Source organism: Vanellus vanellus, assembly GCF_965231255.1.
Source record: "Vanellus vanellus genome assembly, chromosome: 2".
NCBI classification, from domain to species: domain Eukaryota; kingdom Metazoa; phylum Chordata; class Aves; order Charadriiformes; family Charadriidae; genus Vanellus; species Vanellus vanellus.
Window position 1 is genome coordinate 133,641,547 of NC_138906.1, and position 144,179 is coordinate 133,785,725.

Genomic DNA, 144,179 nt, shown 5'->3' on the forward strand with positions numbered 1-144,179 from the left:
AGCCGTGCTACAGCCACTCCTTAAGCCAAATTGAATGAGAAACGTGGGTGCCTATGGCACATAGTGCATTACTATAGTCACTGTCATCAAAAATGTAGCTTCTGTCCCATATTTGATGATGCCAAGAAGTGAGAGGCGGATCTAGTACAGCACACAGAGCCACAACCCGGTCCTCTGCACCCTCAGCTCAGAAATGGCCCGCAGGAGCATCAAGTTACCATGGTGTCTGTTCAGGAGGGATGTAGCAACTGAGGCTTCCCACCAAAAGGATTGGGCTTGGTCGGTTGCCTTGGTCACAAATATTGTCCCTTTGTTGGAACTTATAGTGCAGCCTCCTTCCTGCAGTCATCCCCAGAACGCATCAGATGAAAAAACAGTGTGCACACACGCTCCCTCCCTCTCTTCCCTTCTTATCTGTCTGTATAAATACCCGAAACGCTGCCGAGCTGGCCAGAGCTGCTCAGCCACTGGGCTGCTGGCAGCACGGCCACAGAAGGTGCCAAATAAATGTGCAAAATCCCCAGGGAGGGAAACATCAGCTCATTGGATGCAAACAGGGCGCATGTACACTACACGATGTACAGGAACATTCCCCAAACTAAATCTAATCTCTCCTAAACCCCGTCTGGAAAAGGGCAGCAATATGTTTGCACTGAGAACCACTGAATTTTGCTCGCAGAGGCCAAAATCTGCCGCGGGCTGGCGGAGCAGCTCAGCCTGCCCTCCCTCCTGCTCCCTCCTGCTTTTATTTTTCCCCACCCTGCTGGGAAGTGTGCTGCTGGCCAAATGCCACCCCCACCGCCTTCCAGCCCCAGCACAGCTGGGACTCGCTATTCAGGAGGGAGAGGAGGATGCGGTAAGGTAGTTAAATGCTATAGGGTAGGTAGTTAAATGCCTTTTTTAGTGCTCAATCCGGATCCATCATCTTGCTTGCAAGTGGGAGTGAACTCAATCCAGAGCTGAATGGCCTCAGCTTCTATGAGCTATTGGGACACTTAAGGCCCAATCCATCAAGACACTGGGTGCCTTTGACTTCTAATGCAGTCAGCTGCTACCCAGCAGGACAAGGACTACAATTCCCAGTAAGAGACAGTTACACTTTGTAATGAGTTACAAATAACGCAGAGAACACCCTTCACCCATTTGCTACACAAATACACAGCTATAATGCATCGGGCAGAAAACAATCTATTAGTGAGCACTGCAGCCTCCAATAATTTATTTTCATCCTTTCTATGTATGTCATTGTAATAGTCTTAATAATTAGCATGAAAATTTACATATACAGGTTTAATGTGCAAGACAACCAGTACCTTCAGTCACAAGTACAAATGAAACCCTTCATGTACTCTTTTACAGTTAACTCACCAAATACTGTAGAAGGGTGCCAATATTTTCACACAAGCTGTTTGGGGATTCTTCAAGAAGAAAATACACACAGCTATAAGCACTACAGAAGATGCACCACTTAAATAAATAACAGTAATTCTCAAGAAACAAAGAGATTACCTGCACGGGAAGCTAATCATGCATTTCAGAGCACTTTGAAGCCATTCCTAGTCATAACATTTATTTCATTACTAAGTAGTTGATGATTTCACCAAATGTTGAGTTATTTATGGGACCAAACCAGCGAAGTCTTCATAAACAGAATTCACATTTCTGTTCGCCAGGGTTCTGTGTGCCTGGGAAAAACACCTCCGCACAGGCAGGCAGCTGGAAGTAAGCTTCAGTTCCCCCACTTGTACTTAGGCATGGTTTGTAGACATAAATATTGTGATCAATTTCTTTCTAAGATTGAATTTTACCTACTTAAAGCTCACCACTTCAGGCTTAAATATGTACAAAATTCAGAACGGTGTATTATAGGAATCTTTGATATTAAAATAAGCAAAAAAAAAAATTAAAGACAAAATGTGATCTTCATTATACCCCAAAACCTACATATATGTACAATAATAATGGTTTGCCTGTTTCTGATACTGCATAGTGCTGGGCTTCAATAATTTACTTAGAAGTAAGTGGATCTATAAATATTTTTAATATTTTTACCATGAAAACAATGAGGACAGAGCAACTTAAGGTACAATAAACCATATAAAATTAGTGCAAATCAATAGATATTTATAGATACAGTATCTGCATGATACAATTAAATGTGCAGGTAACATTTTTTCTAGTTCTAGGCTGCACTAGAGATTGTTAAGGTTGGAACAAAATAAAACCTTTTATCTCCAACACTTATGTGCAAAGTCCTTGTTAATCCTAGCTGATCTAGGACGTTGGGAGAACCTCATCATGCCATTAACATCAAATCATCTGTGTTAATCAACCAGCTCCAGCAAGGGCTTCCATTATCCATCCTGGATGCAACACACAGCCCCACCGACACAGAGAGCCCCACTCAGATGCACTGTCCCCTCCCCATAGCACCGGACACTCGGGGATAAGCTGCTTCTGCACCAGTTACAGCAGTGGTCCCTATACTCAGTGGACCTTCAGCACAGGCTTTTTTGCTAAGCCTCCATCAAGATGAGATTTCGCATTGCCAGGGAATGCTGGTCAGTAATGGTTTTGAAAATACTTTGCAAAAATCAGGGTCTAATCAGCTTGGATTTTACACTGAAATTCCTTTATCAGCTGTATATGCACTTGAGACAGTTTTGGTCTGGGCCAAATTTGTTGATATGAAAGGATGGGATGTCTGAGGTGGTATTCTGAGTCCTTCTCCAAGTCAGAGTGCCAAAGAAACAAAACCAGCTTTCAGGAAAAGGATCCCAGAGTACATCTTCCCACCCATCAGCTCCTTCTACAGAAAAAAAAAACAACCAGCATTTTTATGAGCAAATACTTCTCTTTTGATAAAAAGGAATCAACAGAGAACATGGGCAAATTGCTCCTGACTTGCTTGCATTGTCAGTGAGAAATGGAGGGTGAAACCCTCCAGTCTTCCCATGAAGGCTTAGGCATTCCTGCAGGCTGGGGAGGGAATTTCACATGCAGAGCTTTAGGTGCTGAGAAGTCCTGGCATTGTCTATCCTACAGCTCAAACCTTAAATTTAGGATAGGAGCAGGGTTTTCCCCTTCCTCAACAGGTATCACAGAGCCGATTTTGAAACCTTTGTGCCTTGAGAACTTGTATACGGTGCATTCAGGAGTGACACTACAGCGGCCATCCTATGTAGAGGCCGCAGGAGGAAGCAGAGGAGCCCAGCCCTCAGGAGTCACCCTGAAGGTCCACCTGGCCAGGACTGCCAGTAATGGCAAATTTTTGGACAAGAGATGGTTATAGGACAGAAGAGCCCAGTGGTGGGATCGTGCCTGCTCCTGTGCTGAGCCCACAGTGCAACACCTCTACCTCCAAGAGGCCACGTAACCATTAGCAACCCACGTAAGAGCTCACTGGTGCTTGGGAATACCATCACGTGTGGTCCTCTAAACTGTGAGAAGGCAGAGCCCGCCTCCAACATCTCTGCTAGGCCTGCAGCTATTTCATCATACCCTGCCCCTCTCCCCCTGGGCTATCTGGGGTCCAGCATCCACCGGAAGAATCCATCTCACTGCTTGAAGGATGGAATTTAAATACCACTGTGCTGGTCCAGCAGTCAGTACCTCTGAGGTAGTTCACGTTCAAATAAAGAGTCATTAAAGACTTGCACTCATCAAGGGGAATTAAATACCATACCTGGTCACGCACTCAAACAAAAAAAAAACAAAACAGACTAAACGGGCTTTGGGAAATGCGCTTGATAAAAAAGTCCCTCACACAAGCTTTGGTATGGACCACACCAGGCAGTCCACAGCTGTGGTGCATTAGAGAAACGCCAACAGTCCTCACAGTGATATTTGTGCAAAAATGGTTCATGGAGGTGAAATTCCCTCCTGCCTGCATTTCCCTTTTGTGGAAATCAGGGTATGGGAGGCAAGGGAGGGAAAGGTGGGGTAGCACATGTGGAACTTCATCCCAGTGTGGCATCAGGGTACCCAGGTGAGAAACTCCCATCCCCTGCACTCAGAAATATGCCCAGGGCCCAGAGACTGGACGTACCCAAAGAGTTGCTGCAAGGGTCAATGTCACCTCCTGCGGCGTACACACAACCACGCACAAACACATGCACATAGACCGATACACAAGCAAAGCTGGTCCAGGATGCATCCGTGGGGCTTTTGACTAATGAGCGGTGTGAATCTTCATGTGGAAGTGGTAATCCTCCTGCTCCGGGAAGTGCTGGCCGCACACCGAGCAAGTGGAGCCCTTCTCCTTGCTGTGCGTGCGGCGCACGTGGCTGTCGTGGGCTGCATGCGAGGCGAAGGCTTTGCCGCAGTGCTTGCACTTGAAGGGCTTCTCCCCCGAGTGCTGGCGGATGTGAGTGCGCAGGATGCTGGATGCTGTGAATGCCTGGAAGGGCAGGGATCGGAAAGGGGAGAGGAGTTGAAATTAATCTATTTTCACACATCTAATCCCTAACCCAGATGCCGTGAGAAGAACTGTGCCTTAAAAGTAAGTCCCCAAATAGCTCACATCCTTAGATAACTAGAGAAAAAAAAAAACCCTCCCAGCAACAAGGAACCAGAAGCCAACAGCTGTGGCACTCGGCTATACAGATGTGGCTGAGTCCATGGAGTTAGATGAAGCTCAGAGAAAGATTGCTGACTAGAGACACTAGTAAATTATCTTCAACATGTCAAAGGGTTAGAAGTCAACAGCATCCTAAATAGCTTTGTAACTATTTTATGTTTGGGAGACATAATGCAGGTTCATTTTCAGAGTGAAACCCTTTCATGTTTACACACACTGGCCTGGGATTCAGCTGCCAGAATTCATCCATGCAGTCAGTCCAGCACCCATCTTTTCGGGTTTCATTTTCCCCCTCCATCATACTCTACTCTTCCTTCAGTCAGACATTCCAGCCTGATTTCCCCCCTCAGGAGTATCAAAATGGGCACAATCACACTCTGTCCCCTTTGTAAAGATTCCTCCTGTGTTTGGGGAGAAAATCCTCCCACCAAAACTTGAGCAGGAATGTTGCAAAGTAGCCCGTGTTTTCCCTGTTTTTTCTTTTCCCAAGAGACACTTTCACTATTTGCAGACCACACACAAGAAAAAAAATCCTTTTTAGTACAGTTATGTTACTGAGCCGAGCTGAGTTTTCACAGCAAAGAGCAATACATCTCAGATACCTTTTCACTGGGAACCTTAGAGCACAAACAGATCTGAGATCCCTATAGAGCAGCTCCTGGAGATATTTATCAACATGGCCAAAGCGTGTTTTATGGCCCAAGGTGATCCTGGCCCAACACTTTTCCTTTAATCTCACGATCTCACCAAGACAGCAAGCAAAGGGGCAGGGAAAGTGAAGCTGCCCTGGAGCAGAGCCACCGTTAGAGGTAGAAGAGGCAAAGAGAAGTTGCGATTGTGTAGGAGTAGCAGGTGAGGATGCTTTAAAATAGTCCCTGGTTTCCTAGCCACAGAAAAGATGGTTATGTCCCAGGATAGCCGCATCCTACAGCCTGGGGACTAATGGTTTCACCTGATCCGACCTGCAACAGTCCTACCAAAACAGCTGGGGGATGGTTAAGGGTCCCTCGTGCCCTAGAGATCTGTTTACAGAGTAACCTATAAAGCTCTGCCATCTCTTCCTGATGGGAAGATTAAAGGATGACATTTTCATCCTAAACTTTGCCTACAAGTGTTCTCCATAACACCTGGAGCACCTTCATCCAGCAGCAGCATCCACCCTGCTGGGAGAGCTGTCACTGCTCTCACAGGGAGAGCTCACCTGAATCATCCCTGCTGGGAAGGGTAGTAAAAGCTGAGCACATTTTTGATCAGCGCTGTATGGCTCTATTCATGTTTTTTTTCAAATGAGACCTCCACGTCCAGTTGCACATCAACAGCCCCGTTACTTCAAGGTAAGCACACACAACATCACATCGTGCAAGTTCAGCTTTTGGCCAAATCTGTTCATCGCACTCCAGAAGCAGTGTCAGTCATATAAAGAACTACTTATCTAGCTGATGAAAAAGGAGAATATTGGATCTTGCTACATGCCTTGGATGGTATTTGAAATGCTCTTAAGCTTTCCTAGACCTTAGCCCCGCAGCAGCTCTCTCAGCTGGGATGAACCACAAATTCCACGTTAGATGGAGACCAGACCCTGATTTTTCAGTCTCAACCGCTTCAACACACAACCATGCCCAGAATATACATTCACTTATCTGGTTATCATTTTAAATATAAGGCATTTTCTTGACAGAAAACAGAAAAGAGACAGAAAAATTGAAAAATGAAAACAAGAGCATGGATTGAGCCACCCCCCCAGGTGCGGTGTGACGCTGAGCACAGCAGAAGACAGACAGAGGGACGGGATGGGGCTTTGCCTTACCTTGTTGCAGTAGACGCATTTGTAGGGGCGCTCCCCGGAGTGAACCCTCATGTGCTTGTTCAGGCTGGAGGACTGAGAAAAGCTCTTCCCACACACTGAGCACTGGGGGGGGGGAAAAAAAGATGAAGTTTAAAAGGAAGCACACAACAGCATAGCTGAAAAGAAAAATTAGGTATGTGGAAGATGTACACATGTATTTTCCTACATGTATTTATGTATATACATATATTTATGTATATATATATATAAACGTAGTTATGGATATACAAACTAGTAATTTAAGCAGTAACAATTTGAAATACAGTCAGAATTTTAATCTGGTTTTATAGATTTTTTTTTTAAAAGGGAAATAATGCAAAATTTCAAAGCTTGTTTGTGTGTGGTTAAAAAAGTTTCATTAACATTTCCTTCAGAACTAACAGAAAATATTGGCTTTCAGTAATCAGCATCTGAAAATTTCTGTAAAATAATCATTTTCTTCAAAATGCAAATGAAGCTCTAGTTGCCATTTTGCATTTTTACTTAACAAGATAAAATTCCTTTAAAAAAAAAATATTCAAGGGGACCTTTAAAATAGTAACCATTTTTCCAGAAATGATGTAACAGTCACAGCATGTAGCCCACAGTGTGATCTGTCACAAGTGCCTCTCCTTAGAGGGCAGCAAGCAGCACTTCATCCTCAGAGCCAAGGAGCTGCGTCTTTGCGGCGCGGCATGTGCTCTGCGGCCGGCAGCGACAGGGCAAAACCCAAATCAGGGGTGCGGGAGGAGAGGAGAGGAGAGGAGAGGAGAGGAGAGGAGAGGAGAGGAGAGGAGAGGAGAGGAGAGGAGAGGAGAGGAGAGGAGAGGAGAGGAGAGGAGAGGAGAGGAGAGGAGAGGAGAGGAGAGGAGAGGAGAGGAGAGGAGAGGAGAGGAGAGGAGAGGAGAGGAGAGGAGAGGAGAGGAGAGGGTTACAGAATACCATATTAAACAGAAATGTCTTTTTTTAACTTTTACTAAATCAATGTGATATTCTGATATTGCAATATTCTGATTTAGTTATAAAAGCCTTTCCGAAAAAACCCCACCATATTCCAGGATGATCTATAAAAGAAGTATTTGGAGGATTTTCAGGACTGATTTAACTGTGCCATTTAAAGCACTGGGAGACTTGCCCTTCCCAAACCTTTAGGAAAAGTCTGATTTTCAACCCCTATGCTCCTGGAGAAAATGGGTGCTACAGGCAGGTGTTTAGTGGAGATGAGGCAAGTATCACAGCAAGGATTTGCTTTGATCAATTGAAAATCTGCTCCACGTTGAACATAAAACTTATAACTTTTGTTGTGTCCAACAGGCATAGATGTCTGTCAGTTGTCATACTGAAGGGGGGGAGTGAGGGCCATGAGACATCGTCTCTCCTGATCTCGGACAAGTGGAGCACCTTAAAACATAATTTAGGCCCACACCGTGTAAGAAAAGCAGCAAACCACACATGCAAACATCAAAAAAAAGCTCCAGAGAAATGGGTTTGGTTTTGTTCTGTTTTATTTTTTTTTTCTTTCCTAAACTCTCACTGAGACTGTGGGGTTTATTTTCCCAATATAAATCCATTAAATTTGTCCAACTAAGCTCTGATGCTTACGACAAAGTTTTCCTTTACAGGCAGAATGGTCCCCACCAGGGAACTGCCGGGAAAACTGGAGGAGGGGAAACAACATCAGCATCTTACCTCGACCAAAAAAAAAGACTCCTTAACTGCCCCTCCCCAGAAGAGCCAGTAACTGCCGAGAGACCCAGGAGCAGGCTCACCTTGTGAGGTCTGTGCTTTTCGTGAACGTGGAGAATATGGATCCTCAGCCTGTCTCTTTTTTCGAAGGATCGGTTACAAAGGTGACAAGGAAATTTGCGGTCCCCCTGGTCCACGCAGCGGGTGTACTTGAGGTGCTTGTCCCGGTAGTACTTGTAGGCAAAAACCTTGCCGCAGCGCTCACACTTAAAGCTCTCCCCGGCTTCTGTACGGCAGAAGGGAAAGTGCCACCTCCCCGTTACACCACAGCGAAAGAGGCTCATTTCAAATCTGCCTTCTTGTCAGAGTTGGTACCCCATTGGGAATTTTAAGTCTCCGGGAGGGTAATAACGGCACGTGGATTCTGGCAATATCATTAACAAAATACACGTCGGATCTCTTAAGCGTTCGCACCGCTCCGCTTGCCTTTCTAACGGAGGGGAACAAACTAGAGTCCGTAGACTGACAAAATCATTGTTTTCAGCCACTGACTTCAGCAAGGACAGGATTTCATCCTTGTGTCTCCATAAACAGCGAGAGAATACGTGAAAAACCACCGCAGAGTCCGGCATCTCCCCCCCCACGGAAACATTGCCAGGTATTTATTATCAATATTGTGGGTAAATTTTACCTCCCATCCCCAAAAGAAGAATAAATTTACACGTCTTTTCTATCGTTTTCAAAACGCTATCGAACGAAAACACGTTTATTTGGTTTTCTTTTGTATTTCAAACTGTTCTTAACGGCTGAATTTAGGAACAACACGGGAACTTTTTCAAACGTTTACACATCCTTTTCTGCCTTTAATAAAAGTAACTTAAGCCTTAAAATGACATGAACAATTTACCAGCTATCTGAACCAGGCACCTTAAGACAACAGTTATAAAAATTTCCATGCTAAATTTCCATGCCAATTTGCCAAATGCCTCTCTCCCTTACTGCGGCACCCGGCTGCCCCATCCCTCACCCGCTCCAGCTTTCCCTGCATTGCCACAAATCCGTTTTCTTCACACATAAGTTTTGCTCATAAGAACGTCGTCTTTTCTGCACATTCTAAGCAGAACTACTCCCGAAATAAGTACATTTGGCATTTCTTCTGCAAAGAATATCATCATTATCGGATCGGAACGACTTCAGCCTTCCTTATTTACTGAGAGCGTTCATTGCACGGAAACTGTCATTAAGTCAGGAGGTGTGCTGTCGTGGGATAACACAGGACCGAAACAAGAATGCCCCCCCAAAAAGCCCCCTCTCCTCCCAATACGGGACGCCCTCGAACAACGGTGCTGCGGAGCCGAGCCCAGCCCAGCCCAGCCCAGCAACACCAGACGTTTTACAATGGTCAAAGAAACACTTTCAGCCCCCCCGAGGGAAGGCGAGCTGGGGGCAAAGGCGCCGGGGCAGAAGGGGGTGCCTCGCTCCGAGCGGGCAGCAGCCCCCCGGTGCGATCCCCAGGTTCCCCGGCGCCGAGGGGAAGCTGCTCTTTTGGGGTGCTGGAGGCTGAGGCTGCAAGGGAAGGGGGGTGAGCGAGGAGCCTCACCGGGAGGGCGGGCAGAGCCACGGGGCCCGGGGGCTAAGGGGCCACCGCCACCCCAGAGCATCCCCACGGCAGTGTAGGTCACCCCGCCACCGGCTCAGCGCGGGGACTGGGAAACGTTTAAATTAAAATAGAGCCGAAATAAGGTGATGCCCGATTTCCTTTACCTCCCCTTCATGCGTATCTAACTAATCCCGGCGAGACATGGGAATATAAGGGGCAGTGCCCCTCGAGGGGTCGCCGGCAGGCTCACCTTCGGGGTGCTGCGGGGGCCTCTTCCCCTCCGGCATGCCCTTCAGGCTGATGGGGATGCCCAGGAACTGCACGTAGCAATCGCCGTACCACACCAGTAGCTCCTGCTTCGGCAAGATTTCCTTGCAGCTCTCGTAGAAGATTTGCCCCTGGCACTGGATAGCCGTCAAATTCTGCTCCTCGGGGAACCTGGCACAGTTCACCAGGGACATCCAGTTGCCAGAGGGGCCCTTCCCGTCTATGAAGTGGCTCAGCCGCCCGTATTCGAAGATCTGGAGAGCGGCGAGAACCGGATTCGAGTTTGACCGGCCCTTCCCGCACACGTCCCGCTCCCACCAATCCCACCACCCACCCACTGGGCCGAGCCCCTCTTGCAGGCTACGGGAGAGGGGCGGCCGAAAGCCTCGCCCCGGCCCCGTTTAGGGGGTGCAGGGGGAGCCCGGCGGTGGCTCCGATACCTCCCACATCAGCGAATTGTCGTCGTAAGTCTTGATCTCGCTGGTGTTGACCACTTTGCCTTGGAAAGGGCCGAAGCGGACTCCTTTGGGGATGGGGTCCGTGCAGAAGACTCCGAGCTGAGACACGTCCCCGTACGCCACCCGCAGCACCGAGAGCCCTGCGGGGGACAGGGCGGGCTGAGCGCGGCCCGGCCGCGGCTGGGGGCGGCGGGGGGCGCAGGCAGCGCCGGGCCCCTACCTTCGGGCAGCTGCAGCGAGTCCCTGTCGAGCAGAGGGGCGGAGGAGGAGTCCGCAGCACCTGCAGAAGAGGGACCCCCTTCATTCAGCCCGGCGCCGGCCGTGCAGATGCAGCAGGGCAGAAGGAGCGGGGTCCTGCCGCTCCCGACGGCGGCCGCAGCCCGAATCACCCCCCGGCTTTTCCCCGGTGTGGGCTCGTAACGCAAGAAAACCGCGGGGAAGGGAAGCCCGACGTGCCCCCGGCGACGCCCCGTGAGCCTGGCTGCCGCGGGACCGCCAGCAGCTCTTTGGGGACAGTCCCCAAACCCCACGGCACACCTGGCCGGCAAGGACCGACCTTCCGCCCCGTTCCCCTCCCGTCGCCGGCAGCCCTTGGCGGACACCCCCTTACCCGGGCTGGCGGGGGGCACCCGGAGCCCCGAGATGGCGTGGAGGCTCCCGGCGAGCTGGCTGCTCCGGAACGCCCCGTACAGCACCGCGTTGAGCTCCTCCTCGGTGAAGTGGTACCTGTAGCTCTGCTCCGCCGCCCCGGCGCCCCCCGGGCTGCGGGCAGCCCTGTGCGGGGGGCTCGGGTAGGGCGGCGGGGGCGAGCCCGGGGCCCCCGTCTTCCGGGGCGAGCCCTCCCCGGAGGGGAAAGGGGCCGGCGGCTTGGCGTAGAGGGGCAAGGGGAGGCCGGGGAAGGGCTCGGCGGGCAGGGGGGGCGGCTGGCTGAGGAAAGCGGGGACCCTGCTGAAGGTGAAGGGGGGCAGAGGCGGGGAGGAGGGGACCAGCCCGCCCAGGGATTTCAGGGGCTGGAAGAAGTCGGGGGCCGCCTCGAAGTATTGGGCGGGAGGGAGGAAAGAGGGGTAGTATGCAGCGAGGCTGGAGTGGCTCCTCCCGAGCGTGTCTCCGCCGTCTCCGGGGACCGACTCGCCGGCCAGGGACAGAGCCATGTCGGACCGGGCCGGGAAGGGAGGGATGAAGGGTGGGAGCTGCCGGGAAGCGGAGGGACAGACACCCGAGTGCTGCCGGCGCGGGGTCCCGCTGCGGGGCGGGGGCGGGATGGAGGCGCGGGAGCCGCCGCTCGCTGCCCTTCGCCGCCCGGCGCCGTCGGGGCGAGCGGGTCGGGCCGCCGCCGGCCCCCCGCGGCTATATGGGCCCGGGAGGGGGAAGGAGGGATGGCAGGCGGGGGCGACCCGCCCCGGGGGTCGCGCAGCCCCGGGGGCGGGCGGGGGGGCTGCCCCGACGGGCGACCCTACCCCGGGGCGGAGCCACGGCTACTCCCGGAGCGGCCGGGCCGCCCCTCTCCACGTCGAGGGCTGCGGTGTCGGAGGGGGCGGGGGACACTTCCCCCGACCTCCCGGACCCACCGGCTCTGCTTTTCGCCTCTCCAAGCCCCGACCGGCGGGCCCGGCCGCAGCCCGGGTGGGGTCTGCCTGTTCCCGGAGTAGGAGGCCGGGGTGCCGGAGCGATGCTCCCCACGGATGAGCACCCAGTGCAGTAAGGGAGCACCCTGCCAGCGGGCCTCCGTGTTCCCCAGCAGGACCCACGGCCCCCACGCACGTGTCTCGGGGGTTGCAGGTGTGGGGTTTTGGATATGGAAAGTCAAAAAACACCTCTGAGACTCCAGTGATCTGAACTGAACACACAACAGCACCCTCTCAGCCACTGCAGGTTTCATGGGCATCACTGAGGTGATTTTGCTTTAGCTTGGGGGTGCCTGTTGGGTGCCTGGCAGGACACTGGGCTCCTGCTGGGCTTTCCCAGGCTCCATGACCAGACATATGCCAGGACCTGCCCAGAATGGGACCACAGGAAGACATCTGGCCCTTGCCCCTTGCAGAGGTGCTGGTGATCCCCTTCTGCAAGGTTTCATCCTGTTTTTTTTTTTTTATGGTGGGGTTTCTCCTTCTAATCACCCCTTCCCAAGTGGTTACATGCTGCAATTGCTATAAAAAGGGGACCTGGAAGGGGCTGCAGGATCCCAGGGGCCCAGGTGTGCACCTTGCCACTGCAGGATGTCACCCCTGCTTCTGCAGGGAGATGGAGAAATCTTTAGTCCAGGGCAGAACCCCATGGCAGGCAGGGCACGAGCAGGATGGGTTACTGCAGAGCCTCCCCTTGGGCAGCTCATTCCCTGCAAGTGTCCAACCTGAGTGACACTGCACAGGCAAGCGCAGAAGGAAGGGACGGGGTAGGCAGTGCTACACTGATCTTCAAGGCCCCTTCCGACCTCGACCATTCTATGATTCTATGACTCTATGACTTGCACCCACAGGTCCCTCTGAGAGCAAGGCAGCATAGGGCTTCCCAGGGCACAGCATAGCATGGGCCAAACTGCACCTGGACACAGCTGGAGTGGAGAACAAACACGGCCAGGTCTGACTCCCAGAGGTTTAAGTGCCATTTGAGTGGTTATGGTGTGCTATAAAAACTAATTAACGTAACTCCATGTGATCTTCTGTAAAACATTGCCTTCATCCCAAACAAGGGATGTATCAGGGTTTACTTGAAGCGGCCTCAGAGAGACTGTGGCTCCAGACGCAGTCGAAGTCGCTGACTGCACTTGACCAGAGGTGAAGCCATCCTTCCAGCCCTTGTTTCTTATCTGGCCTGAGTGAAGTGCTCTGAAATAGAGAGTTTGAGAAAGAATCACTGACTGCCTGGGGGAATGAGGGTCTTCAGAGCATAGGACCTCAGGCGCTGTAATTCCTCCCTACCAAAAGCTTCGATCTGGAACTTCCCCTTATTTTTTATTTATTTTTTTTTTCACACAGGACATAAACAATAACACAGCAAACACAAGCACACAGCACTACCAAGGGAAACCCAGAACTGATCCAGGCTATCCCAACTCCCAAGACTCCTTCCATAGTCAGCCCAGCCAGCTTTGTCTCCAAACATGAGTTTGAACATTTATGTACTTTGCGTTAAATGTATTGGGCTAATTCTCCTACTTACAACCTCATTCTCCATCCTAACTGTCATTTGCAAGACAAAAGTACTGAATGCACCAGGGACAGTCAATATGCACAGGAGGCTTAGAGAGAAGGTAGGAATGCAGCCTTCTGAACCTGATCGATAGTCCCTTAGCTTAAATAGTCTGATTTTTTTTTTTTTGTTATCAGTCTTTTGGGTTTTTTTTAACTTTCTCTTTGTTGTTCCAAACCTCTGTTATTTGTAAGACAGAACTGATGTTGTATTGCTTTAGGAAACAGTTTCAGGCAGTCAGTTTAACATGGTTTCATTGATGCAGCATCAGTAGCATAGAAGTAGTATCAGAGTTAATCAGATTTACAGGAATAAGCCTTTGAGCTCCAACTGCACAGAAAAGTTTGAGTTACCCTTAGAAATTAAGTGCTGCCAGATAATCTGGAATCCTCTGGCTACCCTGTGTACAGGAATCACAGCACAGGAAAAGGGAAAGGGGCTTGTGGAGGAGATATGCTCACGTCGGAGATTTTGGAGAAATGAAGACAAACAAATAAAACATGCAATCTTTAAATTCCCATCATTATATTTTAGACATGCCCAGAAATAAAAACATCCCTTTTTCTAGAAGCCTGATGACATAGAGCCCCAGAGAAGCAAAGGGCTTGAGGCACTGTTGTCACTGTATTGCAGATAATCTTTTGATGCTTTCATGCCCGAAGAGGTTAAAGGCATTTATTACATTAAAACAGTCCTGACCTCGGGGAGAGATGGCGGGGAGGCGGGGAGAAGAAGTGCAGCCGAGCCCCGCACTCAGCCCCAGCCCTGCAGTTGCCCCGACAATGGGATGCTCCAGCCCTTTCTGGGAAACAATTGGGAATTTGCCCCCCAAAATAAGCCAGAGGTTGGTTTTTCTCACCATGGCACCCCAGGGAGAAGCTCTGGAAAAATAAAACCACTTTCAAGGTGCTGGTCCCAGCATGGTTTTTCAGCCTGGCCAGGGAAATGGCTCACCTCTTCTGCCAGTGGAAAAGAGGGACAAACAGAACCACCGATTCACTTTGCGGGGAAATCTCTGGCTCATACATACTCGCTTCAGCCAGGCACCCCTTGGTGCAGAGCATCCCTGCTGCCAGCAGCAGAGGGAGGGGGAGAGCATCGCTTGAAGGAAAAATTCACTCCGGAATTATGGCTATGAAAAGAAAAGACTTAAAACGAGCCCTGGGAACTCCCTCACTGCCCGGCAGCCCCCGGCTGCCGTACCGGGAGCAGCTTCCACGGCTGCTGGTATTTAGCACCTTGCTCAGTGGCACCTTACAGATGTCCCCCGGGTCAGAGCCAGCCACCCACCCAGAGCACAGGGCTCTCCGCAGCCTCCCGCCTTCGCCCCCCCCATCAGAGCAGGGAGCCGTCACCAGCAATGTATGCGTGCCTGCAGCATTTGGCTTTTTGGCTACTGAAGTGCCTCTCAGGTTTTCCTTTGGGACTTTGATATGATTTTATGGCTTGTTACAAAGTAATCACAGCAGTATACCAGCCTCCCTCCCCCACTGAAAGATTTTAGAGGGTATTCCTTCTCCTCTGTGATGTGGGGATGGATGTTAAAGACAAGCACCAAGGGCCACCCCTGCAGGCTGCTGGCATAGCATTCAGTCACCTAGCACAGATGTTGTCTCCTTGGATTGATCCAGATTTCTTGATCCAAAACCTTGCATCCCAAGCCCTCGCACTCATCCTCCTCCTCTCAGTTTGGACACAAACTCTTCATCATCACTCTCAATCCCACTTTTTACATCTTCATTACTGCAGACTCAAAGCGCTCTGCCTCCTACACATTCCCAACACGCAGGTTACAACCTACGAGCAGCCCCCTGATCCTCCAAAGACCGCAGTGCTGCAGCAGACCCTGATGCCCCGTTTCCCTCCTGTGGGCTCCCTCTGCCCCAGCACCGACACTGACAACCAGCTGCAGCACGGACAAGGGAATCCCAGTCACGGCACCAGACGCTGCTGTGGAAATAATCCATTTAGATCAGGTCAGAGCAGAAGCAGTTTGTTCTATGGGTATAGGAGAGGGCGGGGAGGACAGCCTCTGCTGATACGGACTATAAAAAAAGGGAAATCGGACATTAAAATGATTCAACTTTCCTTTTCCAGTATTAGCAGTATCTTTAGATATAGCAGCATTTTAATGATGTTATTAGTTTAGTGGCTTCACTCTCATCCCATTCCAAATACATGGAGAATAGGTAACTGAAAAATACGTGTGCAAGAAAAAGTTGTAGCCAGCCGATCTAAAATCTGGAGCAAACCAATCCTGTCATATAGCTGTAATCCTCCCCCTTTACCGGAGTGAGCCACTGGGGGAGCACACAAGCAAGGGCAGGAGTATCTGTTGCTCTTCTTGTCTCTCAAAGCCATTTGCCCGCAGTTTGCAGAGAGCTGAGTAAATTGCTCTGGCCAGGATCACCGGGGGTCCTTCCAGCCTCCTGAGTAGTTGTACAATTCACGTGATGTGATGAAGTGAACTACACACCGAAACTGGGGTGGGAGAGCCATTTTTGGATCAACAGGAGAATCTCCCCACCTGTCCTGCACTATCTTCTCAGGAGCACCTCCTAGGGAGAAATCCCTGGGCACATGGCGGGAGCTGGAGCAACCCCACCTCCCCAGCAGCTGCTATGGGGCTGGGGGTGTCTCGGGGTCAGTTGATTGACCCCCACCGTCTTCATCCTTAAATATCTCAATCAGTGGTGGTTGAGAGGTTCATTCAGACCATATTGTATATGAACTGAAACATTTAGAGCAAATTTCCTGCAGCTCTGGTGAACGGGTCTGACCTCTAGCCCTCTGGTGGAAGGAGGGCCTGAACATTATCTCAGCCCCTTCGTCTGCACGGAGCCCCCTTCCCCACTGAGTGCTGCTGCCTTTAGTGCCTAACTTCAGGGGAGGTGGGGGGAACACCGTGTTGGATGGCATTGAAGCTGTCACCTGGCCTGTGCCCAAACTGTTTTTGTTCTTAAAGCCAGAACCTTTTAATAATCCCCATAAGGGTTCCAGCTCCTCAGGGGAGGAGAAAGGAAAAAAACCACATATATCCCATTGGATCAGGGAGTTATCCGAGCATCCTTGGACACATGGACCTCTGGTGCCACAGACAATCATACTGGCTGGCTCTGGGTTGTCCTGCCCAGCCACCCCGTGTGCACACACAGGATGGTATCCATTTGTCTAATGACAGCAGCCACAAGAGATTCACATTTCCACTGGGTACATTATTTGCAGTTAGATGATTGTTCCCCCATAATTTCCTCTATACTCCTCAGCTTTATCAGGTTTAAATCTCCATAAATTGTGGTGAATATTCCTTTGCAATGGCATATTTCCCTTTCTACCCAATTCTTCACAACTTAGAAAGTTCAAATTGTAGACAGCTCAGCCTTAGCCTGATTCTCTGTTTCCCTCCTGCTTTACAGCCAACACTGCTTATCCATTTGATGATTACGTACTCTGGTAACCCCCCCCCCCCCCCCCCCCCCCCCCCAAATTGGATCACTAGGCCCTCAGCTTCAGCCATTTACAACTCTTACTTGTTCTTCTAATACTCTATAAAAACCTCTTTACCAATCCACTTCTTCCCATCAACCCGAAGATTTACTAGCACTGGTCCTGTTCGGGTGCCCCCATAATCCCAGAATTACAGAATGGTCAGGGTTGGAAGGGACCACTGGAGATCATCTAGTCCAACCCTTCTGTCAGAGCAAGTCCAGACCCTAGCCAGGGTCACCTCCAGCAGGCTGCACAGGATGGCATCCAGGCAGGTTTTGAATGTCTCCAGTGTGGGAGACTCCACCACCTCTCTGGGCAGCCTGTTCCAGTGCTCTGCCACCCTCAAAGTAAAGTTCCTCCTCATGTTTAGATGGAATTTCTACGTTCAAGTTTGTGCCCATTACCTCTTGTCCTATCACTGGGCACCACTGAAAAAAGACTCTTCCCATCCCCCTGGCACCCTCCCTTTAAATATTTATAAGCATTGTTAAGATCCCCCCTCAGTCTTCTTTTCTTCAGACTGAAGAGACCCAAGTCCCTCAGCCTCTCCTCAAAGAAAGATGTTCCAGTCCTCTAATCATCCTCGTAGCCCTTTGCTGGACCTTCTCCAGCAGCTCCCTGTCCTTCTTGAACTGGGGAGCCCAGAACTGGACACAGTACTCCAGATTCAGCCTCACCAGGGCGGAGTAGAGGGGGACAATAACCTCCCTCAACCTGCTTGCCATGCTCTTCTTGATGCACCCCAGGATGCCATTGGCCTTCTTGGCCACAAGGGCACATTGCTTCTAATACTCTAGAAGTTTGGTTACAAACTGAACACTATGGGCACATTACCAAAGGATCGGTCTCCCATCACATAAGTATTATATACATTTAATTTCAGGAATGCTCACAACTCAGCCAGATCCTGCTGGCTCCAAAACTGTTAAGGGATGTTAGAAGTGGCCACCACCTCCAGCAACCCCAGCCTAGGACCTTCCTACCCAGCTGCTGGAGCCCAGCCCAGTGCCCAGTATCCCTGCTTGGGCTGGGAGACGTGGCTACCGCTCTTCTGTTCGCAGGTTGGCCCGGTGGTGAAACTGAGCACAAATCCCAGAGACACACAGCACGCACACGCAGAGGACACTGACATGTCTGGTCACACAGGCTGCCATGGACAAGGTGCTGCCCTCAACAACACCCACAAGCAGGACCCACATAAGACATAAACCCAGGCAGCCAAGTTGCCTCCTCTTCTCTGGCTGGTAGAGGTGTAAGTTCACTGCTGAAATCACGCCCCCCGCCTTCTAGGTTCACAACCACACACACGGTCATAGATGCCTTGAGTATGGGCGCAACCCTCCTGCCCGCCTGGTGCCCGTGCCCCTGCCCCCACCCCAGCCCTCGCACCCGCTTCATGGGTTCTTTACTCGCTGGCGGGTACAGCTGGATGGACCAAACGAGAGCACTCAGACACTCGTCACTTGGGCACTCCACATTCTGGTCATACTCCAGTGTACACTTCCCAGATTTCACCCTTTCAGGCAGAAGGTAACCCATGCTCTGTTTCAGCCACCATCAAGTGTTTTTCTAACTATCCTTTAACATGCTCTACTTGATATTTCTTTTTTTTTTTTTTTTTTTAATTTTTTTTTATTCCTGAGACCTAAACCACGACAGTCTCTCAAACTTCTGGCCTGGGATTCTGTTTTATTTTTGGTGGCCTCCTCGTACCAATCAAAAATACAACCCACTGAAATTCTGGTACCTTAGGTCCCCTGGACTCCAAGGTGCTCCTTAAGCTTCAATGCAATCAACTGTGTTTCTTCACCCCCAAGGTAAGTATCCAGAACCAGAGGCTGAAGAGAAAGAAACAAGACACACGAGGGATCCCTCCTCATCACAATGTCTGGCGTGAGCCCACCCTGCGGGCCGAGGGTTACTAGCAGCAGTACCAAAGGAGGCTCAGACTGGAACCAAAGACAGGGAAGGGTCAATGGGGTCTGCCACACCACCTGAGTCTTTAACTGCTGGGGTGATTGCTGTTGCAGCTGAGTGAAGTTCCAAGAGTCTGTCCCTAAGTGGCACAGACCTCAATGCCCAGCTCTGAAGAAGCACAGTTCATACAGGTTCATTCAGACTGTAATTCCAACCTAGACTTTTCCTGACCTACCTCTCTTAAGGACTTTATCAATTTTTGATCATTATTCCCTCTTCTACCCAGCTAAAGAGTGGGAACTCTTAGTGGGACTCTGGAGTGACCTGTACTAAGAGCTGGGATTCAGTAGCTCTTACAGACGACCCTCGATCGAAGCCCCAGCAGAGATTTCAAACAGGTAAGAGGACCCAAGTCATATGTACCTGTTATGTGCACGTGGCCACAGAACCACTCAAGGCTGCTCTGGGTTCTGCCTTCTTCAGTGAAAGAACTACTTTATCATGAAGGTTTCACTGTGGTTATTGTTTCTGGAGATGGTACAAGTTTGGTCAAGAGGCCCACTCGGGCTGTACTTAGCATCTCTACTTCCACACTTCACAGCCCAAGAGGCCAAGGCAGAGGGCAGATACCTCCGGTTGCTGTCTTCTGTTGCAGTAGCCTGAGCCCAAGCACAGCACGACACACGGCTCTTCTTCCATACTGCGTACAACACATGAAGAACCAGGATAAGCAACAAGCTGGGGAATAATTCAAAGCCTCCGGGTGTCCCTGTTCCATTCCTATGAAAAGTCATTCAGTTTACCGTTGAGAAGGACCTTCAAAAGGCAGTGTCACTTTTGTCTCTCTTGTCATGATGTCAGGTTAGTAGAACTTGCCCGTATGTCATGTGCTCTGGTCTCTGTCAACAAAGCCTGATCCAGAAAGTAAAAGGCAGCACTTCTCTTTCATAAAGTCAGTCACATCAGAGGTCATCATTAGCTCATCACATTTAGACTGATACCAGGAGTTTTACCTAAAACTGTTGTCAAGAATTTTAATTTCTTTTTAATATTAATAAATTATAAGGGGATAATCGTGCCTAAAGGCAAAGTTCCGATCGGAAACATTTTCCCTCTTGCTATATACACAGATGTTTTCTCTACTTGTTTCTGACCTCACATTGGGAAGAAACATCCTCCTTCCTTGCTTTCCTTAATGTGCCAGTGTTTTCCTCATAGAAACATAACATCATAGAATCATCAAGGCTGGAAGGGACCTTTAAGATCATTGAGTCCAACCATCAACCTGACACTGACAAAACCACTGCTAAACCCTAAGCACCACATCTATCCATCTTTTAAATACTTCCAGGGATCACCATCATTTTGCTGAAGCCAAGAGAACTGCAGGATGAGCTTTGGTTTGGTAGGAATGGTGAAAGATTAACGGTATTTGGAGGTCTAAAATAACTTTAGCTTGTAAAATTTTTAATTTATAGCTTTTCTTCCTCATCCATTTCCCAGACGGAACAGCAGATCATTCTGATAAACAAGCATCCTTGCAGCTGCTTTTATTTATTTATTTATTTTTAATTGACCAATCAAACATTTCCAACTGCCTTTAGTTAACCATCTGGCATAGTAAGAACCAGCCCTTAACTCTACTCAGTCCCACTTTACACCATTTGAGGTCTGCCTCTGCTGAAACCATCACGAAAGACGCCCGTTTTGTCCTGACTGTGGTAGAAGAAAGTACTTATAATGAACTGTTTTCACATTAAGCTATGCGATAAACATCTTCAGTTAATATAGCAGTATAAAGATAAAAGGATTTGAGAGTAACGACTAGCTGGAATATGTATGAGAGTTCAACACAGAAAGCCTGCTGTCTTTTTAAAACCTGCTGATTCATCCACCCTTTAAGTGCTTTAGTACTACATCTCACACCCTTCTACGAAAAAATGAAGACACAACAGAAACACGTTGAAATCTCTAAAGCCATGTAAAACCCGAAGGCATTAAAATTTATTAAATGATGCAATAACAACAGAATTCTTTATTTACAATAGCATTATTTAACATCAAATAAGCAAATAGCATCAGCAAAGCAATATTAACTTGCATAAATGTATTTAAAATTTCTCTGAATATATCTACCTTTGCATAAACTGCTCACACTAGAAATACAAACATCAATGCAGGTGAACAAAGTGATGTTCAGAGTCAACTCCGTTTTGAAAATAAATCACAACCTGAAACACTGTAAGCTTTCTCCTGAAGAACCATAGTTTATATATTGCTTAATTTTACCCTTGTATAATCTTTTCATATACACACATCTCAGATGCAACTTCATGATGAACTGTACAAATAAAACCCACAAATGACATAAAGGGAAAAAATTAAATGACAGTAAATGTTTGAAGAAATGTGTCCATCATCTCTATTGAACAACATAAAGATTAAGTGATGATGCACTTATTCCAAAATTGTACACAATTCACTATACAAATATAATACATCAGACAGCTATGTAGGAATATACAAGACTTAAAAACAGATCTAAGGCATTATGCTAGATTTTAGCATTTTGAGGTTCTTGCACATAGCTTTTACCTGTAGTAAGAAACTTAAAAGATTTTGTTTTAGTCTACAAAGAAACACCAGGGAGAAAATTCTAATTAAAATCAAAGCCACTACAGTAAATTTTCTTTTGTGCAGAGAATGCTTTTGCTCTTAGGCAGCATACTACCATACAAATACTAGAAAACTTTTAAATTCACACCAACAATTAATGGCTTAAGTTGCATTTCAAAACTGATTGTGTATCTTTGGGTTCTGCAAGTGGAGCTGTGCCACCCATTTCATCTGTTAAGCCCATATGAATTCCGCTTTTAAACAAAGATTAAAAAATGTATTGTATAAACTGCAAAAACATTGCTTTTAATTAATACAGGCCCAAAGGGATACCAGTGTGGGACATTATTTTAAAGACTGAGTACAAATTAATTCATTGTAGCAAAACAGCTCACTTCACTTTTTAAACTTACCACATTACATGAACACTTAACCAGGTCATACGACCATGTATATATGCTTATTTTTCACATTATGCGCCTTTCACATTTAGTAATGTAAGTAGAACACTGATTAATTGTTCTGTTAAACAAAATCCAAGTACTTTCTCCGACAAATTTACTGTATACAGGATGAAAAATACTGACAATGAAGGGAATTGATTTGGCTTTTTTTGTTTCTATAGTGATCAATATGATCAGAAGATTCCTTCACTCACTTTTCTCTTTCATTAGTTAGAAGACGACTAAAGTCACGATAGACCCAAACGGAGCCAAAGTGATAGGTACAATCTCCTTTCTGTCAAAATGGCAATGGATGAAGTATCATAATCACTACAGATGATAAGGGTTTGCAGGTCTGTCATGAAACGGGACAAATTTAAACTATTTTGTCCACTGTGAAAAAGAATAATCTATCTGCAGAGGTTACGGTTAATAATCGAAAAAGAGTGGAATAGAAACAAAATTACTTTAAAACCCATTCACACTTCTTGGTGCAGGAAGTTAACTCCTTCAAATTTACGCATTTCTTACACAAATCATTTTTTGTCAGATATATAATGCAAGTTTAACACAAATGGCATTGTAGCAACGAGGCTGTGGAGCTCAGGGCTGACAGCTATTTTCGTTTCCCATCAGCAAGTAAGAGGATGGCTCAGCTGACTAAATATTCTGTTTGAGTTTGGTAACAGAAGGGTGACAGCTGAAAAATGTTGTTTCTCCAGAATGGTGGCACTGCCCTCCTTAGGGACAAACACAACTGCACATTTCCTGGGCTTTCATCAAAAGCCTTCTACAGAAACAGCCTATTTCGAACCACCTTTATCATATTTTCCTTATCCTTAATATAGAATAGCTGCTACTTTATTTGAACTCCCGCCTGAAAACCAAAACAAATTAAATGGCAACAGAATCAACCTGTCACTCCCGAAAGGCATGGCTGATATTATAAAATGCATTGCATTTTACACGACACCAAAAAATTTGCATTCAGGTTAAAAAGTTTGCGGATTGGGGGTCAGCAGAAAGAAAACAGAGGTCAAACCCATCAATTTCTTAATATTTCAAGTCCTCAGAAACTGATGTCAGTTTAGTAAAAGATTATTCCAACCACAGTGGGCAAGAAAAAAAAAACACCCCCCCTAACAGTGGCCTGCTTAGTAACAGTTAGTTTTTCTAAGATTTGTTACGAAAGGATACAAACATACAAAAATCAAGAATTGGTTCCTACAGTGGCTGCATATAATATAGGTTAGTTAAATGACATTATGAGCAGAATCACAAGGTTTAGAAAATGAGAAGTCTCAAGCCTACAAATTAGGTCTAATCAAGGCATTGTGATCCTTTACAAAACACTTTTCCAGGAGACACACACGGCTAAGAAGATATCTAATTTAATACTGAAGTACCTCATTTGGAATCAACTTCACAACATGTATATCTCACAAAAATTATACAAGTAAAACACTTAAGTTTTCAACTTAAATTATTGCTTGTTTACATATAAACTGGATTTTATGTACCTTACAAAACGTCCTCGTAGTCCACACTGCTTTAAAATAATCAGAAACACACGACAGTGGTGAAGTCTGTAGTGATATCTGCTATAGGTATTACAGGAATCGGTATTTTCCCAGCTAGGGGGATGGGAACCAGAAATTATCATGCTTTAAAGCAGGTATCTTGAGCTCTTTGATATTATGCACCAATTCTGCCACTACCATAATCAGTACATGCATCACCATCGAACTTTGCCGTTCAACATCCAGTAACTGGCTGTCCAGATTGCTGGAAACACACCTAGGGAAATAAAGGGGTAACCAGTTTTTTTATTCTATTAGAAAGAAGACGAAGATGACAGAGGTCAGGAGAGCCAGGTTAAAAAAAAAAAATAATCAGGATTCGCTGATTGTTAGGAATTCAGTTAAATAAGAATGTGACCAACTTGTATTTTTGGATTCATGACTTGCATTATAAACATCACCACAAAACCCAAATGAAACGCCCCTTATAAACAGCCCTCTCACAGGGTAATTTTCATCTGTTTCACAACTTTAACCCCATTCAAAATTGGTCTGTATAGTTTTCTGCATCGGTTCATCTTCTCTGACTCGTCAGCGGAATGCGCTCGTTGGAGGTCTCTTTATGTACCAGACGTTGCTTCTCCACCCTCCTCCACACCTCCTCTCCGCCCCAAAATGCAGGCCTTAGTCTAAAACACCAGTTTTCAGACGGAACTGAATCCTTTGCACCAGACTGAACAAGCCAGGGAAAACTAAAGCAAAAAAACCCCAAGGTCTAGAACTAAACAGAAACAGAACAAGAGCATGGTTGTTTTTCCTTAAATACATACATTTAAATACATTCAATCTGACATGGTTTATGAAAGTTGCCTGTCAACATTTACTTCGCAGGAGAGATCTAAGTTGCACTAAGGTGAATGCAGTGAACAGACTGAGCAACTGTCTGTACGCTAGCTTCAGACTGTCAAAGAAGAGGCTGCTCTTCGGCAACGGCCGCCCGACTCCCCTCGGGAAGGCAGGGCTGAGTCCTGTCGGCAGCAGGCAGCCGCCGGCGCCGGCGCCTCAGCTGGGTCACGACAAACAGACGCAGCTCTTCAAACCGGTAAGGATTTGGGGCCGTAAGCCCAGTCAGCTGAAGAAAGGAGCAACCGAACCACCCTCGGGGTCAGCAATATTTCTGGAAAAAAAAAAAAAAGGGAAAGAAAAAAAAAAAAGAAAGAGAAATTCGTTTTTCTCCAATTAATTCTTCCTTCTGCGATAGCGAAGATAAACAGGTGAATGAGAGCTGGATGCTGGACTGCATTATCCACCATCGATCATACCTTGGTGTATTATTGTAAACCTGAAAATTAATTTGAGTTCATATAGCTACACGCTGTCTACACTGATACAATTGACCTGTGATTTAATTCCAGTGATAGCAACGGGGGTTTAATTTCAGTGCATTCTTACGTCCTTAATTCATTCCAATTATCATGGACATTGTAACAACTCAGGATCATCTGCCTCTCGCAGACTTCAGCCCAAGGCACAGCAATATGGTTTAAGAGAAGTCTCATACTTGGGAGTATGTGCAAAATCTCCCTGTGTTATTGCTGTATCACTCTCAAAGGAAACAACTGCCTTGGTTCACTTTTGCCTTCAAGAGTCATAATAAAAACAGGAATAAAGAAGTTAAAAAAGCTTCAGCTACCGATTTTTCACCTGACACTTACTACCCTTGCAGCATCTTTACACAAACAGAATACAAGCTGGTTTCAGCTGAGTCACTTATCTTGTACTTTCTTATTTAAAAAAAAAAAACTCAGGATGTGGTTTTCACAGTTGTTTTAAGACTGTCCCTTCCAGTGACTGCAATCTGTGCCTCTCTGCCTCCCTCCCCTTGCAAGCTTCTGCTCCCATGGGGCGCTGTGGTCAGTCAGGTCAGAGAGCCAATCCAGCCAAAACCCATTTTTCTCTCCTCCCCTGGGGTTATTTTTCACTCGCATCCTGTGGCTCCGGCAGCAGTCTCCTGCCGCGCACGAGGAAAGCCCCGTTTGCTCCAGAAGGACGCTGGCAGTAGGCAGCTTTCTCGCTGGTCCACATGCATTCTGCTAGGCTGCCTTCTGGAAGCTGTCTACACCAGGCTTGGGACTTTACCACACTTTCCTCTGCGATCACAGAAGGCCTAGAAACGTCTCACTACTGTCAAATAAAGTCAGTGTCAAGAAGCATCCCGCCATTCAGGAAAGCGAGGTCCTACGTTTTGTACACCTGCTATTCCCAGCATAGCTGGTGCAGCCAGAGTTTTTTTGGGGGTGACCAGCCATGAACACGGTCCGGAGGCCAACACAGTGAGTCCTGCTCCTGCTCCTCCTCACTTCATCACAGTATGGAGACAACACACTCACATCCCTCAAATCCTGACTAATATGGACAAGATAAAGTTTGGCTCTTCTCCCTGACACGTTGTGAGGCAGTTCGGGGACCCTGTTAGTGCTTTTTGATCTTGAAGTGTGGAACAGAAGTGAAAATCCAAAGATGTCCTTAATTTCAGCGTGGACATTTAGCAAACAGTGTATTTACAGAGATACTAAATAAACGCTTCCACTACAGCAGTGATGTGAAAAAAATTCATGCACCGCAAAAGGGTGTTTTTAAATAATTTAACAAAGATTTGAGTCACAAGGTGATAAAAAGTAAGAAGGAGGGAATAAGACAAAGAAGGCACAAGTGTACCTCGAGAAAAACATCTCCCCCCTTTTCTTTAGTTATAACCAAAGCAAACAGGACTTCAAAGAAATATGTCAAATTATTATTTCCAGGCTGATAGTGAATGTGGGAAAAATTGCTCAGAATAACTTCCATGGCTGATGTATGCAACTTCAGAGCAGAGGAATAATCTGAAAACCCCAAAGATCATTGACTATAAGATTACTGCTATACTGTATTAAGTTGAACTGGACATCCCTCACAAACCTCAGCTACAAACAATATTCTTCACACATTCACTTTTAAATAGCAACGGGTTCAAAATTTCCTTTTACCATGTGAAATTAGCTAATTCAAATTTGTTCCAATAATAGGAAAATAATACATTAAGCTGTTCCAGCTGCAACTATTTTCAGCTCTACAAATGAAGGGTCCTTTGTGCCTTGAAAGAGAGAGAAAATTCTCTCTCCTCTAGTTACTTTAAAAACAGCTTCCCTGTTAAACATTAGTATCATCCTTGCAAGTCTTAAGCTGGAGAAGTTTTATCCTTAACATGTTAAAACAAAGCGAAACTGTATTAAGCAAACAAATTAAAACCGTAAATGCAGAGATCTGACATCCGTAGCTGTACTGATTTCAGCAACAGCATGTTGTTTCCTGGTTACTCAAACAGAACTGAACAGAACCGACCCCTTTACAGACAGTTATTGAGACCAACTTTATGAAATATTGAAAAAGCCCTCAAATTTGTCAGATGAGTTTCTCAGTTTCTCATTTGTCAGATGAATTTCTCAGCTTTCATATGTTAAAGCCACGACTGCCAAGGGATGAAGCCCATTAACCCTCTCCTCAGCTTTCTAATTACACAGCTTGAGCTTTAAAAAAAAGTTACGTAGGAGTAGTTTATAGCACAGACGCATGAAAATAGTAGCTACTTAACCTCTACTACAGTTCAAAGTTCAGTAAGAGGTATTAATAGTGCGTACAAACCAACTACATTTTCCTTGGCAGTCAGAGCTACGTTAGTAGAATAAAAGTAAAATCACAGAGTGCAGTCCGATGTACCCCTACAGGATATTTCAAGAGGTTTTAACAAGTTACTTTTCTCCAGGTGAGACAAAACTACGCTCAGGCGTGGCCACTGTCCAGCTCATTGTCATGGCAGCGACTCCATGATTTTAATTTTAAATCCCCAGATTCCCTGTTGAAAATCCAGCAGCACATTTCCATCCACCTGCACCCTCTTCCCTGCCTTCTCTCCATCCTCCCTCGTCCCCTTTCTGTCACATCCACTCTCTTTTCCTTCTCTCTTCAACCATTCTTCAAAATCTCCCTCTTCCTTCCTCTTCTTTAGTCTGCTTCACCCTCACCAGCCTCATTCCCTTTCTTTCCTCGGTGGGACCCGCTGTTTTGTTCTCTGGCAGTCTGCCTTGTCGCAGCACATGAAATTTAACTGGTTAGGGAATGCACTGAGGAGGAAGATAACGCCTTGGTGTATGACAGTGTCCGCTAAAGCAGAACATACTGCATCTTTTTTATTAATCATCAAAGTGACGAGGAAATGGCAGCCGAAGAGACTCTCTGTGCACAGATCGCCCACTCTCAGAGATGGGCACTTGTATTTTGACGGGAGCCATGAAGGTGTGCAAACAATTGGCCTCCAGAAGTTTTTAACACATATACGTGCAAAAAAAAAAAAAAAGATACGATAAAATACATGTATGGTTACTTCTTCCTCAGTACTTTCCCATTCTTCATTTTCATTAATCTTGATACATTTGCAGTCAATTTTTTTTTTTTTTAAATTTCCCCTATTATTCCAATCTCTCCTCTCTAACCGTCGAAAACTTCGGATTTTGCTACTGGATTAAGCAGCAGAGGGAAACTCATTTCTTCCATTCCACCTTTCCGATTTCAACAGGGCAGACAAGGAGACGACAAGAACCAGTGGCGGAAGGGATGGACCTCCAGCAGGTTGTGACGTGACTCCCGCAGGAATAACGGGCTCGATCTGCCCCTTTCGAGCGCGGGAAGGCGCGGAGGAACCGGACAGTTTGAAGCTTTCCCACCCAAGTCCTCTCGCCCAGGGCAGCCGGGGAGGAGCGGCGGGGCGGGAAGGGGCAGGCGGCAGCCGCTAGATGGCGCTTCCCGCGCGCGGCACCGGCCCTGCGTCCCCGGTGACGTCATAATGGGCTCTACTGCTCGGCCGTAGAGGAGCGGCCGTGGGTGCGCGGGCGGGCGCAGCCGCGGTGCCGGGGCCAGGCAGAGGCGGGGTGAGGGGGGGAAATACCGCCCTGCACTTTCAGACCGCGTCAGGTCTCCAAAATAGCGGGTGCGTTGGGACCAGCTTATTTTAAATTAAGATTATTTCCATTAAAAAACAAAACCAAACACAAACAAACAAACAAACAAAGCGTAACCCCCCCCCACCTCGCTTACTTGGCCACGCGCCAAAGAACTCCGCAATGCCTTTTCCTTTGGTACCGTCACCGCCTGGAATACAAATCGTTTTTCTGACCTAAGCAAACGCTAATTACCCTGTCAGTTGGACATCTGTGTGAAAATTAGCTGGGTTCTACCACTCTCCTCTGAAAGCAGCACTGCACAGAAAATAATAAATTAAATAATGCATGAGATTTTTGCCCTAAGTATAACGTAAGGAGAAGTGGAAGAAACCACTTAGGCGGGATGAAACGCGAAATGGGTTAAACGTGCAGCAGTGCAAATATAAATCAGCAGTAAGTCTTTCCCATCATCAGCAAATAGTCGTGTAATTGCTCTGTAAAAAACAAACACAACTATATTGTTAATTCAATAATGTAATGTATTCTGTTAATGTAAATGTATTCTGTATTATTCACTTCAGTAATGCTAGTGGGACCTAAACAAGGAACTTAATATAGACGTCACAAAAAGCGGAATTAAAAAAACCAATTGCAAAAAACTTAATTACGATTACCCTGGGTACTTTTAACTTTGTAAGTAAAAAGACACTTTATCCACCTAGACGCCAGTATATTCATAGTTCCGTTGCCTCTGTATGCCTATATATGTCATTTCTCACCCGTGTTGCATCTCCGTCCTGCTTTATCATATCCATTCCAGGCAGCTGGTTTGGAAAAAGATTGCCTCCCCTCATAGCAGGATCATTAACCTATTGGTAACAAGATATTAAGGAGAATGAATTAAAAAAACATGTCGGGAAGAGGGCTGGGAATTAAAAAGAAGCATCATAAACCACTGTGCTACTTGCATATACCAGCATTGACTTCTGATATGATCTTGCAATGGGGGAAGTGACTTATAAAGCTGAGCACCCATCTTGTGCAGCATGTCTTTGACTCATATTCTTCTGCTTCACAGTCAACAACAAAGATTTCATTCCTGATACTATGGCCCTTGTGCACATTTTACAAAACAGGCCCCATAAATTAGGTCAGTATTATTTGAAGAGGACATGCCTGCCGTGAAAGTCCTGAAAGCAGAAACGCCTAACTGCTTCCTAACCTCAAGAACACACAGCTTTTCTGCTGGCAAACCACCACACCATTTTTACAAAGCCTGATGAGATAACACGTAGGCTGAATTATCCCAACTATTGACTTAGTTTTAATGACACTTATTTTTCTGCTCCTAAGGGAACGGGAGGAAGACAGCATTAAAAAGGAAAACCTGCAGCTGCATGTTTTCCTAAAGGGATGGTCTCAACAATTTTCTGAACACAGCCACGGGAAAGTACTGAAGCTGCGTGCTTCTGCACAACCAAAGGGTCTGTCATGCTTAGTTATGTGGAAAGAGTGGCTTGCCAAATGTACAGCATTGCTTTCTAAATCAAAGGAATTATCTCACTGTGCAGGAACTGGTATAAAACACAAAACACAGCCCTTCAGCACGGTTCTGCAATATTAGAAAATCCAGATTTCCTTAGAAGTTTTACACGGAAAGAAACCTCTTCTAGGGAGTCTTTGTTGACTCGGTTCTGTTACTTCCCTCAGACCAGATGGATGTGCTCACAGCAAAGATATGCCCCTCCAGATTTTGCTGTAAGAAAGAAGATGTTTTCTGCGTCACCTGCTCTTTAGGAGACTCGTGTTGCCAAGGAGAGGACATTCTGCCACTGCACTACCTCACTTCAGCTCCAGCAACCTGCTGCAGCAAGGGGGGAAGGCTGTCTTGAATTTACCACACCAAAGCCTTCTCGTTTCAGGTCCTCCTGACTGTTGTTTCTGTTGCTATTCACTGATTTTGCAAAACGTCACAAAGCTAAATGCAATCACATACAACCACCTAAAGAGGTGGTTCCAAATGCTGCCTGACACAAGACAGCATTCCAACAGGAAAGATTAGAAACTTAAATATTTTTGCCATGGGAATTTCAACTCTGAAGGAACTGATTGCTTAGCGCTGCAAGCCTTCTAGTGTTGCTTTCTGCTTTTTAATACAAATGGGCAGATTTTTAAACCCGAATCTGAAAATTTAAATCAGGAGGCAAGAGAACCACTGTTTTGTTTGGAGAGAAAGAAAGTAGACAGCTTCGCGGCTTTATCTACATGCATTTGACTAAGCAACAGAATCCACCTTTGAAAAGCGTTTTCTGCTATTGATCAACATTCATCAGAATGCACAGGCACAAATGCCTTTTCTGTTTGTTCAGTAGAGAAAGGAAGAAAAAAATAAAAAGCAGAAATAAAAAAATTGTATACGGAAATCAATAGCAGTTTTGGAGCAAAAAGATGAATGCATGATTTGCAGAGTTAGGACAGGTACAGAAAAAGAAGATGGTTCCAGGCTGCGTGCCACAAAAGCAGCAAAGGCACCAGTGATGTTCCTATCACAGAATCTCTTTGCCAGTGATGATGCAAGAATCCTGACTGGCACGGTAACAGATACAAAAAAAACCCTACCGCTTTGTTTGTTATATGAATACATTTGCTTCTTAAGTCCTTGAAACAAGACACTCCCCATTCACACGTTAACTTTTCTGACTGCAATAAAAATTCAATCAGAAGAGTATGGAGAAGGACAAAGAAATGGAAGGGGTTTTATCATTTTCTGGAGACAGATCAAGTGGTGTTATCAAATACGAAATCTGACTAAAATGAGACAGAAGATATTTTACAATCCCTTAGCAATCAAGCACATTAATAAAGCTGCCTGCTAATAAAGCAGAATTATATACAAGGTGTCTAATAAGAAAAGTTCCCTACTACTCCAGAGCTCCTTTCATCCAGTGTGCTGAACAAAATCAAAACACTGTGTCAAGATAACTCTTTTGTAGATGCCATGATAATTTTGGCCTGGGGAGTACTAAGCCTGTGCAGATTAATAAACATTTACTCTGAGCAGACACCTAGATAGCGGTTCATTTCATATACTGAAAAGTCTCTTCTCTTGCTTCTCAGACAACTCAATAAGTTGCATCACGGCTCTGTGATGCAAAATAAAAACCAGGCAAAAATATGGCAACAGTCCAGTGTGCGAACAAGACGACGATGACGACAAGGGGACAGTAAGTTGTGTCAATGGTGCAACACTGAGAAGGTTTAGACTTTCTCAATGCCTGGGAAAGCTGTTTTGGGCAGAAGGAACCTGCAGACCTGGCAGCCAGCATTTTAGCATTCCTGACGTCAGCCTCCTAGAAGACACGCTAGTAAGAGCAGCCTAGTCAGCTGTGGCCTAATTTTAAAGGAGAAGATGATAATGGGACGAGATCTGATCCCTCAAGTACATGAAAGAGTCTCTAAGCATCATAAATAGCAAGCCCAGGGAAAACACAAGATTTTGGGCAAAATCTTCATTTTCTACTTGGTGATGCTGGGAGCCTCGGTAGTAAACAAGAGAAGCTGGGGATATGCCAGTATGAGCAGATAAACACCAAACGTAGTATTTTTGAGGTCTGAATATGTCTCCGTTGTACAGGACAGTGCCACGAAGAGAGAAAGGAGACAGAGCTAAACAAACAAACCTGTTTGGTACCAAAAGAAATATACTTGCTTCTTGCCAGGTAAGTAAGCCCAGGCACAGCTTTTTACTAACAAGTAATACATATTACTTCCAAAACCATCCAATAACATGAAATGTTAAGGTTTTTTTCGAAAGCTGGAGCACATTCGTAGCATAACCATTGTTACTCACTGTGGTTAGAAAGAGATGAGCATGTGAACTTAAAATTATGTATTATGGAACAAAAAAATGGTAATGAATAAGTAAGTAAAAATGTAGGTGACAGTATAAAAAAAGCCAAAAGAATTAATGAAATGGCAACAGTCAGCAGAATTAAATAAAATACGGTCATTTTGAAAACCACCAGTTACAAGAAAAAGTTTAGCACAGCCTAGGTTAATTGCTAAATAAAGACACCAAATTGTAAACACTATGCCCTGATCACAGAAAAAAAAAAAAAAACCCAACTTAGTGTTAATGGAAACATTTTTATTTATTCCTGTCTCTTCAGAAAAGAAAATGTGAAGCAACACAGCAAACATTCCTAAGGGCTGAAAAGTACTATCCTGTTGCCCAGAAATGGCCCCCCAGCTGCCAGTTGGCCACCTCTGACCTAGATGAAACATAAAACATTTGCTTGCAGAGTTTGCAGATGACACAGCGCTGGAGTGGTAAATCAGGAGGAAAATAGGTTACTTTTACAAAATGAGCCACAGCACTCATGGAATGTAATAATACATTTGGGAACAAAGAACGCCAGGTTTATCTACGCAGAACGCGCTGAGGAGGATTTGGGGATCATCGTAAGGGTTTTAGTACGTGCTCTCCAGTGCGACATTGTTACCAACAGAGCCACAGCAACCCATGGATTGAAAGAGAAATTACAAGCAGAATTTGACTCTCCGCAGCTTTGGTGCAGTCACTGTTAAATCACCATCTCCGGTTACTCTGTTCATACTTCTATAAGGAGGTTACAACAGCGGAGTTTAGAGTGGATCCACAAAGAGGACTGAAGGGATGAAAAACAAATGTTGAGATGGATAAAGACCCTCAGCCTATCCAGCTTACCGGAAGTTAGATAAATGCTATCTTGAAACAAGATCTTGTAGTCTTACAGGAAGGAAAAGCAGTGCGACGACTGTGCTAGTGGAAACAGTACTCTGCATGGAAATCTTTGAAATAAAACCAGATCTCTTTCTATAATGCATGTTTCTCAATTCAGGTTCCTAGGGAAAATTATGTAGCATGGGCGTGCTGAGAAATCAGTCTGGGCTGTCACTTTCAAATACCCACTCTTTTCTTTTTTGGTTTTACTGTTGTTTTACTACATTAAATGTGTGCAACAGTATGTGCTTGGGAACTATAATAATAATAAAAGTCTGCTATAGTTGGGCGTAGCAACTGGGAATATCAGAGAAGGTGACAGATTTGGGAGTATCAAAATTACTTCAGGTCACCAGTATGTGGCAGCTGTAAAAGACAAATGTGATCTGGGACTATATCTGTCAGAGTATTCCAAGAGAAATGGGGAAGAACTAGTGTTATGCACATGGCTCTGGTGCTTAGGAGATACTGATTCAAACTGGAACAGGTGCAGAAAAGGAAAAGGAATCTGAAAGCCTAGGAGAAGATACTGAAACATTGTGGCTTGTTTAACTTACATGAAAAACCCCAAGAAACCCAAACCAAAACAATCCAGCAACCTCAAAACAAGAAAAAAATCATGTTGATAGAACGGTTCTTTCTAAAATAAAGAAGAGGAAAGAGCTATTTAAGCTAAAGGACAATATTAGAAAAGTAAATACTCTGTTATCAAATTTAGGCTGGAAAAAGGACATACATTAACAAGCCAAGAATATAACTAGCTTTAAACTGGAACGTTGTGGTCTCAGAAAAAAAGGTTTATATTATCACCAAAGCAGAAGATGCTGCCTGAAGACACAAGAGGTACTTTCCTGCCAATATTTCTAAGAAAAGTCCATAATTTCAAGTCTGTGAGTTGAACAAACAGGAGTTCAGTTCTGAAACAAACATACGCACCTGTTAATTAAGAGGACTTGTTTGTCAAATACTTATTAATGTACTGTGTGAGTTTAATTGCAGGTCAAGAAACAAAAATGTTTTTTTCCTCTTTTCAGATACCCTAACTAGCAGTGTCAAATAAAATCGAGTGCGTAAACCTTCTCTCAGCAGAAAAGAACAGGTCACTTCCCTATTGATTCATCAACCTATTTTATACGCACCACATTACAAAGAGTGTGGATTTTGTGCTCATGAAGGTGCCAGATTGATAGTTCTTGAAGTTGACTGCCTATTGTCTGGTCCTACACACACAATGGCAGCAGGCGCATCTTCCACACACTGCCCACGCCAGTCCTCCACTCTCATCTCTAGGAAGCAGCTGCCTGCCATTCAGTCCTAACTTCCACCGCTCAGAAAACCAGCAAGGACACTGGTGACCGGCAGCTGTGCTACGGAAACTTACCTACTGCGAACAGGAGCTAGGTCAGCACGCACTTTCCACGGAAGTCCAGGAGCAACTACACGTGCTTAGCTACAGTGGTGCTAGGTCAAAATGGGAAATTTAGATGCAAAAAGTGCTCTCTACCTCATTGGTCACCTTGGTTATCTGAGTGCAGAGCTAAAAACAAAGCCTTTTCAACATCATCATTTCTCAAGAAAACTACTAAAAGAAACGTAATGGCTTACAGCAGTTACAGCCCAATGCAGCGGACATGAAAAACTACTGGAAGTCAAAGAAAATCCTCTAGCTGTCATCTCAAGTCCTTAAATTCTCACCTGCTCAGGACCCATGGAGGACAACCCTGATGTAGGCACAGAGGTCGCTGAGGTCATGCTGATCTGCCCTGTCATCTGGTTCATGTTGTTCATACCACTTGTGTTGGTTGCCATGGATACACTGATGTTCATGTTATTATTGTACATGCTGGTGCTTGCTTGCTGCCCAAAATGTGGTGGGGACTGTTGTGAAAACATGCTACAGCAAGGAATGGAAAAAGCAATGTGTCAGACTTAGAATGCTGAAGCCACTAAGAAACTACTCTCTTTTTAATATATTCTTAAGCTAGAATTTGTATATACTGTCATTTATTCCAACTTCAAAGGAAAAACTAGTTTTCAGCTGCATTGATGTCTAAGGAATAGATTTTCAAAATTTAAGATCCCATGTCTGTGCACAAAAATGCATGCCTTTGCGTGTGAAACTATGGCAGAGTACAAATCTGGTATGCGTGTGCAGTAACAGCCAATTAGCTGACTAAATGGGTTTTGTACGTGTTTTAAATATGTTTGGGGAAGTAATTTTTTGAGGGAAAAGGAAAACACCTTTTTCACCCTCCAGTGTTAGCACAGCACAGGACTACTGAACTCAAATTGGATCTGGTCTAATAAGTTTTCTTTTTGCAAAAGAGGCTATTTGCAAGTATGAATACCAGATTTGCACATACAATTATGGCAAGTGGGCTCACAAATATAGACATGCAATTGTGCAGAAATTAATTTACTAAATCTTAGTATCAAGTTTTGAAAATGTAGCACTGTAAGAAACAACATAAAGTCTACGACAATTACCCTCTATGTTCCTTTAAGGCCATTTCAGAACAACTTAAGCAGGAGTAACTGTGGAAGTTCTCATCCCAGATTTTACTCAGTCAAGTGCTTTCTGGGTAGCATCTTCCTTTCAGTTATGTTGAAAGCCACACGAGTGGCTTTTTCATATTTCCTAAAACACGCTTCACTATTTACACATCAGCCTTTTCTACTCTTGGAGCATAATCAACGGTCAATGAAGGATTTATTACTGACCATGCGTCTGTTTAGAGGATCTGCATTAGACTGAAATACTGTGGAAGGGCTGCTGCGTGTTGGATGGCACACAGTAACCACCGCTGTATCAATGGCTGTCTTTTACTTCCCTGTGAAGCACTGCTCCCACAGCTGAGGAAATCTTTCAGGGTTAATGCTCAACCTTGCGCTTGGGTACTCCATTAGGCTATTGCTGCGCACTGTGAGACTTGGTGGAGTGCAACGGCATTCTGGGCACAGGACCAAACTTGGAAAATCCCACCATTCTCTTCTTTCCAATTCCATGTCTTTTCAGGCCACCAAACCCCATTTTTAAGTCGTTATCTGGATGGCTGAAACAGTACACTACCGATCATTGTGAATACTCAGTGGCTTGTGTAAACGCATTTGACATGTCTCTGCCGTAGAGCTGCAGTTTAGCAAGCCAACCATTAGCCGTATCGAGCTGCCCCTGCTGCTGCTTCAGCAGAAAGCCCAACAGCAGTAGCAGTAGCCTCCTGCAGATGCTTCAGGAAGACAGTGAGGAGGAGGCATGAACAAAGACGAGAGATCAGTCAGTTGCTTTAAGGGGAACTTGGATCAGCCTCGTCCCGGAAATAATGTTTTTCTGGGTTTATTAAATCTTTGCCAACCAGTGGGAAAACTGTTTGTTGCTGGGCTGGGATAGGAGGAGCAGCCCGAGAACTTCAGGATGACAAAAGCACTGTGCTAGAGACAACTGCCTGCACTCCGCTGTCAAGTGACACGGGCTTTACACCAACCTGATAGCTCCAGTGAAAAGCAGAGCGTTGCCATCCGGGAGCTCGTTGCTGCCTACTGATAGCGTTCAACGCCCAACCTGGTCCATGTGGACAGACTGATTATTATTAGAGCTATACCGCCTGGGGCACGGGCCTCAACTGAAAAGGTGACTGCATGCGTGAGGCATGCTACGATGCTCTTGGAGAATGACAGTTATACGCTGACCCCCAGTATGCGCAAGCACTAATGGACTGAACCTTGTTGCACTCCAGCGTTTAAGGTGGGATGTGACATCCAGTCACGGCAATCCCAGAGCAGTAGGGAACACATAGGCTCTGGCTCAGCTGGTCCGGCCGTGTGGAAAGCAGTGTGGGAGCACATGAAAATCGTACGCAGAAGAAATGCATCCACACAAACGTTAAGGGCTGGAGCTCACTGTGCAGCAGAGGTGCTTCTTAAGGACACACAGTGCTTTATCAGTTATGACAGACGAAGCAATGCATTGTGTGGATGCAGGTCTTTTAGCTATGCACTCACTTTGCCTTGTATGAAGACAGAATTTAAACCAACTCGTCAAGCCGAATTGAAAAGAAATCTCCTTTAGGATAGATAGTTAACAGCAAACAAACAAGCAAACGATTACATATAAACAACCCCGGAGACCATAAATGACCCCACTACTCTGTGTGTTCATTTTGGTTTTGTTCTGGATTTACCTGTTTCCACCCATATTCCCTTGTGCCCACCCATTCATCTCCGTAGAGGACTGATAGGCAGGATTAGCCTGAGACTGCTGAATCATGGGGCTTTGAGTATGAGCCAGTCTTGGGGACATCAGTGGACTCTGAGGAGTGGTGGCCCCTGTGAAGCCTGGATCGGGCTGCTGACTAATACCTGAAGAAAACAAGAAATTTAGCCACTGTACATTCAAAGTTAAAACAAGCCGAGAGCTCATACCTGCAGACATGTCTTTACACAGCCCTACTTATGTCATGTGGAACCTATAACCTTGTGTTGTGATGTGGGATCTAGATTAAAACGCAAGACATCATCAACTAATACTCATGTATAACCTTTAAAAAATCATTTTGCGTAGGTACGTTGGCTACCTGTGTGTCCTAATTGCACAAGCGGTCTCTCATCTCTCCAGACCGAAAGAAAAACACTGGTAAATGACTTTTTTTCAGAAACTGCATTCAAAGCAGTAAAAAAACCCATTTTGCTTCTGCCTATAAATGGTAAAAGTTAAGCATGACCCGTTTACTGCATGGCACTACCTTTTAACATTTAGGCTATAATTTTCAACTTTTTCTGAAGTTCCTAGAACATTAGTATCTCTATTTCTGTGTCCCTGCAAAAACAGGCAATGACATTTTGTGCAAGCATTTAATGACTTTGTAAAATTAAAAAAAAAATCTAGATGCAAAGATAACCTAATTTAAGCTGTTATATGCCAATTATGTGCAGAAATTTTGTTTTAAACCAAGTCACTTGGTCTTGTTTAAGTTCATCATGAACAGCATGCTCAACAGAAACAAGCCACCCTTAATGCCGCCGTAAGAATCAGGTGATATGAAATATATTTCTGTCTGCATGACTTAACTTCTTATTGCTGTAAAAGATAACAGATCAATAAGAGTAGATAGCAAATTTAGAACTGGGCGGGCATAATTTGTTATATCAGCAGAACTTCCGCATTGCATATTATTTAATATAATTGCAATATAACTTACACAATAGTTACAAATAAAGAAGCTGTATAACAATAACCATATGGAGGTAACTGCCCCATGCACCCCCAGATCAAAGCAGTACACAGCTTTGTAAAATCTACAAACAGAATGCTATTGCACACAAGTTGTCAATGGGACAAGGTGTAATGCACCTTTTTTTAAACTAAAAGAGGGTAGGTTTAGACTAGACAGAGGAAGAAATTTTTTACAGTGAGGGTGGTGAAACACTGGCACAGGTTCCCCAGAGAGGTGGTACATGTCCAATCCCTGGAAACGTTCAAGGCCAGGTTGGACGGGGCTCTGAGCAACCTGATCTAGTTGAAGATGTCCCTGCTCATTGCAGAGGGGTCAGACTAGATGACCTTTAAAGGTCCCTTCCAACCCAAACTATTCTGTGATTCTAAGTTTAAGGACAGGGAAGGGAATACCTAATCTGAAACAAATTTTTATTATTTAAACTCAATAGTTAGTTGCTAATTTTACATTATAACGCACACATAAAGTATTATCTTTTGGGGGGAAGAATCTAGCTGATACTTAAGCAATATCTCATTACCAAAATGGAAAAAAACCCCCACCAATATAAAAACGATCAAAAAGGATTATGTACAACTTCGCTTCTGATTAAGCTTCTGGTCACCTCATGCTGTTTGTCAGCATCAGTTTATATCTTTTTCTTCATTTGCACTTTTTACTGTATATATTGGTTTGTTGAGTTTAGTCAAAATTCAGAAGACATCAAGCCAATACATACGTGTATATGTGTTCCTGTGTGCATACATGTTTGTATGTGTTTATCTGTATAGATATATGCAAATAGACACATCACACTTCGGCTATGGCTCAAAAAGAGTGGTGCTCAGAGACTACGTGGTACTAGAGCCAGGGAAGTGGCAGGTTCCGGGTCGCATTTGAGGACACCCAAGGAGCCTGAACCTCCATGTTTCCCATCGTTCCCAGGGAGTCAAGCAATTGGCTGTGGGAGCGGGGTTGGACCCAGCACCAGGGGGAACACGGGGGACTAAGGACTGCTGAAATGCATGGGGGGGTGGAACCAGTACCGTAGTTTGGAGGAAACGGAAACTGCTGCGCATTTGCCTGTGGGATCCGTGGATTGCTCATGGTTGCTGGTATGCCACCGGTGGCCACCATGCTGGGGGTCATGCTCAAGCCCTGCCCTCGCATCATCAGCGTCCGCTGCTGCACCTGCTGCTGCTGCTGCTGCATCTGCCGCTGCCGCAGGTGCTGGCTCAGGATCTCACGCTGCCTCTGCGCCAGCATCTGCGCGTTGATAGGGCCCTGCAGGGAAAACCACCATCACCTATCAATAACGCCTTCTAAAGCAACCTGACCATTGCTCCACTGGAGCAATCTGGAAGATTCCAGCTCTTTCCCCCCACCCACCACACAACTAACAATAATATTAAATACAAGAAAATAATCCTATCAATACTTCTGCTGCGAAAGACTTCCAACAGTGCAAGAGTCAGTAACTGAAATCATATCAGTGTTTAATGTTGCAGCGATTTGTAATTGCAAACAGAGCAGCTCATTAAAAAAATGCTTCTTTAGGAAATGAGAAGCTTTGTTAAAAATGGAGTTATATCATCTCTCTAGTAAACAACAACCCATCCATGTACATATGGGAAAGACTGTCAGAAATAAAACAGTGAAATACTTCTTATTATACAGACTGCATTATTTGTATTCAAGCTTTAGAATTTATTGTATGTATTTACAACATAGCATCACTACCGCTATGTTTTTAATTGGGGGGAGAAAGAAGAAAACAAAGTGTTTTTTTTTAAAAGAGTACTATTTCTCTCACCTGCGTTGGCACTCCAGGTCTCAAAGACAGATTCATATTGGAGACACTGCTGATCTGATTTATCAGTGGCTGCCGATTCTAAAGAAAAAAACAACCAACCGACACCAAAACCCAAAGGTTTTAGAAGGACAACAAAACAACAAAAGGGAAATTTTATATACAGAGGTGTATGTACCGATTTCCCAACCGGTTGGTTTGAGGACCTAGTTCTACATATTCAAGCAGGGACTAGTTTTCCGAGTCAAGTCGTATTGTCATCCCCAGAATCCTATTTCTTAAGGAGATAACACACCATACAAATAACAACTAAGATGTTTACCAAATATGCTGCCTTTACAGCTCTTGTCCTTTTTGAGTTTGGGATTGGACTGTTGAGGCTTACTCTGAATTCGACCCTATCCTGATGTTTGAAGGCAGAAACGATCTTCCCTCCTCCACTAGAAAAGCATTAATATCTTATTTTTAGTACTGTGAACTATATTTAAAAATGAAACAACAAACAACAACTTAAGATGATCCTCAAAAGTAGACCAAGGCCAAGGAAAAAAAAAAAAAAAAGGATGTAGGTATCAGGCAGCAATAAAAGCATTTAGATTGCTGGAAGAGTCAAGATATAACAAACAGAAAAAGACTTATGTAACAAAAAGCACCACTGTAGCCTTGCTCAAAGAATTAGTGAGACCGAGGCTTAAATACTAGGCACATTCTTGCAGGCTGTTACAGAAAGAATAACGGAAAGATGCAGAAAGAAGACCAAAAAAAAGAATGAGTAAGGCACTGTCTTGGCACAACTAGCCAAAAAAAAAAGCTAGCACTTTTAGTTTACAAGCGGAGCTAGGCTGTGACAAAACGAGGTACACACTGGTCTGTTTGGAGCAAGCTGCCAGTGTGTGCTGCCTAGGGGAGGCACCCGTGCCAGCGTGAAGCCGGGCAGGGAAAGGGGACGGTACCTGCTGTGCCTGGAGCCTGTGCTGCAGCTGGAGCCGCAGCTGGTTTGGCTGGTTCTGCACGATGCCGGCGGGTCGGAGGCCGGGCCGGGGCTGCATGCGCAGGGCTGCGTACCCCGGGCGCTGCCCCATGGGGTGGAAGCTCGGGTCCTGCATGGGCGCGTAGCTGCCCTGCGCCATCTGAGCCTGCGCCGCGTACTGCTGGGAGAACACGGGAGCCTTCTGCTCCATCAGGATGCCGGACTCCTGGCTGGGGAAGGTCTCTGGGTCGACAGCTTGGCTCTGCAGGAAAATGTGAACAACAGCAACAGTTGGCGGGAGATGGCTTTTCACAGGATTCTATGAGACTCATGCAGCCACCCTGCAACCCCAAACTTCCAGGATGTGAATGTCTGTGAACAGAAAATTACATAAGCTTTCTTTATCTACATATGAAACTTAAACCCAAATAGAACTGTATTTTGGAGCATCAAAACGTATTCATATTCCTCCTCTCTTTTGTTTTTATTTTAAAACAAAGACCCACAATCTTTGTCATGTTCTTAACGCAGCCATTGTATTATTCCGCTAACGAATAAAAACCTGAAATGACAAACGCTATATCAAAATCGGTAAATGAAGTGATGCCAGCATATTTTTGCCATTGAATCCGAGATAAATTCAAAGACGTTACAAATGAATAAGGATAAGAAAGTATATTTCTATCAGTGTCTCTAAACAAAATAATGACTTCAAATAAAGATGCTAATGTGAACAGAGTGCCTAATTCTTTCAGGGCACTTTCACACAAACTGATTATCCATTAGCATAAAAAAAGCTAACACAGTTCTAAACTCCATTCTAGATACTTCCCTAATATTTGCTCTAGCCAGAATAATTTTATAGCTTATTCCGCACTGACCTTGGAAATCAAGTTAATCTAAATTTCAGTGCCCTCACGAAAGAAAGACTTTAAGCTCCTATAAAATGTTTGATGGATATTTTAAAAAACGTGTTCTAAAATCTGACAGTTCTCTTATCTGCAAAATTCCTCAACTGTTTCCACTGAGATATTAATTAAATAGAAATATATTTACCACTTAGTTTGAAATAAAACATTATTCATATTTTTTGGTGGTAGTATCCCAAAACCTACGTAATATTGTGTGAAAGTTTCACACTGAAAAATTGAAGTTCACCAATAAATTGTATCTCGAGCTTAACACCTCAAGTTCTGTGTTGTACCAAATAGGCTTGGAGATAGTTTCCTTATGTTCAAAGCAGGATTTCATTGGTCCTGTTTCATATCTAAAACGCAGAGTTAGTTCAGAAGTTATGCTCAGGATGCTGATGAGTGCTGGGAAATGAAATGGGTATTCTAGGCTCCTCTGAGAACATTAAATCATTAGAGAAACATGTGCAGTTGCTTTTGGAAATATAATTTTGACGCCAGAAACATCAAGAACTAACTTTTCCCCAAAATCTTTTTTATGTTTACCACATTTTTTTGCACCATATAAGACTGAAAAAGACAAGAACCAACTGGAAGCCAACAAAAATAACTGTGGGGAAAAAACAGGATGAAAAAGCATAGAACAATTTCATGCTGCAAAGTTTAGGAAGCATATTCGTAATTGAAAAAAAAATTTTACAGTTTTAAGTGCTTCAGGTGAAACTAGTCCCTTAATCAACTAAGGGAAAAACTAGGGGTGAAATTACATGTTACAGGTTTGCTCATCCAAAAGCAAAGTTCTTGGTTTTGCTCCTCTGCTCCTAGGTCTTCCTTTTTTCTTCTTTCCTGTACTCTGTTGCCGGCCGTGATCTTACCTTTCTCCCACACAGTTGTTCCTCTGACCACTGGATAAGCAGAAGCCTGCTAACGTTTTGGGTTTTGGTCAGGTTAGTTCCATAAAGCGAAGTGGCTGAGCACAGGTGAGAAGAAGGAGAGCTTGGTGAAGCAGAGGAGAGGAAGGAAGACTAAATCTGGGGCTGAAGGAACCTTTTCAGGCAACACTGAGCCTGGGTGGACTCCCACCAGAATATGTAACTCCATCCTAGCTTGCAAGAAGTGTTGTACAATCCCCTTCTTCAACACACATCGTACCTCCACCTTGACAACATAGCCTTTAAACCCGATACCTAATACATGCAATGCAATGTCCAGTGTACCTGGCTAACTAGTTCTGGTATTCCTAGAGCCCTGTCGATTTCTTCTAAACCATCAAAATTCCTTAATGCCATGTAAAGCTGATCCAGGAGAGCACCCTCATCACTTGGTGACTCTGATGAAGGATGATTACACAAGAGATCATCTGGTGAGCTGCCAAACGGTTGCCTGTGAAAACATGAACACAGCGTTGGTAAACAGCTGCTGAAAAACAAGAAATAATATCAGAGGATTAGTACTCAAATTGAATTAACAAGTGGAGACAGAAATTATTTTAATCGCTGCCAATTTTGTTTAGAAAACTATTCTGGATGAAAGTTACGCTACCCAAAGAATTAAGTAAATAGCGTGATTAATGCTTGTCAAGACCCTACAAGCACGGTGTATCCGACAAGTTAGGAAGCACATCAAAGGTACGCCCGAGTGCTGATTTCATATTACGGGGTCAACAGAGGAACAGAGAAGTCAGCATAGAATATAGTCTCTGAACACAGAAGGTTGATTAATTTTCTTTTAAACCAATTGTAACTTTGAATTTCAGATGTTAGATTAAGTATGCTATCACAAGTAGAAGAACTCCTTTCCGTAGCCACTCTTATTAACTGGTTTTCTGTCAGACTAAGCGAGTGGAAGAGGTCACAGAGGGGTCCGAGGATCGTTCGAACTCGCACAAACCGAATGTCTGGAAGAGCTGGCCAGAAGCACGAGGGAGCAGAGAGAGAAGGACGTTCCCCTTTTGTTTGCAGCAAAACACTGCACCAGCTCAACCTATCTGATGGAATTGCACACTTGGGTACAAGTTTATGCACTTGGTTACGTGCCTCAGAAAGGTGTCAGCAAGAATTTGGATACTGTCAGGCAGAGCGTGCTGGCTCTATAAATCCTGCTTACCTCACCCTTGAATTTGTATGCAAAGCACACTCACGGTTACAAAGGCAGAATAAAGGTTTATTCCAAACCCAAAGGACAAAACTTACTCAGAAACAAACTAAATCTGAAATAACACCTTATCTGCAGCCAAACGATGTGGTTTTGTTTTGCAGTTCACATACAAGCCCCACTTCACACGCGGTACTACAAGGCTACAACAGAAAATATAAAGAGCAAAGCATTCTGCAAGCAAGGGCAGCTACTATACACACATCATGGCAGAATCCCATCCCAGATAATTACTCAGAGACAACAAAATCTGTCACACATGGAGGGAGGAAGCAGCACTGTATGTGAACCCTTTTTACATGTCTGTTTGGAAAAACAAAGAAACATGTTTGTATATTTAGTTTCCATAATGAGATATATGGTTGCCATGGAAGTCTAATCTCTATGTCAAAGCTAAGCAGAAGCAGAGAGCTGCATCGTCAGGCTATACACCTAAAACCCGCAAAGGATGCCAAGCAGGAGAACTAACAACAACATATTCTTTTTAATTAGATCCTGGGCTGTAAAAAAATAAAAATAAGTATATATATGACATACCTTTAAAACATCGCAAAGTGTTAATCAATCTCATATAAAGAGAAGTTTCTATAACTCTCACAAATGGAATTATAAATCAGTAAAAGGGAAGAGCAAAAAAAAAAAAATCCTTTGAATCAAATTGCTTGCAAACTTTAAAGGTATCTTATAAGAAGGGATCTATCATATGGAAAAACAATCAATGGGGCTAGCCAAAAAACCTACCTCAAATTGTAAATGGGCATGAATACATACGGTAAGAAAAAGTTTAAAATATTTGTCAAATTCTATATGTTAAAGGATGACAATGACACTGTTTTGTCCCCATTTCGTTCATATACTGCAATGATAATGTTAATTTTTCTCTAAAAGAATTGTTTTTACTTACGATTTAACTTTTATCAAATTTAATACCGACAACGATAATGAGGTTATAAAAATACAAATCCCAGGGATTAATAAAATAAGAAATGGCAGCACCAAACAATCTTCCATCTCTGTTTGGGTGTAAATGGTCAAAATATGATTACTTTCAGATGCATCGCAATGGGAATTTTTTTCACCGTCTCCAGCTACAAGGAAATTATGAGAAATGCAAAGGTAACAAAATGGAAGAATTATCTGCCTTGCCTGCTGATCAAACATGGCCCTGTGTTTTATTTTACAGCGTCATTTTTAAGTGAAAAATTAAGTTACACAAACAGTGCTTTTGGCATATGGTCACCTTAACTGGGGGAGAACTAGCACTAGAAAACATCTTGAAAAGCATGAAAAAGTTAGAAAAGTAACAGAGAAAATGCCACACTTAAATTTACAGATAATATTTTTAGACATCCTTTCATAATGAAAATTAAGAGAATGTAGTCAGAAGATTAATCTTTCTTCAAACACACTTTTTTCCAACTGCTTCCTCTTCATTTTCTTTTCAGCACTCCTCTCCTTTACTTCTGAAAAATATCCCAACTCATGTAATTCAAAATATTTCAACATTTCTCCTTTATCTCTCCATTTTGTATCACTTATCCAGTCCATATATGTGTGTGTGTATATATATATATATATTTAAGCAACAAACTTTTTGGAAAAGACATGCCTTTTTTTAAAGAAGTGTAAATTGCTTTTCATAGTAACAGCATTATTTAAAAGTCTTCATAATCAACAAAGTTAATATATTACATATGAGTAATGTAACTTGTGATCCACCTGTGGTTCTGGATACCAGAGGAGGAGCTAACTTCAGGGAAGAGGCAGTCTGCATTTCTCTTCACCTTTCCTTCCTCACCTTTTACAGAATTTAAGTCAATTAAAAAATCCCACACGAACCAGAAATGAATGATGTCCTGCACTACTTAAAACACTACCCCATTGCAGGAGAAGATAGCTATGTTATAACTACAAAGGCTCAAGCATTTTCCCACATTGTGTTAAGTATAATTGTTAACAATTAAAACCAGACAGAATCATGCCCTTATTAATGCCTGAGAGGTGAAATTGGTGCAACTACCCAAAGCACTGGCAGCGTTCGCTGTGATACAGAATTTCCAATTCTTCCAACACATTAAATGGCAAAGAGAGTATTTATAAGTGTTACTGGAACGTGCATACATTTCATGACCATAAAATACTGCAACCATTAAATTGATGTATGCTTGGTGAATATGTTATGTAGAACTTGGTTTCCTTGAGATGTGTAAAACATAGACCTGTAAAATCTCTCCATGTTTTGATGCGACAGTAAGACTCACCTGTTTTGATTACCAAAAGTTGCCTGATCTATAGGCAAGATGCTGTCTGGCCATGGTGCAGTCTGATTTGGAGGTGCCTGTTGTTGGCTATATTGAGGTCCCCCTATGTTCATCTCCAATTCGGATGGCCCTAATAAATGAAAAATAACCACATAACTTTTGTGAAAAGAATCTGCTTTCCTGTTAATTCTTTCAGTTGAATTATCTATGTACAGTAAAAGCAAACAAAACCATTAAGGCTTCAGTAATGTAACACTTCGAAGCATCATAACTTTTTTAGAGATTAGAAATTGCTTTTAAAATTTGAGAAAATAACATGAGAACTCTGAAAGTGGTTCAAACCCATAAACCAGCAGATGTGACATCATAGATGCAAAAATTTAGAAAGATAAGCATAAGAAAAGGACAGTATATAGAGTAAATATCCTAATGTACTTGCTTTAAAAGTGACCACGAACAATGATAACGTTCCCAGCATTTCCTCTTAAAAAACTCCACAGCCTTTAATAAAGAGCAACTTCATATTCTCTTTCTTTGGCCACACCACTGTGGAGCTACAGAGTACCAGGAATTACTCATATCAATACATGTGTTGAAAGTTAGTCTTTCTACACACCTTCCTTCCCACTTCCAAAGAAACTTTCACTGTGGGATACGGTTCTCATCAAATGTATAACTGAAGTGAGTCTTTTTTTTTCCCTTTTTTTCTTTCTTTTTTTTTTTTTTAAATCCTGCTTCATCTTTGACAATCCAGCGCACGCCAAAAAGCACAACTTCACACCTGCCCTGACTTACCCATATTCATGACCTGAGATGGAAGCATCTGCCTTGGGCCAGGCTGGTTGCTGGGTCTCAAGGGGATGCTGGCCGTGGGGTTGCGGATCATGCCTGCTTGCACCGGCCTGTTCATGGCACTAGCCGTGGGCGCGCAGGTCACCCTCACAGCAGGAGCCTGGCTTCCCCAATCTCCAGATGTCATGGCAGGCCGAGGGGCATTGCCACCGATCATTCCTGCACAAAAGACAAACAGACTTAGGTGCCGGCACATGCTTCAGAACAGCTTTAGCATTACAACTGCCTGATGAGCTGCGTTTTTAGCGACAAAAATGCAGTCGTTTCACTCAAAGCGCATTGTACCACAACTGTCTGTCCAGATGTGCAAAGCTACAGAATGACGCCTTATGCTGCTTAGTCAAGGGACTGGAGATTATTATGCATTTTACATGAGGAAGATCCTTTTATCATTTCCGAAACGTTGTTCAGAGTAAGCGTTCCCACGTGTAGTCTGCGACAGGTGCTGAGGGTGTGCGGATAGCCCTGACTTCCTTCCTCAGGAAATGAATCACGTTTGCTGATGTGTGTGTCAGTGCTTTACTTTCCAAGCGCTAAGTGAGAACGAAGGCTTGAGTAACAACATGTTATCGCTACACACGCTTACAAATTAGGAGGACTGAGTCTAAATTCACATTCTGCAAACATCTTTTGGCAAGTCCTTGCATTCAGAACCGACAGCCTTCTTAGCTTCGAGGCTCACCCAGATAAATCTCGAACCAATATACAGTGCAGGGAAATTACTCACAGGAACTTTCCGATAGATGCTGAAGTTCATTACCGTTATTTTAGGGGAAGTCCTCCTACATCTACTGTAAACAACTGATACAGTTTATTTACACTTGGAATATATAGAGTACTACACTCTGACAGTAGCCAAAAAAACCCAACCAAACCCCAACACAAAAAAAAAACCCAAACCCAAAGACGTGCATTCCTAGTATTTATACATTTCAATTTTATACAGTCAAGAGAGCAGATAAAACACTGATTTCAGATTGGATTACCGGTCTCTCAGTTGCATTTTGCAACATCCTTAAATGAATACTAAAAACCACACAAATAATTATTACTCATCAGTTCAATTATTTGTTGATATATCCAAGGAGAAAAACCCTCTGAGGAGAGTCATTGTCTCAGCCGCTGTACAAAATTTTCTCCAGTGTTCCATCCTTAGGTTTGTTCTATTTGTGTTCTATTCTATCAGCTGAAATATGTGGTGTGCTACAGCAAGTGCCAGGAACACAGATAATACTCTCTAACTTGTATACATAAGATGAATAACAACCTCTAATACGTATACAGAACATGAAAGTAATAGGACACCTATAGGAAAGGCTACAAGTTGACCTCTAACTGCTTGAACAGGATATTTCAGTGTCTGGCAGCATGTCTTTTTTAATACTGGTGCAAGCTAAACATAAAATTTTGACAGTGAATAGCCAGCTGAAAGGACTTACAATGCCCATTTATTTACACACTCAGAGGTCTTAGCAGTTGTTGCACACTTGGACAGCTTCAGACTATATACTAGTTGAAATAAGTCAATCAGCCAGACTTTTCTTGGGAAACCCGCTATGGTATCTTCATACAATATTGGGGCAACATGAAGATATGAATGCACCACAAATCAGGCATAATGCCTGACGAGAGGTAATACCACTGCAACACCTGATGGTTCCCAAAAAGTTTATGTTTCAGAAAATGATGAAAACGTTAGCATTTCTTTAATTTAAAATGAGAACTGAGGCTGATAAGTAAAGGATAACCGAGGGCAAACCCAAAGTCTGTAGAGATACACACATCATAAGGGCAAGGCTAATGCCCACAATTGTGTTTTGAAATAACTACGTCTACAGAAAAGTGGTTAATCTATTTGCTTTTTGAGGCAGAAAGATTGGACTTTTACCTATCTAAGCCTCAGCTGAATCTGGAACATTGATGTGAACAGACTCTAATTGCCAATACACCGTGTTCATCTAGAAGCTTTCTGGTAGGTGAAAAGCAGTGCATAAAGAGCAGGACTAAAAATATGCAGAATCAGAAATTCAAAATAAATATGCCAATACATAACAGACCATGAAACATGCTTTTTTGCAGACTTTTTGGAAAGTACTTATAATAATCCGCACTTATAATAACCCCAATGTAAAGTTACACATGCTACATTCTGTTACTCAAGTATATTTAAAAAAAAAAAAAAGAAAGTCATCTTACCTGTGCTACTGTTGCCTAAAGTTCCTTGATTTCCTATCATCCCTTCATTCCTGCCCATCAGTCCCGGCTGAGGTATCACTGAATAGGGGCTACTCGTTCTTATGGGTGGGAAAGTTCCTGCACCTGTTGGATTCTGCAGTGTGATGTCAAGTGGTAAATTCTGGTTTGGCAATAACCTGCCCAGTTGCCCTGCTCGTGGGTTATTAAAAGCTAGACAGGAGGAGCAAAGAAGAAAAAAGCAAAGTTACAAGAATGGAAACTTTACTTGTTAAAAAAAAAAAAAAAGAACCCAAACACCCTTCAAGCTCTTGGGCTGAGCTATTTAATGCTGCATAATTTACCCACTCCATATCTGTCTGAGAAACATCCCTTCTTGACATTTTTATGTAAATTTCAAATGGAACATTCTGACACTAAACCAGATATGACATATATTTTTAAAACTTTAAATGATGCAATTTAACTGACAGAAGAGCCACTACAGCAAAATACACCACTATGTGATGTGCATACTACTGCCAATTAATCTTATACCTAGTAGGACTGTAATTGCATGCAGATGTCATCCTGAGGCAGATTGCTAGGAATTATTTCAGTTTTGAAAGTTTTCCGGCATAAGCTGTGCCCCTGAAGAAGTTACCAAAATTGAGGACAGACTGAGTCTATATTGGATCCTGCAGCCCCATTTCTAGATCTCCCTCTTAATTTTTTTTTACATTTTTTGCCAATAATAAAAATAAATCCTTCCATGACTCAGCAACAACAAATAAGCAGGGGCTTATTTTTAATTTATATTATATTATTTATTTTTAATTTATATTACCCCTTGTAAGCAGGGGCACAGGGCTGTGCCACTGTAACATTCTGGTAAACACAACCATCCCTGATGGTTACTGTCGCCTTTACATAACTATTTTCTTCTGTTGAGGTGATGCTCTTAAAATCAGCCTCTACAAAGAAAACTGCAGACTGCCTCAGGAAAGTGAGCTTCAGATTGTGACTGGCAAGCATCTGGCACAGCTGGTCTTTGGGCAATGATCCAATGCAGGAAAGCATCCCCTATGCGCACAACTAGTTCTCACACATGAATCATACACTGACCTTGTGCCCGTGATTCCATTTCCAATCATACCAATAAAATACATAGAAATAAATTAACCATTTTTGCGAAATTATTATTTGCAATACTTCCGCATAGCTTCTCCTAGGAGAGCCTCTGATATAACGGCATCCTTAGAGCAACTTCTGCATTTTTATATTCACCCAATTACAAAGAAGTTAAACAACTTCTTTCTTATTTTAGATCAAAGTAGTGACACTTTTGAATTTGAGAACTTAGATGAAGTTTATTAAGCTTGTTAAAAAGCACAGAAACATCTTATTACAAAGGTCTCTGACTTTTCTTCTTATTTTATAAAACGAGACTACAGGAACTTTTTTTTTTTTTTTTTTTTTTAAACACAAGTTCTCTGCCAGGTGAATTTGCTTATATGTGTGTATAGGAAATACAACACATCACATACACTGAAATCCTAACCGTGAGATCAAAATTTTGTCTTGATTGTCTGTTCAAACAAGCAAACCAAACTTACTTATGAGACAAAAATGACCTTCCCAAGCTTAGGGGCACCATAAAGTAAGGTTTGAACCAAACCATGACAGCTTCAGAACAGTTTGCCCCAGAAGTTTGAAAAAGCACGCAGATTAATAAGTTATTATATGGGTAGCTTTGCCAGCACCCACTGATGCTACAAAAAAGAAAAGCTTGAAATGCAGCACAAAATAGCAACACAGTTGATGAGGTGCCATGGTGCCCAGATCACACGTTCTACTCTTGGTCAGAATGGGACTGAAGGAGGCTCCCTGTCCCCCACTCAACAGACTGTAGCAATTTGGCAAATTGAGCACCTTTCAAGTCTCTCTATTTTTTTTTTTAAAAAACACATGACAATATTTTATGTATTTTCATGTAAAACCAGTAAAATGAAAGCTGGTTATTTTTTCAGAAAAAAAAGTGTAACCCCCCAAATCTTTTTTGAAAATGCGTATGATTTGACATTCATTCTACATTGCTTTTCCATGAGCGTGTAAGAAGCCACTCACTATTTCTGTGCACCTGTTTTCTGTATGCTCTTCTACTGAAAACAAGGCAGAAGTTCCCTAGGGGAATCAGGCACGGGCACAGACACAGGATTGAGGTGGCAGAAAAAGTTTTAGGGTTTTAATTTACATGGGAAACAGGATGCTGCTTTTACGGAACTGCTGCTAACCACCAGGACACTCTCATTTACAATCATACTGTCACTGTACTGCCAGTAGCTCGGAAAGGGGGTTTAAAGCCAGGTTAACTCTGGAAAGCCAAAAGGCTACAGTGGAAGGAACCAGCGGACCTTGCTCCAGGAAGAATATGCTAAAGATTTCAGAAGCACAGTGATTTCCTTCTGATTTATGTGCTCCTCGTATCCCCATACTTACAAAAAAGAGTACATTAAATCCAAGCATCTGATAACAAATGATCATTTAAGTATCTGTAGTAGTTTTATAGGCATTTAAATATTAATACTGATTAATAGTAATATTAATATTTATTTAAACATTTTGAAGTAATAATTTGAGTTTACCTGAAAGTGGCACGGTGTTATTTTTGTATCTTTAGAATGGCTAAAAATATTATCTAAACCCTATGTTTTATAAAAAAACCCCACCAGTGTACATTCAAGGAAGTAAACAGATGCTGCCATCCTAGCCAACAGGAGAAAAAAAATGAAACAGTGGCTTTTTATGCTATTTTCTTCAACATTCGTAGCTGATAAGACTGCTGTCTTGCCCACTTTCCATTATTCTATGGTGGTAGACCAACATTTCCATGCTGATTTGTGAGTTAATTAATTAAGTTAAGGAACATTGTCAGCTGGAAGTGACTCAATTAAAAGCCACAAATTCAAATTAAACTTGGCCATTCCTCTTAATCATAAGCCTTTCTATTAATCTTGAGGTTTTAGAAGATGACTCTACTTCACGCCTAGAAAAGCCCCTCTCGCCCATTTTACCGAAGGAGCTGCTGGAGAGGAGCGATCTGCATCACAATGACATGCACACGCTCCCCACGCCAACCCCCCCCCGCAACAGCAGCATCACCTCTAACCGCAGCAGGGGACGTTTCATTTATTTTGAGGGTACCCCTTAAAACTCCTCAAAAGGCACGGAATTCCAGGACGCTGAGTGAATTAGACATAACCTCCACACGTGTTTCAAAACGGGACGACCGCAGATGGCGCTATGTCATCACGGAAGACCAGAGCAGGACCAGGAGCTGCCCGGTTCCTCCCCAGCGACCCCGGGGTACCACCACCACCGCCACCATCGCTTTGGGGGTTCGCAAGCGTTGCCGACACGCGCGCGAAAGGCGGACTCACTGCTCTGTGAAATCCTCATTGCTGGTTTCTGGGTGGCCACAGCCGCGCCGGGGCTGCTGTCACTGGTGAGCTGCATGAGGTCATTGATGATGGCTTGCTTGTCGACCGAGCCCGCTGGCGCGCCTGGGCGGCTATCTGGGAAAAGCTGTGGTAACTGGCTGTTCTGCAGGTCATCCAGAATCTCCTCCAAGTTATCCAATTCACTGCCTGGCTGCAATAAAAAAAACAAAAACAACCACAAACCCACAGTACACGTCGCTGCTCGCCTGCTGTCGGCGTCCTGCTCGCCCCGAGCCAGGCACCCCACAACCGTTATGTCCGCACCGGCTTCGGATGCTTCCTGCAAGAAGCCCGATGTGGAGGAAGCTCACAAAGTTGTTGAAAGGGGACTGTGCCGGCTTCCCAGGGCTCGTCTGCCTTGCATTTGGGGAGCCCCGTGTGGCACTGGCACCCCTTCAAAACCCCATCATCGGGATGTACGGATCCTCACGATCCATACGTTGGGCAAAGGAAAGATTTTCCCTGTGAACTCTGTGATCGGTGCAGACAGCAGGGATAATTTGGCAGGGGAAGAGATCCAACAGTGATGAAGATGGGGGTTTATATAGGTATAACCAATATTCCTTTCAGCACAGTCATATTTCTAGTCTCTTTATGACTTGATTAAAAGCATACGATGGAAAAGTTGCTTCATGGCTAAAACAATTCCCCATACGCATTTTCTTTGTTACATTCAAAACCTTAACACTGAATAACTCTATGTATGTTAACTTGCAAGAAATACACAATTCAATGAAGTTCTATAAATTAAAACCTGTCAACTAGGTACTAGATTTAGGAATTTATTTCGCTCAAAATGTTCCAAATCACTGAAAATAACTTCTCTACAGTAAGAAAAAAAAGAGAAATCTAGTTACATTCTATTCAGTAGAAAATTATCATGAAATAAAGATGGGGAAAAAATTATGTCCTATACTGACATAAATGCTGACCTGCATGTTTTTCTTAAAAATGTTGATTTTCACCAGTATTTTTTTGTGTCAGCTTCTCTGTCTATAAACCTGCAGAAATAAAATCTTTGTCTGACTGAAATTTGGAAATCATTACAAGTATCATCTCCAATCCTAAACCTTTAAATGGGGTAAAACTCTTTTCAGTAATGATTACTAACAGGCAGTCCAGTCTCAGTCACCACCAAGTTGCCCAGGAAACATTTCATGACAGTATTTTTAACAAAAACCTACTCAAAATCAGCGCCTTCATTAGGAAACGTGCAATGACGGAAGAGAGGCAGCGAGCGAGCAGCCAGCCGTGAAGGATGGGGAACCAAGAAATACCACCACAAACAAGCACACAACTGAAATACAATTCGTCCTGTTCTTTTTTGTCCTACCGCCACATCGTGAACTTGTTACTTATTGAGAGCAGATCACAGGATAATGTAGAAACACCTGAGATGGGGCTTTAAACTGCCTACCGAGGCGCGCTCAGCCTAGCTTGGAAGCAGTGCACCTTAGTCTGTACTAAACTCCTGCTGCCACAGCTAACCTGCTCCTGGGAAGCCCAGGTGTTTTATTCAAAGGTAGCCAAGATGCCTCGAGGTTACGTCTCTACATACCTTTTTTGGATGACTGTGGCTGCAGATAAACACAGTACTACTCTTTACTCTTTCCACATCACCACCTAGTCCTACAGATCGGAATATATGGTGCAAAAGAGGACAGATTTTACTCTGTTAAAAAGCAGCACGTGGGTGATCTGGAGGCTGGCGTCATTGGCGAAATGGTAGGAAATCACACGATCGGAGGACTGGAAGAAACTTAAAGCCTCAAGGCAAAATTAGTGTATTCCGTTCCCTACAGAAGTTCATATAGCCTCTTGTTAAAGACATCCAGTGGCAGAAAATACGCAGCTTCCCTGGGGAATTGGTTTCAGCACTCTGCCATCCTCACTCTTCGAGTTTTTTTCCCTCAGTGTAAATGCAAAATCTCCCTCACTGAAATTTAGGCCCTTCCTTCCTGTTGTATTTTCAATCTGGAGAACAACTTGTGTTCCCCTTTCTTTTTCTAGCCTTTTCTCTATTTGAAAACATGTGCCTTTCGGGGCTTTAAGCTGAAGTTAATAAGCAATTTCAATGTGTTAAATTTTCTTCAGCATATAACCTGTTGTCTAGACCTCTCTTTACTCTCATTGCTCCTGTCTTCAGTTGATCCACACTTTTGCTGAAGTGCCGTGTCCAGAACAGGCTTACGATGAAGCCTTACAACTGCAGAGTGAAGCAGAAAATCTGCTCTACGCATAGTACACTCTGATGGCATATTCCAGAAAAGCCTGTGATTTTTTTAATTACGTGACATTACTGACTCTCACTCATCTTGTGCTCACTATGATCCCTACACACAGGTCGGAAAAAGTCCTATCTAGACAGTTGTCCCCTCCTTTTTTTTTAACTCTGTGACATTAAACAGGACTAATTATAATAAATAGCATTTGTTCATCCTGAATGTTCTCCTAAGATTTGTCCTCCGTATCTCCTGGTTGCGGGTGAATTTGAATTCTGTCCTCCGGTGTATTTGCACACATCAAAGTGTCACACGCAGCTTTACCAAGCATACGCTCTATTCTCTCACCGGGTCATCTAGGTTAACTAAAACACTGAGCAGCTCTAGATGCTGCACAAACTCCTACAGCACCTCCATTTTGACAGTGAATCCTTAAATAACTACTTTGTGTGTAAGGATTTCCAAACAGCATCCTACCCACCCACTGCAGTTTCGTCTTGACCACGCGCCTCTAATCTGCTTACGAGAATGCCACGCGTAAGAGGGCCAAAGAGCCTTACTCAAAGCCAGACAAATGACATAGGCTGCTTCTCTTATGCCAAAAAGCCCACTACCCTCTCGCAGAAGGCAAACAGGTTGGTCCGCCATTCCCTGCCCTTGACAAATCCCCCTGCTGACTCGCTGCCTTCCAGGAACTTCGGAGCAGTTGGGTGGACACAGCACACCAACAGAAAAGGTAGAGGCAGGTGGAATCAAATGTGATTATAAGGAGCCTAAATCACTGCGCGGGCAGGTGATAAGCAGATTCAAAAAGGTGCTCTGAGAGACAGCTGTGAACGATGTTTATAGGAGCCACATTTTGAGCAGCGGGAGATCTGGTACAAGAAGAGTGCAAAAGCCAGTAGAAGAGACTGATGCAGGGTATCATCAATTATAGAAGGATGATTCAGTACTCTTTGGGGGAATTAAGACATATGGCCTTTATTAAACATATTTGAGACAACAGTAAAGGGGAGATTTTTGTTTGGTTTTGTGCAGGACTTGTGTCTCCCCCCCCCCCCCTTTTTTTTTCCCCTAAACATTCTGGCTACTCCAATTCTTTGTTTAAACATCAGATGTAAAAAAAACACAACAACAAAACAAATCCAAAACAAAGCCAGAGAAGAACATATTGATCGAAATGTGTCAGAAAACTGACCTCCACAAGATGCTTTTAATTCCTCTCAGGAAGTGGCAAAGAAAGGCCAAATACAACAGATGTATTATGACACCACAAATACATAACCTTCCTTTTTTTTGCTGAACATAATAAATACCAAATATTTCATCTTTACTTTTTGATGAGATGAAGGTTCTCAACTGATGCAAAAGCTCCAAGACTGATGCAGAATTAACACCAAGCTATGAGGCGAGCCTAAGTCTTTCCAGACCCACCCTCAAATGGCACCATATGCACAGAAACTACCATTAAAATATTTACTTGGTTAGTTTCTTGGGATTTTTCTTTTATTTATATTCTATATTTATTTTGTTAATGGTCTAAATTGAACTTTATGTAAATAGAAGGCACACCCTAACCTCCCTGTAAAACAATTATTTGTCGTGAATTAAAAAAAAAAATATGCTTGATAAAGTGTTAAGCATCACAAGAAAGTTCTCATGCACATATTTTCACTATCTTTAAGCAATGCAATTACAACAATCTCCGTAGAGCTTGGACACTAAGTGCCAGAAAACATAAGACAAATTGTGCTTAGAAATATTTTTGCATTTGAAAAAGTACCTGCTTTCGAAGTACTTATCACTGTTATGTAGAGAAAGGCAGATTACAGTGTTAATTGCTTACAGATTTTTTTTTTTCAGCTCTACTGAAAGGCAGTTATGCCTCAACATGAAGTTTGGTTTACAAAAGTTGCTATGTCAAAGTCTAGCTTCCATGGATTGTGAAGGTCTGGATAAGATCCTAAACTCTCTGGAGATCTCTCTTCCACCACGGGCAATGCCCATGGCTTGCACTGAGACCCTGTACTCCAAACTTCATACATGTATATGTTTCCTTGATGACCTCATACGACAGAGGCCTCTAGGACTTCTTCCTTACAACAGGATGTCTTTTGGTGGGGACACAACTTGAAACTATCCCTGCCTTATATCAACCCCAAGTTAGCTCATTAGCTATCTCCATAGCATGGGCAAAACATTGGGCCATACAAGGTAAACAAAACCAAACACCTGCTCCAAACTGGCCATAAATTAAAACGATTGTAAAAAGCAGTGAAAAGTAAATCAGAAGTGGAATCAATATAGTCTTTTTCTCCCTGCTAACTGCAATAAACATACAATTGGCTAGAAATCCTGTTATCTTATCAAGCTAATCTACTACTAACTTCTGGAAAAAGAATTCTAATTGAAAGACATTCAGAAAATGGAATCCCCATTCTAAGGTTTTGATAGAATTTCAAGAAGAAACCAACATTCTTCATTAATTTAATAGACTCCGGACATCAAGAAATAGGTTTTTGGAAGATGAGGGGCATGTCCAAAGAAAATATTCTAGTATTGGGAAGATACTCATTTCCACATAAATCAAGAGGACAGCAGAGTCGATAAAGCACGTGAGGAACACCATAACAGTTTCTGAGTTTTAGGACAAAAAGGTACATGCTTAAGATGATTTCTGGAACAGCGCTGCTGGAGACTGTGGCATTGCAAAGTCCCTGTCAGACAAACAGGCTGTCTATATCATCTACTGGCTAAAAAAGAGGAGATAAGGACTTTATTCCACACTATGCCAAGTACTTTCTCCAAGAATAAGCTACTTCAAATTTCTACATCTTGGTTTCTTTGTGTGTATATGAATATAGTAATCCATACCAAATTTTACAGAAGAGTTTTGCAGTGCTAAACAACACAGCTAAACAAAACGTTTCTTTAGCAAGGCAATACCTGTCATTGTAGGGGCATGACGTTTCTTGGACCTAACCCTAACACTTTCACTCTCCTTTCCCCAAGCTGTTAGCCGGTCCTTGTCAGATTTGACCGTCTGCTGATCACTACAAAGGCTGCTCCCAACCAGCAGCAGCGTGTGCTGGCTGCAGCCAGAAGCATGAGGAGTCTTTTGAGAGACAGCAGAAGCAGCAGGGCACAGGGAAGGAGGGCATGGGATGAAGTCCCACCACGGCAGCTCCACAGTACCTGGTGGGCCAGCAGGGAAACGTAGGCTTGCTGCTGAGGGATGCCCTATAAATCAAATCTGTAGCAAAATCGGGAGTCGTGTTTCCACTGCCTTCCCTTTTTAATAGTGGAGAACGATACGGGCACTCGCGGTGCTTGATAGCAACAGTCCTACTACTGTTGGTGCTGTAGGAAAAGCTCCGCTGAGCCTCCCCAGCAGGTCTCTCTCTCATCCTCTCCCCCACAGCTGCCTTAACTGGAATAGCAATCAGCCTAATAGACCTTGATAACCATCATCCCACCAAGGAAGGGAAAAAGGTACGGCAGCACTGGAAATATTCTCTGCTATTTGAGAAAGGCTTCCTGTCAGTTGCTGCTCTCTGCAGAAGTATATGTTTAAACACACTACCTAGAAGACCGCTATTTTTAGTACAGTGGTGCACTTCAAAGCATTTCCTGCTCAGAAAAGTCACACCAAAAGTAAAAGGAGAAAACGTAATGGCTCTGCTGCCTCCCAACACCCCGATCCCCCTTGCGGAGGCCATCCCACTGCTGCTCCACTGCAGCTTCCAGAGAAATCGCACACTCCAGTGACTAATTACTTAAAAATACAGCATTCCTCAGGGAGGAGAAGTTTTAAATAAACCTGCAAAATAGGTAACACAAGCACACGGCTAATTTTTACATACGGGAGGAAGAAGGGGGGGGGGGACGGGACGGGACGCAGGAGGATGGAAGAATTTAGCACAAGAATCTGTGTTCTAGTGTTGTACTAAATAGTTCCAGCTTTGATCTAAATTTAGGCAACGAGCACTTCCTGTGGGAGACCATCTTCCAAAGCTGAAGAGTTTTTGATGCTAAATATTTTCAGTGATTTTATAATTGGGGTAAAGTGGTTATTTGTTTAAAGGCCTGGCCTTCAGCTAGATAAACGCTTACATTATTTTACATGCCCCACCATTTCCTCTCCTACTCCAGGTTGGACTTCTCCTGTTTATTCAGCTCCAGGTTGCACTGCATTTTAAGCAGGTTTTAAAATGCTATTTACAACCAATGGGAGCAACAAAAGCCCTTCTGTCATTATCCAGCAGCCTTCCATCACAGCTGCGGGACTGGCTTCTCCTTACCTCGGCGCTGAGGAAGCCCCAGCGCTTCAGCCCTTACCACTTTGTCACGACTCCTGCACCGCTTCGTGGTTTTCTGAACAGCCCCAACTCCTGGCCCTTCCTGTACCTCCAGTTCCCCCTCTCCTGGGAGACAATCTCCGTTTCCAAATTTTAAGAAAAGGCAGTACACATCCATAGTCCATACTCCAAGCCCCTCAAATCCCTCCCCTGACCTCAGAAACACGAAGCCTAAAAATAAAAAATGAATAGACTATTCACTTTACAAAGTTCATAATACTGGGGACCTGGTTTTCAAATGCTTGAGGTTGGCCATGCCTGTAGACACTGAAGTGTCTTTCTTTAAAGTTAGTCTTATAGTTACATGTTTACATTTAGGGTGAGACGCAACTTGCCTACCTTTAGTCATGAAAAAGTATGACAGCTAGTTTAAACTAGCCGTCTAGGCTACCACTAGTCAATGGAAACACTACTAGAGAGCAGCTTACCTTCCCTATATTAGACACACATTACGATAAGATAAAAAAAAAAATCCTGGAGTATTCTTCTATTTTTCCATCAGTGACAGGAGGATCTTGTATGAGTACCTCGGAGGAGACAGCTAACTTCTAGAGGGGACAAAACCTGCTCTTTGTGAATGGGTTCACAAGCTAAGCTGTTTCTTGTCTACTCCACAGAGATCGTGAAAGAGGAAATTTTAATTCTTTTAGAAATTTAATTCTTGGGGAGTACACCAGCTGAAGGCCATGATTTTGAACAACTTGGACAGACATAACTTTTTTGGTGATTACCAAATTCTAAGTTCGTGTCCAGGATCAAATACTGAGGACTGAATGATCTCTGCCTTCAATCCAGTATTGACTTCAATGTGTAAGATCTGAACTAGGAATTGTAATTTATTAGCTATTTTTAAAATAGTTTATTCTTGCCAGTTTAGCTGTGAATTTCTTGATATCTGTGTTTTTCTAGCTTGACAAAGCATCAATTCTCACAGAGAATCTAAGCCCTCCCTCTACAGGCACTACAAAATAGCAGCTGTATTCAGAATTAAACTAACATCCAGGCTTGAGGATAAATCCCTGTAGAAATTAGTGTAATTTGGCTCGGTTTCCCCCTAAAGCATGGGAAGGATTGACAAACCACAATTGCTCCTACATAATAGCAATAGCTGTCAAATTCTGTTGAATCAGAAGTAGTGAAGTAACCTTAGGAGACGCCTGGATAACTGAGATTTTAACAATGCTGCTTCCACACTCTAGTGGCATGTTTGGCCTCTACGTTTTGTGGTTATAACCTCTGTTGAAAGAGCTGTCTACTGGTTAGAGACTGCCGAAAGGGCAAAGTAAAAAAAAAAAAAAATTCCAATGCTGTGAGTTAGGGCTAAGAAAATGTTGACTATCCCTCCTCAGCCTCAATATATAATATAGAAAATATATAAAAAAAAGATGTATTCGTAGACACACAATAATAAAAATACTGTAGATTCACAAGAATTAACAAGCTCAAACCCAGCTCGCACATTAAAAATACACAATATTTTAAAAGTGAAGGATATGGCTGTGAATGAGAGAGTCATGAACATTTGCACAGCGTATGATCTGATCATGATTTACAAACTAAGGCTTCGTGCACAGGGCGCTGCCTAGGGATTAATGACCAGCTGGGAGAGTTGATAGTGTAGGACAAAGCTAAGGATCATTAACTCCAGCTAGTTATAAACTCCCCAGAAAATGCCTTACACTAAAATTGATATTGTAATTACCCATTTTATAAATAAAATAAACAGTAATATTGAAGTAGCAAATTGCTTTTGCTGCATCCCTTTTTCTTGCAAAGCTCTGAAAACTGAAGCATTCTGGGCGATGTGAAACTGGTGCTTTTTGAAAGTGAAGTCTGCATGAAAGCCAGTGAAATAACACTTTTTAGCATAGGTCCTAACAACATACAGTTTATTAGTATGTTGGGCAGCAGAGCAACAAGCCATCTTGCACAGAACGCAAAGAAATTCTGAATGCAAAATTCAAAGCAGATAACCTTGCACAGGAAGACATGATCTCTGCACCGAACAATTAATCACCCATGGGAACTTGGAGCTGAATATAAAAAAATTTTAAGTAAAAAAACCCAAACAACAGCAACCGCCCCCCCTAACTGGCACAGAAACAAGAGAAGTCTATATGCCTTGATTTTAATTTCCAGATCAAGTATAGCACAAAGACCAGTAATGCAAAGTTGGTACCAGTCCTTCCAAACAACTCCTGTCCTTGAGCATGAACCTGCTTTACATGGGAGAAGTGTAGTTGCGGTGCTAAACTAGGTCAAGAGCCCACCTAGCCCACGGCAGTTCAACAGCAGCCTAAGAAAAGCTGTAAATAAGTTAACATTAACCAACAGTTAAACAGTTACAAGTATTTTCTCTTTGTCTGACTACACTGGGAAAGGTTCCCCAGCGTTGAGTCCCTGCGTTATCCATCTCCTCCCAGGCAGAGTCTGTTCTTTTAGACAGGGTGATGATCGCAACTTAGTAACACCAACTGGAAAACTGAGTGAGGACTGGATTTCAAAAGACAGGTAATAGCCTCTAGAAGTGTCAAGAAGTTACTCTTAGAGGAAGTCAGACGGCAGGAACGCAGGCCTAGAACATCTCATTCACATGTAATGCAAAGATTTGCTTACCTGTTCGTTAGGCTCAAAGCTTATCTCTTCTTTTTCTGTCCTCATAGCTATTAACTTTGTGCTACCGGAAGGGTCTGTCTTACTGTCCAACCGCTCCAGTTTTGGGGGTATGTCTGGTAAACCAATATCTTTAGTATCATCTTTATCTAGCAAGTAGCGAAGTAGTGCATTATTATTCTTCTTAGGACTCGCTGGATCCTGTTTAACAGTCACCTCTGAACCAGGAGCTGTGCTACCGGACTCCTGGTTCAGTTCTTTGCCTGTGGCCTCTGCTGTGAGCTTGGCCAAGTCTACAGGAGAACTACTGTCCTGCAATAGTCTGTGCAAAATTTTATGCTTCTCCTTGAGCGAGGTTCCATGTGCTGAACCAGACCCAGGCAACCCTCCTGTGGAGTCCTTGCTAACATCTCCCATGGTACTGGACAAAGGCGAAGGCTCCATCTGATCCGATTTGGTGGTCAGCAATTGTAATAGCTTTGTCTGGCTTTTTCCGTCGTGCAGTTTATTCTGTCCATCAGGTCTCTCGCCACTGACGACCGGTGGCATGTTGCTATCGCTATTATCTTTCTGTTCTCCTGAATGGCAGCTGCTCTCTGCTTGTCCAGTTGTACCTTCTGATTGCTCCCCGTATAGTCCAAAGCAGTCTTTAGAGTCCAGACTTCCCATCTTGCTTAGCTGGGGAGGATTCATATTCACAGGGGAATTTTGTAAATTTCCCATTTTTAGGTCAGGTGAAGCCAACGATGATCCTAGAGAAACGCCGTGGCCCTCGCTGAGGGCCTGAAGTGCGTTCAGGGAACTGTTGGTGTAGTTATGGCTATTTCCTGTGCTGCTGCAGACTCCCACGGGTGAATGCAAGCTTCCTGCAGGGGAGAACTGACTGGGTGGGATTCGAGGACTTCCTGCCACTCCAGGGCTCACGCGATGCCTTGGGGAAAGCATAGAGTTTGGCTGCCCTGGGTTCATGCCGGGGCTGCTTTGTGAGGGGCTATTCATTTTTAGTGCATAGTTACTACCCTGAGGAGTGGATGCTTGTATGCTCGAGACATGGTTCATTCCCCCTGAACCACCAAACCTGCCTGCTGGCATGCCCATTTGTTCCTTTGGGCCATTTATGGCAAAATTTATATTGCTACTGATGGTCATATCCTGACCTGGGTTCCCACTGCACATGGCCTGATGGGCAGGGCTGCTGGAGCTAATCGGGTTCAGTATCTTCCCCATTCCTTGTCCAGTCAAATCCTGATTCATTCCACAGACGTTCTGCTCTCTATGTGGCAAGGGGAAGAAAAACAGCCCATTAGCTAAAATGATAGTGGCCGACTTGCAATTACATTACAGAAAAAGAAGCAAAACCCCAAACCTCGCTTTAAAATAAACACAACAAGCCTACAATTAAAAGCAAATTGACAATTTGACAAAAGTGATATGCAACTCTCAACATGGCTGCACGTTAACGGTATGGTTTTTCAGCACCTTATTAACAAATCGGTGGAAGAGAGGAAAAACAAAATTATACCTCATTTAAATGATAGTCATTAGAAATGCAGATAGGTTACAATTTCAGGCTCTCTCCCTTTAATGTTTATCTCTTCCCTACAATTCAGCAAGAGCTAACTTCTAGAGCTGACAGAAATCTCATCTGAAACACATGACCCAAACAAATACATGTTTGACAAGACAGCTGTGGACAGCTGTTTGCCGGAGTTTTGGATTTCTATGAGTTAGCCCCACCACAAGGCTGGAGTGGGCTATTTGCCCACAAAGTTCATAGGGAAAAGAAAGTTGAAAAAATTGCATTTCTACACTGCCAGAGTATTGCGATACTGCTCCAAAACAGCATGTGAGCCAAGAGAACTACTGGATACTCCTTCAGAATGGGAACAGTCTGTTAGCAATCCAGTCCTGCATGAGCATTTAGGAAAAGAGAAGAAGAGAGAAAAAAACCCCCACGCATAGGAGCTGAAACTCCTATTTTAGAGATGTAGGCTGTAAGATGGAGGAAACAAAAGAGAGACACGCACACAGAGAAAAAGCTCTTGTGAGAGCACCTGAAGGTCACGTCTCTTTTCTTCAGTAGATTTTAATTAGTTTATGGGAAAATGCGGTGTACTTTTTACTTCTGTGCTAAAACTTGAATCAGAAAAATCAGACATATTCCCAAATGCTAAAAGCTATAAAAGAGACAGAGTCAAGTAGATTAGGAAGGCAAAAATGAGGTTTTGAGAAAAATCAAATCAACTCTGGACTTCCAAACCCAAATACTAAGGGAACATTATTTTCGATGAGATGTAAACCATTCCTACTTGCACAGGGTAAGTGCAGATAAACCTTCGCATTTTGCTGAAGCACGAGAAGTGAAAGAACTGAAGCACACAGAGTAGCGAAGCTTGTTACTCTGCATTTGTTGCCTTAAGTATAAAGGCAAAGGTGAAGAACATTAACTATAAAAAGAGAGGTGGATTTTTAAAACCTTATTACAATAGTACCAGTGTTCTGCTGAAAAAAGCAAGAATATTTGGAAGTACCATTTTTAACTTAATGGTGCTTTTTTAAATTTAAGATTTAGCACTTCATGAAATACCAAGTATATTCAGCAATCCAAAGAAAACAAATTTCAGAGAGCTTTTGGTCAGGTCACTTTCAAAATCTACAATATCTGTAAAATAGTCTCAGTTTTAATTACAGCTCTAAGCTGTTGTCTTCCTCTCAAAAAGGTGATACTGTGCATACAGGGAAACATCATTGCAATTATAATCAGTAAATAAAACCTGAAAAAAAAAATCTGACACAAACGTACCAGGACATGCAATGACTTAATTCAAATTTTACACCGAAGTTCTGAGGTCAGTGATTACTTATCCTTGACTTTAACATACTACTGTCTGTGCTTTTAAAAAAAAAAAAAAAAAAAAAAAAAAAAAAAAACACCAAACCAAAACAAACAAACCAATAGTGGTGGCAATTCTCAGGATTGGACATGTGAAAGGCATGACTCCAAGCACCAGAAAAGACAAGGAATGAAGAGAGACAAGGAATTAAAATATGCAGTTTGTCTAAAATGCAGTTCTAATAATCATAACATATTCTTTAAAGAAGACCTAGTCCCAAGATGTGACTGACTATGAACTTCAGGAATTTAATCCTTCAAAGTTTTCTAAATTTAAGTACATTGGGAAAGTTTCTTGTCTACAATGCAAAATACAGGAAATTAAAATACTGAATCTAAGGACATGAGATTAAAGGAAATTTTGTTTAATGGAAGATCTTGATGTGAAAATCCAGCATGCCATTTGTAAGTCCTGAAATAATCTTACAGTCTTTTCCTGCTGTAAGCATTGAATTCAAAAACTTATTTTGTTTTCACGCTGTCAGTTCTAGGTCAACTGAACGTCTATCAGCCTTAAACAATCTATTTGCTTTGGCAACTTTCGACTTTCCCTGTCTCTGTGCAGAGTGTGGATGTAATAAACTGGTGAGGATTACCTGTGAAGCATATGCAAGGAGATTACAAGCTGAGGTTCACTAGTCGTCTGAGAACGGATGAGCTTGCTCTTCGTTTGGGCAGAAACGATAGTGCCGTCAGACAAGGAAAACCGATAAACAGGACTAAATGCTAGTCCCTGCCGTAGTACTGCAAGCAAGCAAAATGACAGAATTAAATTAATAAGAAACTATAGTACAGTTAGCTTAGATGCTCAACATCTGATGTTCTAAATCCATTAGCACTGATACCACAGACACTGTGTTAATTAAAAAAAAAAAAAAAAAACAAACAAAAAAAACACAGAAGAAAAATTTTGAGAATAAATAGATGGGATGCATATAAAATAAATGCTTCCATGTACTCTAAGGTAATAAAAAAAACTGTAAGAGCGACAGCAATCACGGGACAGATACTACGAAATACAGAATATTTCAGGAGTAGACCAAGAAGTCCTCAATGTCCGTTTCACTTTTCATCAAATATGTGGCTAACTCCTTTTGTTCCTCATACATTTTTTTCATCTGAACCATCTACATCATGATGATTAATATAAACGCCTTTAGTTTCTACATCATCTGTTTCCATTAGCCTGTATCTTTTTCTCCTTATTGCCTGCTTAAATTATCTTGCAGCAGTTACTCTCACTACTACTTTAATTTAAAAAGTACATAAATCTCTTACATGGGAACAATTAGAAATGAGAAGAACTGGAAAAAGAAATGATTACTTTTTAAAGAACAAATACAAAAATATACAGCTCAAACAAATTACAAATACAATTACCTAAACCAGAACTGGGGCTGTGCTATCCTGCCCCAGTGTTAGATCTGACTGCAATTCAAGTTTGGGGTTGACTTCACTGCACATATTCTGCAGCCCTTAAGTTTTCAGGGTAACTCTGAACTTCAACAAATTCAATTCTCTAACTTCTGTAGACCCCTGTGACATTTCTTTAATTAAAAATGAAAATCATGTTATGGAAAAGCAAATCTCCAAACATTTATTCTACTGTTCGCCCTTTGCCATCAATGAAACAAATCTGATCGTTTTCAACTCCTAGTCCAAAAGCTATTACATCTGGATTGCAGATATGGCAGGAGGGAAACACTCAACTTCAGAATTTTCATATAATTGTTGAGAGAAAAAATAGGAATGAAGTACTACAAATACTTTTCATTTCCTATTTTTTCACACATACACATTTTTTGTGTGTGTTTGTTTTTTTTTAAATTAATAATATCATCTGATCTTTGTTTCATTGCTTGTCTTTTAATATTTCCTGTTGTAATGAAATGACACAGTTTTCCAAGTGTGATTTTATTACATAGTCTCCTCTACAGAGCTACCAGATTTTCAGCCTTGCAGAACTGGTTATGATTGCTTTCCTTCCCTGTCCGTCCCCCCCCCCACTGTTATATATTGTTCTGCAAGGTTTTAAAGTATTATTTAGGCAGTGAGAAAACAGGAAGCACAATTTAAACAACCAGAAGGGGTTTTTCAGAGTAAAAATGTAAAGAAAAACAAAAACCTACAACTGTGAAACAATACAAAGCAAAATTTCACTGTTAGGTATGTCATTGTTTCAGTTTAACCTTTGGGCACCAGAAGGTCCAAAGCTCTTAACTTTAGCATATACCACATCAGGAAATTCCAGTACTCAATGCCAACAGGATACAAGTGAAATCTCTACTTAAATCATTTTCCAAACTAATTCTTTAAGCAAACAAGAATGTTTCCGTATTCCTCTTGAGGAAATGCTATTTTTCTGACCGTGGCCAATAAAAACTTACCATATATTTTGCACTTTTTACTGAGAGTTAATTTGAAAACTCTGTGGTTTTTATTGTTTATCAAGTTAATGCTGATTTTTTTTTTCCACACCATAACACTGAATTACATGTAGGACAGCATTACTTTCTTTGCTTCTAGTCCCAAACCATAATGACTTAAAAAATGCAAGGGGTTCCTCAGTCAAGTGCAAAGATGCTACTGCTCAAAATATGCCTTGTTTTTCTTCTGCACGCTGCAGGGCAGGGGAAGGAAACATTTCAGCCATTATTCCTCTCTAGTACTGGATCCTTTGCAGAAAAGCAATTCCAGAGGTTTTTCTCCCTCCTCTCTTCACTTCCACAAGAAGAGCCCCCTCATTTAGACTAATTCCACAGTTTATACCACGATCCTAAGCCTCTCCTGCAAAATGATACAGCATAAACTCCAAAACACATATATTTTTATCACTTCACAGATAGCTTAGAGAGGACCCACTCAAATCTCGACACTGGATGTAGAAGCTGCTAATTTGGTCAGGAATCATTTGAAGAGGACTGAAGTAATAAGTGGCTGGATGCCATAACAGAAACTCCTAAATAATCTCTGGCACAGACAGGTCCTTACCTGAAACTGCTCTCTAAACCCCTGCTGTAACTTTAATTGCAGACTACCTTCTTCAGTTCGGTCCGAAATCAGAGCATAAGGCTGTGAACTTTTAGCACTCCTACCATATATGCCCCAAAAGCTGTTATTTAAAATATGACAGTATTCCCGTGCCCCTACATTCCCAAAATGAAACCTGAAGGTTTCATGAAAGCAGAACATATTAAAGAATATTTAACTAATGCTGCTGGCTAAAGCTTTTCTTTTCTTATTTATTTTTTTTTTTTTTGTGTGTGTGTGTGTGTATTTGATGGAATAATTTGAGATTCCAGTTACAATTTAGTTTCCAAGACAGCATGCCAGTTGTTTAATGACCATGGCAACTATTTGCTACAGGCCAGCTGTAAACCCTGTTCTATAAACATGAACCCAAAGAATGATGTTCCTGCACTGGAAATGTTCGAGTTATTCCCCACTGGTTTTGAAAGGACTTTCCTGTGGACTGTAAAGTGCTATTCGGTTTTAGTAATTTGGATCTGTGTCACTAGAATTAGCAGTATCAGGGTTTTATGAAAAGAAAAATCCCCACCCAGTCGCTACCACCGAAACCTCATGGGGAACCTTTCACAGCGCAGTACTCTCCTAGATCTTACCTACCATAATCTTGGCTGAGTAGATGGGCTTGTGGTGTATCCTGTAGCACTTATCAGCTAGATACAGTACAACAATGTAGGTTTCCAGATAGCATGAGTGCTGCATCTTTGATAATTCACACTGAGTGTTTCTCACAGGAAATGTGACAGTACAAGTCCATTTTTGTAGAGAAAAGGGATACAGGTCAGTGAACTGCAACGCGTGAGCTGAGGTTCTGAAGAATAACGCGTAGTGAATGTTTTGGTGGGCAAGATGCAAGGGTCTTTCTTTCTAAAATAACTGCGACAATTTGAAGATTTAAAGCACCCTCCAATATATACGGTTGTAACAGCAGGCTAAAACAAACGGGGAGAAAGGAGCAAAACCTCTCTAGAGAGGGCCATCATGTGTTAGGCAAATCAGCTTGAAAAAGGGACTGGCAGTAGCACTTGATCACTCCATGTAAACATAACAAAGAGAACACAACCAAGAGATACAAATGACAAACAGTTTAAATATAGAAAGTGCTAAAAATATGAAACCTAACCTTCCTGGTGATGCCTCTTGGCAAAAGATATTTCTCCCTCGTGCTGCGAATGGAACCTTTGAATGCACCTTCTCACCAAATCCTCCCAGCCAGGTTTCATAGCTGCTCGCATGGTACTTGTGTCCAGTGAAGTTATTTTGCCTGATAGCAGATAAAACATTTGTTTTACAGCAATTTCCCCTTTGGGGGGTGGGGTGGGGAAATAAAGAATTAAAAACTCCTATTTCACAATACCTTGTAGATCCTGGCGAGTAGTAAAGCTCTCTGAAGAAGGAAGAAGTGGTCTTTCCTTCATTGGAGCTCTTCTTGCAACACAAATCAAGCAAGACTGCAAATCTTAAAGCAAAACGTTACTTCAGTAATTTGTATAGAAGAGGAAGATTTTGTTTCCACAAAGAATTCAGAAATGTTTTTTCAAAGTTCTTTAAATATTTTTGGACCAAAAGAATAGATTTTGTACCAATAAAAGAACAGATAGAACTCAGTGCTTTTACGTCTTCTTTATTTCCTAACAACATTAAACAACACAGGAGAGGTGGGTTTGTTTTCTTTTTCAGAAGAAAAATTATCAAGGACTCCACCACAGCCCAAAATTATTGACATTTGTTTATGCATATACCTGTGGCAGCTCAACCACTCAGGAGATAAGTAATAAAAAAGAATATACGGCATGCACAGACAGCACGTTTCTTCGACACTCACCGTTTTGTACTTTCTAAGCCACATTTCTTAAACATGCCCCAAATGCTTGCTGTCCCTGAGAAAGCAGCTTTGTAATAAGCCATTTTTACTTATCTGAATACTTAAAATACAATCTGAGGAAATATACCTGCTGAAGTAGTAAATGGTAAAGGAAACGGTGAACCACAATTGTCTGCAAATTCTAAGAACTCAAGAAAGTGCCCATTGAAACTTTCCTCCCAGTCAGCTACATTCTTCTCACAATTGCAGTGATACAAAACTAGGATATCTCTTCACGGTAAACAGAGTTTCTCAATTTCAACTATAGTCGTTTAACAAATAGGTGCATGCAAGTAATCCAAGATGAAAGCACACTTCTACAGCTAAATAAAAAAGGAAAAAAACTTAAGTTTTTCCATTTTTCAGGATTTAGAAGCCACGTTATCAACTTTCCCTCGCTTTATCAACTGCACCAAAACTGCTGACCCGCAACAGCATGGAAAGAGAAAATAACACAAACCGAAAGCGGTAATTACCTTCACCGTCCTCCTTGAAGGAATTTGGTTGAGAAACAGCAAAGCACTGCATAGTTTCATATTTCTGATGTGCTTCCTGGTTATCATGGCCTTCTTCAGAATCAGCAAGAGGTTTTACCAGCATCCGACAATTAAAGGTATGGCTATTACGCCTAGGAGTGTCACCAGACCAAGATCCCCCGTTCACTGAGCAAAGCAAAGATCATATAGTGAGATAAATCTGCTAGCAGTCATTTCTCCTGCTTATCCACAGGAAATTAATCAAGGTGTTTTGCAGACTGGTTGGGAAACAAGCTCATTTAACAACAACAATCTATTTTTAATATTAGAGCCCAAGCCAGCACCATAACAAGGTAATTTATAAAATTCTCAGATTTTAAGAGCACTGCTAATCTGTTCAGCTATCGTGCTTTTTTCAAGTGACTTTTAAAGACATAGTAGAAAAGCAGGATAAAATTCTAAATATTGGTGTAAAAGTTATACAGCATAGTGAAAAGCCCACTGGGTAGATCAAGTTAATTTATGTGCCTGGAAGAAGTAAGACAGTATGTGGGATCTGTCCAGTGAATTTAAAAGTGATTAATACAAAAGAGACAGCAGCATTGTATAAAAATCTGTCTCCAGATTAGAAATAGAAAGGAAGGAAACTAATAGGCATTTATAAAAATAGGAAAAAATAAAATCAGGAATATATTGAAACACATAGCCTCAGCTACAACGGAAAGACTAAAGGGATGGAGAATGACCTGGGTGCAGTGGTGGATAAAACTAAAGCCTAACATAGTGCTTAAGACAAGTAAAAAAGGAAACAAAATCCTGAGATGCACAAATATAGGTACTGGACATCAGTCAGAGCGAATTAATGTAACACCACATAAGGAAATAGCAGGGTCATATTTAAAATACTCTTCACCTGCCCTCTTCAGTCATAAAATGCAATAAAGGCAGTAATTTATGGGGTTTAGTCATTTACATTTTTGATTGTTCAGGGGTTTATAAGTGAAGTCATAAAATGCTAAAGTGAATTGCATAATACTTTTAAAATGGCTGTGAGTAAATGAGGTACATAGTATTGACTTTCTCTTTCACCTCCTCCAAAACCCAATGACATTAAACCCAATATTAATATGAATCCAAAAATGGCTGCAACTAACAAACACCATTTTGAAAGACAAGGATAAATATTGGTGAGACTAAAAACATTGAAATAAAAATTCTAACATAAGGAGTTTTCTGATTTTTCTTTTATAATCCCCCTTTCTTGGGCCATTCTTAGAATAACCGGCCTAGACAGAGAACTAACAGAGAGTTCACAAAGCTAATGCTGTCTTTTAGTGATTCACTCTGGAGATCCATTAAAAATATGAGCTAACGTGAGTTACGAAGAGTAATTTTAACAAAGAACAATCTGAAAAGAGTGGAGGATGCTTTTGAGAATAATATTAATCATTCATACAGCCTATATATACATTAAAAATAAATAGAGTGTATATGATGAAACTGTAAGTAGTGGAAGGACATTAACTTAAGGTATTGAAATGCTGATTTATGATACCAAAGTAAATAAATAATGGTATGATATAAGGAAAAGATACATACCTAAAGATTTTGGCAGCAGGATTTTGACAAATTCATTGTGGTCCCCTACGTGCAGGATGCTATATATGCTTGTGTTCATCAGCTCTTCTTGGTTGTACCTTAGGTACTGCGTCACATTCTCAGAAACAAACACAACATTACCTTCTGGGTTCACTACAAAGAAGAACCCATCTAGGGCCTAAAGGGGGGGGAGGAGGGGAGCCAGAGAGAGAAAGAGAAAAAGAGAACGAAAGAGAAACACAATATCAAACAATGAGATTCACAACAAGATACCCAGAAAATAAATATTCCCTTCAGAAGACATAGCTGAATCTGTATGCATCCATCCCAGTTCTTACATTCTTGTCTGTAACAGCAAAGGACACATTTCAGGTTGAGCATCTAAATCTTACTTATATCAAAACAATGTCAAAGCACAGAAGGTGCACATCTTGCAAACTAATGAAACCCACACATGAAAACAAACGAAATCCCCCGCCCCGAACAAATAAACAAACAAACAAAAATAATGGAAGAGGTTGCCACCTATCTGCCTGCCTATGAAGTAAGAAACCTGTACCAGAAACTGGTTCTGTTCACTCCTCTATGCCACACAGGGAGAATGATCCCAGGAAAACATCACAAGGTGTGCTGGCACAAGGCAAGGAAAACACTGGCAGAAAGAAATAGAAAGGCTCTCTCCCCATCCCCAGCAGTGCATCTTCATAGAAGCGAGGCCCCATGCAGCCAGGAACGCGAGGGATTAAAAGCAGAGAAGGGCAAAGGGAGCTGAGAGCAGGCAGTGAGCAGCGAGGATGGAGCAGCTTTAGTCCCTACTCCCAGGACTGCTTTCATTTATTATTTTTTTTTTATTTGACACCAGTTTAATTTAGTCCACACATGATCCAAGGAACAGGAATCAGACTTTCACCTCTTCAACTCAGCTCTGTGGTATTCCAAAGTTTCTGCAGGGAAGTGTCTAAATTAGTCATTTCTGCTGATTGGTTTTCCCCCTTATCTCTTGTGACGGTGACAACTTAGCTGCAGCATTCTTTCCAAGATATCTGCTGTATGTTATCTGGAGCCTAAGCCAAATACTACATCACTTCTACCTGATGAGGATAAAGTAAAACTTGAGTATCAGTAAGCACTCCTCAGGCAAACTTTCTTTTCCTTAAGATGCAAGCGTGATTGTGGATGGCAGAAATATTTCAGGATATATCCCTCTAACTTTATGTCATACGAGCAGATAAAGGGGGATACATTTAAACTTAAAGCACCAAAGCTTTTGGTCTAAGCATTCAATTAATAATTAACCCATACAGACCTCTGCAGCTTTGCCCGATTTATTCACCTCTCTTAAGGATTGGTAGGACTGAACCTGAACTCAGCTCACTGCAAAACAGTCTAACAAGGTGGAGCTGCCATAGCAAGCGTACACAGGCATGTGGCAATTTTTTATATGATCGAACTCGTAGACTGTACAACTTGTGTGGTGGTCTTAGCAGGCAGGTCTCAAGTCCTCAGGCTACAGATATATATGAAAAATATTGTACCCTACTGAGCAGTTAGCTAATCCAGACAGTACAGAAGAGAAGGCTAAGGAGGGATCTTATTTCTGTCTTCAGCCACCTAGCAGAAGGCTAAAGAGAAGACAGAGCCAGGCTCTACTCAGAGGTTCCAAAGGGAAGGACAAGACGCAGCAGACACAGGTTGCAAGACAGGAAACTTCATGGAGATACAAGAAAAAAGCCAACAATTCACCATGAAGGTGGCCAGGTATGGGAAAAGGCTGCCCAAAGGGACTGTGAAATCTCCTCCCCCAGAGATATTCAAACCTTGGCTGGACTCGGACCTGAGCCACCTGCTGCAGTTGGACCTACTTGCAGTGGGAGGTGGGGCTACACAAGCTCTGGAGATCCTTTCCAAACTAAGTTAGTTAAGGCTTCTGCTAAAGGGGAGGGCTACTGAAACCACAACACACGAGCAGAGTGGCTGAGCCAATGGTTGCCAAATGCTTTGTTTGTTCTATTTTTAAATTAAAAAATAATAAACCCCACAAATAAATGTACAAGTACATACTTTTCCTAGCTAGCGGCCTCTAAATTAAGATAAACTAGGTCTTTTTTTCTCCTGTTGTCACAAATGCTAATATCTGACTTTGTTTTTTATCATTGCCTTGTTTTCCTTTCTGATCATTTTTGGTTCCTCTGGTTAATTCACTTTCTTTGGAGAGCTCCCTCCTTGCCATGTGCTTTCATGACATTTTCCTGCTGACTAGTATTTAGTTTAACCAACAACAATTTACAAGATTCAATGAATTGAGGCTGAAGCCAATGTAAGCATGACCCCTTCGTTTTCGTCCTTTCTACATCACAACAGCTCCCTGCACTGTCTGCGGATACGGAGAGCCGGACCAGAGAACTGATTTGGCTGAAAACTAATGCAAGAAAAAAAATAGACGCTAGCCACATCAGTCCCCTGAACTGGCCCACCATGAAACCACACGGCGTTCAAAGCTGACAGAAGGGCGTGGGTTTGGCTGAACCATTCTGGTTGGCAGTGGTCCACGCTTACATCAATTCAAAGGGACTGCAAAACCAAAGCCATAGCAGATGTTTATCAGATTCCTAAGGAGAAAACTTTCAAAGACAGAGATGGGAAGCAAGAGATTATGAGAGTTACTGGCATCCCACAATAATCTTCAGTTTTCCCTACTATTTTCTTACTACATCTACTTCAAGGCTGAGAGAGCTGGGACTCTTTAGCCTGGAGAAGAGAAGGCTGAGGGGAGACCTGATTATGGCATACAAGTATCTAAAGGGTGGGTTGAAGAAGGATGGAGCCAGGCTCTTTTCATTGGTTCCAAGTGACAGGACGAGGGGCAATGGGCACAAGTTAGAACACAGGAAGTTCCGTTCAAATACACGGAAACAGTTCTTTACGGTTCGGGTGACAGAGCACTGGAACAGGCTGCCCAGGGAGGTTGTGGAGTCCCCTTCCCTGGAGATTTTCAAGACCCGCCTGGATGCAGTCCTGAGAAATGTGCTCTAGGCAATCCTGCTTTAGCAGGGGAGTTGGACTAGATGATCTCTAGAGGTCCCTTCCAACTCTGATAATTCTGTGATTCTGTGATTCTTCGGCAAGGAAGCGCTCTGTGCCATTTCCTCAGGGCTACTTCTTGGGTGGACCACCGAAGTGGTCATCTGAGCCTTGTGCAACACAGGGCCTTATATGCCAGTCTCCCATTTCTTTCTATTCTATTAATAAAATAATCTTGTAGGTAAGCAGCAGCAGGCTTTTGAGGAAGTTAATGCACCAAGCCACTTAAATGTTTTAGAAGCTTCCACTTTTGCAATAATTTCTTAATTCTGTCCCCCCATGTATGCAACCACAACAAAAAACTTTTCTTCAGAGCTACTGGTACAATGGGGAAACAAATAATGGACAACATGCTGGCAGAGAAAACAAGAGAACAGATATTATTTTAGATGATCTACTAGAATGGAAAATACATTTGTGTTCTTTGAGATGTTGTCAGCTCTCTCTTGACTATTTTTTCATCCTCTCTTCCTATTTACTTTCTGCTTTAACCAAGAAATATGTTAAAATATTCCTCGGGGCAGCCGCCTGATGAATTTTACTCTCTCTCTTCAGCTGGAAACGCTCACCATTTTGAGGATTCTTCAGTTTTATTCTTTAATAAAAACAGACAATTTCATTTCTAAACTGAATCAACTAATAAACTGTTCATCAGCATTGCCATTTTTATTATTATTTGGCAATGGAAAAGGGTAGGTTTTTGAAGAGGTTGTATAAAGGGGTTCTGTAAAGATGAAATAACTTAATTGCATTTCCTTAAGTAGATAAAGACACAAAGAAAGTATCTGTAGTCTTTTCACAGTAAACGTATAGCAACTTTCAGTCCTTTTAAGTTTCTTAGTGCAAAAGGACCACAGTTTATTAATTTAGTTCTACAATCTTTCATTGTTAATATGCAATGGTTCTACTGTGAAGGAAAACTAAATTAAATGGAATAATGGAACAGACGGGTGATTTTACATGTCATGTTTGCTGCAACAGCCAATAATGCAAGATAAGCCAGGAAAAAAAAAAAAATCTTATCCTTACTTTCCCTGTGATTAAAACAGGTCCTTACAACTAAATAAATAGGAAGTTAAATTTTAGCATAGCAATGTAAGAGATGGATGTTTAACCTTGTTTGATCGCAAAATCAAAATGTGAGCATGTATAATAAATATTAAATTAAATAAATTAATTTGTTACCCCCGCTTTTCAAAGAATGTTTTCACTTCAATCTGTCTAATCTTTCTTTTGTTCAGTACTGTAATTTTGGAGCCTTTATTTTGCACGTAGTACCAAAAGCTATGTTTTCATGTAACGAATCATGAAAAACAATGCAAATACTTAAAACTGTTACAATATGCACCTTGCTCCTGCAATATTCAGAAAAGACAGAATAAATATGCTTCTGCCAAAGTCAGTTCCTTTAGCAGAGTTTGTGTTTTGTTTTATCTAAAGTAACATTTATTCTTCCTTACAGATAAAGCCCACAGAACAGGAATAAACAGTTTGCAAGTGAGCCTAAGTAGATAAAGCAGTAGTGCCAAAGGACAGCGGCATATGACATTAGGATCCCAGATAACATACCTACCCAACGTTACTATTAATACATTTAGAAGCTAGGTTTTTAACCACGCAGCCTTTTGGGTTTTCAAAATAACAGCTAATATCAGACAGAAATCTTCACTGAACAAACTGAAATAGACATCTTGAAAAGCTCTCCTAGATTACTTTCATATTCTAGAGGGAAGATTCATGCTGTAAGTGCTGAAATGATAAGCCATTAAAACAGTATAGCGATGACATGCAATTTTACAGGAAGTATTATTCACGTGTATACTACCGTATACGTAAGTCAATGTTTAGGTACAACAGGTCTTCCAAACCCATCGTGATTTAGAACAAATAAAACCTGCACATGTAGACACCCAAGACTTGCTACCAAACGAAGCCCCTCAGGTGGTCTGTGTTACAAAGCAGCAGAATTATCTCTTTCTCTGCCTCTCCCCACCCCATGTTAAAAAGAGTTTCATCAGTGAATCCAATAGAAATATGCTGCTTTAAACATGCTCTTAAATGGCATAATTCTACATAGCCAGGATGGTTTCGCTCTCTCGACCATTCTTTTACAGCGACCTCCAAATGCGCTTTTTCATTTCATCCTAGGGGGAGCAGAACTGGCTTAAATAAAGGAATTTTGTGCTCTTCACCTCAAGCATCATTGGTCCAAGCGCATCCTTGTCGATGACACTCTGACCCGTAGATGATACATCTGCTTTTTGCACTTCATCTTCATTAGCTGCTGCTGCTTTTTCTGCAATAAAGAAAACTATGTGTTAAATGACAGAGCAGTGCTCTCTGATAGAGCCCACAGTGTATTGCGACTAGCTATGAAACCGTTACAGTGCAGTAATTCTGAAAATGAGATTAAATAGTCTCCCATAATGATTCAACAGAAGCACAACCAGTATATTTGCTTCTCAGTTTTGAAGTTTTATGACACAAATGAAACAATTTCTGCTGTTTCTCTGCTAGACGTTTTACTAAGCTACAAGACATAACGCTGGGCAAAGACAAGGACTCCTCATGGAGGTGGAAGGAGCAAGAACCAGGATCAAGGTGTACTAAGAGACTGATCTAAAAGAGCATGCAAAGCTCACAGCTGCACAACTTTTCCACGATCGCTATATTTAGAAGGAAAAACATAAGTCCGCAATCTACTGTTTCAGTACTGAGAAACAGCAGTCTCATTTTTCTGTTCCCATGCCTCCACCCACATTTTTACTATCACATAATTTTCATACTGCCTTATTTACCAATATGTTATTAAAACTACATACAATTTCAAGTGCTGCATTTGAAAATTACAGGCGAGAAAGTAACGATTTAAGTTTTCTGGAGCATAATGCCACATATTACAATATGTTATATACAGTATCACAGATCATACCCGAACATACTAGAACTTTCAAATCAAGAGAGTTTATAATTCCTATCAAGTAATGGACTGTATCAATTTTTCTATTCCAAGAATGATATTAGTTGTTAAGGGTGAAGTAATAAAAACACTATACAAAATACATATTCTACATTACAAGTTAATGAAACGAGTGATTTTTTTTGTTGTTGTTGCTTGTTCTACACTCAAAACATTATTTTATTATTTTTTCATGTAAAAGCTAGGGCTATACTGCAATCTACAATATTAAAAATCATTAAAGATTTTTTTATTTTTAATGTTATGCAATAGATTATTTTAATAAACAGGAAAGCACACTGAAATTATGATAACAAGAATTTATGCCTTCTACAACAACAAACCAGAAGAAGATTCATCGTTGAAATTACTGAAAGTACCGCATGCAGATGGAGCAAAGGGCCTTCGGAAAATCACCCTTAGTGAAAATTAAAGCATCAGTCATACAAATTAAAACGTATCCAGTTGCACAGTATTTTCCACTATCTGTAGATCTGCAATACAGCAGCCAAAGTTCCTCTGAACTTCTTCCTCGGCAGAGGTTATAAGGTCAGCGTGAATATATGTTGCTTAGACATAGAGTAAAGGAACTACTTCTGAGAACCCCTGCCTGTTCTCCTATCAGCAATCACCTGCTGGCAATAAGGCTTTGGTCACTTGGGCTGTCTCATCCTAGATTTCTACAGTTTCTTGCTTTCATGAAAAAGAGAATCACGAAAATCCTAGCTGTCTCGTAGCATGTGTTCATACACAATATAACACCATTGTGAATAACGATGAAACAAAATTGTTCTGAACATGGACTGTTGCAACTAATGGAATAATTTTAAATCACTTTGATTAGCATAATCTGATAGAAATAAATAAGCTAGAAATAACTATTAACCCCATCCTCTGCCACTTAAACTCACCAGGATACAAAATTAGTATTTCTGGTTTGGACTGAGGACCGCAGTGGGATTTTCTTTTTTTTTTTCTTTTTTTTTTCTCTTTCGTCTTCTTTTGGCAAAAAGCAGAGATTAGGTGTAACAGTAAAAAATGAACAATCCTTCCTATACTAAAATATAGCAGAGTTGGCACCATATGATGATACAATACTGAAAACAATTCTAAAAATTGTGAAATAATTCTGAAAGATTCTAAAAATAGGGTTGAGCTTTTAATAAAGTCAGTGATGATATTTGTTTCCCATCTGTTCCTGGTAGCATAAAGTTTCACACTGCAAAATATTATAATGGATACAGATACCAGCTTCCTGCTGTCATCCCCTCACTGCTTCAGCTATTGATACCATGGTGAGCATCGAAGAACGTGGGATTATACTCCATGTGCTAGAAATGGAGGGGCCGCAATATGGCACGGCACCGGTTTGCAAGCACACTCACTACCCAGCATTTCCAGGTTTCACTGAGTTGTGAAGACTACTTTAACTGATGATTTTTTCACACAATACAAAACATTTGCTGAAGATTTTTTTCACTCTTACAAGCACAGACTTCATACAAATCACCAATAAGATATCTACAAAAACAACTGTTCTCTTCTATGTGCACAGGCGAGGTTTTAAACAAAGGAAGAGAAGAAAGTTTTTAATTACTGTAATGGTCATCAATGCAAAAGCTGCAATACCAGGACAGACCAAGGATGTCTTGAGCCTCACATCCAGTCCCTGACAGCGGCCGCTTTCCCCTCTGGTTTGATGTTTCTCCGTTTCAACCCTTTGATCTCTGACCACTTCCATTCCTTCATCAGCTGTCCCTCACAACCATCCGACGCCTCCATTTCCTTTTCCCTCAGACACCCTTTTCCACAGAGGGCCCAACACCTTTGTGGGATCAATAAACACAGTGCTTGCTCATGGAAGAAGTGTAACAACTGGAGAAAACGCGAAAACGCTATTTACGCACAAGTGTCGCCTACCGGCCTCTCCCAGTGACGGTGACAACGTACACTACACTACTCATGACGTTTGGTTAAGCATTCCAGAAAGCTTTGTGAAACACAAGTGCTCCAACATGATGGACTTCATAATTGGATCTGTAACTTAATTGTGTAAGAAGTTACGTGGCCAGAGAGCTTAGAAGAGGCTACTCATTCAGGCCACAGGTCCCTATACATTTATTTAAGTAGCATTGTATAGGAAACCATGGCCTCAGACAGCCTCTGAGTAGGACCAGCAGTAATTTATATCGAAGCTATAAACTGCAGCTAGTGATAATGTTAAGCTGCGCAGCAAATTATCCATTTTTGACTAAACTACAAAGCCCCTTGTGAAGACTCTATCAGCACATACAGAAAATGTAAGCGCGAACCCTGTCAGCAGGGTTGTCCTGACAGACAAGCATGGGGAACGTCTTGAAACACAAATCTCTTCAGTGATACAGCACGTGGGGCTAATTGAGAACAACAATTTGTTGCAGGAAGGTTGGAAAAAAAAAACCCAATAACCGATACATGAATTTCTAGTGCTGACAACACCCGCGCATTTATCACGAATCAGTATTTTTTGTTTTTCTTAACAGTTCCAGCTTCTGGCATTAAGCAGTGGTGCAAAAATGTAAAGTTTACTTTTCCTTTTTCTACTTCTCCTATCTTTTTTAGGTTCATTGGGGGCCCTACAAGCAAATCAAAAGCACAGAGAGTTTATTATTTCTACACTAGATTAATGATTTTTGAATGCTAGGGGTTAGGAAAATAGCTGCAGAGGCCCAACCTTGCAAAGCCTCTCAGAAGCCTTTTTTTCCAGCCCCGTGGGAATTGCTGGTATTACCCTGTGACTAACCACAGCCGCTACGTTTTTCCACTGCGGCCGCTAACACGGAGAGCGGGAACCGGTTCCCTGATCCCGCACCTTCCGGCGATGCTGCCTCCTGGAACAGCGATGCCCCTGTTCAAACGTAAAACGCCGGGAAAGCGTTACCAGGCATCCTATGGGCATGGGGGCAAAAAAAAAAAAAAAAAAGAGCAGAGGTTTAGTATGGAAAGAGAAATAGAGCCTTGTGCCGGTGGAGGAAGTGAGCAGGGTGGGAAGAGGCTTCCCATGGCTTCACCTCCCCACGCAAATTCTCTGCTGGAGGTTAAGCTTCAGCATTGGCTCCGGGCGTTTCAACAGAGGGGGAGCGTTAAATTAGAAACCGGCCCCATCCTTATGAATATGGCTACCAGGGATCAAGCATATTTTATCTAAATTACAGCGGAATAAACTTCACGCACGTGAAATAATTATTAGCTCCGCTCAATTAAGAGTTTAGCCTAGAGAGAGAAAAAAAAATTAAATAAAATAGAAGTACTCCTGAGAGAGATACTACAAAGAATATGTACATCCAATTATGTAGCATTTTAGTGATGTGTGTAATTTAGACTTTAAACTGTGGATATGTTTACAATTGTATAAGCAGCAATATACTAAAATACATATTAATATTTTCAGTTGGGCATCTTCCTAGTAATCATAAACTGTATTTACTTTTCTACGTTAATATACAGAAGAAAGAAGGGGAAAAAAGCCCTCACAAATATTTTCTGACAAATTTACCAGTGGGAAAGCCTCAAGCTTTATTTGAAGCTCATTCCAGATTCTGAAAGCAAACCTTTGTGAAATCACATTAGTTTAACAGAAATTTGTAAGTCAGAGAAAGAGAAGCCAAAAGCAATAGTTTGAAGTCTCCTGCTACATTTTAACTTAGGAAGCCTTCTCGGTTTTCCGTCTTCCCAACTCAAGCTATGTCGGTTCCCTCTGGATTTCTGACAGCAGACTCCGAAGTGCTACTGACGGGCATCGCCTTCTCTTGGTTGTGTTTCAAACCCACCCTTCCTACAGGTGGGCAGGCGGGACCAGCTGAACCACCTGAAAAGCTCTCTTTGTCTGCATTCAAGCTCTACTCCAGCTTCCTTAATGAAACCGGCTACAGAAATATTTCCCCCTCGTTGCTCTCTGCAAAGCCAAAATGCATTTTCGAAGTAAAGAACGAAACTGTAGCCTCTGTAGGGATAGCAAAAAGATGAAGTGTAACCTGAAAGAGAAAATTTGCACCAGCACACATTTAGTTTATTTTTCGTAGGAGAAACACTTAAGGTTCTTCATAGAACAAGAGGAGCAAAAAAGAGATGCTGGTGAAATCCTGGGCAGGGCAGTGCCCGTGCTCTACAAACTGCCGAGGAAAAACATCAAGAGAACAGGCAGAGTCAAATTTATTATCCAATACTGCTTAAAACAGGTTTTCTCAGGTGCCCTATATAATTCCTGTTCTTCAGAATGTTCTGGAATTGCTACTGAAATGTCACACCCATCTCAAATCATATACCCTCATTTATATTATAATAGGTAAAAAAAGTAAGCAAAGAGATTTATTATGAGGGATACTAGAAAGCTCAACTCCGCTCATTAGAAAAATCACACAAATCACGAAAGATGCTTATAACAGTAACAGCAATATCACTTGAAAGTGACTGTAAATGCTATATAATGTTTAAACATGCAGTTAAACTTTACACTGCAGCTGTCTTGAAAACAACTTATCTTCCTCATTTTTGTACGCATTAGCCAACTACTTTTATCTTGCCTCATTCGTGTTTGTAAGTTTACACTGTGTGGTCCTGACCTCTCCTGAATTGCCATGCAAAAATAAAATCCAAACAAACAAACAAGGAAACAGTAAAAGTATGTAACTGGCCAAAGATAAGGGCAGATATAGTATTAAAAACTAATGTTAATATGTAATAGAAAGTATACTTAGCAACCTGTTAAATTTTAGTGGACATGACAGTTTTAAGTATTAGATTTTATAATATTTGAAATATTAGATTTAGTAACATCTCTGCATCACTATTTCTAAGTAATGATATTGACTGTGGTAATGGACAGGAGGTTTTTAACATGAACAAGGCTATACAAAAAGTACCTTCAAATGTATCGACTTGAATAAAAACCCAGAGAAAAAAACAACAACAAAAAAGAAAGCTTGTATTTGGTAGAGTGAATAGTTTTGGATCACTACACATGATGAAGCAAAGCAGTGAAGAACGTGTAAGTTATTTTGATGCTCGGTTAACCACAGGAAAGCAGCTCTGCCTTGTAGCTGCGTAATTCAAAGCACTGCGATCCATGGCTCCCGTGGAACTTCATATCCACATGCGCATTTCTTACCCAGTTCCCATTGCCTCGACATAAGTTGGTTTTTCTCTCTGAAAGCAAGCAATTTTTCAAAAGACCGGGGCCTAAGAAACAGCAAGTATTTCAGCAATCAATTTTAAGACCAGCTTATCCCATGCCTGTGAATAAAGTTAGCTACTATTTTAGGGAAGTGATTATGTAGTGGGGTTGCTCTTTCATCATGCAGCATACATCTGTCCAGAGCGAAGAAGCTATTAGGCTCTTGAATACATTTTTTCCCTCAGAAACTGTAGATCAAGTCTTACAGGAAAAACTATGCAACATCTCAGGAAGGTTTTAGGAGGTAAAACAAGGGAGAATTATGCATCTGCACCGAACTAAAATTAGAAAAGCTGCCATATGGCTCTGTGAAGCCAGCAGCACGTTCTTATTCATTAGGAAGCATTCTGCTAACATAAAAACACAAGGCCTTCCTGTGCTCTCCAAATGTGTTTATCTTTTCAACATTAATGCACGATATATCATCAGGCTGCTGAAATCTCCTGCAGTGCATATTAAAAAAAAAGCACAGCTGCACTTTTTCTCGGCACGTTTATTCACTGCGAGCAATCTAAGAGCACAGCTTTGCCCACCTCCCTGACACACAGCCCCCTCGTTAGCAGGGCTCGGCCTCCCCTTCGCTTGGAAAGGGCTGCGTGCCCACCTGCCCGCTCAGCCCAGCAGCGTCCCGTGCCTCCCCGTGCCCCGCTCCGCTCATCGCACCCCCGTGGTTTAGCTTCCTATTATTACTACTGCCGCTGGAAGCACACTTAAGTGGTAAGTGACCCCAGGGCTTAAGCGAAAAGCCCTCAGAAAGCGGTAAGCTCAATTACTCGCTCAGGACTAACAGCACTTACAACACCGCGATTCCTTCTTCTTCGCGGTGTTTTCAACTTCTAGCCGGCACAGCTGCTCTCCCGTCCCACGCGGACCCGCCCCACCTTCCCACTGTAAAGAAGCATCAGGAAGACACTAGCGCTACGAAAAGCTTTGCATTCGCATCAACACACCAAACACAGGTAAGCATTCGTGGAGGTTTTCAAGCTTTGAGTGATGTCTGCTCTTAGAAAATTCATTAGCAGTAGCCAGCGTATAAAATTTTCATGGACACTGAAAGTAAAACAAGCACGGAAAAGCCATGATGGATCTAGGAACAGCAACAAACGGAAGTAATAATACATAAAATTAATACTAGTTTCATTTCTCTTAATAATTTTGACATTTCTCCATTATTCTTTTTTTTTTTTTGTACAGTTCAGCATTTTTGTCTCCCAATACCACTTCTGTACCGCCTGAGAAATAATTGCCCCCAGCTAAGTTAAACTGGAACAAGGACAAAAATAATGAAATTCAACTCACCAATAATATTTCACTGCTGGACAGAAAGAAGCCTGATAACTCTGCATGTTATTTTTGCTAAATACTTTAATATGCATTTTACCACCTTTTCCTTGGTTTCTTCTCTTCCTCATTCTCATTTTGCCTGTCTTTTCCATCATCACGTCTACAATCCCTATTTTCTCTCGTTATTACAAAACTCAATGATCTACTTCTTGGAAGTGAGGAAGAGGACAGGTGGCAGCGATGGAAGTGGCCCCTCCATCCTCCCCTCACCCCGGGAGCCGGTGGGCTCCAAGCCCCATGAGCTGGGGTACCGCAGTGCCACGCTTCCGGCACACGGCTCTGTTCAGAGCTCTGAGGCTGAGTCTCACCCTCTACAAATACACTTCAATAGCTTCTCTAAAGATTGCTAACTCTCGGATTGAACAGCGGCAACTACAAGTGACAACGTTGTTTCCAGAAATGGCGTTATTTGCAGAAATATGTACCTACTATTCCCAGATTTATCTTACTTAATGCAGTGGCAGAGATTATTCACACCTCAAATGACCTCAGAAGGTCGCTAGTTTCTGCTAAGTTAAGGACTGGGGACAGAAGTAAAACCCAGAATTACAACCCACTTGATGCTGCTTAACTGAAGAATAAGGTGTTCTGCCTGGGACCCCAAATTCACAACAGCTTGATCCATCCCCAGCACGCCATACAAGTACAAAACAACACAGCACGTAAAATATTTTCCCTGCTGAGATTTTTTCTAGTACTTTTATTTATCAGTAAAGACACAGAAGGACAACTGTCATCCTACCATTTAAGGGAAATCTAAACTAAGACTAAAAGCAACCCTGGACCCAGAAACTACTTCTCAACCCATCCCTCATTTTAAACTGTGAAAATACGTCAAACTACCACATTGTGAGTGGAAAGTTGTGGACATCCTGGACATGCTGCAACATTGACCTTTTCCACTAAGTTTTCAAAAAAAGCAGAAAGGAATATAAACTGAGTGTAGTTTTACTCCTGCAGGATTTTAAGACATGTCTTAGCTTATTAAAATATTTGATTACGTTCAACATACATTCTTATATAAAATGAAAGGGTGTGCTTAACTTGCAAACTGATAAATCAAATGCATGTGTATGTGTATATATTCCTATGTTTTTAAATTATATTATTTCTCTTTTCTCCAAAAAGACCACTAACACTATCTTCCCAGTGTATACTGACTGGCTAGAGAAAGAGCGTAAATAAATTAATCATCAAAGGTGTTGCCTGCCCAGGAGATTTCCCTACCAAAAGACCAAAATCCAGGACGGTGCTAAAAATTTATAATTTTCACTGGTTTAAAATGCTTTTTTAAATGCTGGGGGGTGGTGTTTGTTTGTTTGTTTGTTTGTTTCATTTTCACTTCCTAGGAACGTGTAGTAACTGGTATAATTTCAAAGCTCTTACTGGTTGTGGTGTAATTTAGAATATTTTGTAAGTGCCTAAAATACAGTACTTACACAACAAAGGAGTACACATAGTAGATCAAGTACATTGGCTATCAGTGCCTTACCCCCAAATAAGCTCAATTGAATCAGTCACTTATTATTCTATTCTAGAATCAGATAAGCAGATTCAAATATATGTATCTGCAGCTGTATACACATACACTTACATATCCAGGAAACAGTTTTGCCTCTGTTGGTATTTAGATGACTTCAAAACACTCATGTAAACCACTCAACTACATGATAACAAACACCACACATCCATCAGCATTGGCTCAAAATCTCTTATGTTAATATGGCTGAATTGCAAAAGAAAGAGCCAAGCTAACTGACCTCTGCACTGAAATATTAGATACAAATATTTGGCATCACTCTGTTTAACAGAGTAATTATTTTCTTTGGTATGTACTGAATTAGGACAGAAAATTTTACTGTATTTTTTGGCATTTACAATTTTATAAGTGTTAGATATTTACTTAATGAGTAACCTCATCTTGTTTTGATAATTCATCTCTAAAAACAGCATTAATATGAATGTCTAAATGGTGGGAGCCTGATGTTCTTTAGCAGTTTGGCTGCGTTGATGTTTTCAAAGACAAGAAGTATGGCAGGATCTGATAATTTTGTTCAAATCAGGGCTCCATCACTGTCTCAGAAATAATATATTGCTTTCACAAAAGTTAACAGCTCTCCAGTTGGTTCTTTGACGCGTAAAAACACAGGCAAGATTCTGAAAATAAGATACAGGGTTAATACTCTTTAGACTAGAATCTGCAGATGCAATTGCCAAGCTAATTAAACATATAGGTTTCCAAAACTTAGGCCAAAATAACATAGTGCAAAGCAGTATTAATCTAGCCAGACCCCGTTTCTTGAAGCCTCACTCTTATGTACTCAACCAACTGTTAAAAGGAAACAGATGACTCCCTTTCTTCGAATGCCACATCGCCATGATTACAAAATATCTTCTTTATTTTAGGATGCTGATGATAAATCTTTGTGACACACCAGATCATTCACAAGAACAGGCAAAGATATTTTGCTTTTATAAATTGCCATCAACGACTGCAAAAGTTTTCAAGAGACCTAATATGGGGAAAAAAAAAAAAAGAAATATGATGGATCATGGGCTCCCTATGAGCCCAGGAAAGAAAGAAGTTTCCATAATAAAGTGTAAGCCAAAGTGGAGCACAGATAATTGAAGACAGCTAAGGAAGAACAGAAACAAGTTTAATTTAATGTGTCCATGCTAACATGGATAGCAGGGCTCCTACTGCTTCTAATAGACCAGATTGTAGTAGATAAATCTTTTACAAAAAAGCTCTAAATCATTAAGTACCAGTAAAGTTTTCTTCCTATAATAGCCCAGTGTTCAGAAATAGAAGCTGGGGCCCCTCTTCTTGCTTTTTAAGGAAGGAATTTTTTAATGCAAATCCTTTATGAAACTGTGTTTACGATTCATTTCATATATTCCAACAGTGGCTACATTATTTCAGGTACATTATGAATACAGCATGGCTGTTGGAAGGATGGTAATGACTATCAACACGTATCCTTTAAGATATTCGCCAAAATTATAAGATCTTTTTTCATTACCCTAGAAAAGTTTGGCTTACCTCGTTGCTAAGATTTACATCCAGAAAAAGTCACTTTTAATCTCAATTACATTAATTTGTTCTGTCACATTTTAAAATGCCTGCTAATAGAACTGATAGGTACAAATGGGCTCCCTTCAATAGACTGAACTATACTTACAACTTAATTAATTAGGCGTTATAGTTTCTTGTTCTTTATTTCAGAGTCATGAAGTAGGGATCAGCACCCAGTCTAAAATAAGTCAGTATAATCCCTAAACAGAGAAATAATTAAACACAAACCCTATTGCTTTCTCTGTTTTCTTAGTGAGCTTTATCAGTTGTCCTCTGAGGAGAAGCTTTGATCTGCCTTAAAAACAGTTCCCCTAACTGTGGGCAACTCACAGCTCATTGGAAAGGATCAAAAAAATCACAGGATGGTAGGAGTTGGAAGGGACCTTTGGAGATCATCTAGTCCAACCCTCCTGCCAAAGCAGGTTCACCTAGAGCAGGCTGGACAGGAAGACAGGGGTTTGAATATCTCCAGAGAAGGAGACTCCACAACCTCTCTGGGCAGCCTGTTCCCAGTGCTCTGCCACTCTCAAAATAAAGAAGTTTTTCCTCATCTTGAGACAGAATTTCCTGTGCTCCAGTTTGTGCCCAGGATGCTGCACGTTGTGGCGGTGGGCCCTGCTGTAGCCAGCTCTGTAGCCTCGCTGCTTTCCACCAGCCCCAAGGTCCTGACGTGGAACAGGCTGGGAGTGAGGTGCCCCCAATTTGGCAATGGTCACATTGAGTATGCTGAACAAATGTGGCGTTAACCAGGAAATGCTGAAGATTAAGGTTTGACTCCAGTCACATCCCTCCTTGGCACGAAGGTTGGTAATGCAGGTCTGCCGCCAAGCCTGGGCACCAGATCAGAAGTGATAATCCAGAACCTTTCCCTCCATTCTGCTATTTACTTAATCGCTGGCAAAAAGGAACATGGGTGCCTGCTCCTCACTTCTCCCGTTAGAGCACCAACAGGGGAGACCTTTTAAATAATAGTTGTTATTTCCACAGGATTATGGGTCTGCCTCAGCCTAAACATTTAAGGATAAGGGGTTTTCAGCTCAGGATCTAAATCTGAGGCCATTGGTAGATCTGGGCCAAAGTACTTAGCAGCAAAACAAAACAAAACAACAAAAACAACAGCAAAACCAAACAAACAAGCAAAAAAACCCCACAAACAACAACAACAAAAGAAACCAAACCCCCACCTTTGGAAAGGGTTTAAACTGTCGAGATAAAGGATATATTCTGAGCTTCACAGAAAGAATGACAATGCCCACGACCATCACAGAGCTCAGGGAAAGGAGGAATATTCTTACACAGTAACTCACAACGACCCTGAGAAAGCCAATATCCTCCCTCAGTTACATTTAATAAAGTTTTTATGGACTGGCTTCTCTGCCTGTATCACTGATACAAAACCGCAACAACAACAAAAAAGGCTTACTGGGCATCTTTACATTTTAGATTGCCAAGTGCTAACACATAATTATATTTTGAACACTAAGTACAATGGCCTGACCAGCTGTATTATAACATCTCGTTAAAATCAGCATCTCTAGCACTTAGATGGTGACTCAAATTCCAAGCTTAATGGTAATCACAGTAATCCTTGATATCGATCAGTGTAACACTCAATGATTTATTAGTAAGTTTGGTCACATTCCCTAAAATGATTTGATGATTTCTTACTGCAGCACTAAGAGAAAAATTAGTGTCAGAGAGACAACAGTGAATGGAATAAAACTGACACAGGTACAGAAATGCTGGTCCCAAAACTATGGCTAAAAAGCTGCACTGAAGGCAAGAGGGAGCGTAACTGAGGAAGAAGTGGAAAACAAAATGCAGGACAATTATTAAAAAGGAGAGAAAAGAAAACGACAAAGGCTGAAATACAAAGAAAATTCATTCTACATAAACTATCACTTTTGACAGCTAGTGACAGGGAGCATTGCGCTCAGAAAAGTCAAGGGTGCTATTAAGAAATAAATAAAGATAGAAAAACAAACTCAAACATTCAAATATTTCCTCCTAAGCTAAGGAGGTAAAAGGTTTTGTAGAAAAAAAGGAAGACGGGAAGAATTTTACATTATTGGCACAAAATACCTCGATATTTTTCCACCCAACACCAAAACAAACAAACCAAGAAAAATCTAAATGAGGGTCCCTCTGAATTTTCCGATCTATATTTAGAATTTACAACCTTGACATCTCTTCCTCCTCTTTTTTTTTCCATTTCCAAGTGAATCAATTGTTATATTTAAGCACACTTCCTCTTCCATGTTGAACATAGGCCCAGACCTAATTTGACATAGAATAACCTGTCTCTGGAAGACATCTCCCTCAGAAGGATCATGGGAACTGCAGATTGTTCCAAGTCTTTCTAGGAAATTGTGCCTCAGAAGAAAAAGTACCAGTAAAAGGCTAATGCTATTCATGATCACACAAGACGACAAGGGACCACGCTGTCTAACCACATCCCAAAATGTTTCGCCATTGTGCCAAGAACCTCCACTGAATTACAGTATATATTTTGAAGGACATTCAAATCTGTTCAGGAGAGCTGGTAGAACCTACCAATTTCTTCTGTAAGTTGCTTCAAATCTCAGTTAACTTTCCACTAGGAATCTGCACCTTATGTATGGGTGGGATTTGGCCACAGATTCCAGGTGTCAGGCCATATCCTGCCTTTGCCTGTTAACGAGTCCTCTGTGACAGGCACACCGCATATCTCCATTTCGCTTTGCATCGGTAAGCAAAGCAAGGTTTGCAGGGACACGTCTTTCTGATTCAAGATGAATACAGCCTCAGTCACAAGAGGTACCACACTGCTGCTTCTTCCAAAGGGGCATGTGGATACTATTTCAGGTAACAGGGCAGTATCTGCTGCATCTCCAGTAATGGAGCATCTACTTTGAAAGTTTTCTACTTTAGCAGAACTTAAATTTATGTACTTTTCTGTCTCCATCTTCTGATATCTGCTGTGATCTTGTGCAACCTAAAGAAGAGTGGTTTGCTTTCAGAGGGAAGAGGGAGAGTATGTCTGTGTAGTACGCACACAAGAGTACCCATTATTTTGTAAAATACGTATAGATGTGCCAGAACACTTTAATGATGAAAGGAAACAGAAGGTATATGTGTCTTGGCTCTCTAACCATCTGTCTGAGGACATTCACTAGGAGCTCAACAGTGTACACGATGGAGCAAGGAACTGATCATTTACCACGTCATCCTTCAAACTTGGGTCTATGTTTCTCTCCCCAGTTGCACACTGTGTGTTTTTATAAAAGAAACTGAAAGCTGAAGTAGCAATTGTCTTTCATATCCTCAGTCATTTCTCATTCAAGGACCCCTATTCCTAACTAACTGTGCAGTTGTCCATATGTAGAATCTTTTACAGAAATAACAAAATGCACGACTTAGAACAGATGCAATTATCTTGGTTCTGGTTTGAACACAGAGGAGCCTTTGATCAATACCCCTTTAATGTGCAGTGAATCTACAGGTTTTCAGGATTCAAACATGGTATGAAAGGCATTGCACCCTATTGTGAGTAAATATTATATTATCACTTTTCAGGCTGCAGTCTGTAAAAAAGAAAAGATAAAAGCTGTGTAACAAAAGCTAGGTTCCTTATAATAGATGATCTTATTTTGACTGAAGTATCATCACTACTCTCAGTAAATTAATTTGCTATTCCATAAATTAAGCTCCACAGAGACAGTCAAGGTAACATGAAGTCTCCTTCTTCACTTACTTGCTTTACACGCTGCTGAGATTAGTACATCGCATTCACTAATCTAAAGCACACAGCAAGCCCTGGTGTTCTACAATCAGCACCTTTTACACGGCATACCTTCCAGCAATAAGACACTACAAACACAAACGTTAAGACTCAAATCAGCAGCCCCCAATTCTTCTTTAGCACCTAACTCAGTATTTCTTATTGACCAGACACCTCTGAAGACAGAGCAGCTGGTGAGAAACACTAGACTCAAGCGCTTAGTTCACACCATGGAGGGCTGGATGTCAGCCTGTATTTCTCTATTTTATTTTTTCCCCAAATTTAAAATGCTAAATGCATTTGTGATGTTTCCAGTTCATAAGAGATTACATGATAAACTGCAAAAGAAAAACTGTAAAGTTTTCAAGTTTAAAGTTCTTAGTGACAGTTTAAATGCAGCCTGAGAACAATACACTGTCTGCAAGGAGGTGGCCTCCAAAATCCTAAACTTCAGGAAGAGATGTCTGCATCTTTCTTATACAAGACATTGTTACTACAATCCCAGAAGTAAAAAATACACAGGCCATTCTATGATCGGTAAATATTAAAGTAACAAACCCAAAACTTTAATGAAAATATGCCTGCAAAGAACAAAGAGGGAACACTTGAGACATATCCCCCAAAGCGTGTTACACTTAGCAAAAGAAGCTCAGTCCTTTATGGCATTCCCCAACATTGGCATTATAGACTTCTTAGATTGCAACCATCTTTGCAGCTACAGAACATAAAATAAATCATGCGCCACTAATCTGAATGATTTTCTCTCTTGGTCATTTAAAAGTTATGAAGCAAAATAAAGTAAAAATTAAAGAAATGCAAAACACAAGTAGTATGCAAGACAAACAAGGAAGTTTCCCTGCAACACCTGCCAATAATTACTATTTCCACCCGAAAAAGCCTGCTGTCCCAACAATTAGGAGTGAACATTTAGTTTCTCTTCAACTTTGAGCCACAACTTGGAGTCAAAGCTTAGATTTCCAGTCTAAAACTTCAAGCAAATTACCCCTAGAACTGAAGTCATCCATCATCGACAAAGTTGAAGTCCACGGACAAGAGACATGTCTTGTTAAGTGACAGTCATCGCCCAACACCCTGCAACGCCCAACAGCGCCAAGACAGCTGTGGGCGTTAGCCCACAACTCAGTCATTGCTGGCACGCTTGGACTGCTGTTGGAGGGGGCCCCAGCAAGGAGCCATGGGGAGCCAGATCCTTTCCTCCCTCACCAGACCGGCCAAAGTGAAAATCCTGCTCAGGCTCACCACACAGCCGCACAACTGCTACTGCCAGGGCAAGGAAGGGAAGGGGAACTCCTGGCCAAGAGGAAGGCAAGGGATGGGGGAACCAGGGCTTCCAACAGCTGCCTCATTTCCTGCAGGTTAGTCTGCAGCCTGCACGTCAACATCTTTAGGACCACTATATTATTGCTCCTAGTCAAAATAAAGAAAACCAAAATTGACCTAAATCTCATCATCAGATGACAAGTAAACAGTTTTATTAACTTTGGGGAACAAGGCTATATTTATTCTAAAACAGCAGCTAGGACTTTAACCATGATTAGGAAGGAAAAAACAACAACAATCCACTAAATCTTGTTAAGTGCATAGATTTTACACTGGTTTCACAATTTTGATTACCAGTTTGATGACTATTTTTGTCTGTTTTCTTAAGGCAAGAGAATCACAGAATCACAGACTGGTTTGGGTTGGAAGGGAGCTTTAAGGATGGATCATTTAGTCCACTCCCTCTGCCATGGGCAGGGACATCTTCCACTAGATCAAGTTGCTCAAAGCCCTGTCCAACCTGACCTTGATCACTTTCAATGATGGGGCACCCACAGCTTCCCTGGGCAACCTGTTCCAGTGTCTCGTCACCTTCATTGTAAAAAAAATTCTTCCTTATGTCCAATCTAAATCTACCCTCTTTCAGCTAAAAACCATTGCCCCTTGGCCTATCACTACAGGCCTCAGTAAAAAGTCCCTCTCTGTCTTCCTTCAAGTATCAAAAGGCTGCAATAAGGTGTCCCCAGAGCCTTCTCCTCTCCAGGCTGAACAACCCCAACTCCCTCAATAGTTTAAGCCCAGTGTGGACATAGCTATATGTGATAAAGGTGTCTTCAGCTACTCCTCTCATAAGTTATGTTAATTAAATTATAACAGTGCTTCCACAGAAAACCATTAGTACAGCTAAAATGCCATAACTTACGTGTAGATAAGGCCTAAGCCAACTAGTCTGAATAATACACAACTCCAGTAAAATAAGCAAACCCCAGGAAATTTCCATATGATGGGTCTGCTGGTTAATGACCACTTTTCATCAGAGCCAGAAAAGAAACTGATGGTCTGCATTACCTAAAACCAGTTTAAAATCTCCAGTGAATCAGTAGTTCTCTGGAGGCACGCAAGTAGTAAAAGTCAATATCAGTAGATATTCAGCCAAAAAGCTTTACAATGTACAGAGGAAGATCAAAGCCATTTTCAGTGCATCACTCAGCTGTAGGTAGAGGAGACAGCAAAGCAAATTCAGTAATAGATTTTTTTGTAAATGTTCTGCACAAATTGCTTGACTTCACAGCACAAATTCCTCTGACACTTAATTCAGTCTTAAAATCCTATCAGCCTGAAAGTACAGCACATATAAGTAATAATAGCCATGCAGAACTCCTTCAAAAAAAAGATTCAAAAATTAGTATCAATTTTAAATCTCCTGCCATCTCAAATATGATTAACATAAAAAAAAATAATTACAGCAGAATAGACAACTGAAATATTTGCAAAACAAAACCCAAACAAAAATCAAGTCTTGTCCTAATATTCTGATTTGGTAAGATATTTATGCACATAACTTTAAACCTTTAAGTAGTTCCACTGACTTACCAGGGATTACTCATCTGCTTAAAGTTAGGCAGTTGCTTAAATACCTTGTGAAATATGAATCTAAATTCAGATCTGATAAATTCAAAGGAACAGCAGCCAAAGTAACACCTCATTACAGCTTCAAGATCATGCTGTTTTCCTTTAGCAAGCGATTTTACTTGCATACTGGTGCTGGAGGCAACAGTAGACTATCTGCTGGAGTGACCCTCTGATTACAAAGTAGTCCTACTATGGGAAAGCAAAAACTGGTTTTGCTATCAAATGTGAAATCAGAAAAAGAAGATATAGATGATTAACAACAAGTCTTCTTTTTCAATTCATACAGGTTGCGTAGCTCTTGCATGTCTCTGCTCACCAAGTACTTCTTCTCCCAACACTGTTTAGCTTTCACATGGTGATTCATTCATCCAAGGTCTGTCTTGTAAGGCTATTCTGAAAACAAGATCTGACAACTCAAAAGTGTACATTAACAACTGGACCGATAAACACCACCCTGATATCCCTTCCCTGTGCTACTGAAAAGCTGATCTACAGAACACAAAACTGGTGACGCACGAAAGCTGGACTCTGCAGGAAAATGGAACCAAGACATAAAATCTCATTTGGGAATACTTTGGCACAGTAGGTTATATGCCACCGTATGTGAACCTAAGTAAGACAGGTGGGTGCCATCCTAAAAGAAGGCTTCAGAAAACAGAAAGGCATGGAGAGTAGAAGGAGAAAAATAAGAGATACAGACCTGGACTTTAATAAAAGGTACTCAGGGGACTTGAGAAAAAAAAAAAACACGTCCTGTACTTGAAGTCAGGACACATTCTTCAGTACTCCTACTGAAGGGGTCAGAGGAGACTGCTTAGCCAGAGAAACTGCTGAAGAAGCTTAAGGTGATCTTCAATATTCTCTGCACCTACTGCATTGCTTATATCCAGAGAAGAGGGTAAAAGCACAACTAGATAATGAAGAAAAGGAGGTTTCAAAGCCTGAACCAGGAGATGTTCAAGCAGTGAAATATAACAAATAGTCTCTGCTTCAAAATGTGAGCTATTTACCTGCTGAGACTAAGGTTAGCATGATGGATAGAAAGAGCTTTAAACCAAGGACAAAGATTTCATTTTTACATCCTGTTTAATACCTAGAAGGAAAAAAAATCAGCTAAAGGGGGACAGAGCAACCAAAACAATAATAAGAAAGAAAAAGAGGAGTCAGGCAGATGACAAGATTCAAGGAAAAGGAATATTGTAGGTATGAAAACAAATGAGACTGATATGAAACAGTTCAACTAATTGTAAACTAATTGTAAGAAGAGAATCCAGACTCCTTTTATTTGCTGTCAGAATTTTGTTGTCTTCAGATATGAGAAAACATTTTCAGCAGTACTTATACAACCGAAATGAATCTGTTTTAAGTGCTGAAGTCGTTTCTTAAAAATAAGGTAGGATCCTGAAATCAATCAGATACTATTTTACTTATTTACTTATTTACTTATTTACTTATTTACTATATTTCTTAAGTACAATCAAATTGCTTTATAGCTTCTTGGCTGTCTGGCAGATAATGGAACATTTATTCCCAGTGGTCTTCACACTTGCCTAAAACAAGCTTTTTTAATTAAGCACGTGCAAATCGGAACTTACTGTGCTGGTACACATCTGTGTACATTACGAAGACATCTGCAACATATATGACTATTATTCTTGCAAAGTAACATAACATAGACTGCAAGTAACAGGCAAGCTTACACTTCCAGTACTGTGTAACGCAACCATAAAACCACCATTTCCTATCACTTTTATGGCATAAATAAAAAACTGAATGTTTTCCCCAAGTGCTTGAAACAAAAGTCTCAAATCCCCAGTAGAAATACACACTTTAGATTTACATGAGTACAACTTCTGTTTCATCTTCATGCTAAAATCACAATTTTTCATCTCCTCTGGACATCCACAAATCTCTGTCCCATTACGGCAAGATAATATAGGTCCTCCGTAGAAAATTAAGCTTTTGTAAAGAAACTTGTCTTCATTTTCCCAAGTACTGAAAACATTTCACAACCCATTTAAAACTACACACAATGGCTACATCTTCCAAATATCTTTAATTCTTCTAATGAATTCAGTTACACGCATATATTTATAACTTGCTTTCAAATTGTAATAAACCGAATCGCTAACATACCACAACTAAAGAATCTTTGAAGCATACGCTGTGAGAAACGATATAAAGATAACAGAGATAGTATTGCAAATATGTATTTGCATATAAAATAGACCAGGATAACATTGTACTAAATTACATAGTACTACTGGAGCAAAAAAAATCTATTACTTTTTTCAGCTACCAGCCCAGCAAGCTCGGCATGGGAAACGAATACCAATCTGTATTTCTTCCTTCCTCGTTTTCATTCCTAGAACCTAGAATAAAGTCTCCTTGTCAAATCTCAGTAGTAGCTATAAAACCTGTTGCTTTCAGTGGCTTTACAAGGTATTTATAACTGACTGCGTTTTTGTAGGTAATTAGACCTTAATGTGCAATTCTGTTTATAGACAAAGAAGAAAATTTGTGTACAATTTTTAGTATTTATTTCAAAAACTTGAACTCTTCACTAAAACTCTGAAGTAATAAAACTGTAAAATAAGTTTTCACTAATGTAATCTAATCTGTCTTTTAAAGAAATGCAGAGCAGATCCCTTGCGCAAAAACTGAGCCATCTTAATTTGCCCGTGTTCGCGTGGGAATTTCAGGAGGTTAATTTAGTTGTCTCCTACAGGTATTTCACCTAACACTAAAAATCAACAAAACACCATAACTGTAGAAGGATTTTTAACCTGAGTCTCATAGCACTTTATGCAAGCATAGTATTATTTTCATGACTTTGTTTTAGAAATAGATACTGTTAAGATAATGCAAGTGTTTGACCATTGCAAAGGTCTTCTAACACGTCTTGGCATTGGAAAAACAATCCGAAAGATTTGGAACAACCTACAAGTTAATGCATTTAAATGATGAGTATATATAAGTGCGGGATTCCCAATGCGAGGTGATAAACTACCTAAAAAACATGAGACGGCAATTGTGATAGCCTCATTAGGTCTTTAGTGTGTTTGCCCTGCTTAGGTCAGGTTTTTTGTGGCACTTGACAGGAGTATAGGTGCGGTGCACTGTTTATGCAGTTTGAAAGTTTACTATATGTGATTGCTATTGTTAATGAAATACCTGTTCCAAAACAATGTTGTGTTTCAGAATATGCTGTCATGAGAATTTTTTCTTAAAAGGAAAACCCATTTAAATTTGCTATAACAACAAACAGATGTAGCTTTTATGTAGAAATTGGTATAAATTTTTCAGATTAATTTAAAGGGATAATTTCAAATATTCTAATCTCTGTTTCTAGATCCTGAAATGCTATTAATGACCAACTTGAAGGTCTCAGTGTTTTGCAATGCCCCTTAGAGAGGCTTAAAGTCTAGTCTGTACCAGATATGAGTTTTACGTAAAAACCCAAACAGTTATCAGACAGTCTAATTGTTCTCAGTTGAAGAACCTTGTGCAACAAATCAACATCATAAAGAGTAATTTAGTATCTTTATTGCTCAAGGGTTGCAAACTACTTTTACTCGTCAAAATAAACAGTATTCATAGCATTTTAGTCTGTCTTTAGACTTGTATCTTCAGCTGTTTTTGCAACAAAACTTTATGAGCTTAGAAAATGAGGTGCACATTCAGTTCTGGTACAATTCTGGCCCACGCTGGCTTAAATAATTTACATGTAACCTGGTCAGATGAGTGTGAACATTTTATAACAATATGAAACCTGGTTTTGCGATATTGGTCCTGAACAACAAAACCCTGGATTTGCCAAAGCTGCTATTAGTTAGAATAGATGTAGTTAGAATAGTTTCAGACTAGATGTTCTAGAACTGCTGAGAGAATTACCAAGTGAACTAACAGATTTTTCTCTGTGTACCCACTTCCCAGGAAAACACAATTTTTTTGTCCTTATTCCTTCTCAGGTAAGGATATGAAGAATGTGTCTCTTGGTGACAGCAAAACAAAAATCCAAAACTGAAAGTGAGAAAAGTAAGCAGAAAAGAAAAGCAGGAAAAAAAAAAAAAATCTCAAAAGCCAGCAAGGTGCAAAATGATGATGGACACTGTGCCAGGGCAAGAGATATACTTCCAATACGGGGCACGGCAACTTCACTAGAATATCCACTTTAAAAACTATTGCAACCTAAGAGCAATAAGAAGAGAACAAGCTGAGAAATAGGAGAGAAATAGGAACACTCCTGAAGATTAATCAATTAGAGCCATTTTGGAGGCAGTTGACAGAATTTGACACTTCCCACTTTCCATTTAGCTTTGAATAGGCTGATGTCTAAAACTGCAGATCTACTTATCTGTTTCAGAAATAAATCTGTATCTAAATTATGCAACACGTAATCTCCACTTTTATAACTTCACACATGCATTATGTTCCCACAGAAATCACACAATACTGAAAAAGCGAAAGATGTTAATTAAAGTGTTTGAAAACCAAAGGAATCACTCTAAACACAGTTTATAAAGCGATTGCAGTCTTCTACATTAAAAGAAAAATGATACGCACCTGCCTACTTTGAGAATCTGAATCTGCCCCAAACACCTGCAGTGCTATGCATGGCTGCCCAGATAGACCTGTGCCGCAAAACCCACTTCCAAACATGTAAAGTTTCTAAAAGATTTGGGCTTTTTCCTTTAAATAGGAAATATATCAAGAGAAAAGAAATACAAAAGTAATCTTCTAGACAAAGAACAGGAAGAAAACTGTCACGTTCTCTGGTTTACATTTATAACAGGACCCTATCTAGAGATTAGAATAGTTTCAAATCTATTGTAGTTGAGGATATGATGTCATCATTTAAGGGACGCAGATAATTTAGTCCACAATATCTATTCATACCAACAAAAGAAAGCAAAAGGGGGATGCAGAATCCTTTCATACCCCACTCTCCTGAATGATTCCTATTTTACATGGATCCATCATCCATGTAAGAGTATATAAGCAGTCTTATTTTTCCCCCAAAGCCATCTGCTAGTGTAACTTTTGTGAAAGCACAACTGATTTCAATTCCATTAGATGCACACACTGGACTGACTGACTTTCCCCTCTCTCGAGGCAATTTCTGAATTTTCTGTGAAGCTTATTTTTAAAATACTGAACATTATACTTAACACATTCCGTTTACATGACATTACAGCATTTTTCATTACTGATTAAAAAAACCTGGGAATTTGCTAGAGAAAAGCTGAAGAGACTATCAGGTTTGCCAAAAATAAAGTAATAATCAACACAGAAAACATTCAAAGTCAATTAATTAGTCTTCTTACCTTGTTCTTTTATCTGACGAATTTGCTTCACAGTTTCTTTCAAGATTGCACATTTGTCAGGTTTAAAGTTAAAGTTGTCGATATCATTAAAATTTGCAAAAATCAGCTCTGCAAGTTCTTCTATGTATTTATTCTCTTGCTCACGATTGCGTTTCTCAGTGCTTCTTTTAGGGCTGAAAGAGGAGTTTATAAAAATGGTGTGTTTAATGCAAGGTTGTTTGCCTTCTGGCCAGCTCAAAGATGATTTCAAATGGTTTGAGAGTAGTTTAACAAAAACAGAGAGAATTGCCCCCTCTCACTACAAATAACGTAACTTACAAGTTGCTCCAGCAGAAAGATTTCCTCTGAAACAAGCAAAGGAGCATTTAAAAAGACATCACTTATTTTTTTCCCACTAGTCATGTTTTTGTTTCAAACGAGGTTTGGGATATGACGTTCAAAATACAGCATTTACTGGTGGGGGGTGGGATTTGAACAGTCACAAGCATCCTTCCTCATCGTGTCAAGAATCCAAGGAGTATAAAATAATGACAGTGTATAAAAAAATAAAACAGCTTAGAAAGTTAAACCAAACAATCCATACTCCCTACCTTCTCATGAAATTACAAAAGACAGCCGTAAGAAAAAATGCTGAATGAGTGGTTATGCTTTAACAATTATTTGTGTTGGTAAGGCAAATGCCATAATACTGCAAAATATTTTTCAAGTCCCTGATTACAACGTACAAGAGAGGTGGTAAAAATCTTAAGATTGCCAGATGAAGTCACTGAAGACTCTCTGCAGTGATTAGCCAAAAAACATTTTTGTGTGTAGCTCCTGTATTGTCACCCAAATTGTACATTTTGACACTAGACTGGATTTAAAACGAACAAGAAAATAATAAGAAAATACAATACCTCCCCCCACTCCCCATCCCCAAACCCACAACAACGCAGAATTACTGAATCAGAGTAGTTTGGTACAGACTTCTCTTTGCAAGAATAGCAAGACTGTAATTCTAATGATTGTGAAAAATATGTGCACGTGTAACATTTCTTCTAAGTCTTTCTCTTTCAACGTCTTCAGACATAAATGGTCTAACCTGGGTCCAAGCTGATCGGGATCCTTGCGCTTTCTTGACTCTGCCCTGGATGGGTCAGAGGTATTTTCTCCCATCCCACTCATCTTGAACACATATCAGCAACTAGAAGGAAGAAAGTGCAAGAAAAGGTTATGGTGGAAAAGTCACGAGTTCTTTGTTCGTATGTCTAAGTTTCTTGGTCCACACCCAACACGGTTTTTACTTGGCAAATCTATCATTTGAAATAGAGTTTGTTTGAAAGGTACCAATAAAAATACCATGTTTATGACCCCACAAAACGTTATACAAAACTCCTGTAGAAGAAAATTCGTGGTGGGCAAGTAAAACATTATCGTCTCCGATTGTTACCAGTTATGTAAAAGCAGGTAAGTACGTTTTGTGCCTGGCTTGCTGAATTTTCATGGCAATTTTGCAAGGTTGAACGAGGAAAGACAAAGGAAAAGCCGCAGTGCCACACAACAAGAAAAACACAACAGAATTGAAATACATGAAATGAAACATGTATCCCAGCTACATGAAAAGGTAGCACATGCAGCTTTAGTTAAAAATCAGAAGACAATGCTTGCACAAGTACATGTACAATATCGTAGAAACAGAACATCTGTCAACACTAGAGATCACTGAGGAACTGATAAATATTTTGTACATATAATCTACCTCGATAAGAAAAGAACTTGTCAAGCTATCGTGTTAAAACAACACTAGCTGATTATAATTTGTGCAATAAACAGTCCGTGGAAGTTCTGCCCCGCTCCTGGCCGTCTGTTGTCCTGTGCACCCTAGGAGCACATGGAATTCGCCTTCCCCGGATTACAGACCCCTCCATAAGCACCAGTATTCTAGAGGCAGAAAACACTATTACAGAGGGCATAGGGAGATGATGTAAATGATCAAAAAGCTCATGCGATACAGGGCAGTCCTAGCTCACCATCTGCCTAGCTGCTGCCAGTTTAGGAAGGATCATGGCAGAGAGACGCTGCCAGACATTTCAGAGAGCTCCTGTATTGTTTGGGATTAGCAGAAAAATAAACATGAGGGCCATGAAGGAGCCGAGTGTCTCCAGGAGGTGATTCATACCGTGTTAAAATAAGAGCTGGAGCCCGTAATTCCATGATCACTTCACACCGGCATAAAATGGAAATCGGGTATCAAAACAAGGGGGTCTGCCACCTCCTCCTTTCATTCCTGCCCCACCAGTTCCTTTCCCGCCGCTGGCCCCATCAGCCACGCGCTGAACTCAGCGAGGGAACCGCTGGGGGTTAAAACTGCAGTCCCCTTCTCTTTTTCTTTTTGACACTGTGTAAGATCTAGCAGCCAGGGCTTGGGGTGGAAACAGAGGTTCACACGATAAGCCTTACTTTTTCCAAATGAACGGGCTGAATGAAGGTATGGGCAGAAAGAGCCTGGAGAGCGAGATGTAGGCAGATCTGCAGGGATGCCGAGAAAGGCTACTTACTGAAACATGAGCAAGCAAACGAAGACTCGGAGCCTTCTCAGATTCAGAACTGAACACCATCTAACATTTTTCTGAATTAAAAATACGCCCAAATGCCAGGAATAAAAATTCCTTTCTTTATACTGAAAATTTCTTTTTAACTCGTTTGAGTGGAGTCATTTCCTTTTTTGAGACACTGGTCAAGTTTCGTGAAAAACACTAGATCATCCCTGAAAGATACAGCTCCCAGCCGGTCTTTGACATGCATGGGATCAGATCCTATTTGAAAAATACCTGGATTATCTTTTTATCAATTACATCTATACATGCATATGTATATCTACATGTACGTACACACTGCCACCATTTTGAGAACCCACTTCAAGAAGAGTAAGAAGGCCCTGGTTCTGCACCGGAGCAGAGCTGAACTCTCAAAGGGAAGATGTACCATCACAAGCGCCACCATTCTGTACTTGCTGGGGAACTCCCAGTGACCCCAGCCAGGGCATTCACAGTGCCACACCAACGCTGACCTGTGAGGCTGGCTGCTCCTTAACAACTACATATCTTCACTGATTTCTAGTCCCAGCAGCCCTTCATGTCCTAATTTATCTAAATGCAAAAAGTAGAAATATACATTTGTCTAACTGGCTAGGACCTAAGCACCTTCTTGAAAATACGCAATTTCACAAGTATGCAACAGTAGAGCTCCAAGGAAGGAGCAATATACTATTAAGAAAGCCGTGACGATAATTAAAGAGAAGTTGTGAGGAGACAGCAGTTCCACGCCTCTGTCAGTGGAGAGCTGGCACTGTCCTTGGGGCTCTGTTCCAATGACTAAATTTTTCACTGACCGGGGTGAGAAAAAAAAAAAAAAAAAAAAAAAATCATCAGCATGATGGAAGCCGTACACTCCCGAGATCATCTGATCTCTGAGCCAGACTCAGATGGTGACCTAAAGTTCAGAAGAAAAATTAGGCTGGGGAATCCCTTCGTTTCTTATGCTTCCCAAGTAATACCTGAGAAATGTAAATTGGTGAACTATTTTTCTTGAGAAAAGCAAGCACAACAATTCATGAAAACCTGTCAAACAGTCAAGAGTCAACTTCTCCCCCAAGAGTAGTAAGAATTAAAGTCAGAGGTAAGCATTTAGGGGGAACATCTCCCTCCACTCCCCCTTCCTCCCAAAGAAAGCAAATAGGAACAGTTATTGACAGTTTCCCCACCTACTCTGTCAGGCTTACTGCAAAGGGAAGTTTTCTTTTTGCAGGAACCAAAGTTTCATCGGTGGCTCCACCAATGGATAGCTCAATTCTTCTTGCATTCACACTGATGCTATTCTGTAGAAATTCCACTGGGTCTACGATATCAGCCTTCACAGGAGGCATTAAAACTAACCTCCCACTGTAACCATCTGAACTTCATCCTTCTGTATTTAAGGGAACAAAAGTGGTACCATTATTACGAAACTAGCACCTTCTTCTCCCCATATTAAACATCGTAACTGGGTCTAAATAAACAGTTTATTTATTATTAGTATTATTTTATTTTATTTGCACTTCCAGGTCATTACCTCTTTTTCTCAGCAGTATTACCAGTTTGTTCTTAGAATGTTACCTGGTTTTTTTTTACTCATCATAAAGTTTTTCTGGAAATCTACCACCTACTGCTGTGTTTGCTTTCTGCTCTCCCTACATCTTAAAAATCACGTTCTATACCTCAAAGATCTGTATAGGCTCTGCAGCTCCTGAGCTGTAGGTGCCATTCTGCTCCAGAGCAGAATGCAAAATCCAGACCGAGGTGCCTTGGAGAGTGGAGAGCTGGACAGATGATACTAAGTCAGTCTAAAAAATCTCACAGGCCAAAAATGAAAGTCACTAAGCAGTATCCAGTACACAGTACTAACATCAAAAGGAAGCGCCCCCAAACCCTACCTCCCTAGGGATTTAGGGGCTGACCGGGATAGGTAAAGTTCTGCTGTTCCCTTGGGATTCAGAAATTAAAGTTGCCTCCTGAGTTAGGAGAAATGAGGAGGAATAACCTTTTAGAAGCTGTGAATAGATAATCTGCTGCCCTGGTCTTCCATAATACTACGTACCAACTAGAACAGCCAGAAACTGGGCGACGGAGATTCAGTTCCCTGTTGGCAGAGGGATTTCAAGCCTTTATTTCTCAACACGCAGGACAGCCTCCTAGGTGGTAGGCTATCCGCTTGCCAAAACTGGATGTTTACGAAGCAAAGAGGGCATGGTTAATTAACCCTTGCAGTGCAATAGGAGTCTTTAGGTGTGTAGCCCATACCAACTAAACCCACAGGTAAGTAGTTCAAACACTGTCTTAAGGCACCAGCGACTGAGCTTTGAATCCCTTAGGCTGAGGAGGAAGAAAGCAAACCTGTATCTCCCATTTGTCAGCAATGACTCTAACAAGTCAAGTAGAGTCCAAGAGGTGAGCACATTCCCAGTTTCCTCATGTCCTTTAACAAGAGAGCAGCTATTTCAATTTTTTTTAACATGAGCTAATTCACATCCAAGATCTATGCGTACTACTAGAGGAACATCTCTGGAGGGTCTAGGAACCTCTACAAATTTAATGCAGCATAAGTGAGGAACTAAAACCACATTTTCAGAAGAAATTACTTCTGGGCACATGTAGTACCAAAGAGCACGCACCTAGGAAACTTTCAAGTGAAAAGGGGAAATCCTCATGAATTTAGATTGAATTGATAGATGAATTTTAGTCATACAAACATATGTGGGTCAGGAGGAGCTGAATTGCCTATAGTAGTTTCTAGTTCAGCCCTAAATCCCTCCAGACACATTAATTTATCCATCTCAAAATCTCTTGATTATTTGTTATTACTAATAGGTTTATAACACACAAAACTCATTTTAAAATATTGATTTATTTAATGTTACAAGACCATTTATGAACTTTTAAAGTTGTTCTAAACATTCTTAGGCTCCTGAACCACATGGATAACTTCTGAGACCGAAAAATAAAACTCCCAAACTTGAAGTATGTGTTTTTCCAGGGATCATGACAATTCAAAACTGAAGCCACTGTGAGTAGAACGACAAGGTAAGAGATGCAAAGTTTTACTCCTATAAACCTCCCCTATAGGGAACTACCTTAGATTAGAAAGCAGCATTCATCCTGCTCCTCTGATCTTTATACATCTCTGCAGGAATTTCCAGAAAGAAGAAAGATACAGAAATTGAACAGTTCGGTTCCTTCAGCGCTTTAGAAGAAATGGAAAAAATAATATCAGCTCTACCACAGGTCTTCTGAAACAAAAATCAGGAAAAAGTGGGTAAGGCTTATTTAGCATGGTACAGAATAGGAAAAGGATTAACCAAATTGGGAATTAGTAGAAACAAAACCAGCAGTCATTCACTGCACTGAGGAGAGAGAGACAGAGACATATGAAATAGCATCATGATATGTCAGATGCTGAACTACACTAATTTTTATTGGAAAGAAAATGTCTTGCAAAGCTGCATTTGACTGCACACATGTCTTGCAGAATGAACTGTCATGCAAGACCAGGCACTCCCTTTTTTATTGTGTAAGTTGTTTGGGAGATGTACTGCACTGCACAATACAAACATAATCTCCCACTATGGGATTAGTATTTTGCCTTTAGTGGTGACAGCAGATTTTTCTTCTCAATATATATTAAGGTTTTTTCCATTTGTCTTATAAAAAACCCTATAACAATAAATAAGAGCTGAACTTCTAATGCTGACTCAGATGCCCCTCAAGCTTCAATTCCACTGGGCATCAATGAGGAGCAACGGAGCAATGGAAAGATAAATAACGCTCTGCAGCATTTTCGTACAAGGAAGGAGATAATTAGAGAAGCGGAATTATTATTACTAAAAATACTTAAAGAACTAATTTTAGGCTCCAACAGATGACCCGTACCAACAAGACATCTCAGGTAAGTAAATACTTTCTTTGCATTTACGTTTAACACCAGAGGTGTTTTTTCCTGTGCTCTCCATTTCACTACCACAGGCCTAAACATTCAAAATACTTGTAGACAAAATCTCATCTAATTTTTCTAATTGTTAAATGTCAATCACAAACTCTGAAAAAATAAATGAATAAATTCTTGAACAGTATACATTAGTAATTACAGTCATTGAGACCTAACCAGTTTCTACCAGATGTTGGGAGATTGAAAAGACAGGCCCTGAAAGAGGCTTCAATTCATTTTTTTCTTGCTATCAGTAACAAAACAATAGTTTCTGCTCTCGTCATGACAACACATCCTCCTTCACATCCTCCACCAGCAACCACTCTGAGAGTACGCAGAGACTTAACCTAATTATAAAGCAATAGTAAACATGATATTTTTACAAGACATTCATCTTTCAAAGGGGAAAAAACCACAACAATGTAAACCCAGAAATAAAACACGTGAGAAAAAATGAAAAATAGAGGCCTTGTGAAGGAGAAGAGAGAAAAAAATCCAGCACAAATCAGTTGCGTGAATTTCTAACGTCTTCTCCACTTCTCAAATGCCACAAAGGAACATGGCATGCAGAGTAAGCCTTCCAGCACTGATTCTCAGCATCAGTGAATCCAGTTAATCATCCAGACTCAATGTAGAAGAAGATAATGTGCATTTTATCTCTTATCAGGGCAGGCCATCTTCCAAACAAGGCCTGTTAAACTGTCAGATTTATTATAAGCCTAACAAATGCAGTTAAAGAATAAATGAGGATTACACCTTCAAAGCTGCTATTTCAATCTGAAAAGTAGCAAACAAAAGGTAAAGTACCATATAGCGGACAATCAGGTAGCAGTACTATAGTACTACCCTTCCAGCACACCCATACATGCATTTAGTGTAGATACAACTGATAAATATAGAAGTGATTTATTAAAGTCACTGTTTTATTGAGTAACAAACAGCGAAAATACGGTTTACTGACCAGAAACATGACAAGTCATTGAAAAGTTTGGCAATAATTTTCTCTAACAGCCCAATTAAAAAAAATAAACAGCTCGTATTCCTGTGGTTAATTATAAACTCAAACATACATCCATTATAATTCATAGTTTTTTCCTGTGAAGGTCTCATGACTGGATGCTTTCAGTCTCGGTTTCAAAATTACTGAGGTACTCGGTGTAGCATTAATTCTGGTAGAAGCCAGAGGAAAGTTGGAAGTCACACGCAACTTCTGATTCTTCACATTTTTTTCCTGCTTATGAACTCTTTTTCCACCGGCTCCATTTTTGATTTGCAAAATATTTACTACTGATACATATTGCCATCTTCCACCCTTTTGAAGGCGGCAATACTTGCTAGCCGCTTTCCCGGGCCTCAAAAGGAAATCGCTGTCAGAGGCAGGATAAGATGCTAGATCAGAGACTGGAGCCACTGGAGCCTAAGGCCAGCTTTTTATCCGTGAGCCACAGCAGCACACGAGGAAGGGTTGCTTCGGCTCCCCGCACTTTTCACTGTAGCACCCGTCAGAATCCCAATCAGCTAATTGAGCCCACCTGCCCCACACACCACACTGCGCTCAGAGGAGCAAACTTTCTCTTGCATGGGGATTTCAACAAATCCAGAGAGATACGGGTAAGGGTTTGGAAATTAATCAAAGGAAATAAAAGAAGCAGGACCAAAAAGTGTTTTCTGGCAAAGTGAAATTAAAGCAAGAGATCCACCACTGAAAAGTCTGACAGAGAAGAAAGCTAAAGATGTAGTAAACCATCTTCCTGCGTCCCTGGTATACAGAAGTCACATGTTCTACAACCAGCTACTATACCCATCCTTAATCATCAAGCATCTGGAATTGGGATATACCCCAAATGACACAATGCCAGTCTGCCAAAATAAGCAAGATGCCCAATACCTCGGTTGGTAATGGTAACCTCAGATTAAAAATACAAATTAACGTATCCGAGGGTATGCTTTTTTCCTGAAGCAGCACTACCATTTTCACTATAGATCGAACTGCCTAAAATCTTTGCCACCCTGCAACAGTTGGGCAGTATAAGAAGTATATAAAACAGAAAACAGAGTTTCCACGAGGAAGGTGGTAGCAGCAAGCTGAAAAACTCTAGTCACCTTTAAAGGACTTGTATTAAATCTGATGTGCACCTGTAGCCTTTTCTATCTGAAAAGAATCCTTGTTACTTAGAAGATAAAAGTTCATTTGAAAGAGAGCCTATTACGGGTAACATTAAAACAAGGGTTATGGTAATATTTACTAACCTCTACTTTATTCTTGAACTCCACAAACTAGAACTAAGAAAAGGAACATAATTTACTACCGAATGCCATTGAGCCCATGTATAAGAGAACAGTAGCCTGGCTCCAACACCTACTACTCACATTTTTGCTGTCTACAAAAAGCTGTAACAGACTACAAACAAATGTTTAAGCCAAAGGCTCCTTCCTCAACCATATCTTTTCCCTTACTCCTGTGTAATGGCTTTAGAGTGGTGTATTAGACAGTAAGAAGAAGACATATTCCATTTGCAGCCTGAAAGCCAATAATGCTCATGAATTTTTTAGCTGAAAGACACTTCAGGATGCCACTGGGAAGACCGTCTAATAAACACATTAGGCTGCAAATGGGCGGCAGCAGCTCTTTAACACATGCTGTAACAATCAAATAAATGGCTAATGTTAACGTTCAGTGTTAGAGACTGGTATCTAATAGGACTTTCTTTAAAATCCACCTAAATCTTGAAGGAGAAAGAGGTTTTTCTCAGCTACTCAAAACCACAGGTCTGAGAAACCCCTGGGTTCTGCTTGAGACTTTGCAAAAACCCCTCCAGGCTGACCCCAGCACGGTAAGATGGTTCCTACCTTCTATATTCCCATAGGCTAAGGCTCTTAACAGAGCCACTCACTCAGCTGCCTACGGATTAGCCTACGTCAGCCACCTCTAATATGCCCGGGAACGGGAAGACTAGGCTTTAACAAGACAACAGAGAAAAAATATCAGAGGAAGAAAGTATCTTTTTTTTCTTTTTTTTCTTTTTTTTTTTTTTATAAAACGGACAAGAGGTTTGCTCCATTTCCACTTTTAAAGAGGAAAAGGTCTGTTTTCATCAAAACACGGTCAAAGAGGAGGCAGGTGGTACTACTGCAAAAAATTGTTCAAGACTCTGTACCATAATTTCAGGCTTGGGATTCTCCCTCTCTCTTGTTATCAAGAATTGTTTCTGATTCTTAATACTCATCAACAAAAGAAATGCCGCTTAATACCACTAAAGCTCCCCTTAAAACACCAGATGAAAAAACAAATACAACGGCAGATCATGATTTATATATATGCCAGTCACTCTTGCATCCTTTCGTTTGTGTTGGGTAGCTAAGTTAAAAAAAAAAAACAACAACAAAACCACAAACAACTAATTCTAAAACCATTTAACCCTCTAGGTTGCATTTGATAAGTATCAAACTATGCCTGCTAAAAAATATTAAGCCTGCAAGCATTTTCACCAGCAAAGGGGGAGTCCAAATTCCCACGTGTTTATTTAATCTAGAATTTTTCTTATCGTTCACAATTATTAACAATTGTACTTATGAGACTGATTTAGAAGCACAGTATTTCAAATCTAGTGCGATTCAAAGTAAAATTTTGTGAATAGCATAGCTGAGAAATGAAGCAAATCTAACAACGTAGAAAAGGATAATATTATAGGAAACTTTGTAGCTATAAATAGCTTTCATTTCCAATTGATGGTACTTCTGGAACAGTGAGTTAAGCATATTTTAAGTCCTACTGAATCCTCTTCTGCCAATCTCAGTTTCAAAACTGTTATTTGTCCACTTAAATTCCACACCAACCTTCCCCCCCCAAAACCATCAGAGAGCAAGGGGAAAACCAGACGAGAGAGAGGAGAAGAGTGAAACAACTGCTCTCACGAGTGTAAAGCACCGTGGAAAAACTCAAATCCAGGAACATTTTCTAATCTCATAAATATAACTGATACAAATGTATACATTACTTACAATACCAGTAAGCTTATACAGTTCAGTGTGATTTTTTCACAATGCCTATCTTAGCAGTGAGAGAAATAGGACCGATCACAGCAGACAAAGGCATTTACGCATCTCTGGCATGGGCATGCCTACATTAGGATTGAACTCCAGCTAACTGCCTGTCAAATACCAGCCTGTTTACTTTAGATAAAACATACTCCATTAATAAAAAGCTCAGGAAACTGGGTTCCGTAAGGGTAAAAAGTAAAAAGCAGAGGGTGAGCCAGAGAGCACAGCATCGTGTTTCTGCATTAGTTGCATACAATCGGTAATACATAAAGTTATTGAACCTATACGCAGAGACATCAAACCTGTCATATATGAATTTGAGTTCCATCACTCATCAACCTCATTTGCAATGACTTCATGCAGCTAGAGAGGTGTTGGTCCTCCTGGTCACCAGGATCAACCTTGCATGCTCAGGTGCTATGTGACGTGCAACCCAAGTTTGCAGTGAAGCCTCTGCAGGAGATGCTTATGTTGCATGCCACCTTTCACAGCTCACCTGGTCATCAAAATAATGTTCCTTCAGTCACGGAGTGGATACTGTTACTGAAAACACACGATTGTACTGCAATCTTTGCTGCAGTTCAGAAAGCCCAGCTTTGCGTGTCTTCTCTGGTGCCTAATCAAAAATTGAACTTGTGTTTTTCACATAGCTGCAGCACTACGAGGGTTTGTTTTTCTCTTCTACCCAACCACCTATTACCAAGAAGCTTGTTGAAACTTCAGGCCATTTCTTCGAATGCCAAGCACTGAATTAAAACTCTGATTTGCAGGAAGTGTACCTAAACATTATCTAAAGCACTTCTACGCATTTTGACATTGTTATCGTGGTGAATGATTAACCTACTCCACACATACCTACAAGATACACTTACATACTCCATACTTCCTTCTAAAATACTGAGATGCTCTCAAAAGCATGCATTTAGTTTAACAGGGTATAACAATAAAGCCTCAATTTAAGAATCAGGAATTCGAGCTTCTTTCTTCCAGAAGGTTGCAAGTTCACAACAGACCAAAGTCAAACACGCCTATATTCGAGTTAAATAAATGCTAGTACTCAGCTTCACAAATGGCCACAGCCGTAGTAATGTTAACAGCTGGCTATGAGGTGAATTCCACCTCACATTTATGTCCTCAATCAGGGATGTGGCTGGTCCCCACACCAGGTTCGAAACCCTGCACCAGTTCTTGAAATTGTACACCCAAGTCATCCTTCTCAGTAGGGTGCCTGGCTTAGCCATCCCCTCTGCCTTTGAAATGCATTTGCAGCATCTCCAAAGGAAAACTCAGCATCCTCCTCAGCCTAAGATGGTTTACCTCAGCCCTGGTCCCAGAGGGTGCCCTGGCAGCAAGGATGCGGTCCCGGATACTACAGGAGAGACCGGCTGAGGTTTGCCCCTTATTCCTATCCCATATTTGCATGAGCAGGTAGCTCCCCTCAGCAGGTGCTTCCTGCTGATACTGGTACCCATGCCAGTATCACCTGTTCATATTGGAGCAGCGGTGTAAGAGTTGGGAAGTAGAAACGGTTTTATTACTCTTTTCTTATTAAAGTTGGAAGAACAACCAATTTAATACACGCTTTTTGAGAGGACACAGCTATATGCATAAAAGATTATATTTGTATCTTCTCCCAACATGCAGAATTATAGTTTTGTATTTAATACAGATGTGTTAGATGTATGTTAAACTCTTGCCAAAGGCATTGAGAGTACTAACTACGCACACTGTAACTAAGCACGAAACTCAAAACTAATAGAATGTCAGAGCCACTCACAAGTGTCATGCAAACATTCACAGAGTACGATTAACTTAATAAAAATTAAATGTCCACAGTAGCCTGTACACCCTAATCAAAACATTCTTAATACAGCCATGAGTTTAAAAACTGATCTGTGAACATGAGTAACAATTGCTAATGACTTCAAATTTCACGTCAGTCTTCATGCAGTCTTCTACTTGCTTTAGTAGAATACTGCAACCAGCAATAAAAAAACAGAAGATGAAAGTTTAATTGCCATTTTAAAGCATTTAAAAGGAAAGCACAACTCAAAAATCTTCTGCTTTAGTTAGTCAACTGCCAAGGAATAAAACCTTGTGGACATAAGCTTTGTACCCCAAGCGTGTGTGTATATATATACACACACACACACATATATATGTATGCGTATATATGAATTACAGACTGTGACCAAATAAAACATACATAGGAATGGCTGTATGAGTTCAATGAAAGAGACATTTCGTTAGTGACTAGTCTGTCACGGAAGCTATTAGCAGATGCCTCAGGAAAAAGTACCAGGCAGCTGCAGAACGATCCTTCCCCCTGACATCTCCTCTGTCTGTCTCTGACAACCCGTGGTTCAAGCTTAGCTGTGGTGCTGCTGTCCCTCCTCCTCCCTCTGAACCTATCTTCAGTTGTGCCTAATTCCTTCTTAAAACCATATATATACACCTTTGGCCTCCACAACGCTTACAGGCAACACCCTATAAGCTCTACCACAGCTCCCTTAACAGCAGAAATGACATTCTGGAAAAAACTGAGGAGTTCTAAGGGGATGTTATGACTCAACTGAAATAAATCAGAATTTTATCACTGACTTCACTGAAGCTTGGATTTTCCTCCTAGTCTACTAGAGGAAGATGTCGAACTGTTATTTCTCTCTTTTGTAGGACATAAATCACTCCACGGGCCTGACACAACTATGCTGGTACCCTGCAGCCCAAGCAAAACAAGGTTACTCTTACTATTAAAGCTGAATGTTCATTATCAGCCGTTTTATTCTCTTTGTAAAAATAAACTGAAATTAGTTTGTGTTAATAATGAAACCATTTACGGTAAAGAAGAATCACAAGCGCTAGGAAAGAATTAGCTTATATTCCAAGTATTTTTAATTTTGGCATACAATGAAATATGATTACTAAACAGGGGAAGAAACACCCACTGCATTCATAGAAGGAGTTGACCAGAAGACTGCAATACAGTGCCCCAAAGTAAAAAATAACACATCTAAAACTAGTTGGACCGAACACCTGGAAAAGCTTCAGGAAAAGCAACAAAAATAATTTTATTACTGTGCAGTTCTAACAGAAGTTTCTTCACAAGAATCTAGTGTTAGCCAGTTGCTCAGTCACAACAGCCGATGCTATCAGGAACGGAAAATCAGAGCACTACAGTACCCTGATGAAGTCTGGGGACCGCGTGCATAAGAGAAGATGAAATGGGAGCAGCAAAGAGGAGATTCAGGTACAACATATACTGCAAATTAAATGCATTTATCATAAACTTTTGGGTTGATTCTTCACTTAGGATTTTCGTCAAATTCCTGCAATCTTCCTTACGCTCTGCATCCTCAAATCCCAGCCAGCCCTTCCCAATCCCTCACTGTACAAATCCAGACATCGGGGAAACCACCCGCCGGGTTCCGCCACAGACCGCCGCGTATGGAGAGCAGCCTACCTCGGAATGACACAGGCTTTCAAATCTCACCCCCCCACCTTCAGAGACAAGCTTTACGTGCTAATAATAACTTCTAGCCCAATTTGGGCATTCTTCTAGGCCTGCCTCAGCTGAAGGTAAGCAAGTAAGAAAAGCTAAGGAGGAATGCAGGCAGTGAGACGATTCCATCGGGATTTCCTCGTAGGTACAGTGATTATCAACTTACAGTTTTCTCGTTCACCAGCTCACACAGCCTGGCTTGTAGACCCAGTCCTCACTCCTTAACTCAGCTTTCTAATTATAATTATGGGGCTATTCTATAGTAGTGCACTAACAAATTTATTCAATTTATTAATGAAGTAGATTCTGAGAACCAAGGTTGTTTTTCACACCTTTCCTCATTTTTTCCCTGCTACTAGTCTAAGCAAATCAATAAAATGGTACTGCAAAATCTAACCAGGCAGTTGATGTCCTAATGACATTTGTTATTAAATATTGTGCTAAGAACTCTGGAGTGAAATGAAATATTTCAAAGTACTCCTCGAGGTCACACTTTCCAAGAAGGGTTGTTTGGTTTTTTTTCTTACAACATGGTATATTGTACAATGCAGTCATATCTTCCCTCCTTCTTGCACAAGAAATTTACCTTACAGAGATGACAACAAACACGAAAAACAAAATGAAAAAAAAAAAAAAAAAAGAGCGCAACACCTTTTGAACATTACCAGTGTAACCTTGCTGACTACAGTAGCGCACAGAATTTCGAAGAGTGGGCAAACAAAATCACTCTGGTCAAAGATAGTGCTTGAAGTTTCATGTATGCTACATACCGTACTTCTGTAAAAAACTGCTTAGGAAAGACAACACCCCAACTGAGTTTTGCGAGAACACAGAGCCACCTGAAGAACACAGTCCATACAAAAGGTCGATTTTGTTCAAATTTCCCCTCCTAATACATTCTAAAAGGCATCAGGCAAATCAAAATGACTGTACGAGCAGCAAAAATCCATTTTTCTACAAAACATAGGTGCCAACATTTCAGCAAGCCCTACTCAGCCCCCTCTATCTTGTTAGATCTTCCGTACTGAAATAAAGGAAGAAAAAACAAGAAGCAGAGAGGAAGTTTCATTGTTCTTGCGGCTTCGACATTTGGTGCCGTGAACGTGCCGGGCTCTCAAGCCTCTACCCAACGGCACCGCCTGCCCCAGGCCTCTGTATCAAAATGTAGGTATACTGCTATTAAAATAATCAAACGGAGACAAAAGAGAACATGCAAATAAATAGCACTAACTTGTTTACGTTTCTGGCTCTGCCCTCACAGTATGAAATAAAGTCTCTTCAAACATACTACACTAATTTGAAAAACAATAATATTTTCCTTCCCTCCTCCTATCTCAAAGTAGCACGAGTTTTTCAAAGTCCTAAATAAAATAAACTAAGGCATTTCCTGTATGTATTTAGTTAATTATTAAACCGATTCTAAGCATGATAGTCACCACCACTATTTCAATACGAATCCGGGAAAACACACTTCTAGCTAACTGCCAGTGCGCTGCAGTAATGACCGGTTATATGTATATTTGCAATCCTGCCCTTAACTTTGGAGAGAGAAGTGACGATCAACACTCCCACACAAATTCAAACACTTCATTTTATCTTTTTTTTTTTTTTTTTTTTTTTTTCTTTTTCCTGTGGTCCAGGATTAGTATTACTGCTGTGAGGTAAAGAGCAATGCTGGGCTTCTTAATGCTGTGTAGGACAGGAAAATAAAGCCAACAAGCCTGCAAGAACTTCCCGAGCTGGGGAGACAGCATACTATCTTCACTTACTACAAGTAACCGTCTATAATCTTTTTCAGGGGATACTATTTTTTAAATTATCTGCAATACTAAATGTTGCCCTCCCAAGGTTAAAAGAAAGGTAAATACTGCCAAGATATTTCATGACATCAGCACGCACAACCATGAGATAAATATGAGGTCTGAAGATGAACTGAATGTCATTCTGTGTACGGGATCGCATACTTGTAAAGAAAACTATTAAGATTAGAGAATGGAGAAAGTTATATAACAACTACGAATGTTTCAGTGTGTTTTGTCTACTTAAGCTCTTGGTCAGAAAGAGAAAGCTTTATTGCAAAAATGTCGCAGTCTGACTTACTGTGTACTTTTTCATGTGCACGGAAATTACTGAATACTGAATAATAATTACTGCAATGAAAAAGACACTCTCAGGCTCCACCTCCTCTTGACAGTGGGAAAATATAGATGGGTTTGTGTATTATTCTGGATGCCAGAAAACTTGCTTATAAAAATATTTCCTGTGCCCTGACTGAGATATATTTAGCCTCATAAACCCATAAAACTGTCACAGGCAACCACAAGTACACCTGTAGCCATTAAAAAGGGGGGGGGGGGGGTAACAACTACAGAAACTAGACAATCAAATTTACATTATTACTTTGAATTTGTTATTCAGAAATATTATCTTCAAACTCTCTTGCTCAAAAATAAATTAGCTCTGCCTTCCGCTGCCCCAAGCCCAGACTCCCCCTTGCCCCCCCCCCCCCCCCCCCCGCCCCCAACATCCACAGACATCTACTACAATGCACACACGAGAGTACACATACGTGCAAAAAGAGAGCGCTAACAATGAAGTCACAGCACTTCAGAAACACACCTTGTCGTCTTCCAGCCTTTGCAGTTGAGGGCAGATCTCACTAGTTTTTCTGCGTCTTCAGCTCAAGATGTAGATAAATTCCCCATCCATCACACTAGCTTTTTATTAAAAAAGGGGGGGGGGGGGGGGGGGAGGAAAAAATAATATAAAAAAAAAAAAAAAAGGAGACAATTACCAGTAAGTTTACAGCCTTAAAAATATCAGCTGTCCATTATCCCAAACCAGTGTTATGTCTTGATGTAAACCAAAGCACATGCTGAGTGAGGACGTGCGCACACAGCAGCTTATCATCTCTGTCATCTGCTTCTAATGACAGCTGACAAACTGGCCACGCTAATCCTTCCCTAACTGCTGATCAGAGAGATCCCCCTTTGACAATCCAGCATGGTGGAGTACTCGAAAATTCCTCCTGCTTCTGTTCTGTTGCTGCTCTAAAAAGCAGTTTCCTTTTCATTGAGATAATAGCCTTTTCTGCAGTCACGTGGCGCCCGGGCTACATTAGCAGAGCTTGATGATAATAGACAGAGTAACTCCCCTCCCTCCCTTCTGCTGATTTTAAGGGTACGACTCCAGGAGAAACCCAAACCCGGCAACACTTGAAATCATTTTGCATCCTCCCTCTATCGAAAAGCAAATTGTGCTGCCGGTGGAGAAGAGGAATACGTGCGCTTCCTCTTGTTCTTGCACCAAAACTAATTAACAAATACATTTTTAGGCAGTGCCTTCGTTGGGGCACACACGCTGGTCATAAACATGTCATATGAGACTAAACTGAATATTAAGTACGCTTAATACTGAATGTCTGGCATGCTAGAATTACTCTTTTTCCCCCTGGAGTACTTTAATTCCCCCCCCCCCCCCGTAATTTTAGTTCTGCTGCAATACTCTTCTCTCAGCAGCGTCCTATGGTTCATCTCCTCCAAGCACCCAACTCTCCTGCAAATACAAGAAAGCACAAATAGCAAATGATTCGCACTACGACCTCCAGTGCGAGTGCTTCCCTTGTTCTTTTTTTTTTTCTTCCCTTTTTTGAAAAAAAAAAAAAAAAAAAAAAAAAAAGTAACATCATTTATCTCGCTTTAACTCAGTACCCTGACAAACATCTTAAGCCTTTTTTAAATACACTGCCCAGTGGGGGAAACCTACCTATGCTTCAGCTTCAGAGTTCCCATTCCTCCTGATAGAGAGTGCCAAGCCCCGGGTGGGTTTGCACCTCACTGTTCAGAAGGTTTCCTTCTTGTAAAAGAGCAAAGCATACGCGCAGCCACACTGCTCTGCCCTACCTTCCCCGAAATATTGCGCAGACTGAAAGCAGAACAAACCTTTCCTCTCCTGGCACACCGTTTCCCCGTCACCTTGGCACACCGCTTAAAGACCGTCCGATTTATCGGCCCCGGGTCTGCCCACCTCTGACAGCGCTGGGCAGTGCAGGAGGGCGCGCACCAGCGTAGCCTTTCACCGGACGTTTCGGTGTTGGGGTTTTGCACACTGTTTAAGAAAGCTGTGGATGAAGCATCTTAAAAGTAATTTGCACGCCCGCAAAACAGCTTTTGTAGCTTTGTACCGACTCTTTTCCAATCTGAATTGGGAAAAAGAATTGTTTCCTTTTCTCCTTCCACTTCCACCTTTTCCCATGACACCAGACGATTCTCCTTAAAGACAACATCGATCATAAACTTACGGTTTCTCCCGAAACCGGAAAGGTTAGTGATAGAGACTGCGGTTGTACTTAGAGGACACTTAAGGCGGACAGTGCGAGGGAACAGTGGTTATCCCGTACACACCGTCTTTGCCAAGGTTGCCCCGTCACCTTTTCTGTTTACTCCTCTCCCTAGAGACAGCCTTACGCAGGAAAGTGGCCCTGCCCAAGGCTCTGGGGGATCCCTGCTCCAAGGCTACGATACAGCTGAGGGCCAGCCAGCCTTTCCACGGCAGAGGAGCTGGAAATGGAATGGGAATGGGGCCCCTTCTGCACCAGCGTGAATCCCTTTTTTCTACTCTTCCCTTTTCCATGCTTTAGAGATAATCCGTGAGAAAGATCCTGTGTCCAGGAGCAAATAATCTGGTTCCATACAGAGACTATATAATACACTATATTCAGCAGAAAAACATAGAAACATATACGCTAAATAGAATATTTTTTTTTGCCAGTTCTTTCTAAATATGTCTTCCATCTCAAAGCCCCACACTATATAGGGTAAGTAAACTGAACATTGTTCAGAGCTACATATCACTTTAAGCCCAATAGAACAAGAACTGCTTTGCGATCTTAACTTTTTTTTATTAAAACAAATTGCCGCTTGCATTTTCCATATTAATTCCTTAGCCGAAGGAAGGTGCATCAAGCATACTGGTTAAATTGGAAAATGATACAATTGTGGAAAAAACTGTGAAGATTACAGAGAGCATCTCTGATATTCACAAAAATGTATTAATAGACAAGCCCCAGAAGGAAAATGAGCTTTCACAAGAACACACACACACAATACTTCACTTGCGAAGTACAAATCTAAGGAAAACATAAAAAACTGGAGCATACCAGTCAGATAACAGAGCTAGAACTGTACTGCTGATATTTACAAGAATCATAAAATGAGAAATTCAAAGACAACACAGTAGGGCAAGCACAAACACTACAGTCACAGCATTAGGGAAGGAATTATGTGTAAATAAAAAGGAGGTAACAGAAAAGGGTCATTGTAGCAATAAAATACAAATTGAAGACTGAAAGGAGTGAAAGCATACAGATGTTATTAAAAAGATTGCTTAGTGAAGAACGGAGTACAGATAAAGTGAATGGAGAAGAGGGAACATACCAGTACGGTGCACAGACTGATTCAAAACATAAACGGAAAGAGAAATGAGTGAAAAAATATTCCTGTTAGAAAACACCAGTCTGAATATAAATAAGGAAACATGCAACTGCAAGGGAGGAAAGGCTTTTTGGTTTTATCAGGCAGCGAGTACCTGCTTCCAGTGGAAAGGACAGAATTGTTGCTTTCTTTTAAATAGAGTTTCACAGGAATTGTACACAAAATTTGGAGATGAGGAGGTGACCTTTAATCCTGGCACTACAGATTTTTTTCATATTAGGATAATACAAACACCTTACACAGCAGAAGATGTTCATCTAAGTTTTCTCCAAGAAATCTATTTCATTAATACTTCCTTTTGTTTGCCCAGCCACAGGTGGCTTTGCAGTAGACACAGGGAAGTTGTACCTTCACTAAAACATTTACAATCCATGTTTTAACGTGATCAAATAATTGAAATTGATAAACAGAAAACTGCTTTTGTTGCACGTATTTCACACTTCTCTTGAGTTTGTGTTTTCTTTTTCTTCCTTTGTTTTCTCTTCAGAAAGAGTGAATTGGGCAGAGACGAGGACACACTCTGGCGCTGTTTGCCCTTTTTCTAACATACCCGCACCTGAGGCAAGGATGGGTAAAGCAATCCCAAAACGTGTTTGCAGTCTTTTTATCTCTCACCCTCTATCCCATACCCAGGAGGATACAGTTCCACCTTCATAACTCCTTCAGTCCTCTCAGTTTGGAGTACCCAAAGGGGTACCATAATTGCCAGCTATAGCGACGGCCCTCGTTTACCCTGCAGAATAGTAAGACACTTGAAAATGTGTTTGAAAGATTACAAAACTGACTCATTAGGCTTTATTCCAGGCAAGAGGACACTGACTTTTAGGAAAGCTGACTAGGCAGCATTAAGTGCTGCTTGTGAGAAAGACTGGAAGGGCAGAGCCCCCCCATCGGCACAGGGAACGACAAGCAGAAACTATTACGACTGACTTCCACGAAGCACAATAAGCACATTACTGCTCGGGACAGGAACAAAGACAGTGCAATGATTTTTCATGCGTTACATTTCAATAAATGTAGAAGCAAGCATACAGCTTTCAAATAGTAGGTCATTTTTTTAGATTCCTCTATCTGAACACTAACAAAAATGTTAGGGTTTTCAACTCAAAACTTTCAAGTCAAAACCTGTTGACTTACATGTTAACGATATCAACATTTTACCAGTTCTGGAACTCCTAATCCACCATTACCTGAAAACTAAACAGATTTTTCTTTTTCCTTTTACCAGCTGAGGAAAAATAAATGGGATAGTGTAAATAAATCTAGTTTTTATGACCTTTGCATCTCCTCTTGAGGGACACAAGAATCATATCAAATGTACTTCCAGTGGAATTTGGAGCACTTGGCACTTCTCACAGTCAGTCTCTGTACTAGCAGTACATATACCTACAGTGCTAAGTACCTTGCGACTTCTGGCCATGCAGGGGCAATGAAAAGACAACCCCTCCTCTCTCAGCCTCTCAGATATTACTGTTGACTTCTCTTCATAGTATGAAAATGTCCGTGCTTCTTGAAGACAACTGAGCAGGGCTCTCATAACTTCGTAAGCATGCACCCAGCTACTCGGAGTATCCTGTGTGCAAGTTTCTGCAATATCTAACTGCAGAATTCAATACTGTGGTGTGTGCTATATATAGCAATTAAGTTCTGTATGGGCATGTCCATTGACAAATGTGTGCTTTTTTTTTTTTTTAATACAAGTTTGATGACTACAGTTAACTGAAATTTTTGAGTAACAGTTGGTTGGGATTTATTTTTCTTTTTTCTTTTTTTTTTAATAAATCTCTACTGCTTCACTTCCTTACCTTTAATTAAGAAGGAATATGAGGGGGGAAAAAAAAAAAGAAAAGGGTTCTTTCAGTGCAATCTGGAAATGGTCAGCTCCTGGTTCAGCTCTTTCTCCTCTTGCAGACTAAAAAAGGATCAGATCCCCTGCTCAGAGTCTCTGCTTCTGGATGCTTGCCGGTGCTCTCTATGGGTTGTACACCACGAGGTGCTCTCTGGTGGAGATGGGCCTCAACCCACAGAGAGACAAGTTCAAGACAGTGGGTTGCTTCCATCTGCGCTGACAGCACAGCACACGAGAGGAACCCAGCACAGGAAGCTGAGCAAGCAGAGAAAACCAGAACCAGAGTGGAAATACTACAGCATAAAAATAAAAGTTGTATTAACACGACACATTACAGAAATGCAATAACATCTAGTCCTACCATCCATTTTTAACAGAATGTAGTTAAATCATGACGGGTCCAGGATTATATATATATATATATTATTTTTTTTTTTAAGAAAAGACTTTTAGGTCTACAGAATGTGCCTTTCAGTGAATATGTTCTTAAAATCAGCTCTAACTCTTTATTTCACCTCAACCCAGGACAGAAGTACTTATATGGGAAAAGACTTCTGATAATAAAAGGGTCCTGAAACCTGCAGACCAACAGCTGGCAAGATTCAATGACTGAGGTTTAAGTCAGACAAAAGCTTAAATCAGACAAAAATAAGTCTAGAAAATGTTTATTATTAAATATTGGATCAAAATCATACTAATTCATCCAAGTATAAGGTAGGTTTTCTTTCATGTAGTCTCCGCTAGAAACAAATATATTTCTAAATGGCATCATATGGCTCAATCAAGGTAGAGGATTAAGGAAGAAATCATTTGGTGACATTTCCTGGTCTCTGATAACCAGGCAGGGCAGCACAGTGTAACACTCCATCTGCCCATAACAGCAACGCTGTGTGAACTCGGCAAGATTTGATACATTGCCTGCGGTTTTCCTTGAAACAGAAACTTGCTGTTGTGTTTAACGCAAGTGGGACCTCTACCTTTAGTTCAGGATACAGCAAATTACTCTACCATACCTGGTGTTGAATACCTGTGTCTCTGCGCCTAGACCTCTCTCCGAGGAGAAAGTTAACATTTCCCAGTAAGTCATAAAAGTCTCGTGTCTCATCTATGTTCGGTAGTCGTCCTGTGACCGCTCGTGGCTTGCAGACATCGCCGTGCGTTTGAAAAGCCAGTTCCCGTGAGCAGCAAGGAGGAAACACACAGAGACTGTTATCTTGCAGGCCCTGAAATTCTAGGCTTTCACATCCCTCCAGGAGACCTCCCTGAAGAAGGGAGACGCTACCGCTTACAACTAGCTTCACGTGGGAGAAATTGGAACACAGGGACAGTTGCATTTTGCAAATTTGGGCATAAATAATAAGGTAATCACCCACTCTAGCCAAATGTTACAAACACGTCAAACAGCACTAAGTCAGTGTAAATGCTGAATGATAAACAGTGATGAACAGTAAACACTGAGGACTGACCTCTTCCCTTAACCATTAGGAAATTAGTGCACAAGAAAGCAGGGTCATGCCCCAAATTTTGATACTATCCAGAATATCAGTGGATGATACAAGGTACAGAAGAGAAACTAAAGAAAGTCAGCTTTTCTATTAAGAGTTTTAAAGTGTTCTGGTGATGATTTCTATCAGTATCAGACAGAATAATGAAAAAAAAAAAAAAAAAAAACAAAAAACAAAACCAAAAACGTTTAACTAAGCCCAAGCGCAAATGCTCCTGAAAACTACAAGGGCTGTCAGAGATAACACTATTTGATGAGAAAACTGAGAGCCAGAAACTGCAGCCTACCAAGTAAAACAAAAGTGAAAGGACAAGTAGCAGCAGCTGGAAGTCATCTGATTTACAATAACATAATTAAATACTCTCATATGAAATAAAAATCAGCTTTAGGACAATTGGTCTGTGCACCTTTTTATAATGAGGTTGATGTGACAAAACTGAGATTTACTGAAGTATTATGAAAATTCAAGAATTTCAAATTTTACTTGGTGAGGGTAAAAGATAAAAAAAATATCTTGTGGTAATACAACAGCAATCACTGGATGTAGGGCATTAAGGAAAATTTAAAACAATGACAGTAGTGTTCAACAGAAACCAGACTTGTTCACTTCTTGTCCGACAGAAGTGCAGGTTTGCTACTAGTGCCAGTAATAACAAAAGGCAGCTCTCAAACATGGAAGACAATACTCATTTCATCTAAATAAAAAAAGAGCAAAATTTAGGTATGCAGGTAATTAATTGCAGTAGAAACAAGATGTAACAGTCTAACAGAAACCTAATTCTGAGCAGAAACACTGCACTCTCAAATAACCCCCAGCGTGGTTAGCGTTGAATATTTAAGTCTATGATAAGCAGAAACATGTCAGGACTTGGGTTTATTGCTAACTCTTAAAAGAAAAGTTCAACACACAATTCCTAAACAGAAATCTATTTTCAACTTCAGTTTGTTCTAGGTTTTCCATTAAATGAACTGCAAAGTAGGTGCATATGTATGACTGAAGGGAAAGACTCAGAAACAGCATACAGCTAAATCATTTTAATCTGAAATATTTAGAACACACAGCAAATCCTGTCCCATCCTGAGACATCTCCCCCAAATATATTGATGTTATATTGTACATCAGGATGAAAAGTTAAAGGCAGATGCAATCTTTGAAAGTAGATGACAGACTCATTACAACTGCTACCAACTGCAAATAGCAGGGCTGACACATCTTCCCTCAATGCAAAGTTAGTGGCCCCCATGTTTACAGATTTTAAATTTTCCACAAAAGCAATCTCAAAAAAACATTCCCTTACTCTAATCTAACAAAAATATCAACAATACGGATGGCGCATTTCATTTTTTTGGAGACTGCGCTGGAGCTTGTTGTACCGAAGCACAAGATGATACAAGGTCAGTTAAATGGGGAGAAAAGTCAAGTTTGGAAGAATACATGGTTATTTCATTGCTTTGCCTTTGGCAAAGAGATTCCCATCTTTATCTTTCAAACACATGGTTGTCATGACTCTCTCATCTTGAAACTGCAGTACTTCACCGTTCACAGGACTATTTCTTAAAACCTTTAGCAAATCACCCATAATATGAGATTTATGAGTTATTTAGATTTTTACAAATTGCCTGTCCCAGATTGTTAATAATCCACATTTTCTAAGCTTCAAGTTAATAATGTAATAATAAATAACATTGTATAAGCCATTTACCTTGAATGAAGAGAAGAGATCGAACCTTCTCCTTCTGAGAAGAGATCAGCCGAGTCCCTGAAATTAACTGTCCTTTCTCCTGTGCAATTTCTTTCCCAAAACTACAGAGAAAGGCAGCGCACATAACACATCAAGACAAAAAGGCTTCACAGAGAACATTTTGCTGGCAGATTGAACAGCAGTATGCCAAAAGACAACAGAGATGATCTGTGAAATAATCTGGACTTGAAGTCGTATGTGGCTTTCAAAAGACAGAAATCCAACCACAAGCCAACAGACAACCAAAGCAACCGTGAGAGAACCGATGCACACTGTGCTTCCAAACTATGCCTCCACCTGAGAAACAGGATGCCCCATGGGGCCACCTTCAACACCAAGAGTATGGTCACTACGATTGTCCAAGGGCAATCCAGACGGCCTTACTTGCTGAGCAACGTTTCAAGACCATCTTGTGGTTTTGTTCTATGACGTGCATTTGTATCAACTGATTTACAGATGATGCTGTGGTGCTAATTTTGACTGATAAGGCTTTGTAGGGTCCTGGACATTGGAAGGTTGATCTTCTCTTTATTGTATATGATTTGGGATGCTATTGTTTTGGAACATCTAACACAGGCAATCTGATCATCACTCAGATTTTGGAAATTGCTTCTAACAGCTCAGCAGAGCCAAGGTTCAGGGACAGTCACTTGTTCTCCCAGACAACAGCCTAAACAGGGGTGGATACAATATAATTTAACTAAGGCCGTTAATGAATATTAAAGGAGTTTTGCTCTCAAATTGGAATGATTTTCTTGATAAGCGTGCTTGACACTGCATGTGTTTGCTGACGTTACTGTTCAAAGAAAGTTAAGGTATGAAAGGGCAGCTGAAGGATATTCTTTTTCTTGAAAGGCCTTTGACAAAAAAACAACTTTCAATTTTTTCAATATTACATGGGAGCGGGTGCAACAAACAGTGATGACTGTCCAGAAATGTAAGCCCTTACAGATCAGTAGGCAAAGATATCTAAGGTAAAAGAAATTTTAAAAAAACATGGAAAGAAGCCAATAAAGAATGGCAGATCTATGTCCCTATTAGCCAAGAGAGATGCAGTTTCTTAAATTATCTGCTGTCTGGAGACTTTGGATTTAACACGATTCTGAATATGCTAGCTGTAAACTACTATATATAGGCATATACTAGCTGGCGCTGAGGAGGGGTATAGGTGAGAATACTTTTTGAGAGAAGCAACAAGGGAGAGCCCCCAGTGGAAGTAATGACTGATGCATTGGGAATTAAGTAACAGGGTCAATTAAAATGACTCAATTTTAGAAAACCAGGCAATGAGATTACAGCTCCTGGCTGCAATACTGTTCTTCTCTACTGAAGCAGGGGTTTAAAAAAAACTTCTGTGGTAGCAATATTGTTTTATGAGTTTAAATATTTCATAATACAAGGGGAAAAAAACAGCAAAGGGAATACTGAGCCGGGTATACTCCTACATAACAATGACACTAACGTTTGTATTTGCAATGGAGATTACTGAGAAGTATAAGGAGAAAGAAGAAGTGATAAAGTACCCATTTAGGTTTTAGGTACTTAGGGAGCTTCCATGACACGGGATCCCTGCAATCTTTAATACACTACATTCACTTAACATCTATGTTATATGTAAATTTATATAGATGAATTACCTTTATTAATATATAGCCTGCAGTACTTCAGCCACTCTCAAGAGTTAGAGCAGTGGGCAGATAAGAAAAATCAGACTAGCAAAGTCCTCAGACTCTACAGCTGCAAAGAGGGCTAGATGAAAGTATCAAATAAATACAAAGAACCAGCAAAACGATGCTTAAGGCATAATGGAAGAGAACCAAGATGGAAGGCAACATGAAGGGAATTATTTCTGAGCAGAGGGCTCCTTTTAACCAGACAATTTATTATGGCTTAAAAGTACAGCCTTCTAAACTAACTGTATTAAGACATGCAGAAGTAATTTTTTTCTTTGAAAAAATTTCTCAAAAATCTCTTACTTGGGCATAGCACTGCTTCCCTTCTCCATCACAATTTTCTTTCTAGTAACATCTTCCCAATCTTTCCAACTGGACACGACTTCAGGTGTTAAACTGCACTTCATCCAATAGTGCAGTAGAGAGCCAGAGTTATCCAGGAGTCTGTTATCCGCAGGGGAGTTAGTTTTAAAATCTGTGCAAGAACCCTCTTGTCAGTACTAGAAAGTCTGGGCCTATCCCAAATAGTTAAAGGCTCTTTTGGATTTAGCTGGATACAATTCTGACCTAATATTTGGACTTGGATTAAAGGCCAAGCACTTTAAGTTTATGCTAATATCATGGATCTCAGTGCTAGATAACTTGTGTGCTCTGCTGAAGACCATTCCTTAAACTCTTTCAAAGGCCATAACTGATATAGAGAAATCCAATTATTAAAGTAGCACATCTCAGCAGGAACTTGTATACCAGTTCTTCAAAATCTGTGCTAGTTGCCTACTGATTTCCAAGCACAGTTGAAGATGTTAACATTGAAGTGTAAAAGCCCTAACTGGCTTGCAATGTGCCTATTCTTGCTTTCCATGTTTTAGATCCACATGTACCTCTATAGAGAGTTTATCTTGAGTAACGCACACCTAAATTAATAAAATAAAATAATATAAATAGTAGGCAGAGAACACAACCTTTTTGCCCCTCTGTAGTTGGATGACAAATAGGGCCTACAACAAACCCTAGGAAACATATTAAAAGAAAAAACAGTTTCTTTCAAAGCATACTACTGGCATTTCAAGTATTAGGAAATGGATAATGGCTACGAGTATTAGTAATCACCTGGAAGTCAAGTGATCTGTTACCCTGTAGTAACCCTACCACAATTCCGATGCCATGAAATTCTAATTCCCTTACTTCAAAACCCAGTCTTCCCCCCCCCCTCTGACTATTCTTCCTAATCTTCTCATATTCGTTCTTTATTTTTAAAATGTTCATTACTTTGAAAACTGCACATGCACTTGTCAGAGGAAGCTGGGTATTAACACTTGAAACCAATTCCTTGGACACACCAAAGTTTCAATATTATCACATGCTCATACACATAAAGATTATATTAGATTTCAGACGATGAATACTTCTTCTCTAAGTAGAGCTCTGAAGATATGACTTCTATTCTCAGGGGGAAAAGGAACAGACAGGATTTCTATAACCCTACAGTCTGCATGCTGTGCAAGTCATGTAGCAATAAATAATTCATATTTTGACCTTATGGGATACCTTTTACTCATGGATTTCAAAAAGCTTTTGCAAAGGTGGATATATGTTTTATTATCTGCAGTTTATAGATCTCAGGATGAACAGAGAAATAAAATGACCTATTCAAGGTCATTCAGTAAGCCAGGTGTATTTAAGCGGGTAATACCGGGCATGCCGCCTTTGTACTCAGGTTGCAACTTACAGCGACACTATGAAAACAGTCAGATATCGCCTTGAACTTCAACGATACCCATGAGAAAGCACGACAGATGTTAGCTCTTTTACAAGTATAGAAGTCTGAACATGTGTGTGGAGGAAAAGGAGAAAGAAATTACTAACTCTAGGAACGTGGTACCAGGACAGTACAGAAATGCCCCAGAATCATCTTGTGGAAACACCTTGGAAAGGGCGCTGGCTCCACAGGCAGAGCTGTAGGGATCTGCTGAACAGTGATCAACACAGCTTTCTCTTCCCCACTGAGAATTTCTTGGAGACCATATCAGATACCAGACTGAACCTGAAGAAATTAGTAGTAGTAGTATAGTATAGTATAGTATAGTATAGTATAGTATAGTATAGTGCATACTATAGGAATTGTGCAGAGAGGTACTTCAGCAGGCTATTTTCTGATCTTGATTTTGACACCTTGTGAACCGTCCAACCAGAAAATAATTCATTTTAGAAAGACTGATTCCACCTACAGCAATTTTACCAGAAAAAAATACACTACTAGAAGTTAAGTTATGTAAATCAGAACTGAGGCACATTAAAAATTCTAGGAAATCTAAGATACTCTTTTACACTTTCAGGAGCTAAAAAGTGGTGTTTTCCCTGGTGTTAATACTTCACTATAACTTTTGAAAAATACTTAAAAAAAAAGTGCAAAAAGCTTTGTATAGAAAACTGTGTAATTGCAACCCCAAAATGATACATAAAGATGAGAACATCTATGAGAATGTACCGCTGTGGGACGACAGTTTATTTGCTAGTTAACACCACAGCAATAATGCTTTGGATTAAATACTTAATCTTGCAGTTCTCTGAACTGTCTTACCTAACGTTAAGTCTGAGGCTCCATTCATGTCCTTAACTGTAATGATTATGTGTAAATGCTTTCTTGGAGTAAGATCAGAATGTGCTTTACTTTTCAGGCTGAAGTCCTTACGTTGTCTCAGAGTGCTGAGGACTTAGAAGGATATACCATACATAAATTATCTGTTCAGCTGCCCTCTGAAGTGCAGCAGTAGTAGGACCCAAGGTCCTTACATGTTAGCCTAGAAAGATAACAAAGAAATAAGCCTTGGGTTGTTTCTTTGTTTTGCTTATGTTTGTTTCTTTTTCTTTTTCCCCAAAGAAAGAACATACAATAATCTGCCACAGAGGGAGCTTAGTCTGTTCAAATAACATGATGTTTAAACAAAAGATTTATATTTTACAGGGGGAAAAAAAAAAAAATATCACCCCTGTTATCACCACTGGCATGTAACAATTGGTAGTAAAACACTATTTCACAAAAGGTCAGTACTTCAAAGCTAGATTTAACTAACGCCACCATTGGAATGCTTCCTTTACAGAAAACGTGTTTTTAAAAAGAAAAAAATAAATCACAAACCACACACACTCCTTACTCTGCATGTGCTAAAATGAGGTAAACCAAAACCTGGCTATTGACAAACCAAAGTATCATTGCAAAAAAAAAACCCAACTGCTTTTTGTCTATGCAATCAGAACGAAACGGAGTTAAAAGACGTACAGCATGCACTAAGAAAAGACAGATTTGCCAGAATTTTCCTGGGATTAATTAAAGGGGAATAATTTTAAATCCCTCTCTTCTTCCCAAGCCTCTCCAAGCTGAATTTACTCTATTTAGGTAAGAAATGCAAAGTAGAGGGAGGCATGTGCTATTTTCCAATCAAATCATCCCCAGCAAAGGTTTAGGGAAGAGAATTTTAAGCTTTCAGAACATGAAATCATTCGGGAGACCAAATGAAATATAGTCTTATGTACAAATGCAAGTCCTTCAGATAGTAAAACAAAACGTGCAGGTCTGTCATCAAAAAAATTCTTGCACGGGATTTACAAGAAGCCATCAAAAGTCTTGATACTTATGCCTGACTGCAAAAACATTTTAATGTAACGGAGAGATAAGTAATGCTTCTTGGTGGAGTTCAGGCTCCGATTCCCCTACAGCTGACGTGCAAACAGGAATATCAGCATCGAGGACCAGGATGAACACAAACGCCCATGCAAAAGGAGCCACACAATTATGATTGCCACACACAGCACAGGTTTCGCCACAATTCGCCCCATACCTTCTCCATATTTAAGCTCCTTACCTTTTTTTCATTACTACTTTCACCACCTATGCTTAAGGAGAAATTATTATAAGCTTATTAGCTGTAAGTGGTCACGTCTACAAACATGGGAAGGGCTGGTGCTTGGTGCCAATCAGCTTTCACTAATCTGCACCCTACCAGTGCTCCCGCTGCGCCACGGGATTGACTGTCAGGAGGTCAAAACTGTCCCCTGAGCCAACCAGGGGGCACAGAAATCATGTTCCTGTCTCCCTCTCCTCTGCTAAAGGCTGGTAGCGATCTAATTCCCACGTCTATGGAAAAAGAGAGTGTCTCGCTACCTCCCCCCCCAAGGTATTTGTTATGTCACGTACATCTTGCAAAGCCAGTGATCTCCACAGCTTAGGTGGGAAGTTGCTTGAAGAGAAAATCTCTCTCAGAAGATCACATACCTCAGGAGTGGGGATCTTCTTGAGGTCCTAACTCATTTACAAATTAAGAGAGCCAAATTCAACACTTTCTTGTAATAAATAGTTCAGCTTTATTTCGGTGCTTTATGTAAAAAAAGCCAAAAAAGTCTAAATTTACACCTTGTCTACTATTCCAGTAGCAAAACAAATGTGTCAGGAAAAACAGTTCTTTTAGCTAGATCTATATGAGCAAATTACTACTTTTATTCTCCAGTTACACAGTTAGCACTTAGCTGTGTCAGCACCATGCAAATAACTATGTGTTACACTATAAACTATAACTATAATCTATGTATTATTTGTAACTATTATACAATGGTTTAATGACAGGTTAAAAACCATCTCAATATCCAGAATATTCCTGTGACAATACTTCTCTTGTAGTAACCCAAACGTTACTGGTATAGCAGCAATGGTGCCCTTTTGCCATGCTAATTTCAAACCTGAGTTGGACCAGGTCAGCGTGGACACAGGTGAGCAATGCTTCAATGCGGGCCAAGAAGGAAAGATTCCACCAGGTTTGGAAAGTTGTCTTCTGGGAGCAGAAAAAGCCCATCGTGCTTTACTTGTATCTGTATGCGAGATGCAGTCTAAGAAATTATAGCTTTTGTCAGTTAATCTCTCCGAGCGCATACAAAGAAAGAAAAACTAAATTAGATACTTAGATAACACTGAAAAGAAACTAAGCTTACAGGTATTGCACACAGGCGTTTCACCTACTTACCAAAGGGCAGATAAGAACTTTTTGTGCAACTCATAATGGAAACCTTCGTACTTAGCTTCGAGTGATACTAGCAGAGTCATTTTAACTATTTTATTTCCAGCTACGATTGGGAACTATGAGTGTCTCTGTTATACTGTGGCAAGAAATAACGATCAGAATTTAAAAGAAGAAAACGCAGGCACTGTAAAGCACGTGTCACTGGTAGTATACACTACATACATAGTAAATACTATATAGAGAGAGTATATAGTATATTAAAAGGTTTGGTCGATGTGTCAACATGTTTTACGTTTTATAGGACCATAGAGTGTATTTATTAAGTAGAAGTAATTGTTGGAGATATTTCAGTTACTGGAATACAGAACTAGTTAGTCTATTACTTACAAAATAGCTGTGAAAAGTGCACGTCCTTCAATTAGATTTCTATTTTAAACAGTGAACTATGGGAATAATCCCAGAATATTTCAATAATAACATTTCAGTAATACCATTTCAATACTTTTTTGTACTTCAAAAAGAACACGAAAGAACATAACTAGATAAAATCGCTTCCTTTCTCAAGTATGAAACCCATCTCTTTAATTCATTTTCCTTTCTACTCCATACATTAAGAACATTTTATTCTCTGTTGGGTTTTTTTTGCATCTCCCAAGTACAAGAAATCCAGAACACCTACGTGAAGCTGGTCCTCACAGGGCAGACAGCTGGCAATAACTGCCCCTGTTTTCAGGAGGAATAAATAGCTGCTGCGCAAACAGCCCTAATTCATACAAGCCGTTAACACAACAGAGGCAACCGCCACCTCACGCTGAAGAATTACGCTACTACCTTTAGATGAAGATTACTCGACCACGTTTTCACGAGGCCTGTGGGGTGACTCGGCCAACCCACCACCTCGGGCTGGCAGCCCCGCAGCCCGGCCTCGGCAGGCCCCGCGGGGCGGCACCACGGAGCGGCACCGGGCCTCACCAGCCTCCTCTGAAGAGCCGGGCCTTCCACAGGCCCAGGCAAATTTCGAGTGCAGCTCAAACCTGGCTATCCAAAGGCTGCTCATCAGTGAAAGAGAGGAGCGCACGGGTGGCATTTTCAAATGATTTAAGAGTTTGTTTCGGTGGTGGGTTGGCTGGTTGTTGTTTTTTTTTTTTGGTGGGTGGGGGGTTAGAAAACTGTAGAAGGAATTAGTCTACGACAGCGCCTGCTGTTTGGCATTTGAGAAGAGTAGTTTTCGTTTCACTGTGTTTAACAACCAGCAAAGTTTCAAAGTCTTATGTGACCGGATCAAACTCGTGTGGTAGCAGCCACTGAGCCGTTTAAGTGCCTTAAAGCTTTCAGCAGCAGCTCTTTGCTGCAGGTACAGGCATGGCTAAAATGAATACAATTTGTCTCCAAAAAGAAATGGAATTAAACCCAGCAGTCTATGCACAGTGCAAGCTTCAGCATGATTTAAAAAGAAAAAAAAAAAAAAAAAGAAAAAAAAAAAACCAACACACACCAACCAACCACCCTTTATTTTATCAGTATTTGAAAACTCCCCCTTCCTCCAAAAAGCATTTTTCAGTATCTTATTTAGCTTATTACCATATGCTTGCAATTTCTACTCTCTGTGGAAGCCATTCTGGAAAACCAAAGGAAAATTTTTGCGAACCACAGATATAATAAAATAACCCTCTCCGTGAAATGGTCTAAAAGCTTGGATTGCTTCTGCTCCACCTCCCCACATCTGGCACACGCATCAGATTACAGGCCAGAAGGCAAAGCGAAGAGATGGAAAGGGAGACAGTGGCTGGATCGCAACTAGAAGGAAGCACGCCTTCTATAATTCCGACTTTTTTTTCCCTGAATGCCCATACGTCAAAGCGTGATAAATAAAACCCAGCACAGGAGAAGTCCACACACATGCATGGACAGACACACAAGCATGCCCCCCCTGCTTCAGTCAGTTCCCTGAAAGGCAGCGAATTACACGAAATAATGCTTGGATGATTTCAGGACTATCACTCTCTGCCAAAAGTGCAACTGGGCTCCTGATTTTGTTAACCGACAAAGTTCACCGGAAAGCGGCAATCATTCATCTCTAATTCACAAGATTCTTTCACTTGTTTTAATTTGTGAAATATTTCATAGTTACGAACAAAACTGAAAGCCGCTGAATTGTCTAAATGCCACAATATAGTCAAATAAACACCATTTATCAGTTGGTCTTTCTGCTGCTTAAGTTCCGCAAACTTAAAACTCAACCAGGAAGATCTACACGAGGACGGAAGGAGCTGTTTTGGGAGCATTGTTTCCCAGACCTCTCTCTGAAGCCACATGCTCCTCGTCCCTTCAACCCCACATCAGCGGCACAACCGCATAAAACTTTCACCCACTCTTTCAAGCTTAGCAATAAATTCCCTGCAGTCCGAATTATCAAAATTATTCGGAGCGTTCAAATGATTTTTTTGTTCCAAATGGACTTGGCATGCTGGTCAGGAACTTGTCGAGTCAAACACAAGCAACAAAAGTGGAATTCTTCTTGCTAAGCTAATTGATGGTCCTACAAAAACGAAACACGCAACTGCATATTCAGAACTTTCAAAGACGCACTGTATTACAGTTACGGAGTGCCTTCCCCTCTGCGCCTGGTGTAATATGATCGTAATTGCTGTGAAAGGGCGAGAGACCAACTATATGTTAAATCCTGCCATCTGTAGGTGCTTTACACAGTTCCATTTGCTGTTGCCGGGTCAAAAGTTTACCCTATTTTCGCTTGTTCATAACCGATCACACAAGTCTCTGCTATGTGTAATCTTTGACCCACTCTCAAAGCAATTTTTGTATTATACAGTCAGATGACTACACTGAAAAAACCCACACGTTTTATTAAGAATACACTTCTTGTTGGTTAGCTTAATAATTATTATTATTTCCATATTCAGTAAGCACACTGTACCGACCTTGTTCTTCCCAGTTAACTCCCTTGGAGCACGACCGTAGTGCCACGAAATCCCCCTGCAAAACGCTCCAGCATTTCTGGCTAGTTGCAATTCAGAACCACACGCAAACAGGGCTGCAAAGCATTCATGGTACCTGTCGTTTTCAATAGCAGGGGGAAGCAACTGCTCAGTTTGTCATAACAGGGAGATGAAGTTAATGTTCCCAGTGAAAACAAAAATTGCCTCTGAAAATAAGGATTGTCATAAGAACACCCCTACAGATTTACCTCAAAAATTAAATATGCAAAAATATTTTGCATGGAAACATTTATGCTATTGGGATGATTATTATTATTAAAATATCTAAGGAACAAGTAGTCCCATAAACAACAGAATTAATTAAACCTCATCTCCCACAGGTTTACACCTCCTGGTTGGTTGACTCTGGTGTTTAGAAAGGTGAAAGCTTTGAAGGAAGTTTTTCTCACAGTTAGGACATTTGTTTAAAGTCTCTCTTTTCCCATCACCAGGATTCCCAGGCAACTAATAAGATTATTTCATGCTGTAACCTTTCCCTCTGTCAGGGCACCTTTAGGTGTTTCCACCTATACTCAGCTACGTATTTTCACAAAACTTGTGGGATCTGAATTTTGAGACCTGCACTGTGCCGAAAAATGTGATCGAAATCACCACTAGGCTCAACAGCTACTGAGGGGAGATGAAGGGATGTTTGTGCATGTACCCAAGTGCCCGGTGTGACCTCACGAGCCTTGTTTCCATAGGAAATGAGGCTAAAAATAAAGGAGGATATTTCACCTTATTATAATTTCACAGAAAGCTATTTTAGACAGACCAAACTAAACAGCTGGCTATACTAAAAGATCACCTAAAAGTAGTACCACAATATTTAAATCCATCTCATAGGTTTTGGCTGACAGTTTTCAAAGGAAAACAGACACACGGGCCTCGTTTATCTTCTAATAGGAAATACAGATAAATAGAGATACATTTCCATAGACATGTATTTTACTGTAGCCTATGTGATAGATTTGCGATCCTTCAATTTTTTTTTTAATCTAGCATTTACACAAGTGTGTTTTGTCTCCTAGGATATATAAACACAAGTCAGCACTCACTTGAATAGTTGCATTGCTCCATTTCATGTTTGACTCTTAGATGCTAAAACCCTTCATAAATGTAACATAGAACAAAAGCAAGCTCATGCCACGGCGAAGTTAAGTAATATGTACCAGAGAATAATCAAACCAGTAAAAGCATTAAAGCATTTCTAAGTAGGTCATAAAATATGTTCACAAACCAAATTCAAAGAGTTATGAAATCCCAGTCATTTACTAAAAGACAGAATAAAAACTACCCCAAATAAATACATCAAAATATAAATTCTAAGGCCAAAACAGTCTATCCTCTCACCTCTTGAACAACAAAGACCATAGGATTTTATTCAGCAGCTCCTAAAGCAAGTCTGATATTCTGGCATCTGCCAGCAAATTTTACTGCATTTATGCATTGTTGCCAACAACCTACTCATTTCAGAGCTGACCATGTCTGGACATACATATACTGTCAAAAGCAGAAAAAACAAAATGTGCCCTTCTAAACCGGTGTCTGTGCTTGGAGACACTTCCATGGCTCTGTTCTGCAAACACAGTTCGAAAAAAAGTTGTTCCGTTCTCAATGAGCCGTCATTCATGTCGAAAAGCTTTAACAAACTTCCAGACAAGGTAGACCTTTGATCTACATGCCTACCTAATACTTGAACAATTCTCCACATGTCCATAAAGATTCTGAATTTTTTCTCATTTTTGTGTCCCTTATTAACAACAGTGACAGAAAAGTAATTTAAAATCCTGCAGAAACACACAGAACTTTAAAGTGTCACAACTTTACTGAACCTTGTGTATTTTCCTGCTGTAGGAAAACTTAAGAACTCTATCTGAAATGGAAACCAGATTTGAAAGAACAAACAAAAATTGGATGAAGCTCTGAGACCACCTTTTAATTATTAAAGGTAAGAACTGGACCCCTAAAGTATAAACATACAGAAATCTTCTAAATTAAAATATTGCTGGGTAGGAGTCCCACCAGAATAAAAATAAACAAGAACTGAACCCAAGCTGTTATACACTCTTTCATGAGGCACAACTCTTTAAAATGCTATCCTTCGAGTCACACACTGCTTCCATAAACTGATCAGTCGCAGTCAATGCCAGATCTTTTGGAAAGGAGAAAAAGCCACTGGTAATGTTGTATTTCTTCTAAACAAACAACAAAAACTAGTAACAGAGAAATCAACGTTTTAAAGCAATGAAACATTTATCCAACTGGAAAACATGTTGGCAGGTGTTATTTTATATCTAAGCATAAGATAATGATTTATAAAATAATTAATACTAACAACCATATATCGGACGTTAGCTATTAGATACTATATAAAATTATATACAGCATAGATGTTTGTTTTATGTATTTTTAATTATTATATACATAAATATATAAAATAAATAAAATGTGTGCACATATACACACAGCACTCAGACATCTGCTAGCAGGATTGGTGTCACCTATGGTCCTGGCCAGGAACAAGTGAACAGTCTTTCATCCGGGGGAAAGCAAGATAGATGGCATTCAGAGGAAACACGCTCCACTCAGCTATCAGCAGCAGAATGGGCAAAGAACAGCGGAAAAAGACTGGTATAAAAGACAAAATAAAGAAAACAAGGTGACAGAACTGACTCTTAAGAACACAAACAGGAAGGCTGAAGGTACCCAAATGTATCTACATGTCTGAACACAGGGAAATCTGTCACCTTGGCAGGAAGGTTTGATCAAGAGCAGAGCTCAAAACAACTGCAAGAGACGACAAGACTGAAGGAGCGAAGCTGAGAATTCAGGAAACCTGACTCCAACCCCAAGGTGATCCAGTAGGACGGAAACACTATAAAGCCATTTGGTACTTTCTCTAAGTTTGTACATCTCTCCTTATTTTTCTACAATGCAAAACCTGAGTTTAGAAATTTTGCAACTGAGCATGAATTTATGCTTTTCTTTATATTACTGGGGCAATTTGGAGAGTTCAACACTGCTCTTAACGGTTTGGTTAGCTGACTCCTGCAGGCCCCATTCCTGATAGGGAGAAACAATCTGTCCCCAGCAAACACATCTTTCATGCCAGAGCCAGAAACCTTACAGGAGTCTGCCGAGGCTCCGGGGAATCTGCAAGTACCTGGATTTCATGTAGGTCCACAGAGCAATGACACAGGGGAACTGTGATGCAGGAGAACTGCTTTCATTCAGTTTTATTTAAGAATAACAATTCTGTTATTCTTCTGTTACTCTGTACTAGAGGCCAGGCTAATTGCAATGACTCTTTACAATAATGTATATATTTCTCTATTTGACTGTATTTGAATTAAGTATTCCAGATTATTTGTATAAATACACATACATAAAATTAACTTAAAGTGTTTTCTACCATCAGCTGAAAGAGAGAAATGTAGTAAGTCTAGATCTTCAAGCTAGCACCCTCTTTGTACATGATTTCTCTACGATTTCGTCCTCACCTGAACCATCTTCATTATTGCAAGAGCTTAATGGTTTCCTAAATGTGAAAATTCTTAAAACAGTCAATCTGATAAAATGCAAAAGTTAAAAAATATAAATCATACAAAACTCTTAATCTTCATTTAGTATTTAACCATATGATGATCAAAACAACCAAGCGTGGAGACAATTGTTAGAGGAATTTGGTTTGGATGACCTGCATAAATTAAAAAGGTGTTCAGTGCTCTCATAAAATGGGTATGTGTATTATCTCAGGATAATAAAAACTTTATAGACTATTGCTGCATGCCGACACATAAAATTTATTTTATTTTTATTTTTGTTTTATAGGTATACAGAGCTTTCCAGCTTCCCATGCTTTTTTCAGGTTTAGTACTCGCAGTCTGAAATTAATTTCAAAATTCTCCTAAAAGGCAATATAAAACTATACTATCAAAATCCACTCGAAAATTAGTATTTGGCTTCTGAATTGGCAATTAGAAGTCGGAATCTGAATTACTTCATATGCAAATAAAATGCATTTTATATGGCACGGTAGCTTGTAATTGATAAGGGCATTTTGAAAGGACCGTTTTAAAGGATGTGTTTTTCTATTAGAAGAGGTTGCTTATTACAAGGGGTTTGCAATTTTATTTTAGTGGTTGGATGCAGATCTTCCCACCAGCTAATTCTCACAGACCTCACTTCCTGGTCCTCAGGGTAATCACCAGCCTAACCAGCCTGCACATGCCACGAGTAACTATCCTGGAAACGTTGTCAAGATGTCATCATGGAAATAAGAGCAGACCAGGAGACAAGGGAAGCTCTTCTACCTGGCCCCTTCCGCTCCACCTTCTTCCAGTCCCCTGGAGGCAGCCCTCTAAATTGGATTGTGGCAAGCCTCCAATACTGCCCAGTTGCTGAGCAGCATTTGCTGCTGCAAAGCTGCTCTCCATCTCCTTTGGTAAAAAGCAGAGCAGATGGAAATTTCCTGTAGGCTGGTCTTGGCCCACAGACCACTGTTTGGACCATACTCCTCTACGAATAAGAGCAATCTATTCATTGCATCGAACTGACTGGCCCTACTGTCCTCTTTTACAACACAACCCTATCCAATCCCGTAACTCAGTGATAAAACACAGCGCAATGTGAGCACATTTCATCGCCTGTGCTTGGGCTAGGAACTAAGCCATGAAGGAAAATATGGCCATGTCACGCTAAGCAAAGAAACACATGAGTAACTCTGGCAAGCACCTAAGATAAGGCTCTTCTGAATGACTGAAGGTAATGTATATTGATGTTATAATAAATTATTACCTACACACACAGACACAGAGTAAGCAGAACCAGCAGCAGAAGCTGCGCAACCATCCTTTTCAGAGTGGCAGCTGTACGTTCTCTTAAAAGAACATTGGAAGACAAGAACAGGAAGGAATCCTTTACACAATTAAAAACGTTATAAACCTTGCTGTCTCCTGAAAGCTTCCAAATTTCATTTAGAATGAAAGAAACACCTCAATAGATCTAACATCCGTGGTTTTTCACAGGACACAAAGGAGTTCTTACTTTCATTGGTCTCCCCTTGCCTCCCCTGCTAAATTACAGCTAAAACCACTAGGGAGCTCAAGGCAGAACTGTCCTGGTTTCTGTTCCCTTTGCTGTTGGATGTGTCCAACACGGAGGCTGTTAAGACTGCTGTTGCTTTTAAAACTCCATTTACAAAGATGAGTCAAAGTTCTGGCCACTGATGTAGCTCTTCTGGTTGTTCCAGTGACAACAAAACGGGTTAGCCAGCTTTTCCTGAAGACGGGAGAACCTTGGGTAGCACAGGATGAAATCGTCCTTTTAAGGACTATTAACTTGCTTGCATTAAGTCAAAAGACGGTCTGAATGACTGTGAATGTATGATATACGGCTTAAGGCCTTGAGTAAGTATCCACTATTTATCTGATAGTTGAAAAGGAAAGCTAGGAAAGGGAAGGGAAAAGTTTCATATTATGTTTAGGACAGAGCAACATTTGTTGAGCTCTGCCTAAAGGTTTCTTACAGGGCTTTGCAAAATGCAGTGCTACCTCTTCACATGAAGAAAAGCCTCTCTCCAAGAATCTGCCACAAGAAGAAAAGGCCCACTGTCGAGTCCCATGTGCAGCAAGCGCTGCAGCTTCAGTAACCAAGCAGAGCTTCCCTGGAGAAACTCTCCTGGGAGAGCTCCCTTTCCCTGGAAAGGCTCCTCACCCGCTCTTCCCAGCAGGCAGAGTCCGTGGGGAATATTCAGTAGGTATTTGCTGCTCAAGCGCCCGCTATCAGCGGAGACAGAGAAGCAACGACAGGCCCCTTCTGGATGAAAAGTTAGGGCTCTCCTCAAAAGCCCCAAGCAGCCTAAAACATGTCTGAACCAACCCGAGAGCGTAGAGGGGCAGAAGAGGAACTCTTTCTTATCCTTTTGTACTCACGCTTTTCCGCCACGCCAAGTGCACGAGCAGAGTCAAAGGCAGGATGGGTGAATTAACTCAGGAAAAAAGCTGTCCAAAAAAAGCTGAGCAATCAGTGCTCAAAAAATTAATGATAAAAGACTTCGAATAAAGCCAATTTGTAATGGAATGTAAGAAGGGAAGTCCCTAAAGAGGAAAGCTGTCTACCGGCTCTTGCAGCAGGTTCTGCTGCCCCATGCAGTTTACCGTGGCCAGAAGCCAACTTGGCAGGGTTCGCTCTTCTCCACGGAGCCTGGCAGCGCGCCAGCCGCACTCACGGGTCCCATTGCTGCTGCCAAGCTCGAGGGGCAACCAAAAGATCCTGCTTTGTGAATCTGCACACCTGGTTATAACCGAGAATATGTGTGTTTTAAAACGTTCCTCAGCAAGTCGAGCCCCCTTCTATTTATACAGCCACAGAACAGGCGCAACAGAATTCAGCCAGCTAGAGAAAATGAGCCACAGATTGTTAATTATATGGCTATTTGCACTTTGACTGGAAGAGGAAGTAAGCTGGTTATAACTACTTCGGGCTTTACTCCTGCAACTGCATTGAAACCACATTTATGACAGCTGAAACTATGCAATTTTATATAAATGTGGGCACTTCCTGTTTTTGAAGCAAGTCCTCGGCTGCTCGCCCTCACCTCACAGTGACGTTGCTGGAACCAGGATGTACTAAATGTGCTCAGTTTTGAAGACTGGTCTTAAGATCTTACTTAACTATTTTTAAACGTGTAGATAAAACGCATATATTGGACTACTGCTGCCAAGCACCTCTCTTTCTAGGACCTAACCGTACTCCTGAGGCGTTAGGAAACACATATGTTTTCCACGTGTGAGTCCGAAACACCCAGCTGTCACCCGGGGCGTGCTCAGTCCCCGGTGACGTGGTCACGGTCACTCTCGGACGGGGAGGCAGGCGTGCCACGATCCCCCGAGCAGGCAGGCTGCGCTTGGAATTACACATGCCGGCAGATCTATCTTTTTCCACTCAATACGCAGCATTTCAAGTAATTTGCAATAGCAGCCTTGTTATTCTGAACATTATTAATTCTTCGCTGTGGCAAGTACACGTTCAATTTTATAGACGCTGAGTATGGGGAGTAACACAGTCCTCCTGGCATAAATCAAAGAAAATCATTATTTAACTGGAAGATAATTTTTAAAATACCACTTAACAACTCTAATAAGCAGCAGTATGTTTCCTGTGCCTTTTCTCTTACTTTGCTTATTTATGTTAATTAGATCTCACAAACCAAACTTCTGCAGTGAGTACAATTACATAAATCAGCACTCTGCTTTTCCATTGACAGTCATTTTCCTAAGCGATTACAGCAGGAAGGCATCTATAGACTGATCATATTGGTCAACTGAAAAGCAAACGCATATCCAGTAATTCTGATTTACAAAAACCCCCACCCACATTTAATTTACAATCTATTCCTCTTGATTTGTTTCCTGATATACTGCTTGAGAGTCAAGTGCCCCATACAAATGCAAGATATTTACAGTCAAGATCACCAAAATCCTTAACACAGAGAAGTGTCAGCCTTTGTTTTGCTCTCCGAGACCACAACCTCTTATTTTTAACCGTTAGATCCCATCCTGTAACTAGGAAAACTTGCCAGCCTTGCCTTGCAGTGCTAACCGAGCAAATAATTACAGACCTCAGTCTCAAACTGGAAGAAGATTAACTAAAGATCCAATTTAAAAGCCCTTATGCAAAAACCTCCAACTAAAAGCAACACTGAAGCTAAAATTTCAAATTCAATTGCACCCTGATTTATTGATCTCTTTTCACTTACCTTTCAAAGTAAACCCAGTACACGGTGTAACTCATGCATTTCTTTAAAAGCACTTCCCTTGGTTGCTACCTTCCTGCCTCAACTCAAGGCACGGTTTTGAAGTGGCAGACAAGCTGATCTGCAACTGGAAGAGGCTGGCCCTACCGTCCCTTTTCCAGGTCATCTTCAGCGCAGACATTTGTCCAACTCTGCAGTTAGCCAGTTCAAAAAGCTAAAGAGCCAGCCAAGTAACCCAATCGAAGATGTGGTTAGCTGGCCACTGGTCTGGCTCCCTGAGCCAACTCACCCCCCAGTCACGGCGGCAGGGGTACTGGCATGAGGGAGGCGCGGTGATGCCTCGGCGGGGAGGGTGTAAGCCACGCTTCTGGAAGCCGTTAGACCGAGGCTAGCTGCAACTCTGCCACATTTGTGACGTCTCCACAAAGACTGGCCCCATGTTCAGCCCCTCTCCTCCAAACAAGGGAGGATACAGGAAAATCCAATTCACAGGGTGCAGTCAAGAGCTGCCCGATTACCCTAAGAGCCTCACTGAGTTACAGACTCATGGTCTCAACTCTTCTTTTGACTTTTGTTTTGGACTGAAGCCTACTGTTTCTACATAGAAGCACTCAAGCCCAGATCAGATATTTGCAAACTTATCCCCAAAAGTAATGTGAGCATTTCTAGTGGAGGGGGGAAAGAAAGACTTAATGAAGGCAATCCGGATTAGCTAAATGACACATCATAGTGGAACAATTCTGCTGTTAAAGATCATGCAGATGTTACGATGGAGGCAAAGAAAGCCTTTCTTTAGCTACAGCACAGCTGCTGCATACAACTTCAAAAAGACTTGGCACAGGACTTCAGCCACAAAACTTCCCCTTCATTTCATGCACGTCATCTAAAACTTCAGCGAGCTGCACCAAGGACAAAACTGACACAAATGTTGTTTGGAACATCTTATCAACAGCAGGGAAGCTCCTTGCGCCGCCAATGCTCACATGCACCTTCACAAAACTTGACTGTACATCTCCATTCCTCTCAAACCAGCAATCCCTCAAAAGCAACGATACCCCACGCTGCTGTCCCTCGAATTTATACTTGCATTATCTTCTGCTTTAAAGACGACAACCAAATCACCGCATAATTAATATATATTAAAGCTTCAAAAATAGTCAGAATAAAAAGTAAAGGAAATTATCTGTTAAAGTAACATTAGAAAGTATTATCAACTTCCGTTCACTTCCTTCATTACCTATGCACCGAGCTACTCTGAACAGCCAAGACACCTTGACCGCAAAGCTGAAAATGCCACAGGTTACAATCACATTGAATGTACATGCTTAATGCCGGTCTTGTATTTTCCACATAATATATGCACTACAAAGAAAATATATATTCACTGTCTAAATGCAAAGTTCAGCTTTTCCCTTTAAATGTATCCAAGTATTACATCTACTTACATTTAGTACACAAGAAGAACTTGCACCGATTTTACATATTTAACAGTAAAGCACACAGAACTTAATTTGATCTGCATGCTAACATTACACTTACTTGTGATTTCCTTTCAGCGATTATACTGATAAGTGTAGCTGAGAAACCTAAACTACTTTAACATACGTGTATGTGTACAATATTAGAGCATTCCTGATGCAGGGAAACAGAATCTTAGAAACTGTTTTTAATTTCTCCCTTTTTCTTCTTTTATTAATTCATACGACATCAGGTTGTTGACTCTTATGACATTCTTAGCTTCTACCATGTGAAGCCATAAACCGATTTGTCACCTATGATATTCTTCCCACAACTGTGAAGTTACAGACAAAGGATAATTAGTTCAAACGAGAAAACGGCAGTAGAAGCAACTAAAATTCTGTTAACGTTCAAACTTTGTAAGTGAAACACAGCAGAAAAAACTGCAGAAACACAGAAATACAAGCAGAAATGCACCAAAAGAGGTTTTTTAAAATAATCACTCAATTACTTCATTATTATGAACTTGATAAAAAGCTGGAAACCCATGACTTTAGAGAATATAAGTAATGTTGATTAAAAACAGTGAAGAAAACTCATGAAAGCAAATGTAAAGCTTGAAATACTACAAATATTAACCACAGTATTACTGTATTCATGAAAAAATAACACTTCAAAATTACCTACTTTACTAACAGTTTAAAAAAATGAAAAAATATGGGCACTAACCCCTCGACTCTACCGGTTTTATAAAACACCATCTAC

At 41.3% G+C, this 144,179-nt stretch overlaps 2 protein-coding genes across 2 annotated transcripts; both read right to left on the reverse strand.

The window, feature by feature from the left end:
* Positions 1–4,171: 4,171 nt before the first annotated feature.
* On the reverse strand, positions 4,172–11,566 carry PRDM14 (PR/SET domain 14; the record flags this gene model as incomplete). The annotated part of the gene is made up of 7 exons (XM_082479725.1): positions 4,172–4,399; positions 6,387–6,488; positions 8,174–8,376; positions 9,941–10,211; positions 10,398–10,555; positions 10,636–10,695; positions 11,026–11,566. 7 exons carry the CDS (start codon positions 11,564–11,566, stop codon positions 4,172–4,174), a joined length of 1,563 nt encoding a protein of 520 aa, XP_082335851.1.
* Positions 11,567–24,733: 13,167 nt separating this feature from the next.
* NCOA2 (nuclear receptor coactivator 2) lies at positions 24,734–101,055 on the reverse strand (the record flags this gene model as incomplete). The annotated part of the gene is made up of 22 exons (XM_082499003.1): positions 24,734–24,766; positions 28,720–28,773; positions 29,345–29,434; positions 35,023–35,221; positions 37,506–37,683; positions 39,584–39,821; positions 40,351–40,428; positions 41,301–41,579; positions 43,446–43,611; positions 46,644–46,773; positions 47,439–47,654; positions 49,692–49,901; positions 53,108–53,318; positions 62,364–63,633; positions 65,850–65,997; positions 69,404–69,544; positions 69,638–69,739; positions 70,621–70,806; positions 72,220–72,397; positions 77,493–77,596; positions 99,892–100,064; positions 100,973–101,055. 22 exons carry the CDS (start codon positions 101,053–101,055, stop codon positions 24,755–24,757), a joined length of 4,446 nt encoding a protein of 1,481 aa, XP_082355129.1. The 3' UTR covers positions 24,734–24,754.
* Positions 101,056–144,179: the final 43,124 nt, after the last annotated feature.